A 119,684-nucleotide genomic window follows, 5' to 3' on the forward strand; every position below is an offset into this window, starting at 1 on the left:
AAAACCAACTCCCATGAGGTGGTCAACACTCAAACCTGATCTTTCGGCGCCACAAAAGGGATGTGGACATTTGGTGCCATTTTGGAGTAAGAGTCTACACCACTTGACAGTGTCAAAGTCAAGGCCCGGGGGCCAGATCTGGCCCGCCACATCATTTTATGTGGCCTGCGAAAGCAAATCAAGCATGTCAAGTTCCATGGTGATTGCTAAAGTCTGAACCTAATTTTCAAATTGTCATATACAATCCACAATAACGGTCATTATTCTTGACTTCGGATTTTAGAAACTAGTTATTCATCAATTTGTTTGCACTGTGTATGTAATATGTGGAGGTGATTAACCATGTGTATGGTTTCCCAAAATTCAAAACGGCCCTCCAAGTCAAACCGTAACTACAATGTGGCCCAGCAACAAAAATGAGTTTGACAAACCTGGTCGACACACACCTGAGTACTAGAGAAAGAACTAGAGAAATAATATCTAGTATAATAGTTATAATATCTAATAACTAGAGAGAACTACGAGAAATAATATCAATAAAAATACGGGATTATCAATTTGATTGAGTTTCTGCTCCTCTGAACCACATTTTAAATAGAAGGCGCAACGTACAACATTGACTACTGTGCACTTTCTAAAAACGACACACCAGGTACATGAAAGATATAAATCAATCCCATAAAGACGGATAAAAGCTGGGAGGAGAACAATCAAGGTACAGGCTTCAAACTATGTTGCAACCCCATGAAATCAATTCAACCCCCGCAAAGCTTATAAGCTTCAATTTGTGTCGAGAACTGCTGATTCAACTCAACTCTGGGCTTGCAGCTGTTGTGTTGTTTTGCCGGGTTGGATTTCTTTGGATGGTAAGGTGAGACTGTTGCAGGGTCCACACATTGGCAACATTTGTCAACTGAGAGGCTCAATGCCTGCCAGAGGGCGCGGAAGTTAACAGGAACAGTATACCGGTGACTTTATCAGTATGGTGCAAAAGCTGTTACATTTCCAGGGGCAAGCATCTGCTGTAGCTACATCCCAGAACAGCCTCAGGCTGTTTTGATCCACGCCTATTAAGATGGGGCTTAATCAGATCGGCAAAGAAAGAGAGCTTGCTGGTCTCATGAGTAAAAGTATTTATACACAAGGGAAACACGATGTTCTTTTCACTTATATGAAAGGAGTGTTTGCAATTCGTGTTATGGCAAGATCCATCCCCTCCCAACTTAGCTCAGGAGGCCTGACGAGGAAAACGACACCTTGTCTTTTGCCTCAAAAGAGTGCGAAGCTGCAAAATGATGAGAGGCCGAGTGAGAGGTAAAGCAGGGGACACGCATTTGTGTCTAACTCCTTTCCCCAGATGGCCATGTGGCAGGACCTGTGTGATCAGAGATCTAATAAAGAGGCAGATATGCTGCGGCTCCTTTCCTGGAAGGGAGTCGTTGCCATGGCAGCCGCACCCCTTGCATCGCAGGTTAATAGTGGGAAATTAGAATTTGCTTCTCACACACTAACTTTGAGCTGCACCTGAGGCATGTGCCAGAATTACACACAAGAAGAACACCACAGTGCTGGAGTACAAGCAGGAAGCTGGGCTCACTTTGGTACGCATTAATTTTTTTTGTCTTGGGAAGGGTACCAAAACAGTTAATCTGCAATACCCATTTGACCACTTTTGTGGTGTTCATTTCATGGCGAGACTGCCAACGAGCACAGCATGAGGCTGAAATGAAGTGCCTATCGTCAAAGTTGGGTGTACTGTATACCTCATGTTGCTGTCGTATTCTGTTGCACACCAACATCAATGCAATACCTCCCTATACGGAAAAAAAAATGAATTTACTCAATTTCATTCCATCAAGTAAGTTGCGCAAAATAAAATCAGGATTCATATATATATATCTATATATAGATATATATATATAGATATATAGATATATATTTTTTTTAGTAGCCTATGCATCAACTTCAAAATATGTCTGGAACCAGGTGATTTTATTTTGTGCAACCACTCGGCGAAATAAAAATGAGGAAATCCACCATTTTCACTTTACAATCATGTTTAATCAATGATTTAATTCACCCCCAAAAAATTGCTCTTTAATTTTGATGGAACTGATTTGAATGCTATCAATATATAGTAGCTGAAAGGTGTACCTTCATGGCTGACAGGCTTCCTTCTGCAAAAAAGCATTATGCGCGTCAATTTTCATCAAAACGGATCCACTCAAACGTATTCAACGTCATAATTTTCACTTGTCGAAAAAAACATTCAGACTTTCAAATTGGAGGCAACATAATCATAGACATGCAGGCAAGAAGAGGTTGTCAATCTGATCTTGACTTAAAAGAAGGATTGCTGTTAAAAGGGACGATATTTGCTCAATTTTGATAACGGCACTGCTTTAAAGGTCAGCAACTTTATCGATTCATGTGCATCTTTTTGCTTCACCGCTCATTTATTCAGGCTTGTGTCATGAAGTTTGCCTCGTCTGCATGTAGATGTCATGGCGGGTTAAAACAGAATGGGAGAAAAACACAGTGTGTTTTGGAAAACAAGTCCAAGAAATTTGCACATGCCACTTTTTTGGTTCACTCTCAACTGCATTTCTTTTTGCTCCCAAAGCTACAGCTCAGACAGTAAATGATAAAACGCTGTCATTTCTCTGCTCCCCTTAGAGATGAGGAAGCAGAGGAGGAAGAAGCCAAACAAGTGACAGCTCCAAGAGAAAAATAAATTTCTCTCTCGTACTTTCTGTTTGAAGGTACATGTGCTCTCACTCCTTGTCTTATCTGGCCCAAAATCTGTTCACTGTCACATTATGTCGGCCTGCCTGTTTTGTTCGTCCTTGGACACTGAACACCACAAAAACTACACTGCCCACAACACTTGGACTTAAGAACTGTCATCTTAATGCAACAAACATTACTGAGCGAGGTCTCGAGCAACTTATTTTTTTTTCTTAAAGAGAAAAGGAAAAAATGACAACAGTGGAAATGGTGCCAAAGTACGAGCCATTGACGTACAAACATTGAAAATACATTAATAATTGCAAAGTGTCATGTATAATGATGCAGACTAAAAACTTTCGCGAACTTCTCCTACTCTTTGCGAATCTCCTCGCCCTGTCCAACACACACACGCAGTTAAACGCAACGTGACGGTTTTCAAAAGACTAAAATGTGTAAAGGACTTCCCAAAACAGCTTCATGTCTAAAGTATCGACATGAAGCCGTTGCTGAGCGTGTAAACATATGAACATTATGTCGATGGTTGTCATGTCTGCCAGGCATATAACCCAATAAATGTTTCATTCCAACCAACAATTTGGTTACCTTCATCAGAAATAACCCAGAATTTTGCCCGACATAAATAATCAATAAATTGAATGAATGAAATAACTAAACAGTTTTTCGACTATAGGCTCCATCTCACCTGTGACCCAAATGAGGACAGGCGGTCGAGAAAATGAATGGACGGATGCACCTTTATTATCCTTCCATTCATCCATTATTATTTATCCTGAACTGGGTCACGGGGAGTTGCTGGAGCCTTTCCCAGCTGACCTCAGGTGGAAGGCTACACCAGGCATGTCCAGCTCCATGCCTGAAGGGCCACTGTCCTGCCTGTTTTCCAGCTCTCTAGCCTGCAACACACCCGATTCAGATGATCAGCTCATCAGCCAGCTCTGAAGCAGCATTCGAACAATCTTGATCATTTGAATCAGGTGCGTTGCTCCTGGGAGAGCTAGAAAACCGGCACAACAGCGGCCCTAAGGACCGACTTTGGACACCCCTGGATTACACCCTGAACTGGTCAAACGACCATTCACAACCCCATCCATACGGTCACCGAGTGGGAACCGATCCCACACATGTCAAGCGAGTTGTTGTGCGGCGAAACAGCACGCCAGGTGAAAAAGAATAAAAAGGCAATTCAGGCAGGATTCAGGAAGGAGAGTATCCAGTTTTCTTTATTTTCAGGAGTGACAGTCGACCAGTTTTGAGCAGACCACGTGTAGCACTGCTCTCCAAGTTGTCCGGCCCCCAGTGACTTCCTCATTCATCTTTTAAAGGGAGTTCACTTGAGCTTCAGGCCAATCAGGTCCAAGCAACAATTGGCTCTTCCCAGGTGGTTGCAATTACCTCATCTGAAACAATTAGTGTTCTACAAAGTACAACAGTTTTGGATGGAAAGAAATGTGCACCTTTCTTCCATCCAAAATCCACAAAGAAACAGAATTTTAAATATTTGTCTTTTGACATCATGACACGAGTGTACCACTACACCATCAGCGACTGCACCTTTATTATTGAATAATTAATTAATTACGTTATTTATTATCATCACATGGCATCCACACAGGTAGGACAGATTTGATATTTGTACCTCAAAGCTCACAACTGCATGCAGGCGTGCTCAGCAATTGGGCAAGATATCAATCAGAATGTTATTGATAGAAATGTGTCTATGAAATTCCTTATCCCCTGAAGCCTGGTACTATCTGCAGTTTAGTAAATAGACTTTGCAGCCTATAAAACGCTACTGTTTCTCCTGCACTAGATTGGCACGTGTTCCCAAGTGTCCCACGTGCTAAATTGATTATACCCAAACAATAAAGCTTTATTTACATCTTGTTTATTTACGGTCGTGTTTGTTTGGAACCAAAGTGCAAGTTACTTCTCTGAGCTACAGACCAAAGTTCTATCCATTTTCAAACCCAACAATATAAAGCTGTATTGAAAATATTGGAATGATATTTACGTTACTCTTCGCCGCAAAGAACCTTGTCACGTAAACAAATCAATAAGATGAACATTCAAACAAGGACATTTACTCCATGCAACTCTATTGGCTCCTCGAATTAGTCGCTCCGCTAAGCCTCTCTAAATACATTCTCATGCTAGGACGGGTATAGGGAGGGACTTTGTGTTCCCATGGTGTCGGGTAGAGAGCAGATGGTGAGGCTGCACTGGTGCCGGTGTCGGTGTCGGACGAGTCTCAGTGCGGCTGACCTGCAGCAACCAGACGCTCGTCACTGCAATCTCGCCTAAAGGGGGGGGGGGGGGGGGATCTCTTGCGCTGATTTCCGTGTTGACGACTTGCTGAAATTTGCGCATCTAGTCGCGCAATATCGTCATCGTCAGTGTGGAGGAGCCGCGGATGGTGCACGGGTCGAGCATCCTTGTTTTCCAGCGCTTCGTATGGTGAGACCAATTTATGCTCAGAAATGTTCGCTGCAGATCGAAGGTAATAGGTAAACCTTGGATAAAGTTCGTCATTTTTATTCCTCTGTTTTGTGAACACACGGGGTGGGGGGGGGGGGAATGATCAATTTTTCACAAGGCGTCTTATGGTGGTCCTCGTGCGCCGCATCAACGCTGCACATAAAAAAATAAATAATTTCACACTGCCACCGACATAATCGTCTATTTGGTAAAAACGCGTTGTAGAATACCGTGAGGAAGAAATCCATTTGTTGTGAATGAATGCAGTCATCTGCTAAAATATGTACACTGGGCGAAAAGTCCATCAAACATTTTCAAGGACGTGATGTGTAGATATGATTGTGATGAAGGTTTGTGCTCAGAGGGAGCAAAACAAAGAACGTGCGACTGCAGTGTTACTCAACGTTTAGACTGTTTACTCAATGGAGCAACTTGAATGGATTAAGTTGTAACCGATTGTTGTTGTCTTGACAATATAAGTGCACTTGACTGTGATGACACACAACAATGCACGAACTGCAGTGTCAGAGTGCCTCCGAAACAATCGACCCGACAACTATGCTGACCATCAGAACGATTTGCATGCCCACGAGAGCAGACTGTGGCTTGGCTCCAGATTTTGGCAGATGTGAGAGCGCTGAATACTGAAGAGAGTGTGCAGACGCTGGGGGTGTACACTGTTAGGGGAATCAATCACCTTTGTCAAGTGCTCCATTGTTTCATTAGCTGTGTTACACCTGTTACTAAAAAAAAGCAACATCACCAAAAAAAAAAAAACGGTTAACAAACTCAGCGGTTGATTTCAAATTACAACAAGAGAAATGTGATGAATTGTTTCATCATCTATAGACTGTCAAGTACAAGCGTACAACTTTGTGGTGTTTACTTTGTCTTGATAACAAAAGGAGACCCACATGTCACCGCCCATGATAAGGGGCCATAACCCAGTAGTGACAATGTCCAATGTGCTCGAGAGACAAAGGAACTTTTTGCTGTCTGCGTGTTGCCGTGTGTTTGTTGGGTCATTGTGCTTAACTGCGCTGGTTGTTGGGATTGAGCAGAAGGTACAAATGCCGTGGAACACGGTGAGGTTTTGTTATCAACGTCAACAAAGAAGAAAACACGCTGTGCACATGAGCACGGAATTGTCTGACATGTGCTAGTGTATCATATAGAATTTTGCGACTTCACTTTGATGTTTCATCTGCCAAAAAATGAAGATGTGATGAGTAGAGCAAAAAAAAAAAGTCAAGATTTTGAGCAAGTGTTTATTCTGGCTCAAAGATGGTTGTGCTAATTGTACATATGCAGACATGCTACGCTTTAATTTTGAAGGGATCTGAAACACATATAGTAGTTGCAACGTACGCTCCTTTAGTTTCATGGCATAGTATTTTCATTTCGGTCCATCTGTTCTCCCCTATGACCTTCCTGCTTCAGCAGAGCTGTGCATTCGCTGCCTCCTTTTGGACTAAGAGGACATGCATCTATATCTGCTGCTCAGCTCTGCAGCTCTGCCATCAGCAGCTGCACCAAAGCCCTGTGTGATGTGAAGTGAAACTCTTGCATACTAATAGAGCACCAATAGGATGTCTCAGGGCGGCTGGAGAAGAGACCAAATAATGAAAACATCAGGCGACGTGGCTCAATTCATCCATGATTCTGGAGCAAAACCACCCTGAAAACCGCTACCTTGTATGCCTTTATTAATTATGTCCATTATGGGTTTGCGTTATAATAACATTCTCATGAGCGAATTCTTTGGCAAATCAATTGAGCCCCCTTTGGAGCATTAATGGCAGTATTCACATTTGGTTCTGAAACACACGATGGTGGCATGGGCGTTGTCATGGTGACGGCATGCTAGTGGGCCTGCGTGCGGTTGCTGATCCAGGAAAGGCTGTTTATATTTGGTGGCCAGTGAAAAGGCTGCTTAGAATCAGGGTAGTGGAGGCAGCGCCGCAAGAAAAGGGAGGCAGTGTTCAATCATATCTGGGAGATTCCACATCATGCAAAATCTGGTTGCACCAGTACGAATAAATGACCAGATGAACATCATAGCAAGCCGTGAGTGCTAGTTTGTGAAACCTGTTTTGGAAAATTCTGAATAACTTATAATATCGCATTTGTACATTACGGATGGCATGAATCAGAGCAGCCTCATTACATCCCCATAATTACACTAGGCTGTCTTGTGACGTGGTTAATATTTGTGACCGAAGAGGGATCCTATAGTTAGGTTTGTGGATGGGTAGTTGGATTAAAACCTCATAAGGATCGGCTAAGCAAAGAAAATAAATCCCTCCTGCTGGAGCCTTCAATTCAAATGGTCGGTTGGATAATGTCAAGCTGTTGAGGGATTTTGCTGCTTATTCTTGGTGGTTTGTGACTGTATGCATATCCTAAAATGCGAGGTAAAAAGTATTCTGTCAAAGTATCGCAGTGCAGCTAAAAAAATATATATTTAAATAATGGATGCAAGTGAGTAAACTGTATTGACTTGACAATGCCACATCTGTCCGCCGCTTCAGCCTGCAGAACTAATAATGGCTTCTCGGGATACAGTACAGATGCTGCTGCGTAGGCAGGGAGGGAATTAATCTCAGACCTAATCTCTCTATTCCCTCAGAACAAGAGTTCACAAAGGTGTTATTCCAGCAAAGTCATTCTTACAGCCTTTTGCCAGATTAGTGTTTCACTCTCAAATCATCCTTTGGGTTCCCACGTCTCCAGGATTGATATTCTTGTCAGGCGACGAGACAAGCGTGAATATGTGCTCTTCTTGCTCACGTTGCAAATGAAAAGAAGTTTGTCTCATCAAATCAAATCTGTCAACTACACTAAAAGGGACTTCCGAGAGGTGCTACCTTTGTGCTTGTTCTGTCGGGCAACATATGGGCAAATCTATTATTGCAAACCATGTAATATGGTTTCTCCAGAATCTTAATTTTTCATTGCCTTGACAATTCTCTGCTTACAAAGTTGTGACATTGGAGGAAGGGCCTTTTCTCTTCCAGCAGTGCACAAGGAAAGGGCCAGAAGCCATATTTCTATGTGTTTTGTGTGAAGTAACTTGAACCTCACCAAACACCTTTGGGGTGAGTTGGAGCAAAGACTGTGAACCAAAAGGTCCTCCCAGTGGTCCAACACCTTGTCAGCTCTGACCTCACAAATGCTCTTCTGGATGAATTGACCCACAGTTCCAAAGAAACACTCCAACACAGTGTAAAAAAAGTCTTTCCAGAAGAGTGGAAGCTGCTATCATATCAAAGGGTGAACCTATTCCATAGTTTCATCTATTTTCATGTCCTGTGGTGTCATGGCCAAGACTCCCGTTAAGTATGAATGTGCTGCAGTGATTATGAAGCAAGCCATCAGCGAAATGGACCAAATGTGCCCAGCAGTGCTTCCTTGGATCAACAAGGTCATAGCAGCACAGAGAGAAGGAGGAAAAGAGAAGGGGGGGGGGGGGGGGGGAGGGGAGTGAAGGAATGGATTTAGACACCCACAGCGTTGCCAGGTTGCCGAAAACCTGACTCCAGGTGTCAGTGATTCATGGCCTCAGCATGACAATAACAATTATTCTGGCTATCTTTGAAAATTTCATATCTGAGCAGCATAAACACACATTGGAAGAGCGATACCAGTGCAGTTACACCACGATAGCTCACAACAACAGGCGTGCGGTCTAATCAATCAGGTTGAAGAACCTAATGCCTCTTTAAAGCGAAGTTGAGGTTGATTCACTTGGCATCTTCAGTAATATAAGAAGGATGTCCAGGAAAGCTGCCGGATGTACTTAGTCGGTGAGTTATGATCTGTTTGAGAATGAAGAAGTTCTATGTAGAGACAGGCGAGCTGATACAAAGCAAGTGTTCTTATTCTAATCGTGAAAACAAACAGAATCTGTTTTGATGAGTTACACAAACATGATGTAAATTACACTGAAAAATGGCTATTTTGTCTCAATTTACTCACAAATTGACTTACCCGGTATTCATTGTGAAATTGGCCTTTTTAGTTGAACACAAAGTCCACATATCCATATTACACCGCTCATATACAGTATGCACACTGTAATGTATGTACATGTAAACAAATTACTGTATGTGCACACTTGTATGTGTACACTCGAGATGATACGACTGTAAATGCTACTATACTCGAGGTCATGCAAGGAATTTATGAACGACCATTACTCATGGACACATCCTGCAGCAGAATTACCGTATTATAATGTTTGGCGGTTTTTTTTGGTCTGCCTTGTGACTAAACACAGATGTACAAACTTTAGCCTCTCAATTCCCGAGGGAAATATCTGGCTCTTAATCCATTATGTCCACTGCTTATAGTCCGATCTGATGGTGTACAGTAAGTCGTGAGTGGTATTTCCTGTAAATGTGTGTCACGACCTACACTGCACACTGTTTTTTGTGTGGGTTCACAGTTGATATGAAAAGTCAACATACCCCTGGTCAGATGCCATATTTTTGTAAGATAGCGAAGGAAATGAATACAAACAATTGAGATAAAGTTGGTGCCGTTGGGTGTACATCCTCTCAAAATTCAGAATTTATGAGTGTTTTTAATGAACCAATCACTTTCAAACACATGTTAAATGTTACCATCTTCTTGGACTTTCTCCGAGCAAAAGAGATTATGCAGAGAGAAGCAGTGATGTCATGTTATTGCAGAAAGATCGTGGTACTTATGAAGGATCCAATCAGCTCTCGTGTCATCCATCCACTGCGCACGTTGGGAGCACATGTGCATTTTAGTTAAGCTTATTTTGCCTGTGCAAAAGAATCTCTGAGAATTTACATGCAGAAGTGTAATTTCTAGCATGCTTTAAGAATCAAGATTTGATTTGACTATTCAGTGTGGTAGTGATTGAAGTCCAGAGGGTCAACACAATTACAAAATAAAATCACCTTTTTTTTATCCATCTGATACATCCGCTTCTGAAAGTATTTCCAAACGTCACTAGACAAATCTGCACAATCTGATATATTGTAATTACTCGATTTAGATGGACATAATTGAAGGTGATGCAAGTTGCACTAGTTTGCAGGGGTGTACGACGGCATTGTAGTCTATTATGCTAAATAAGAAGTACCCTAAGGTACAGACACAATCAAAATATGAGACACACCTCATCAAATGTGTAGTGGCGTCTTCACCTCTACAAACTACAACAGCGAAACTAAATATTGTAAATTGATAACACCCCGAAAACAAAACATGTATAATACATAATTATTTTTTCATACAGCTCTTATATTAGATCTCAAACCCAAATTGCCTACTTGTGGTTGGACTGTATTCTGCTTCTTTTACTTTCAAAATTGGGTTCTCCTCGCACGTCTTGCCTTCGCCCGAGCATGGATTAGGACACGCGCCCAAAGCACAGTGCTGATATGTGAAAAATGTGTACGCGTCATATTTTTATGACTTTCTGTCATGAGCCTGCATTATGAGCAGGAAGTGATTAGCAGTGAAGAGCACACATTCTGTGTTTATTAAGCCTGTTGAGTAATGGGCTCAAAGCCATAGCTGCTGACTGTGCCAATCAAACACACACACACACACACACACACACACACACACACACACACACACACACAGGATCACTGACATTAGGCTGATGTGCGCAAAATCTAAAGTCCACAAAAAAAAAAATCACATGTAAATCTCTCTAGAATTTGCCTGCAAAAAAAATTGAAAACCTCATCATCTGAGATACAGTACTGTTAAATAATAGTGTTCTTTTTTGGAAACAGAAGGAATGTAAATTCACCTGCTAGATATATCTATTACAAAATGTTCTGCTAATTCGTTGTTTGCGGCAGCCATGCACAGGTGGTTAAAATTGCGGGCTATAACTAAAGGGATGCTTGATGCGGTTGCTATGTTGTTTTCTTACTTCAGTTATAATTTGATGATGAAAAAAATGCTTTTAGTAACTTCATCAGTTCTTATTTGATTACCGGTACTAAAAGATGCTTTTAGTGTTAATCTCGGTTTTCTTGCGGTTTTTCAACGTTCTTCTATATTTGTCTCCTTTAGGTGTCCGTCTTGGGACAAGAAAAGGAAAACATCTGAGGTTGAGAGCCAATGTTCTTGAGGATTCTGTCCGCACAGAGTTGATTTTGGATTAGAAGAAGGCATTCATGAGGATTGCTGGCCACAAAGGAGACTAATGCTGAAGATTCCCTTCAAGCCTTTACTTTGACGACTGCCTCTCATCTAATCGTTGTTTGAGCAGAGAGCAGACAGCATGACGCTGGGTTGCCTGCCTTGGCCTCCTCTACTTTGGTTGAGCATGGCCTTACTTCTAGCCTCTCAGTGGCCCGTACAAGCCACAGACTGTCCTCATTTGTGTGTATGTGAGATCCGACCTTGGTTTACCCCCCAGTCAACCTACAAAGAGGCGACAACTGTGGACTGCAATGACCTGAGGCTGACACGCATCCCAATCAACCTTTCGACAGACACGCAAGTGTTACTGCTCCAAAGTAACGCCATCTCTCACACTGGGGGTGAGCTGGAGGCCCTGCAAAACCTGACAGAGTTGGACCTGTCCCAGAACAACTTCAGCTCTGTGGAAGCTGTCGGCCTCAAAAGCATGAACCATCTTACCACCTTGCATCTGGAGGAGAACCAGATCAGTGAGCTGCAGGACAACTGTCTGGGAAATCTCTCGAGCTTGCAGGAGCTCTACATTAACCATAACCTCATAAACTCCATCTCCTCTCGGGCATTTGCCGGTCTGCACAATCTGTTGCGCTTGCACCTAAACTCCAATAAGCTTCATGTCATTGACAGCCGCTGGTTTGCAGAAACTTCTAACCTGGAGATCCTCATGATTGGTGAAAACCCAGTCATTGGTCTTTTGGACATGAATTTCAAGCCTCTCGGAAGTTTGAGGAGTTTGGTTCTGGCTGGCATGGATCTTATTGATGTTCCTCCCAATGCATTTGTAGGCTTGGACAACCTGGAGAGTATATCTTTCTATGACAACAAACTGGTCAGAATCCCTCAACTGGCGCTCGAGAAAATGCCCAATTTGAAATTTTTGGATTTAAACAAAAATCCAGTTCGCAAAATCCAGGAAGGAGACTTCAGAAACATGTTTCATCTAAAAGAATTGGGAATCAACAACATGATGGAGTTAGTGTCGATTGATCGCTACGCTCTGGACAACCTCCCAGAACTGACCAAGTTAGAGGCCACAAACAACCCCAAGCTGTCTTACATCCACCGCCTGGCCTTCAGGGACATGCCTTCCCTGGAGAGCTTGATGCTCAACAATAACGCTCTCACTGCTCTTTACCAGCATTCGGTAGAGGCCTTGCCGAACCTTCGTGAGATCAGTCTGCACAGCAATCCGTTGCGTTGTGACTGTGTTATTCAATGGATGAGTTCCAACAAGACATCCGTACGCTTCATGGAGCCCTTGGCCATGCTTTGCACCTCCCCGCCAGAACTCAGGGGCCAGCATGTTCGAGAGCTGAGATTGCTAGAAAACTCTGAGCAGTGCATCCCACTGATATGCCAAGACACCTTCCCCGCCCACCTCAACCTAAATCTTGGCACGAGTGTCAGTCTGGACTGTCGGGCCATGGCTGAGCCAGAGCCGGAGATCTACTGGGTGACCCCACTTGGAAGCAAAATCTCGACGGACACTGTGTCGGAGCACCACCACCTGAGCAGCGAAGGGACTCTGTGGCTGTCCCATGTCCAGGTAGAAGACTCCGGGCATTACACCTGTGTGGCCCAGAACGTCGAAGGGGCTGACACACGAGTTACCTCGATTCGAGTTAACGGAACCATGCTTGACAGTGCTCAGGTGATGAGAATTTATGTGAAACAGACAGAGTCCCACTCCATCCTTGTCTCTTGGAGAGTCAACTCCAATGTTATGTCCTCCAATATCAAATGGGCCTCAGCCACCATGAAGATCGACAACCCGCACATCACGTATACGGCGCGTGTGCCTGTGGATGTTCACGAATACAATCTCACTCACCTCCAGCCAGCCACAGAGTATGAGGTATGCCTCACCGTCTCCAACGTGCACCTGCAGACGCACAAGTCTTGTGTAAATGTCACAACCCGTAGCACCACCTTCGCCCTGAACCTGTCAGAGCAGCATCCGAGCGCTGCTGTGCTAGCAGTCATGGCAACCGCGCTAGCCTTCCTCAGTCTAGCTACTGTCGGCATCTACACGGCCCGCAGGTGGAAGAGAAAGAACTATCACCATTCCTTGAAGAAGTACATGCTTAAAACCTCCTCCATCCCTCTCAACGAGCTTTACCCGCCGCTCATCAACCTGTGGGAGGCTGACGCAGAGAAGGACAAAGATGGCAGCGCAGAGGGAAAACCGTCCCCTGTTGATACCACACGTAGCTATTACATGTGGTAAAGATGTAGCAAGGAAGCCTGGTCGCCTCATCAGCAGCACAAACGGATAAAAACTTCGGACATTTTGGTGGAAGTGTCACCAAGTTGTTTTGTGGGCTTTGCTGATATGTAGCAGAGTGAAAACGAAGGGGGATTTTTAGTAGTAGAGCGTATCGCGCCGATTCTTTCTATTTCTTGTTTTGTCTTCAATGAAGCAGCTGTATTTAGCTTCAATGTTCCTTTAGTTGCTATACTGTATCTGTGGTGCATTTCTAACTCACTTTTACTTGGGTTAATAATACTGCAGCAGTGGCGGGGGGTCTGACTCTTGTGGCAGCATTAGTAATGAGGAGTCTTTCTGTTTTGTAAAACAGTTAAACCAATATGTGCACCAATGTGCAGTTTGTTTAAACTCCAATAAATAAAAGCTGACAGCGGGTTTTAGACGTGTTACATTGTCTACTGAATGTTAGCGACTGTGCAGTAATGTTGTATCAACTATACCATTCAACTTTCGGATTAAAAAAAAAAAGACAACAGTACTTTAGTTTGGAGATATTTGTGATGTCAAATGCTAGAAATACAACTGTTGGTTAGAATGCCTCTTTTTTTTTTATTGATTTTTCAAACAAGGAACGCTATAAGGTTTTACCGGTACTCTCTTCCTCATAGATATCACGGGGATGTACTTAATTTGCTAGGATTTTTGCTGATTGGTTAGTTTATTTTCCACATGTAATATGTTACATTGAAAATGCCAAAATAAATACTTTGATAATTCTTTTGCATATTTGGTCTTTGTTACCCCTCACATTTCAGTTTCACTTTAGGCCGACAGATTGAGCACAGAACATGCTGCCGGTTCATTGATTTTAACCTCACAAAGATGGTATAGATGAATTATTCATCACAGATTTTCGGAAGATGAACAACATTTTATAAGAAAATGTTTGTGCAGTAGTTCCACAGTCTCATTTATGCAGCTTTTGGTTGGTCTTTCCTAACCTTCCTTACCTGTAAAGTATTTACTGCTTCAATGTCAATGCTCAAAAGTTTCCCGTCTCCCTCAATGACATGAGAAAATCTACTCCGTTATAAATACAGTAGCGATGTTACCTTCTTGCTAAATGTTTGGAGATATTATAGACAACTGTGATTACAAAATTAGGTTTTACTTTATTTTTCATAAAAATGAAAAAAAAATACATAAAATCATTTGGTCAAGTTGACAGACTGAAACTTGCTCTAAAAGTTTAAAATAATAATAATAATAATAATAATAACACACACACAACAAAAGGTTTAAAGGTTGTTGGAAGAAGCCCAATCAGCAATTCACAAAAACAATGTGAAGCAGGAGCTCAAGTGCAAGTCAGCGTGTCTCCTGAGAGATGCAACGAAAACCAAGATTGGAGGAAGAGCTCTGCGCAGAGTTCTGGCTTCGTGCAGCACAGCGGTACCGGTAACAGTATGACTGAGGACGGGAGAGAGATGCAAAATGTAAGACGCTAATGTACATAAATACATCTCTGGATAAAACATCGCACACAAGAAACATAGCGGTGCAGTTGAATTTATAGAAGTAGCCATCACTTTACCTTGTGACACATGTATGATCCCCCTTTCATGACTTTGTTAGTGCCTGTTGGAGGACCTGTCTAAAACAAGAAGTGAATCATGTTAATGAGGCGTATGCTATTTTAGGAGATCACAAGTTGTTGAGCGGGTGATGCTGTTAAGTTTTACTGGATTTCGTTGCTGTTCGGTGGAATGATGCACAGTCCACCAGTCTGACGTCCATTCCCACGCATTGCCCACCATGTCAAAGAGACCAAAGGCATTGGCGGGAAAAGACATCACCTGAAGGGCGTCAAGTGCAGACATTACATTTGCATCGAATCACACATTCTAACAAGGTATCAAGTATGCTCTAAGAAAGAGAAACACTCGTTGGTTCGTTTTAATTGAGCAAATTAATTAAACTGTTCATTTTTAACAATGATACAAAATAATATTCAAATAATACATTATATAATAATAATAATAACTTTATTTTGGGATAAGTATTAATGGACGCAACATTTCACGTTCACCAGCGTTAAAAATAATAATTCATAGGTTGAGAGCTCCCCCTACAGACAATCAGCTAGAATTAATGTATGGGTAATGCTGGAGTATCAGCTATTATCTGTGAAAATGCCAGTTTTTCATCAACATTTTTTGTTTCCTGTAGATTTTTTATGCATTAAGTCAATTACAAAGCAAGTTTCATCTCCCCTGCAACAAACCTCCAAAATGAACCCTCTTGACATTTATTTTCCTGAGTCTCACATACCGGTGAGGTTTTGACGTATCCATCTTCTGCAGAATTATTGTGAGGGAACTCTCCTTGCCACAGGTTGGCATAGTGTTGCCCTTTTGGGTTCAGTCGATTTCCCCAGGGATAAAGTCTGAATGAATCAATCAATAAATAAATAAATATATTATTCCAAATATGTATTTTCTACATTTATAGTAATATTTTCGCATGCATGATTTTGAGGTAAATTAGTTAAGTTTACAAAAAATCATGGTGGCTATCTTTGATTCCTTTCTTGGAAAAGCTAATATATTGGTTGATAATCAAAAATTTCATCCACTGTAAACTGTATTGGGAAATCAATAACAACAAAAAGCACATGCTTTATGATTTTGAGAACAAAACACCAGCAGTATACATACTGCTGATGTTTTTAATCTACACAATGAGTGAACACCCTACCTGTCTTTTAAATTGCCTCTGCAGGCGTACTCCCACTCTGCCTCCGTGGGTAGGCTCTTGTTGGCCCAGGTACAATAGGAAGCAGCATCTGCCCAGGATACATGAACAACAGGATGATCCATCCTAAAATTGATTCGTTATTATTAGCAAAACTATTGGGAAATAAACCATGGTCAAACAAAAACAAAAAATATGGATCAGAAGTGCATCTGTTTGCCTATCTTTGATGTTGGAGTCAGGGCCCTCAGGTTGTCTCCAGTTTGCCCCTTTAACTGGAAGCCACCAGGGGGCAACAGCCACCTAAAATGCAATAAAAAATGAAAGGTAGTGCAGTCCTGTATAAATCAATGATCCTAAAAGTTCCTTTTTACAAGAGACAGGAATCCGTGTATACAGGCATTTGACAGTCTCCTACAGGGGTGCCCATACTTTTTCAGAAGAAAACCCACACAGGTAAGGGGAGAACATAGAAACCCCATACAGGAAGGCCAGAGGCCGGAATCAAATCCTCCACCTTTGCACTGTGAGGCAAAAGTGCTCAGCAGTCGTTCACAGTAAAGCCCTGCCCTCAATCATTTTGGGGCTATATACAGTAAGTAAATTTGGCTTGGCTTGAAACAATGGGCACTCCTGGTCTACTGAGTTCAGACTGCAATTGAAATTTTACATATTAGAGGAAAAAAAAGTCATTGGCGTCCAAGCTTGAAAGGTAGCAAAATATGAACTGTAATGTCGGGTTGCACAATAAAAATGTTGAAACAAAATACAGATTATTTGGTACATCTCCCACCCCCACCCCATGCTCCATTGCAACCTCACAAGCATCCCCCCAGAAATCTCTCATCAGATTATTTGCATTTATCTCAACAATGGTCATTTTCGTCTGAAAAAGTCAGAAAATTCTCAACCCTGCATATACAGTGTTTACTGTCAGTTGTCTGTTCTGGAAACAAACATACAAAACATGTCTCTCTTTACACCTCACCTTAAAATGTTTATTTTTTAGCTTTCAACTAACCATGAGACTCGGTTTGCTTTAGTGTTTTACTGTGTTGACTGTTTTTCTTATTAATTTATTTGTATGGACGATTTTTATTTTACCACAAAATTACTGGTTACTCTAAAATGGTTCAATGATTTTGTTGTTTACGATGATACTAGTGCAGCGTGTTATACCGGAGACAAATTCCTTGTGTGTTCTACATACTTGGCCAATAAAGATGATTCTGATTCTGATTATGTACAGCACTTTGAATACAGCTGTGGTTATTGTAAAGTGCTCGATAAATAAAGTTGAGCTGAGTTGAATAACATATTGTCAAGCTAGACAAAAAGCGCTGCTATGAGGAAGAGATTTATAATTGCAAAGTGTGCCGTATAGTTGTTGCAAAGAATTATATAATCCCGAAAGAGCTTTACAAGCTTACTTACACAATGAAGACTTAACTCCAAATGTTTGCTTTTTGTCCTACTGCGGTTTGCCTTCAGCTAAAATGTGTGATGACTGCGCACCAGCAGACCCTCAGCAAATAAATAAATTGCAGCAAACACACCCACAGGAAGTAATGGGGAAAACCCAAGCCTGTGAAGTTCTCCCCCTGACCCTGACAGCTGCAGGTTTCCATGACAACCACAGGGAGAGTGCACCCATCTGTGGGGTCATTATCTACTTGAGTGGTCCGTGTAAAATATTACGAGTTTGTTTTTATGCTTGCGCACCACCACAACAGTGGGCAAAAAGGAAGTACTTACCGCTTGTGTGATTTGGCTTTTGACCGTCTCACTGAGAATTCCTTCAAAAACAAAAGAGTCCCCAAATTTCTCTGCCTGAAAGAATAACAACCCATATCACAAAAGACGGCATAAGCATGCATCCCAATATTGCTCGATTAGCACCTGCGTCACATAGCCCGTGGCATTGGTAAAGCTTTGGAACTGCCGGTTGGAGACTTCCTGGATGTCCATGTAGAAGGAGTCCACGTGGATCCGTCTCTGAGGGCCCTCACCATCACTTGGGATGCCTGGGTTGTCTGTTCCCATTAGAAATTCTCCACCAGCAATCAGCACCATCTACATACAAGATTTATATTCGTTAAGTTTGGTAAAACTATTGAGGTTATAGCCCTCTATTTATTTGTACACATCACATCTCAGTATTCTTAGCATGCATCTGTAGATATGGGAAACACAATTTGCAGTTTATGAGGCATGATATAGGTTTGATCACTTTGACAAATTAACGGTTCCATGTGGACAAAAAGAGCCATTTACCTGACTTAACATGTTCTCGCCTGCCTGTGTGTCAGACTGCATCTCATTGGCGTCTCTGGAATATTTTACATTTGGCTTCTCCGATGCTGTGCTTTTCCCCACAACAGCGTCTCTTTTCAAACTCTCACAGCCGCAACTCGCTAAACCGGGCGAGGTGGCGGGCTCGGAGTGAGCCCTGCATATAAGCGCCTTGTCCATACAGACCAAATGGATCATCAAAACAGCCAAAACGCCGAGCATGTCTGGTTGCAGGTCCCTCACGTTGTTGACGCTTCCTCATAGTCACGTGGTCAAGTCAGCTGGTACTGTCTCGGTCAGGGCTATATTGCGCCTCCAGAGGCTGGCATTGGTACTGTCAGTTTTAATTAACTTCATTTGAAAATTATGTATTTTCTAAATTATTACTAGTGTCTTTTAATTTGAATGAAGCCCATGAATAATCTAACGGCATTAATGACTCTCTGAATAATGAAACATAATCATTTCCCAGAGATCAACAGTGCCGCCGCGCGAGAAGAGGTGGCAGTGAGCTCTTCCAGCTCAAACTCTGAGCACCGCACAGTTGAATACCGCCTGTTCCTCTCCTTACTGGCCTCCTCACAGTCACAAACCCTGGATTGTCACTCCGCTGGCTCTCGCTATCGCTCAGCGGAACGAGGGGAGAGTGGAGCCGCCGTCATGTTGTCGTAGCTGGTCCTCGGAGAGCCGAACATCCGAGCGTTCAACCGCCGCCGAGGTAAAGTTTTGCTTATCTTCATCCTCTTCTCTGCAGAGAAGATAGAGCGCTCCATAAATGGCTAACAGTCTTCCACTGCTCACGTCAACCGGTCTTATCGTTTCCTCAAGCCATGTTTTTTGATTTTTAAATGATAGCCTGCTATTTACGTTTGCTCTTTTTTTTTTGCTTTGATAATGAGCTGACTGTTAGCACTAGTTTTGGTTCCTGTGCAGTTAAAGACACTGTTTCGGATTTGCTCAGTAAGAGGTTCGTCAGATGGAGAAAAGTGGCCCTGTTGCAGGTGCACAGCTTCCTGTTGGCAGTCCTAATGATTAACTATTCGGACATCTAGCAGCAGCAATCTACTGCTGTCACATGAAACACAATTTTCCTGCAAACTCATGCAAATACGTGGAATCGTAACAGCCTCACATTTAAATTTACCCCTAACTTAGCTAATAGTAAGTAAAGGCAAACTAGCATTGGCAGGATGCTGGATAGAATCCTTTGCTTTTTTGACCACAGATGCATTTGATAAACACTTTTTATTGTCAAAACCTTTTTGGGAAATTGATTGTAACTTCCCCTGCTTTAGGTGTTCCTTAGTAAGCTTCCAACATGTCGGATAAAATGTCCAGCTTCCTGCACATCGGTGATATCTGCTCCCTGTATGCAGAGGGGTCAACCAGTGGTTTCATCAGCACTCTGGGGTAAGCGCATTTCATTGGTTCACATAGCACTTGCCAGGGAGGGGATCGGGAATTTTCTCTTAATTTGTCAGGAGGTAAGCAAATATCAAAATGGAGATGTGTACTGATTATGGTGTACAAGTCTGCAGACATTGAGATATAACCAGATGATGGTGTTGAGAGAGTTGAAGAGAATCAAGTTAAACATGAGAGAGACAAAGAGACGGACACAGAGTGATAGAGAAAAGGCATAGAGCAAGACAGACAGCTGAACACCATGAGTGGGGAGGCTGAGAGTTGAGACACAAACAGAGTTGTGTCTGTGCATCCACAAGCACTGGGCCATCAGGTTTCTGATGGTGTGTTTAAAAAAACAAAAGGCCGTCTGATGTGTGTCTGTTGTCAAATTAACATTAAATAAACGGTTATTCAACATGGCCTTTAAAAATGTGACGCATATTGAAGTAATTTACGCACCATTGTACATGTATGTGTTTATTTCCAACAATAGACAAAAAGCAATGGCAATAAATATACACATTGCAGCATCCAAGTATGTTAAGGCTACTTTTACAGGCTTGTTTGATTTTGTTTTCTGATAAGGTTAGCTAATGTTAGCTTGAAGCATGCTGTCAACTCAAGGCAACATCATACTTGGCTTGGCTGGCTGCGATTCAAATTCATAAAGTTAGCCAACAATATGTCTGGACCAGAAGTCTCACCTTGAAACAATAAAATATTATTCATAACCATCAATTTCCTGCAAGCTCTGACTGCCTCTTGTTGGGTGAATGATTGTAACTTCAGCTTGTGGTTTACATCAACAAAACCTGACTACTGTTTTTAGTGGTGCAACACATTAAAGGGTCCTCTGGTGTTACTGTGATGCCTTACTGGAATGCTTTTATTTTGGAGACCTGACATTACCAGCTACATCATGTGTTGTACTGACGTTGCTTGAGTGTTCGTAAGAAGACTACTTCTTTGGTGACATGAATTGTTCATAAAAACGATCACTCTGAAATACCCTTTTGTACAAAACATGACAGATCTGACTGGAATGTTGAGCCACATGCATTCGCTACGCATTTTTTCCCTTGCTACAATGTTAATAAATACAATTCTGTATAATCTTTGTTCTGAGAGGGGACCACAGGCCACAGTGTGAAAGGCCACCCTCCAACCTGCCCCCACTGCCAGTAGGTCTGCACTGGGTGCCATTATAGTTGTCAATGGATCTATTCAAAAATGAGTGGGTTCTTCTTTGGCAAATTCGACACTCCTCCATTAATTTCAGCTACAAATGTGCTTTATTTTATTTTTTTTTGCATGACTTTGCTAACGGATAAATGGAGAAAATCACTGCAGCCTATGTCTGTCCAGGCCGTCATTCTTAAGCATTTTTGTCACACACAAGTTTTGGACGTATCAGAAAGAGTGCTGTGGGCATGGATGGCGGAGTGTTTGCACATTCCGTGTGTGGAATATTTACGACTACCAGTGACAAAAGGACTGGAGAGATGCTGTGATGCAATATCACATTTTATCAATTAAATAAAGGTGTGAAAAGGGATGGAGGACCTTGAAGTGGTGCTCTGGTCCTCAATAGCCACATAACTGAAAGTACAGGAATAAGAAAAAACATATAGTGGACTCCGTATACTTCTGGTTCGAAACCTGCCAACCAATCCCCCTATTCACTGATTTTATTCCTCAGTATTTTAATAATTATTTTGTCATATTTTTTTGGGTGGGGTTCGGGGGGTCCCGGTCCCTATACCTTGCAAATAGCAGGAGTCCAAGACACAGGGTCGGTAAATGGAATAATGAATTGTGTAAATGTCAGTATGACGAGTGAAGGTGGCGAACAGATGGAAACTATATAAGCTAATATTGTTTATTGTGCAATGTGTAAAACTGTCAGGACGATGAGTCATGGTGTTGCAGAGTCAATCAAAAAATAGAAAGTCCTGCTGTATGAAGAAGACCAAGTTTTTGAGGCATTTACTGAGTTTCACAACTTCCCACGCACGTACGAGCGCATACATTTGCAAAATTGTCGTAGTTGTTTTGGCCTGCTGCTTTTTTCACCATGCCTAACCACCAACTCGGCAACATTCCTCACATGGTCACCTACTGTACATTCTTCAAAATGAGTTGCAACCTTGTCAACCATCACACAGTGAAAGTTTTTTCTTTGCATTTAGAATCACTTGTTACTGTAGGAAATAATGTTTGTGACAACTGAAATTATTTTTAACTTTACTGTACAGATACTTTAATAGTAAAATTTTTACATTCACGTGACCCTCGTGAGGATAAGCGGTTCAGATAATGGATGCATGGATATTTTAACATTCTTTATGACGTTCCAACCAAACTTCAAGTGCTTCACTTGTTTCCCCCCCATAATACGACTCAATATGATTGTGAATGAATCATATTTGGATGTGGAAGAAACTTCATATATATTTATAATTTCAGCTTCCTGGTTTATAATTTCTTGCTATCCAGAATTTCTAATAATGAGGAGATACAGTGTGCAGGTGGGAGTATTTATCAAGGTGTGCAATGATGGTGTGTCCTTAAATTAGAGAGTTTCTATGCACAGTCAACACAATTCAGACTTCCAGTTGTGCCTCATTGGGCTAATCTAGTACTATACAGTATAACTAAAATGCAGTATATACAGTAATATTCTCAAAATGCCTCACATTCCTGTTTTCAGGTCAGCAATTTATAAGCGTCGTAATATGTTTCAATCTGCAGTTTGGTGGATGACCGCTGCGTGGTCCAGCCTGATGCCGGAGACCTCAACACCCCTCCAAAGAAGTTCAGAGGTAAGAGGAGGCACAGAGATTGTCCTCCGGCTGACATCATCCCCGCGAACTGCTGTGTGTTTATACTGAGAGCTCTGTGATAGACACTGCTCCATGTGTTGTGCTGCGTTTCTCCGGTGACGGCCACAATACCTCTGCCCGCTGGAGCTGCATCCACCTCACCTCAAAAAACTGATTTGATGTTAATAAACCGAGCACCCTTAGAAAAGTTTGCATTAAACAAATAAAAAAAGCATTGAGAGGCTTCTTTGGGTGTACTATAAATAGTCCTCATACAGGAAGTAGAAATCCTCGGTTCTCAGGCTGGAGGCTTGTGTCTCTAGGGGCAGCTGGCCCCACGTTGCAAAGAGAGTATCTGATCTTGGGTAAACTTTGCACTCTGTCAGTCGTCTCTGCAAACAGCTGATGAAAATGTGTCCTTAAGCAATGTCACGTTTGATAGATTTAGAAGACAAATGTTTATACGTGAGCATTTGAGCGAACGGTGCAAGCTAACTTTGAGGCAGTAAGTCGTTCCCAATTACGTAGCCCACGTGATAATGATCTACAAATGGAATTGTCCTTGTCCCTGTGGAAATGGTGATTGCAGTAGATTCTGCGCTAAGGCTCAGATTGATCACATATTCTTCGGTGTGTTTCACGAGCACAGAGGCACAAATCATTGGAAGACTTGGTGATGTATCATTCATGTTTATGGTGATGTTTTACGGTCTGAAAGGAGGGCAGACATTTTAATTGCATTTAGCTTCGGTGTACTCTGAGAGCTGTACTCTAGCTTACAAGCTGCCAGTTTTTTTATATCACAGACAACTGCATATAAACTGGGCAGTTTATATGCCTAGATGACAGGGAAGACAAAACGATTAGTTGCTGTGTGTGGTTACATTTCATTTATTATATTCACATTGTTAATATAATATGGCTTTAAATGGAGTGGGCCGCATTATAAATTACCTGCAACACTTGTTCATGCAGACGTGAAAACTGTTTGAGGAGCATTTTTGGCAGCAAACATTGATACCTCACTCGTACAGACAGATTTCGCTAATCACTCTTCGTCCTTTAATCCTCCATGTTCCTTCCTCCCTCACCTAATTGACTTGTCAGAAGGTAGAGCGTGCTCTAATCCAATTGTAATGTTTTTCCACCGGCAGCAGTAATATAAATAAAATGTATTATTATTATTATTCCATTTGCCCACCTTTTTTCACATGACTCAGACTAATACAAGGGGAACAACCTGTGGCTGAAGTGACAAATGAATTTGATTTATTTATATTCAAACTTTGCTTGTGTAACACTCTCGAACACACACTGAGTGAGGCTAAAGTGTGTTTGGTAACTGTTTTGTCAGCTGCTCTTGATCAGAAGAGGCCTCCATGTCAGTGTGAGGTGACTCTGGACGTCAAACACGAGGTGAAAAGGAGTGTTAGTGTGAATGAAAGCAAGCAATGGAAGCAACAGATTTTTTTGCCTCCGTGTTTACTATTGCATCCCTGTGTCCAAACAGATTTAAGGATTCCAATTATTGTCGATTCGAAAATTACTCTTTTACTTATTTACCTCCTGTGGCAACCCATAACCTCCACTGACGTGTGCAATCATAGAGGAGTGTCAATGGCACGGAGTTGGACACACACGGATTATAGGTTGTTTTAATTTGAGTTTTACTTGCTTGACGCTTGCTGAAGAATTCCAAAGTAATTTGTGCACTTAAATTGTGACTCCAAAATCCAGAAACGAGCACACTGACGTGTTCACCAATGTTAATATTAACATGAACAGTGTTGCATCATCATCGTCATGGTTGTGCTATAGCAAGTACCGGCCTACAGGTTTTGCTAACTGTGTCATCTGGGCCTAGCACTGTCACTACTGAGGTATGCTCAACGTTTCCCCCTAATGTAAACACAAGCACTCATAATGTAATCAAACTTTCACTCATGCAGTCCACGAGCTGTATTTCTCACTGACATACAGAAAAGAACTGTAATTGGGAGTCAAAGCAACGGTATTTACTACTGTGCACAATGAACCCCATTGTTGCCCATTATAACGGCATTAAAAAAAACAACAACACTTAATTACACTGTTATGCTTAATTTGAAATTTTAACTGCAATAGCTCATTTCCCTTTGGTCATCTCAGATATGATAAGATAAGATATCCTTTATTCGTCCCACACTGGGGAAATTTACAATATATATCTGCATACCGCTTTCAATTACTACCACACAAGAATGTTACATCTCATCTGGGTAGCGATCTTGGATTGAACGAACATACAAACTAGAGACAGCGGTACCATTTATTATGGCTCAAATGCTACAGTTTTTCTGTCACACTCAATGTGCTATTTGTGTGTGTGTGTGTGTGTGTGTGTGTGTGTTTTGTTAGGCCACTAGCTGGTTACTACAAGCAACTACAACTTAGCATTGGTGGATGTATATAATATATATATATATATATATATATATATAATGAAGGACACGAACAAACTGTCCATTTAAATGAAAAACCTGCAAAACTATCAAAAAATGCCCAACTCCACTCTTTTGTCAAGTAAGAAAGTGATCCATTAGCTTCATTATTGTATGCCGAGTAAATACTTATGCCTTACAACTGTCCAAAAATCAGATTTTTGTCCCAAAAAGTTTTTCTTGCACTTAAAAAATATATATTGAAAAAAAATCATGAGATATTTGGATTTTACCTACAAAACTGTCCTAGAAAATATTGTTGGCGACTTTGTTCACACAAATTTTTATTTTGGGGGATGCAGACCAGTGTTATGTGATTTTTTTTTTTTTTGCTATTTGCGATCGGGTCCGTTCCCTATCCACTGTGAACAGTGGGGGGTTGCTGTATCCGATCCATCCATCCATCCATCCATCCATTTCCTGAATCGCTATATCCTCACAAGAGTCGCGGTGTGTATCGAAGTCCTTTGGCCCTTCGCTTGGAATCTCCAATACAGCTCTTCAAATTTGTGTAGATGTTTTTAACATACAGTACATTGCATAATGTTTGACATCGACTACCCGGCCATATAAGTAGCCATTGAATGTCATGTGATGCAATGACAGTATCGCCATGAAGTGCGAGCAACTATGCATGCAGTGAATACAACATCTGGCAGGGGACCTAAAGACACACATTGCGTAACACTTCTATTCTGTGTTAAGTCAACAACAGCCTCAATGATCTGGGTTGTATAAACTGCTACTCGCTCCAAAGTTCTTATCCTGTTAAGAGATGGAGGAAGCATCTCATCATTTGTAGAGCATCTAAGACAACAAATATCTCAGCAGCCTTGGCCATTTCCAGTCAGGCGTCTCCATTTCGATCGCCGGTCAAACGATGCACTTATGTTGGACTTATTTGGAAAGGAATGCATCATTGACGAGTCTATTTCTGGTAATTAACCAGCAGACGGCAATGTCGGAGAAGAACACACATTTGTGTTGGGAAACACTTCAGGTCATTTTTAAGGTACAGACAGTTCTGCATTGCTCCAAGTGTACCGACGTTTAGAGACATCCTAACAAACTACAAGTTTCCCTTTGAAAGTCCCCTAAAGACGAGCACACTTTCCTAGCCTTCTCTGCCTCACACACATTTATTATCCTTGACTCCACCAATCCTGGAACATTTCTGACCCACCTTGTATACATCCTGCACACGCCTTCGGATGCCATATTGTCATATTGTTGTTGTCATATTGATGTATTATTCACAGCGAATATTCTTTGAGGTTGAGGGGTGGGGGTGGTCTGGAAATGTCCTCAAAATTTAACATTTTACTGGAAACCAGTTGCATATTTTAGGGTTTAGAAACAACAAAATTATTAATATAACCACACTGAGGTTGTGAATAGTTTCTTTCTGACTTCCGGGTTGAGTGAACGCTGGCGCGTTTGGCCGCTGCTGCTCAACCCGTATTGTATTGTTTTGTGTTTTTTTGTTGTTGTAAAGTGTCCTTGGGTGTCTTGACAGGCGCTTATAAATAAAATGTATTATTATTATTAATTGTGGATCAAATTGTTGAAGAAATGTCAGATGTCTCCTGTCTTGTAAATGGCCACTGATTGAATTAGTGATTTCATCTTTTACTGAGGTCAGATTTGATGATCTGATCAGTTTGTATGACCAAATTTAATATTGTTATCTATTTTGACACTGTGTAGGTAATATAACATATACAGTCCAATACTGTAGTATGCTGTTGTATGGTAAGTACTGAACCGGAGTTAAAATTGTGGCCTTTTTTTTTTTTTCCCCAGCAAGTAAAACATTGTTTTACATGACAAGAATGTTCACGATTCCTGGAGATACTGGATTGCTAGCTTCTCCTGCCCAGTGACCCCAGAAGGAATCCTGAGCCCAGTTTCAATAGAACTAAAGCAAGATGTGCTCTCGCAGTTGACTTTAATTAAAAACAATTGCAGGCTGATACATTTCAAGTGCGCTGCATACTGCATTTGCCACGCTTGTGCTTAACAATAAGATAACCGAACTGCTGTGTTAACAGTTAATGTTTTAAAGTAAACATACAAAAAAAACATATACCTGTATATCATCTTAGCTTAAATCTGCAAGTGGAAACATGTGCAATGCACATTCAGCAGATGTAAATTTAGATCCACCGTTCCTGCAGCCTGTCTCGCTTTCTCTCATTACTTGACATTCTTTCACTGTCTTCCCCTTTTTTTCATCCACTTCCTTTTCTTTTTTTTTTCTTCTTTTTTAGGGGGAGGGACAGTATTCTAGGTTATACTAAGGTAAAACATATCTGATGTGGTTGAAAGCAAAGAACATTTTGCGGAGAGGGAGACCATTAACTTGGTGAAATTTGTGGAATTTAAAAAGGTTTATAAAGATAGGGAATCCCCACCCTCTTTTTCATCTCACTCCTCCTTCTCTTGGTTGGCCTTATTTGGACATGTTGCTGCAACCCAAGCTGGAAGAAAGACTGAGAGAACAGGGGGAGGATGGTTAAATTTTTCTTTTCTCATTCCTTCCCTCTTCTTATACCCTCAAAATAGAAGATTGGTCTGAGGAGAGGCGAAGTCACTCGTAGTGCAGCTGAAGAAGAGGAACTTCTCCACGCCAGAACAGGAACTCTTCTGTAAAGATCAACCGGGTCCTCATGCAAATGAGACAACTGCTCGCCCTCCTGCTTCAACTCTATCTATGAAAATGATTCCCGCATTCACTGATAAGAGCCTCACATTATTGTTGTTCTTTGGAAATGACCTCACATCTGTGGCCCTGCACTCCCTCGGGTTGTCATACATGCTTGCACGCCCTACGCGGATCACGGCCAAATGTTTCTTATCTTGTACAAAATGGCTGAATACGCACAGACTGACACGCACTCAGTTGCCTGTTCCTCTTCATACCTCCCTGAAGCACTTTCAAAAAGCCATCTCTGCAAACAAAGTGCTGTACGTGGAGCAATTTAACACATACAATAAACAGTAAAACAAATCGGTAATAAAGACGGTAGAAATCACCAAACAGTAAAACCAAGAACAAATCTAAGTCATGCTGAGTCGAATGCCAAAGAATAGAAGTGAGTTTTGAGGAGGGTGTTGAAGATGGTTGTGAATGCGTTTGAAGTGTGACTCTCTCTCTCTCTCTCTCTAACCCATAGCCACACATTTCAGAAAAATGAAAACCATCAAATATTGTATCTAATATGTAGTGTGACGCAGTGCTCGCACACCATTGTTGGTGTGAATGAAACTGATAAAATGGTCATTGTCACTATCTGCGGAGACCGTAGAAGCCTTAGCTGATGGATGACTCGTCTTTAGCCGCCACCTTGGGTGTGTTTGGCTCCAAGTTCATGATAGGTGATTGAAATCTGTCGCGTTGTTTGACCAGAATTGGGTCGTTACAAACATCAGACATGAAGTTACAACACAAATCATGTGGCATCTTCTAACGGGGACTTTTGCATAGACCTGTTCAACATGGCAGCCACTCAGAGTAAAGGCTATTTGTGTAGAAATGTACGTGTTTTTCTTCCATTTTTGAAACCGCAGGTGTCAAACGCTGGTCCTTGAGAGCCACTATCTTGCACGTTTAAGATGTTTCCCTCCTTCAACACATCTGACTAATATGATCAGGATCATTATCAGGCGTCCACAGAGCTGATCAACGCTTGTGACATATCATCAAAGATTTGCAGGGTGCCATTAAAAAGATTCAGAGCATTGTCAAAAAAAAGCTTAGGTATGATTCCATGTGTATGGAGTCCATACACATTCTCTTTTAGGATGCTGGCATTCCCTCATGGCTCAGTTCTGGAACTGTCGGTTCCAGCGATGTCACACCATCTAGTCCGAGTTCACAGATTAAGATTTTTAATTTGCCACACCCACTCGTACGAATGTCTGAATGACCAGACATTCGTGCACAGCACCAGGTGCATAGAACAAACAGTTGTTAAGAACATTTTTGACATGACTTCCCATTTAAACGAAGATTGAAACAGTAAAAATCGCACATAAGGTATTTGGGAAACACCCTGCCTTGTATTGCTCTGTCTTTTTATATTTACATTTTACAACAACAAACCAAGACTCAGTTCGTCTCTTTTGACAATTTTTCCATCGCGAAGACTGTCTCTTCAGACTGTGTCCCATGAACCGCTACTCGGCTCAAAAGCAATTCTGGAAAGCCGCCAAGCCTGGAGGGAACACAGACACGGTGCTCCTCAACAAGCTCCATGTAAGTGTGACAACACTTTGGCCTCGCAGTCACCACTTTGGCCGAGGGCACTGCACACTAAGCTGTCCACGCAGCTCAAACACTCAACACAAAGATGTGAGATTTAGAAATGTTCTCACGTTGTTATTTTCAGGTTTTCTGATAGATTTGACTGACGTTTTATGGAATTTGACATGTTCGTCACATGTCTATATTTTGAGGAAAGTACATTTGCCAAGGTAGAATTTAAACATTCTTTTTATAGACCATTATAAAGCCTTTTACCTCCAACTTTTCTTCCTCCCCACCCTTCAAGCTATCACACAATACCTTTTAAAGCAATTGGCTATCTTACCACGTTCTCATAAAAAGGAACATTCAAATCCCTTCTGTGTTAACATGGATGCGTACAGATACAATTTTGGTCCGAAGTGTGCATTTCTACATTTTTTAGTGCTTTTTTGTCACTGTGTTGAATTTGTTTCTCATCACTCTTCTGTATTGTGTTGCTATAGAATAATGTCGTCAATCCCTAATAGCTTCGGCATCGGAGCTTTCAACCTGAAAGGGAGGGGCTTTATCTGTCTTTTGTCTTAATAGCATGCAGCTGACCTGGAGAAGAAACAAAATGACTCAGAAAACAAGAAGTTGCTTGGAACAGTAATTCAGTACGGGAATGTTATTCAGGTTTGTCATAAATAAACATTTGCCTTTAACTGAGACGTTGTCTCACAAACTCCAGTTACAATAACTGCATTGGTGGAAAAATATATTTGCATTCTTTTCACCATGATTTATTTTTTCTTGTTTGACAACACGAAAACCATTAAGATTTATTTGTAAAAGTGTACCGGGTCAACTCGTGTTTTGGCTAATGACAATCTTGTGCTATATGTTTTTGTCTTGTCTTGCCTATATTTTTACCTACAAAGTAATTATTCTGTTATATCAAATTTTGCCAATTTCTACAACTAAATTCCCCCTAGAAACTCATCCCCCTCCTCAATTAAAAAAAAAAACACCTAAACTATATCCTTTTTTTCTCCTTAGCTCCTCCACCTAAAGAGCAACAAATACCTGACAGTGAACAAGCGCTTGCCGGCACTCTTGGAGAAGAACGCCATGAGGGTGATGCTGGACCCTGCAGGAAATGAAGGCTCCTGGTTCTACATCCAGCCCTTCTACAAGCTGCGCTCCATCGGGGACAGTGTGAGTCACAACATACACATGGGGAATTCACCATATTTTGTGCTAGTTGTAATTACGAGATGGCTGTCGATACCATGATATGGTAAAACTTCTCGGAATGCCTTGACGAGCCGTTTGAGTCAGCAATAAAACCACCTACATGTTGAATGAGACCACAAATCCTGGCCACGTATAAGTGAACATTGGCCAGCGTTGTATTTTGTGAAATTCCAATGGCAGTCTTTTGATGACACATGTTTGGCTCATAAATTGGTGCATCCCTGACATAAAAAGTACAATGTGATGGGCAGATGTCCTGTTTCCTTCCCCTTTGCACAGCGAGACTATGAGCAACAGATGTATTTAATTATTTTATTTTCAATTTTTTAAATGAAAATATCAGCTTCTACATTTCAGTTGGCAACTTTGAAACTAAGACACCAACGATGATTTTATTTGGATTTTGTAAATCATAAAAATGTACCTCAGACCTCCATTCCTCTTTTAACATTGATTAAGCTACATCCATATGTACACGGGTATTAAAAAAAACAAAACTGCCCACACATCTTGAAGAAAATCTCTGACATCATCATATACAAATACTTTCAGATTTCCAAGTGTAAGTATCAAAGCAACAAATGATGTTATAGTATAGACTCACCCCAATTTGACTACGTAGTAGCATGAGAAGTATTTGGAAAAGGTTCAATATTCATAAAGGCCTGTCAAGGAAAAGCAATGCAATTAAAAGCAATTTACATGTGGGGAAAAAACAGGCCCAACAACATTTTAGTATGTACCGAGCGTTAGTATATGAGTCACCAATCAGATCACATTTATTGTATCTCTACATGGTGCTCTGCCAGCCCACAGTAGGATTTTACCTGGTCACCAATCTTTTGTTGGCACTAGCATGGTGTCGTCAGCTTGCACCTTGGCAACAAGCAGCTCGCATAAGCTCCTCCCGGACTCATTTGAGCTTTTACAGGAGGCCTGATTATCAGCTTGAGCCTCACAAGATACTCATTGCTGCAAGCAGTGGTTAGTGTCGCTTTTGAAAAGTTTAAATACGTTAAAAAAAAAAAAGAGGTCAATAAAATCCACATAGCTGTCAAACACAATCAGTGCTATCATGGTTAAAATTGCTTTTGTCAACAAGCACGGCTTTAATTTTTTTCATGTTATGCGATTACAGGTGGTGATTGGTGACAAAGTGGTTTTGAACCCGGTGAACGCAGGCCAGCCACTCCACGCCAGTACACACCAGCTCGTGGATAACCCCGGATGCAATGAGGTCTGCTGGCGCTGATGCATCTCATCTGGAGTCATTTGATTTCTTAGTGGGCGTGTTTGGCTGTGGGGAATCTATTTTTAACATATTGCCGCTGCTCGGTTATCAGCCGGCTGATAGAAAAGCCCCACCACTTATCTCTCTCTCTCTGTACTCACAATGTTGTGATTTAGCTCTTGCATTATGGCTTCTTTTTAACTCCTACAAAACTCTATTCATGCTAAGATGGTCATTTATAGAAAGTTATTTTCATAAGCGTCTTGCCCACAGGGCCCAACTTGCCAATCATGTGATTTTCAGCTGCTCGACCTTGGCTGAAAAAGATTGGATTTTTGAATGTTCTTAATTTCTAAAGTAAAGAATAAAATATTTGATTTGTTTACTTGAATCGAACCACTGCTGACAACAAAAGTTATCATGCTGTAATAGCTCTATCCCCAAAATTTTTAAAGTATTTTTGTCGTCGGAATACTTATAAATACTTAAAGATAAATGACTCATACTTGTGTGCAAAAAATGTGATCGGGACTTCACTTGACTTTAAAAATAATTCATGGTCGATCTACAAGGTCGAAAAATCTTTCTTCTTTACTGCATGCAATGATGAATCAATTTAAACACTACCCTCGTCCTTTAACTGTGAATACATTTTTGACTGTCCCTTGAGTGACATCAGTCTCCTGTGTTCATTTTTTTAAGGTGAATTCAGTCAACTGTAACACAAGCTGGAAGATCGTCTTGTTCATGAAATGGAGCGACAATCAGGAGATCGTCTTAAAAGGGGTTTGTTGATTGAATGCGAGTCAGGCGCAGTTAATTAAGGCTTACGACTGGTCATTTTTTTAAATCCACGACAATACATTTTGTTCCCTGATAAACTGTAAAGAGTAAATAAAAGGCATTGTTCTTCTGTCCAGGGTGACGTGGTACGCTTGTTTCATGCGGAGCAGGAAAAATTCCTCACATGTGATGATCACAGAAAAAAACAATACGTGTTTCTTCGCACCACTGGACGGCAGTCAGCTACCTCAGCAACTAGCAGCAAAGCCCTCTGGGAAATAGAGGTGAGGTGGCGGGGGGAAGGGATGTCTGGACAGTTGTTTCAAACTCCCTCGCTATGTCACTCTTCAATAAAACCCTGTGCCTGTAACAGTTTTACTGTCTATACGTCAGGTCGTACAACATGATCCCTGCCGAGGAGGAGCAGGCTACTGGAACAGCCTTTTCAGGTTTAAACATTTGGCCACTGGACATTATCTTGCCGCAGAGGTCAGTCCACCACAAAACCGTGGAACATAATGTCATTTATTGGCTTTAATTTGATATTCCGAAGTCAATAGACCTTATTTTCATTTCTAATATTATATGTGGACAATTGACGGTTATTGGTTGAATGGAGATTGTGATTGCTTTGCAAGGCCTTCTTCAAGAGCAACTATTTAAAGTGCGCGCCTATGCGTTTTCTCAAATTTTATATTTAAACTGTCAAGTAAGGTAAATAAGTGTTGTTTTATATTTACAGGTGAATCCTGAATATGAAGAGGAGGGTTTAGAGTCCCGCGCCTCAGTAAGAGCCACACTGCTCTCATACAGTACATAATCAGTTTCACTCCCAGAACAAGTAATGATGTGTTTCAAACAATCACACAATTGAACAAGAGAGGCTTTTGTCAAGAGTCCTTAAGTGGAACCGTTTTCGGCCCAATCCCAATCCCACTTCTTGACCATTATAATGCTAGACTGCATTCACGTTTGTCTGGATTGATGACCAGCAGATGGCGGTAATGCACTGATAATGCTTCCTCCCTGTTCAAGTTGATGAGTACTTTTCTTTTCTCGTTCAGCATCACTGCAGGCAATCATGGTTGGGGGGGAAAAAGAGTCAAGCACAATTAAAGCATTTATTGTTATTTGAATAGAAGATGTATGGCATATGTAGTTGGTCAGAAAATTTATATTCATTAACCGCAACATTTGATACTGTACACCTTCAAATTCGACTGAGATAAGTACATAGAGTATTCCCTAAACCGTCTACCTGTCTGATCTCACTAGATTATGCAATTATTCCGATTAATGCAGGCTGTCTATTGTGGTTAAAATTATTAGCCTCATTTACACATTAAACTTATCTGACTTTGAGAGTTTGTTTCGCATGAAGACTGTTTTGTAAACCAGCCTTCTTAAAAAGATAACCATTTAACTTTTAACTGGGAGAATACTTTTTTCTTTTTTTTTCGGAACAAAAATGCTTTTATCCGCAATATTTCCTGCAGCTCTGCCCACACTCAATCCCGAGAAATCTGCTCACGGTGATATAGCGGGAAACACTTTCTCTGACAAAGCTGCTTACCTTTGATTTCCATAAAATGTGGAATTCTTTTGAATGTCGGTTGCCACAATAAATGTTTTCTGCCTCCAGCTGGATTCGGAACAAGAGGCCTTGCGGGTCCGTTTGAGAAATGTACAGGATAAAGTCATGTACACACTTGTCTCCGTCCCTGATGGAAATGACATTTCTTCGATATTTGAACTGGACCCGACCACCTTAAGAGGAGGAGATTCACTCGTACCCAGGTACTTTCGTAACGCCGTGCATACAATTGACATGATCTGTCATGATGATTTATAAAAGCACATCACTCCTGGGTGAGCATTAAGGCGATCCTGTTATGCTTCATGACTAAGCTACAGTATATGCCTGCTCTTGTTTCTCCATTGTGAGCCACAACATGTTTATAAGCGCCTCTGTTTATATTCAGCTTCCATGTCACCTGCCTTTTGTCTTACTGTATGAGCATCTTTGGTTATACCACAGTGACAAAATTATACATGAATAAGTGAAAAATAAGAACATGTGATTTCAGGAACTCATACGTACGCCTCAGACACCTGTGCACCAACACATGGGCTCACAGCACCAACCAACCCATTGATAAAGAGGAGGAAAAACCTGTCATGCTGCGTGTAAGTGTGTATAGTTGTGCGTTGGCACCGATAAAAAAAATGGGAGTGATTAACTGATGTGAAATGCACGAGAATGTTACAAATGATTTCTTTCCTCATCTCCAATTTGTGAAGAAAATTATTGAAATGGAGGAAACTGATTTTGACGTCAATAGTCATTGATGTTGGATCACAATCTGTATTTTAGTTGATTCTGAAGTTGTTTGTTGGGGTACAAGTCAAGGTCCTCATGATCATCCGCAGCAAACTCGTCCAAGTCGTTTTACCAACTTTGCATTAAGATAAGATATCCTTTAATTGTCCCACAATGGGGAAATTTACAGCCTCCAGCAGCAAGAATGTATGTAGAAAGAAGAAGAGAAAAAAAACAACAACAAACATCTTTCAATTAAATACAATATGAACACAAATGGATAAATCGCAGTACTATTTACAATTTACCTTCACATCATTTAATTATGGAATGTAGCCGGGCACAGTCATAATAGAACAGGAAAGGGCCTTCTCCAAACACTTCCCATTGGTTTAGAGGCATAGAATTCCCCAAGTTCAATTTGCTATTTTGTGATCAATTACTTAGTTGATAAACATGTGTGACTCCATATTTTGCCCATAGTTGTTGGGCTAATGTTTATGTGAGTCTCTATTTGTCATTCCGTATACCTTTGCTACTCACAGATTGGCACGTCTACGTTGAAAGAAGACAAAGAGGCCTTTGCCATTGTGCCCGTCTCCCCAGCTGAAGTGCGAGACCTTGACTTTGCCAACGATGCCAGTAAAGTGCTGGCCTGTATTGCGGGAAAGCTCGAAAAAGGCACCATCACACAGAATGAGAGAAGGTACGAAGCCCATGCTGAGTAAAAGACAAAATCTTCTACTCGTTCTTTGTAACGTGTTGATTTTTCTCTCTTGCACGGACAACCAGAGCAGTTACAAAACTTCTAGAAGACCTGGTCTTCTTTGTGGTTGACATTCCCAACAATGGCCAGGATGTTCTTGAGATTACAGTCAACAAACCAAACAGAGAAAGGCAGAAACTCATGAGAGAACAGAATATTCTTAAACAGGTACCGTTACTAATTCGGAAATTCTTGTCTGATGGCACCTTTTGTCGGATCTCATACACATGTTCAAATCCCCTTTCCTGGATTCAGATCTTCAAGCTTCTTCAGGCCCCCTTTACTGACAGCGGTGATGGCCCAATGCTTCGATTAGAGGAGCTCGCCGACCAGCGCCATGCCCCCTTCAGACACATCTGCAGACTGTGTTACCGGGTTTTGCGTCACTCCCAACAGGACTACCGCAAGAACCAGGTACAGGTTTTCTGGTCTCGCGGTTCTGCGCTCTTGATATTTAATAACCTGGCTTAACTTTGGCTTGCAGCTGCAGTGTGTTCTGACGTACCTTCCAGTAACTCAATGGTTGTTGACCTTTATTCTGCAGCCGCAATAATGTGTGAAACAATACAAAATTCTGACCCGAAATTGAGTGAATTATAATGGAGCCTTTTTTTTCTATTTCCAAGGCTCTTCAACAGATAACATTAAAATACAAATATCCTGGAACAAGGGTGTCAAACTCATTTTTTGTTGTGGGCAACTGTGGACTGATTCTCGACCCATTTGCATCCACAGGAGTACATTGCCAAGCAATTTCGCTTCATGCAGAAACAAATTGGTTATGATGTTCTGGCAGAAGACACTATCACAGCTCTCCTCCATAACAACCGCAAGTTACTGGAGAAGCACATTACTGCTGCGGAGATTGACACCTTCGTCAGCCTGGTCCGCAAGAACCGTGAGCCCAGGTTGGTAAACCTGTCTTTGTGATGGTCTAAAATAAGGTGTTTGTAGACGGTGCTTTCATAGTTTTTCAGGAGGAATGATTCGTGTTGGTTATTGTCTATGTTTTGTGTATATCCAGGTTCTTGGACTACTTGTCGGACCTGTGTGTGTCCATGAACAAGTCCATTCCTGTGACGCAGGAGCTGATTTGCAATGCTGTGCTGGATCCAGCTAACGCAGATATCCTAATTGAAACGAAGTAAGTGCTCGCTCCATTGAAAGGGAGCTCAAATGAGTCTTGTGTAGTTGTTGTGTTGTGTATCGCTTCAGGCACAAGGACTCTTTTCGAGACTGTAATTCCTTAGGATTATTAAGCTCCAATGAAATGCAATTAAAAAAACGACAAACCTGCCTGCCAGAAAAGAGGTTCATTGTAAAACCGCCTAAACATGTGAAGATTAGTAAGCAGTAGGTATGAAAGGATTCTGATTACCAATTAACTGAAAAAAATTGTTTGTTTCAGGCTGTCATTGTTACCGTTTTACATTTATTTAAAGAACAAATTAAAATACTGTATTACTTATAATTGGGATGATGTTTCTCACTCTAAATATGACATGAAACCTTTTCATCACTAGTTGGTAGCCAGTGTATCGTGATCATTTTCTCTTTGAAATATATAACTTATCTTCTTCTCCACACTTCCCTGCTGCAGACTCGTGCTGTCGAGATTCGAGATTGAAGGGGAAGCGCTTGGGGACAACTCTGAGGAGTCGGAAGAAGATGAGGAGGAGGTGTGGTTGTTCTGGAAGGACAGCAATAAAGAGATCCGCAGTAAAAGCATCAGGGAGTTGGCCCAGGATGCGAAGGACGGTCAAAAGGAGGACCAGGAGGTGATCAGTTATTATAGGTAGTTATTGGCCTTTTGATTCCAAAGAAATCCTTTTGAGGTGTGTTGCATAGTAATCGCCGTTCTTCTCGTATGGTTATCCTTTTATAGGTATCAGCTGAACCTATTTGCCAGGATGTGTTTGGACAGGCAGTACCTGGCGATTAACAAGATCTCTGGCCAGCTAGATGTAGACTTGATCTTGCGCTGCATGTCGGACGAAGACTTGCCTTACGATCTGCGGGCCTCGTTTTGCCGCATGATGCTGCACATGCACGTAGACCGGGACCCCCAGGAGCAGGTTACGCCCGTCAAATACGCCCGACTGTGGTCAGAGATCCCATCTGAAATTGATATTGACGAGTGAGTCCAGGGCCAAATTATGACAATAACGTACACGTTATCATATGATCACGTGTATTCATCCTTTTGATATCATCTCTATGTAGTTATGACAATGACGGAACATCGAAAGATGAAATTAAGGAGCGCTTCTCACAGACTATGGAGTTTGTTGAGAACTACCTCAGAGATGTGGTTTGTCAGAGCTTTCCTTTTGCCGATAAAGAAAAGAATAAGCTCACCTTTGAGGTGAGTTTTACCAATTGGGCATACAGAACATGTTCACGGGTGTAATGCAACGAAATAATCACTTCCTGATTCTTTTTTTAGGTGGTAAATTTGTCTCGGAATCTCATTTACTTTGGCTTTTACAACTTCAGTGACTTACTGAGACTCACCAAGATCCTGCTAGCTATTCTAGACTGTGTCCACGTAAGCACAATGTTCCCTTTCAACAAGCTGGAAAAGGGAGATGAGAGCAAAGGTATGAAACCCAGAATGGATGAGTACAAAATAAAGCAAATAGGGCAAAATAACGAACAGCAGATGAGCGTTGTCATTATTATTATTATTATTATTTTATTCTTTTGGATGTATTCGTATGTTCTTCTAGGTAGCAATGTGATGAGGTCCATTCATGGTGTTGGGGAGCTGATGTCACAGGTCGTCCTTCGGGGTGGTGGCTTTTTGCCCACAGCATCGAGTAGCAGCTCCAATGGAAACAATACCAAGGCTCAGACTGAACCGGAGAAACAGGACATTTTGGTCATGGACACCAAGCTGAAGATCATTGAGATCCTGCAGGTACAGGACATGCAATGGCAATGACATCCATCGTTAAATTGAACTAGTATGACACATTCATTATTTGCTCTTTTGTACAGTTCATACTAAATGTCCGCCTGGACTATAGGATCTCCTGTCTGCTGTCCATCTTTAAGAGAGAGTTTGACGAGAGCAACTCCCAAAGTGAATTATCTGTAACTGGAACAGTAGAAGGTCCAAACAATATGCCGGGTGAGATTAACCTTTTGCTCTATCTTTCAGAGAAAGTGATATGGCCAGCGATTTGACTAGTTTTACCATTTTAGGAGCATTGGATTTTGAACACATAGAAGAGCAGGCAGAAGGGATATTCGGTGGAAGGTAATCACACTTTTAATGTAAGTCACAAATCAAGGCTAGATGTGTCATTTCAATCATTGTGCTGTGTGCGGCCAGTGAGGAGAACACCCCCTTGGACCTGGACGATCATGGCGGACGGACTTTCCTGAGAGTCCTTCTCCACTTGACCATGCACGACTATCCCCCTCTGGTTTCCAGGGCCCTCCAACTGCTCTTTCGGCACTTCAGTCAAAGGCAGGAGGTTCTTCAGGCATTTAAGCAGGTATGAAAGATATAACCACTGTGAGTGCCAAACAGTTTGTCTCCTCTGTCCGGCGGAATTGATTTTTCTCTGGAATATGTCATCAGGTCCAGTTGCTCGTCACCAGCCAAGACGTGGACAATTACAAACAAATTAAGTTCGACCTGGACCAACTGCGCTCCATCGTGGAGAAGTCTGAGCTGTGGGTATACAAAAGGCAGGGTCCAGATGAGGTGTTGGATACAGGAGAGGGGCTGTCCCCTGAGTCTGAGCATAAAAAGGTACCAACAAATGTGGATTCGATGCTGAAAACTACACTTGTAGACGATGGTTTCAGTAAAGCCTCTTTCATAAACGTGCTGTAATCAAAGAAGCATATTTTTCGGTAAAGCGCCACGGGTCAGAGAGTTCAGGTTATGTATGCCCTGAATTTAAAAAAAAAACAAGCGTTGAACTAGCCCACAAATTTAATAACATATAAGCAACTGAACGCTGTCATGGCCATGTGTTTCAACAAAAACCTGTTTGGGATTTTTATCTATTTATTTATTTGAACTCTGCGTGTGGTCATTTCAATTTTACAACATATCAAAATTTGACTTTTTAAAAGTTACAGATGGTGTAATTAATGGTGCAGTTCATTCAGCTGATTTGGCTGCAGGCGGGAAGGCTCCAGTTCCCACTCAGTGACGGTGTGAATGTGGCACTGAATGTTGGTTTGTCTCCGTGTCTGCCCTGCGAGTGTGACTCACCCAAAGTCGGCTGAGATGGGCTCCAGCTCATCCCAAGGAGAATAAAAAATGGATGGATGAACTTGCCACAGTAACCATGCTACCACATGTTGAGAGTCAAATGGATGCATGCTTCACGTCTTCACACTTGTCCTTGCATTGAAGTCGTAACAAGATCGCGTGTGATAATGATGCCAGGTTAATACAGCCCACTTGGACCTTGCTCTTTTATATATTATCTATTGTAGGGGGAGTCTGGAGGAGCCGAAAAACCAAACAAACCAGAGAGCACCAGCAGTTACAACTACAGGGTGGTAAAAGAGGTAAACAGTCATCCATCAAAAGTGGTTACGAACCAAAAAAAAAAGATGTGCGGTGTTTCTTAAGCACTTCTTAATATGTTCTCTCCTTCATTAGGTCCTCCTACGTCTCTGCAGGCTTTGTGTCCAGGAGGGCCAGTCAGGTAGGAAGAGCAGGAAGCAGCAACAGAGGTTACTGCGGAACATGGGGGCTCATGCTGTCGTCCTTGAGCTTCTACAGATCCCGTATGAGAAGGTGTCTGTGATCTGCTACTTCGTAACCTACTATGTCTTTCGGTAATCCAACGAGTGATTATTATTTTTATTTGTATATATTTTTTTCACTCCAGGGTGAAGATTTACGCATGCAGGATATCATGAGATTAGCTCATCAGTTCCTACAAAACTTCTGCGCAGGGAACCAGCAGAACCAAGCTCTGCTTCACAAGCACATTAATCTTTTCCTCAATCCTGGGGTAAGATATTGTTGCACCAATGGCAAGTCCCAGCATTTAAAGTCGTGCATGCAATATATATTTTTTCTTGATCTGCTTCTGTTTTTTTTTAGATTTTGGAAGCCATCACCATGCAGCATATTTTCATGAATAATTTCCAGCTGTGCAGTGAAATCAATGAGCGTGTGGTTCAACACTTTGTCCACTGCATTGAGACACACGGACGCAATGTCCAGTATCTCAAATTTCTGCAGACTATCGTCAAAGCAGAGAATAAATTCATCAAAAAGTGTCAGGACATCGTTATGGCCGAGGTGATGCACTGTTCGCGCCTATTAGCGTCTGTGTCATCGCTGATGTTTCATCTTCGAGGCAACCTATGTATTTGTGTTGTGATACAGCTGGTGAATGCGGGCGAAGACGTTTTAGTCTTCTACAATGATCGCGCCTCCTTTCAAACGCTGGTCCAGATGATGCGATCGGAACGGGATCGCATGGATGAGAACAGTCCACTCATGTACCACATTCACCTGGTGGAGCTGTTAGCCGTCTGCACGGAGGGCAAAAACGTCTACACAGAAATCAAATGTAACTCGCTGCTACCGCTGGATGACATTGTGCGCGTGGTGACCAATGAGGACTGCATCCCAGAGGTAAGTTGAACATCAGATTTCCGCATGACATAAATAGATGGCTAACAAATAGTTATCCCTCAAATTATTTCAATAAATTGTCTCGTTTCACCTGTATTATACCCCTCTAGGTCAAAATTGCCTATATCAACTTCCTAAATCACTGCTATGTAGACACTGAGGTTGAAATGAAGGAGATCTACACTTCCAACCACATGTGGAAACTCTTTGAGAACTTCCTTGTTGACATTTGCAGAGTGGGTAACGTCTGTGGTAATTGAATAGATCAGGAAATCAAATGAAATGTACATCAGCTGAGAATTTTTTTTTCTTCCCAGATTTGCAACAATACCAGCGATCGTAAGCACGCCGACACCATCCTGGAGCGCTACGTGACTGAGACGGTCATGAGCATTGTTACCACTTTTTTTAGCTCGCCTTTTTCTGACCAGAGCACCACCTTGCAGGTATGAAATCAATAACATGCAAACAACTGTAAGGTGAACTACAGTTCCTCAATGTTTCCCTATACAATCTAAAGAGAATCGGTACAAGAGCTCTTTTTTTTGGGGGGGGGGGGGGGGGAATCTGTCTTGAAATGGCGAAAAAATGCAGTAGCCAAGGTCCCAGGTTATTGCATTAATTGAACAACATGTTTATTGTTTTTGTTTCTGTCGCAATATTTTGTGTGTTTGGATCCAACATGATTTCATCTTACTGAGGGGTGTGGACATGAAACCAAACGATTCATTGATATGCATCACTCATGCAGTGTCAACTTATAAATGTGTGAGAATATTTTCACTCATTTCTAAATGAAAAAGAGAGAGAGAAGCTCGATGGCCAAATTCAGGCATACATAGGCTGCAAGTTGGTCCTTCGGAAACAATTTTTGAATTAGATATTGCTTGATTATTTAGTTGCACGTAGTGAAATACAAAGTACTGTCCTGAGCTCACCCATGGAGCGTCCTGCCCTGCCCGTCAGACATATCCAGTACTCGCCTGTTCCTCTGAGTCTCAGGTGTCTATAATTAAGAGGGGTGAATGACTTTTCCGAGAAGCACAGCTAACATGAGACGTGCTGTTAGATTAGATTTATGTTTTTCTCTCGCGTAATGACAGTTGCATAACCTCCGGTCTATTAATGTCTATGTCATGCTTCAGGTGGCCATCAGTCAGAATGTAAGTATAGCTTGGTTCTCTCCTATGAGTGCCCCTCGTGTAATTGTAACTGAATTGCCCCACTCTGATGTTTAGATTAGAACTGTGCTGACCACTGAAGTGACCTTATGTAATAGCAATGTCAGGCCCCATGAGTTCTGCTCTCTAGCAAATACGGTGGTGTCTCTAGATTTAAGTCTGTTGACTTGACGGCCTTTTTCAGAGATTGAAGCCGTCCAACCAATTATTTTGCCTTGGCTTGTGAGCACAGACTTGCGATACGAGGGCTTTATCATTAAGTCTTACTCTTTACAGTAAGGAAAAGTTTGGCAAAAAGTAGCAATTCATTAAAAAAAAGAATATATAGATGTTTGATGCCACTCTGTTAAAGTTAACTGCATTGAAAGACAATCCTCTCCCCCATTTAAAAAAAATATATGTATATTTCCCACCCCTAAATTCTTGAATGATGATGATTCTCTCTGAAAAATCGAGAGTGGTTGCCCCACAAATTAGATAAATAGAAAAATATTAACAACAATATGTGAAGAGGTGAATCTGCGTGAGTGCTATTTTTCTTCATTACACATACTGTACACACTACAACAATTTTGGTTGTTTTTGGGGGAAGGCTGGAAGAGATTAATTTCTATTCATTCAATGGGAAAGTATGATTTCAATCATTGAGTGTTTGAGTAATGCGAATGAAATAACTCATCCTGCAAGCACTACTGTACAGATATAATCTGGTATCATCACTGGGAAAATCTGAATTCTGTGGATATCATGGAACCTGACAAACTTGACAATGAGTACAAATGTCCCATAGATTTAGCATTTCTCAAAGTTGAGCCGAGTGATTTTACATCATTAAATAGCTCGTCTGAAAGGTACCGCAGATGCCAACCACCTCGCAAAGTAGCCACAGGCAAAATGAGAGGTAATGGGGAGAACTTTTTCGTTCGTGTAAACATTTTTGAAACGTCAACAGAATTTTTTACGACATATCGTCTATTCAGCAATATAATATTGGCGTTTCTGAATGATCTAAGGGCTGACTTGGAGAAAGTTGCAAAAAGGACTTAGGCCATATCACCTATGACAAAACTTGGTTTGACTTTACATTTTCCTGCGTCTGGCTTATTTCAGCGCATGTTAGTTGGCGCTGGCCTCTCTCAGGGCGTGCTGTGCCAAGTGTTCTGCACGAGCAGCAGTTGCACACATACACTGAGAGTGAGATAAATCCAAAAATAAATAAGTAAATTCTGTAAACCGGTAAAATACTGTTTTTTGGGACCTTCACTTTGCACTTCCAATTCCATCACTTCAAACGTTTTAGAACATGAGTTTGAATGACAAACTTAAATAGGATCCTTGGACATCATTCCCTTGTGCTATGCTCATATTAGTTCATTAATAAGTCCAATTAATAGATTTAGATTTACTATATTGCATCTGTATGACACAACTGATTAATTTCTTTCATACTTGTATCCTCTGCTTAGGCGTCTCTATTTGGAAAAATATTCCAGGTATTAGTTTGATTTAATAAGGGTGCAGCACGACAATACTGCTGGGGATGTAGATTAAACGTTTAGAGGAAGTGATTTGCCGAGTGTGCATGTTTATCTTACCTAATGGTAACAGCAGCTGTCAAAAAAGAATGGATGGATTGTTGTTATGATCAATATCATCGTTGCAGAGTGAAATAATAACTAGCTTCCTGATCAGAGGTTATTGTTTCTCTTCCGCAGACCCGACAGCCAGTCTTTGTGCAGCTGTTGCAGGCGGTGTTCAGGGTCTACCACTGCAACTGGTTGTTCCCCGTCCAGAAAGGCTCTGTAGAGAATTGTATTAAAGTCCTGTCAGATGTCGGTAATTACCATTCATCGAAACCTGACATAAAATGTCAATTCGGACAGATTCGTCCGGTGCAGCTACCTGCACAAAGAACGTTTCAGTGTATTAGCTTGTTGCACGTGATACTTTGCACTGAGCTCTCTTGCATTTGTGCGTCACTCTCAGCCAAAGGTAGAGCCATCGCCATTCCCGTGGACCTTGACAACCAAGTGAACAATTTGTTTGTGAAATCCAACAACATTGTGCAGAAAACTGCAATGAGCTGGAGACTGTCTGCTCGGAACGCCGCCCGGAGAGACTCTGTGGTGACGGCGTCACGGGACTACAGGAATATCATTGAACGGCTGCAGGTACAGCGTGTCGATTTGGTTTCATCGGAATCAAGCCGTGTGCTAACTGTGCTTCTGTGAGATGTAGGACATTGTGTCAGCATTGGAGGACCGCCTGCGTCCGTTGGTCCAAGCCGAATTGTCTGTCCTTGTGGATGTGTTGCATCGGCCTGAGCTCCTTTTCCCAGAAAACACTGACTCGCGCAAAAAGTGTGAAAGCGGAGGTTTCATCTGCAAGTAAGACGTTAATAGCTATCCATTATGATATGGGTAGAAATAAAAGATATTCATGAAAGTACTTGTGGTAGGCTGATCAAACATACCAAGCAGCTGCTGGAGGAAAATGAGGAGAGACTTTGCATTAAAGTTCTGCAAACACTTCGAGAGATGATGACTAAAGACCGTGGGTATGGTGAGAAGGTAGGAGATGGCAAACTCACTGGATACTCCATTCTATCCTCATCCAGCCATTTCAAGAACTATAATAATGTGGGGGTTTTGTTGTTGTCGTTTTTTTTTTTTTTTTGTAAAGGGCAGGTCTTTTAAATAGTTTTGTATGTTGCAGTATTGATATGCACGACTGAAAGCCTTTTGAATTGATGTTAACTGTATTTTATTGGGTCTTAAAGTGTACCTGTGTGTCTAATGAAGTGGCCAGGGATGTTTATGTGTGTCTGTGTATATACTGGTCACATTGGGTTTCACACCAATACAGCTAAAAACACAATTTGGTTAAAACACTGTCAGTTCTGCATAAAAACATTAAGTGACATAAAATGTACTGTTTTAACAATAACAAAAAGACCGGGCATGGCTAGTGAAGCGCAGATGGTCAACAAAGCGGAATTGCTAGCAAAGGACTGGAAGAAGTGGAAGATTTTTGGTCAAATTTTTATTGATCTATATACAATAAATACCGGAATTACTTCATTACCCCAAAAATATATACTGTAAAGAAGATGTTTGGTTTCAGCGTATGTTTCTACAAAGCATCCGCTGTGTTCCAAAATATCGTTTATTACCACAGCCAGCCATAGAATTATTTCCCCTATTTTGAAGACTTTCTCTCCTTCAATCTTTGTCACATGTGAGGACTTTTTCAAATACTGCAGGCCATCCCTCTGCCAAATGTGACAAATTTAATCAACGGCTGGCATGCATTCACAGATAGTCTTTTCTGAGCCACTGAATTAGAGGAGTGTGTCCACATTGCTCACTCAACTAACATGTCACGCTGTGTTGTTGACCTCTGCATGAGCTTCTCGGCCGGTTATCTAACCCCGCAAACCTTCTGCTCTCTTTCAGCTCAGGGCCTTTGATGATGAGATGGATATGCCTAAGGTTACTTCTTTTTTTTTACTTATTCGTTTGTGCCCTTCGTTCTTGTAGCTTCTGTTATATCTGTAGCAACTGTAGCTGCTGTTGCTGAGGCTGTGTGTTGTCGTTAGTCAGTTTCAGCAAAGAGCGCCAATGTAACCAGAGTAGAAAATTGCCAACTTGAAGCAGAGAGGCAAAGAGAGAATGGGATGTGCGCGTGTGTGTGTGTGTGTGTGTGTGTGTGTGTGTGTGTGTATTTTTTCTTGAGTTACTGGTTGCTGGTTTATCTGACAGAGCATCACCACAACCATTACATGAGCATTTTATCGCATTAACACTTGTTCTATGCAATGTTAATTTTTAATTACATAATTTTACTGTTGTAAACAGACGCATAGGTCGGTGCATGCCGGCATTATTGAATACGTGTCATCCAATGGCTACAAAATATTATCAAGCAAAGTAGCAGACATACAAAATAGTATTACTACGTATTGTAGCGAGAGAGTTCTGAGAGTATCCCTCAAACCGTGCCCCATTCAAACCTACTTTTAAAAAGATAGCAACAATGGTAAAAGCAATATAATTCAAAGTGCTCTTATGTTTTACTTTTCATCAAGGTTTTATTTTCTCTTGCCAATTTTCACCTACGTGTATGGTGTTTCCTCATGTATGCGCTCTCAGTGCCGATAGGGGACACTGTGACCATGTGTGTGAGTGTGTGTGTGTGCGCGCGTGTGTGTGTGTGTGTGTGTACACATTTGTGTGTGTGACTGCGTGTGCGTGCCATATGCACGTATTAATGAGTTGTGCGGAACTGTGACGACAGTAGCAGTCATTGAGGTTGTGTCCTAGTTTCCCTCCCTGCAAACTGCACGATTCCTGGGTCCCTTCCAACTCTGGGCTGAGGTTACATAAGAACTCGGCATTTTTTTTCCCCCTCTCTTTCCTGGAACTCAGCCCCTCCGCTGCTTTGTGACCTTCAGCTGTAATTGTGGAGGATAAAAGTGCGCAGCAGCCTTTTACCCATGCTGTGCGTCTTTGTGGGTATATGTGCACATGTGTCTAAAAATGGGTTTGTGAGGATCTACGAGGATGGGGGGATAGAATTGCAGCAAGAGAGAACCCCTCCCCACACACACACACACACACGCACACTCTCACACACCCCAACACATGCACACCTGTCATGTGTTGTATCTCTTGTCTCTGACATAAAAATGGCAGTGGTGCCGAAACGTATTTGTCCCTCCATGTGTCAGTCTGCATATTTGCAGTCTCTTCGTTTCCATGCGGCATGCTATTAAACCGTGACACAAGTCTTTATTTAACTACCGTATTCTAAATTCCCTCGGCATCCACACCTACACACTCTTGCATGTCGCCTACTCGCCAGTCACAACATTAGGTACCCCTGTACACTCTAATGAATGCCAAGCCACTGAGTGTAGGTGTAGGTCTGGAGTGCACGAAGCATGGCAGAGAAAATTTGTCAACTCGAGGGCGATTACTTTCAAAGGGAAAAGCTATGAAACATGTCATTGTGACGCAAGTCCTGGAACCTTTCTGATACCTTAACATATGAGGGAGAACTGTGTGAATGAAAAGGAACACAACTAATAACATTTACTATAATAGGAGTGAAAGATTTCTGGAGCATCTGTTTATAAAGCTGTTTCACAGCGATGTTGCAATCAACTTTGAATCATCAAAGTCAGGAGCAACATTCGTGGGCACCTAAGCCATTGCTAAATGTCAGGGACATGGACTCCCAGACTTATATAAGTCAACTCAAGTTGCCTCTTCACCTAGACTCTGTGTGTGGGCGTGCGTGCGGTGTGCGCATGCGCGTGTGCCTGATCACGGTCTTATTACGCAAGCCCTCATTTAGAGTAAGTCATGCTTCATGCCTTTCACCTCTCCTCTCCCTCCCAAACATTTCGTGGGATCTGTTTTTCAATTTTTATAAGATTTTGCCACATTAGGTTGATTTATTCACTTTGGCTCAGAAGCAAGCTAGTGATCTACACCAGTGCTTCTGTGTCCCACCAACAGTTTCAACTTCAGCATACAAAGATGCTTTTGTTTTCGGTACTTTCACAGGCCTATTTTGTAGAATTCGGCTTACGTGCTTGTCACATACACTGTACGTCATTTTGTTGAACTAAGAGTTGCGATTGTAACCAAGGGGGTTTGTCCCAGGGAATTTCCAGTTTGGTAGAATGTGATGCAGTCAGGGTGGATGTGGCAGCTGTGAGGGGTTACTCGGTGGTGTCTGTGGTCAGACTTGCGACCATGAACCGAATACGTCTTTGCTGCATTTGCTGCCTTTTGGTTTAATGTGGCGTCTGTAGAATTGTTTGTAGTTTCTACACTTGGTGTGCAAGAGAAACAATATATAATTTATGTATAAATACAAAGAGATCGGATCCTTAACCGTTTCATGCACCAAGAATGAATCATTAACCTGTAACCTGATAACATGTTAAGCTGTCCTCTGTAATAAGCACTGTCCCTGAAAGGGTGAGAATCATTTCAGGAGTATGGAAGAAAAAAATACATCAAGTCCCAGGAGCTCCTTAAGAGATTCATATTTTATATGATCTCCAACAACATGCCTACATTTTTAGTAGCCTTTTGTTGAGCTCTAGTTGTAAGGCACAGCTCAAAAAAACACATCACTCGCGTAGTTTCGGCATAATTGGCTCCTGACTTTGATTTCGACTGGCAAGTTGAGTTGTGAAAGTGTCAGTGTTGTCTTCCCTTCTACTCTTGTGTTTTCGTGACAGATGGCTGCTGTAAGCAGCTCTGTGTCACTGGTTTAGTGACCTGATTCCTTTTGGATTGATTATGTAACTAACCCTTTCTGCCCCTCACCTAGCCAATCCCCCCCTGCCTTTTTACATAACTACTTATGTAGAGCATTGACTCTTAGCACTTTGAGCTATCTTATTGTACACACAGTACAGTAAGTAATCGTATGGTAGGCACTTCAAAGTGCCCTAGTACCCGACTCCGCTCTTTCCATGTGCTTTTAAAGAACAAAAAATGTAGAAAAGCTCCTTATCCCCATATCTCCAATTTCTCCATCTGTCCATTCTCTGAACTTTGATATTATAAATCATCATTGTATTTACTCATCCTTGACTTTTAAATATGATGTGGTTTGAGTCAACGCTTGTTTTTATTCTATTACTCATGAAGTGTTGGCTTTGCAGACATCTGACCCGATTTTTAAAAAATCTTTTTCCTCCCCGCTGTGCTTTTGCCATGGTAGCATCAGACCAGGCTTTACTTCTTATGCGAAGAAGTACATGGAAAGGTGGTTAATGAAAGGAGACCCTAGTGTGGTTCAAACTAAAATATGCTTCCTTGATCTAATATTATCAATGTGAGTTTATTCGTGTGAACATTTGCGTATCATACTTGAGTCTAAATGGCTTTAAAGTTGATGACTTGTGGTCGTGAACTGAAAACTCAACTCAACTGTATTTATAGAGCACTTTCAAACAGCCAAGTAAAGTTATGGTGACTGATTTTAAGAAGGAAGCTATAAGTGTTTTTAAGTTTTCTTTAAAACACATACATCTTCCTGTACATTAGCAATATCATATGTCATTTCTGATACCAAAAGCATGACTTGCTCTCAGCAGACCTTTGCGTGGCCTTTTGCATGGATTTAATTTTGTTGTGCTCTTGTTTTTTAACTTGACGCATGAATGCTAAACCCCTCTGCTTGCATCTGTTTGGCCTAACACCCATCACTGCACCCAGCAGCTGGATCAGAACCAGCCTGAGAAGTTGTTGGAGGACCAGAAAAGGGTACGTCCATTTATCCGTAACAAGATGGGGAAAATGAAAGTCACACTGCATTTGAAGCCATATGCCTACCTATCTCAGAAAGGCTGCATAATATTGATGATGCAGAAATTTAGGCAAGGACATTCTGTGCGTTGGCGGCTCCTTTTTAGATAAGCTTCATAAAAGCCTTGTTGTGAAGCCGCTATCATCCATAACCAATTACTTCTCACAGAAAGGAAGAGGTCAGGCAGACCCAACAGCAAAACACAATCATGAGACAAGTTTGTGAGAGTCAGCAGCTGCACTACAGCTTGAGTCAAGTCAGCAAGTCCCAATTTCAACTGCAGCACAGCGATTTTGCAGCAGGACGCTGATAAAACTCTAGAGCAGGGGTGTCAAACTCATTTTTGTCGCGGGCCACATTGTAGTTATGTTTTCCTTTGGAGGGCCATTATGAATTTGGGGAAACCATATAAATGTTGAATCCCCATACACAGTGCACAACAAATGGATAAATGACTGGTTTTCAAATCAGAAGTCAATAATAATGACCGTTATTGTGGATTACATATGACAATTTGAAATTTTGGTTCAGACAAAATGGTTCAGACAAGCATCAGGGAACTTGACATGCTTTGATTTGCTTTCATGAGCCACATAAAATGTAGTGGCGGGCCAGATCTGGCCCCGGGCCCTTGACTTTGACACCAGTGCTCTAGTCTAGAGGATAATACACAACAGAAAAAAAACTTTAAAATGAAATCTGGACACCGATTATCAATGAGAAACAACCTTGAAACAGTCACAATATGGTGTATTGGTTTTCACTCATTTGAACCTTAAAGCATGACTAATTTCTGCTGAAAAGTAATAAACGCATAATTTTCTTTCCATCACACTTAACTACCAAATCTTATTCTGCCCTTGTTGAGCAGATGTCGTGTAACAACCTATCGTTGGACCACACAGTTTGATAGACTGACGTAATCGCACACACGTCCGCCTTCATTTCATTTCCGTCACGGTGTCCCATCAGAGGTCTCGTCAGGTAGCTACGGCCTGCCGTTGCCATGACAACGGCAAAGTTGTGCCGCTTACTGCTCAACACTTGATGAGTCACAGTGTGAGAGACTTGGCATCGGGTCTGCCTTCAGACCGTATCCTCAAATGTCATTACGCTGGGTCACTGACGATAGCAATCACAGTTTGAGCTCAGTGGGTGGTAAATGACGTGAAATGTGGCTTCTGCTCATGTTTAAACCTTTGAAATGTTTGAGAGGGTTCCTGCCAGTTGAAGAGCCTGCACATAGTCATGACAATCATATTGTGTTCTGATAAACGTCCGCCGCAACAAAACGAATGATGACTGTCCCGTTACGTAACCACCCCTCCTGCCACATGGCTGCAGTCAAGTCATTGATTTATTTATTTTTTTTGCCTCTGATAGGGCGAGGCACTGAGGCAGATTCTGGTGAACCGTTACTATGGCAACTTCCATCGGAGTGGAGGGCGGAGGGACAGCTTGGCGTCATTCGGCAGTGGCCCCCTCAGCCCTGTAGGACCCAGCAAAAAACAGACAGGTGCCGAACACTGATGCTGAATGTACATTCTCGGGACTCGTACGCAGACCACTGAAAACATTGATTTCACTGTTGTGTGATTGGCCAGTAGTGACGGCATTAGCGGATGAAGTCCATCTCGAATATTTCCTTATCTTGAGGCCAAATATGTACAGTGATCCCTGGCTATTTTGCGGTTCGTTTATCTCGGGTTCAGTGCATCGCAGATTTTTTCAAACATATTCACACAAAAAAACCAACCACACACATACATGGAGAACAGTACTGTACTGTATATGTTGCTCTATGTGACTCGCTGTTGTTTTGCAGCTTCTCGCGGACTGTTTGCAGACTTTTTGCGGACTTAAGAAAATTATTATTATTATTATTATTTGTATGTATATGTTAATTGGTCACTATTTTGCGGATTTTCGTTTATCGCGGGCGGTTTTGGTCCACAGTAATCGCGATAAACAAGGGATTACTGTATGCCTCATGTAGTTGTAGTAAAACAAATGCCTCTAGATATGTTAGGCAAGGATGGGGCTCTCTATCTGTCTGACCCTGAGCTCTTATCGCTTTCAAAGTTGTGCACAGACCTGCCCTTTGAGCGTGACCACTTATCATAGTTTGATAACGCAGTCATTGTATTACATGCTGCAGTCAAAATATCAAAGCAGTCCCTCTCTGCCCATTGGTGCACCCTTTCTTTTTTTGGGGGCCTCTGAAACAGGACATGTATGATGCACCATTTCAAAGGATGTATTGATGCCTCTGTCTCGTTTTGGATATTGACAATAAGCCAACATTTACAGTCTCTGTCATGCGGTCCATGATGGAACGCTACTTGGGAGTATCACGTGCTTTGTGGCGAGTCAATGTGCAAATCTGCTGCAACCTGTGGAAACGTACTTTCCACTTATTACAGACATATTCTAGTGTAGTATTCTCACACATGTGTACGAATATACAGTATACTGAACCACGTTTCTGTGTGTGAGTGTTTTAACAATTTTCGGAGTCTCATAAAAACGCTTCATCAATCAATTTTAAATATTGCTTATCCTTTGAAGGGCTTCAGGGGCACATCTGAAATTAATGATATCTTCATGAATAACGATTCATTGTGAACTCATAAAAGTGTATCAGTCTCCTGCAAAAATGATATTGCAAGACATCATGATATTGGACTACCAAAGTATGTCATCTTTACTGCACCACCACTGCAATGAAATTTATAAACATATTGTTGAATCTGACCTTTTTGACGGTGTGAATTAAAACTGATCATTATTTCCTCATTTCTTGGGACAGCTCTTATAGTGGCTTTGAATAAGATTGTGCGGGTTTGCCTTTTGAAGTGTATGTTGTTCTCAGTTACTACAATCACATTGCTGCTTTTGTAAACACCCCCGCCCCCCTCCCCCTTCCTCCTCCCATGTTGACCCACACTGTTCTATAGTGCTAGGGGGCCCTGGGGGCCTGAGTCGTGGGGAAATGAGCCTAGCGGAGGTGCAGTGCCACCTGGACAAAGAAGGAGCCTCTGATCTGGTGATTGACCTCATCATGAACACCACCAGTGACAGAGTTTTCCAGGAAAGCATTCTCCTGGCTATTGCTTTGCTGGAGGGCGGAAACACCACCATCCAGGTCAGTATAAAAACCCAGCCCACAAGTGCATCTCCCCACTGCGGCAGTACAGTACATGATCTGTCAATCAAATGAAGACAGTTTGCCATGGTTTTCACTGCTCGTCGATCTGCAAGAATGCATGGTTCTGTGAGTATATAGGTCAGTGTGCCAGCGTAGCTGCCCATGTACATTACATAAGGCAGCAACCCATCTCCCTCACCATGCCATTTTCCAATTATCTCAAAGCATACACTAAACCAGGGATCCCCAACCTTTTTCCTGTGAGGGCTACATAACTTTTCCCTTCTCTGATGGGGGGCCGGTGTCAGTTTGTAACAGCAACGATCGTAGGGGAGCTTAAAAAATTTATTGTTTCCCAGAAAGCCACACATAACCAAATAACCCTTTCCAGGTTCTTTACAGAAAAAAAAGTCAGGAAACAAATAATAACGCTATTAATGAAATAAATAATAACTAAATAACCCTCTCTGAGTTCTTCACAGAAAAAAACAGGAAATAAATAATAACTAAACAACTCTCTCTATAGCCCCTTGAAATCCACCAAAAAAGAGTTCTGCCATCTATGAGAACGCCACCTATCTTGTCTTGTTTATGTCTGCTACCGTCTTGTTCACGTGTTCTACTAATTGATCTGAGACACAACTAAAACACTGAAACATTCTTTGGTGTGTAAATAACTTTGTGACCTTGATTTCAACCCTATTTGCGTCATGGGTCATTTTGCCCCGAAGACCAACTTTGTACTTTTTTTGTACAGCTTCCATGGAAATGGGAATAAAAACAACATTTCAATTTTCTGCAGTTGGGGGCAATCTAGGAAAATTCATAAAATTTCAAGGTAAAAAATTATCATTTAGGGTTTTTTGGGGGCGTTTTTAACAGTGATGGGTCATTTTGACCCGAGGACTACAGGAGGGTTAGAGGGCCGGGTCAAATGTGCCCCTGATGGTTTAGTACAGGGGTCCCCGTAGTTTAGGGACCCCTGCACTAAACCATCAGTGTGTACTTGATTATGTAATATTTAAAATTGTTTCCCTCTCAGCAGAGATGAGGGTTGTAGTTGCGCTTCGACTCATCCCATGGCGTTTTGGTTGGCTCTTTGTTTGTTTGTTTTACCCCAATGATGTATTTGTCCATTGATGTGTGTCTTGTGATCAGTCTGCCCATCTATGGGCTGTTGTGCAATCATGGGGCTCACATAATCAGATTCCAGCAAGGAAGCCGCCGCGGCGTAGATAATACTTTTGCTTCCCACGGCTGCGGCAGAGCTGCATCACGTGATGGGGTTGTTACATAAAGCCTGTGTGATTGAACAATGAGGAATGTCTCAGCCTTCAAAACATTCCATCTCCCTCTCCCGCTCCCTTGACTTCTCCTGCCGACCCAAAGTGGGTCATGTTGGGCCTCCGGATGTGGGGCAGTGGGGAGAGAGGCTGGGGGGGGGGACACAGTAGAGGGTTTGAAGAGTAACTGGAGCTTCTTTCTCCCTGGTATTCTACAATTATCAGGAAGTAGTTATTCAATTGCAAAACTCCCACACAGTGCAGAAAATCCGTCTTCCGATGAAATGGAGTGTTAGCTAACCCAATAAATATGTTGAGTATACCTAAACCTTGCTTGTTGTCACATGCTCACATTTTTTTCCCCTCATGAACAGTTTCAATTTTAGTTCACCAAAGTTAACCTTCGGTTTCATTTGACCTGTCAAGTTGGGCTTCTTTTCACACAGTTAACTATTTACTCATGACCTTCAGAGCGCACCGAAAGAAATTACTGGCCTGTGTACTCCCTCTGCAATGCTTTCATGCAAAACTCCAGTGAACTGAACACCTTTTCAAACTTGTTTTGATCATTTCCTGGATTGTTAGCTGTGTTGTTGTGACAAATTGCGATTCCGCTTCAGCCCGGCCATCTGGCAACAGCACGCGCTGCAGGTGTGCGCTCACTCGTGTTGTTCAAAGTCCCCGAAAAAGAACAGTTGTGCTCTCATTGTGTAAATATGATGAGATGGGTGAAAGAGGCGAAGGAGAAGGGAGCCGCTCCACTTGGTTTGGATGTGGCGCTGCGCGAGGGAAAGGGAGTGCGAGTATAAATAGCTGTTACATAACATCCCTTTGTTGATGCCAAGTCGCAGAGCGGAAGGAGAGAAGGGGAAGCGCTATGACCTTGTTTTTCAGCGGACCGCCTCCACCTTGCAGCTCTCCTCTCTGTCTCATTCCAATCAGAGTGTGTCTCCATGGATACAGACAGGCTGTGTTTACCCAACACTGGGCTGGGATGTTTGTCCCTCCCCCCCGCCCCCGCTCTCTCCCTTTTACCATCATTTTTTGCTATTAGCCTTTCGCCATCCTCTCCTTGACCACTGTTACTTCATCCATCACGTCATCTCCTCATCAGGGTATCCTTGTCATTGATATGCAAACACAGATGGGGTCGCTGTGCAAGAGTTAGTCGCACACTGCTGTGTACGGAAAGCCATTGGAGCATATTTTTTTTCCAATATCCTTCATATTCAGCTTGAGGTCCACGTACTGGTACGCTCCTCATCCGCGCTAGCAGAATGAGTGAGTGTCTTACTAATAACATGTTTTCCACTGCTGCCTTTCTTTACTGTATAACATTTCTGCACACGAGTAGGAAAACTTGGGCATATTTGTAGAACAACTAGATTTATCTGGTGAGGCAAAATTACACAAGTTGACAACTGTGTGCTACGTCTGCGGTCCTACTGGTGAAGTGCTAGATGTTAGCTCGTAGATTTATAATAACGTCAGTGGTAGTACTGGCAGCGTGCAGCCAACTATTGCACAACGTTTCCTCACTCGTAACATGTGGTTGTCCGACTCATAGCCTCAAATTGTCCTATTAGTGTGCACAAGTGTAATACAATAGTGGAGGGCAGTAGTGGCAAAAAATGTTACTAGTAAGAGACGGCTATTCTACCAGTGCGCAATAGTCGTCATACTAATACGTGGACCGTAAACTGCATGTCAAAGGGAAATGCACCAACGGCTTTTTCATGCATAAATTGTACGGAGCAGTTTGTATTGGCTTTCTGAAGCAGCCATGAAAGGAATGTTTTGTCTGGTGCTTTTTGCAGCACTTCCATCTTTGTATTCATTGTTGTAGCATTTACACTCTGAACAAAATGTTTCTTTTACAGATGAAAACTATATTGGAGGAATTAAGAGTTCTTAAATGATCACCATCAGTCAAATAAAAGTTGATTTCACACCCCTCTAAGGCGTTTGCCCTGACTGAAGTGTCGTGCCAGCCAGTCCCAGGATCACATACCTGACTGCACACGGTTTATTTCTATGGTGGCATTAACACGCAAATGCAGATATGATTACATAACTTCTGCAATGACTTCAGTGTTTCTGAGCGCTTGTGTGACATGTGGGTGTGTCTTTTAAACATGGGCATGTGCCTGTTCCCGGAGACAGCTGACCTACTTTTACGGGTGTCTGTAAATGAAGTGTGCGCCCTCTTGCTTGTGTGTGTTTGTGCTGGAAAGCAAAGTATGTCTGTGCGACTTATGTAATTTTAATGGGTTTGTGTGGCTGGGGTGGGGAGTTAACATGGTGCGTGCTTCTGTCTCTGCACATTCTGGTTCAGTCGATGCCAAACGGACCCCCTTTGCTTCATTCTCACCACTACCGCTGCCTAATGATCTGAGCAGGGAAGGCTATTCTGCCTCCCATCAGCTACCGCCGCAGACATACTGCAAGATGTGAGCGAGGTGTTAGGTGCCGACAATCGCTCGTCACCCTCCGTCATCAGGGTTGTTTATTGGATGACGGCCTCGCTCAGCAACCCCCCCTCCCCTTCCTCCTTAGTCTGCTATCTGCTCGTCCCTGAGTGTTGAAGGTGCGTACGTGCAGGAGAGCTCCTGCTTAGTGGTGGAGGCCTCAGATGGGGTGTGGCATAAGGCTGTGGAATCTGCTTTAGGGCGCGTTTGCATAGCTCCGTGTTTCGATGGCTACACAAGAGATTTGAATTCAGATGTAACTTTAGGTTGCCTTAACACTTGTTTGCATTAGTACTGAATTGGGCACGTTAAGTTCTAAAGAATGTTTTATGTAAAATCATTGCACAAGGTTATTTGATGAGCACATGCTTGAAACAAAGGCTTGCTTTTGTCTGAGGGTTGGTTTTTTTTTCCAGTTTGGCTCCTCCAATAGCCCAGTTTTGCATTTAACCTGAAAAGACAAGTGGTTACATAACCCTCTCTGGCCCAGATACTCTCTAACAGAGTATTCTGTGTCTCTTCCTCTCTTTCGGTCATCTGATTTCCTAACCCCCCTCTTTTTATTTTCCGATTCCTTCCGTCTTGCCTTTCGTCTCTGGACTCTTTTACCCTGTTCCCCACCATGTCTTTTTCTGTGTAAGTAGGCCAGGCTTCTCCCTCGCGTGTCATTTTTCACCCTGTGCGTTCGTGCGTTCGTGCGTGCGTGCGTGCGTGCGTGCGTGCGTGTGTGTGTGTGTGTGCGCGTGCATGCGTGTGTGTGTGTGTGTGTGTGTGTGTGCGTGTGTGTTTGGTGAGTCGGCCTTTGTAAGGGGTGCTACAGATAAGAACCGTTACATAATCAAAACAACAGTCTAGTGGGCAAGCCGGCATACACTGTACATGATGTAGAAGTGCTCTAATTCTACATGACCCCATTCCTGAGCAATAACTGAATTAAACCCCGATTTCTGCCTAAATCCAGATTTGGGCCATTAAAATGTCTATAATTCTTTGTGACTGCATTCAAGACCATAGCTAACTAAGATCACATGAGTAAATAAATACATTAAAAAATATATATATACAGTGCACTCCGCTTAATAGAACACCATTGGGCCGAAGCGCTTCTGTTCTACTAAGCGGAGTTTCTATTAACCGGAGACACTTTATTAGGTACACCTTCAGACACGTCGACGACCAAGTTATGCACGCAGACAAACCCCTGCTGACGAGTTAGAAGAGATATTTCGACTGTGGACGTCCATATCTTTAATCAAACAACAAAACAACAACTTGAATCAACTTCAGTCAAACATCTCAAATCACGAGAAAAATGTCGTTACTTTTGTCTGGAAACAGGAGTCCGTAATTTTGCGGTTGACTTCCCTCTCAATGCGCTGGATAAGAGGGAAGTCCTGGAAACCGCGGGCGTACCTTCTGAGATTCCGGCAATGCATCGTATCGTCTGAGTATGTCCTTCTTATCCGCAGGTGATAGCCCTCGTCTCTTGAATGAAGTTGAAGCCATTGTGACGCGCGTGTGTCTATGTGTGGAGTGACGCATGCTACCTGTTACTGTATACGGCTAGAACTACCGCGTTTTCTCGCGATAGTGGTACAGTATCGCGATAGCTACACTTCGAAAACCACTAGTTTACAATGTTCATTGCTTACGGCCTGTTCTATTAAGCGGAGATCTGTTCTACTAAGCGGAGTATCTTTATAGGAAATTGCATTAGGCAAATCCGTTCCAGAGCCTTTTGCTCTATTAAGCGGATTACTCTATTAACCGGTGTTCTATTAAGCGCAGTGCACTGTACATATATATATATATATATCTCATGAATATAAGGCATTTGCAAAAACAACAGCATGTTACTTTTTCTAAAACAATGATCAACATTTTTGCCAGTCACTGACTCATAATTAATGTTAATAAATCGTTCAACATCAGTCATCATCACTTTCCATGATTTCACCGCTGGAGATTATCGATCCATTTTCTGTATTGCTTGTCCTTGTTCGTGTCACAGGCGAGTTAGAGCTATTCCCAGCTGACTTTGGGCAAAAAGTGGGGTTGCCCTCAAGTTGGTAACTTTGTGATGCTTTTGCTGTGTTGTATGTGCAGCGTTCATTTTTCTGCCGCCTGACAGAGGACAAAAAGTCGGAAAAGTTCTTTCGTGTTTTCTACGACCGCATGAAGCTGGCGCAACTGGAGATCAAAGCTACAGTGACCGTAAATACCAGTGATCTCGGTAATCGGAAGAGAGATTATGACAACCAAGACAAAGACACCCCAGTCCGAAAAAAAGGTTTGTGGTTTTTTCCCCCCTGTATACCGTATAAAGCTCCTTCACCAAAGGGCACTAGTCTCTGTAGTTAATATCTTCAAACAGATGACCGTCAAGCGGGTGTTTCTACTTTGTAAATGCGAACAAAAGGAGTCTGTGGGGTAAAATAATATAATAATATCTTGAATAAATGTTATATGGTCCAGGTTGGACTGTGGAAATGAGAGATATTCTTCTTCCAATTACAACCCAGAGTACCCTCAAAAGTAATTTTAAAATCTTCATTTTACAGTCAAAGAATTATATATCGGGGCTCTAATGAGTGAACGTAACGCGAGCAATATTTTAAACACCGAAAAATGAGCCCACGCTTAAAAGATAATTGAAACAGCTCTGTTTGTTCAGCAAGAGAATCATCAGTCGTCATGACAGAAGAAGTGCGGGAGCAACTACTTGAGGCCTCGTCTGCCACCAAGAAAGCTTTTAACTCTTATCGGCGGGAAGCTGACCCAGAGGACCACTTCACCTCCGCAGATGGCCAACCAAGCGCTGGGGACAAGAATCAGGACGAAGGGGAAATGAGCTACGTCATCGTTATCATGCAGCCCATCCTTCGTTTCCTGCAGCTACTTTGTGAGAATCACAACCGTGACCTGCAGGTTGGTCCGTCCAAGCGTCACTCTCGATATGTTGTGCAGTTTGCACTCACTCCTGACTGCTTGTCCTCCTGTTTCATTCACCTGCTTCCTCTGTAGCACTCTACAGCTTTCTTTAGTAATGGCCTGGAACAGTTCTACCTGACATTATGGTCATGCGATAATGATAATGACGTGATGATAATCATTTCAGCCTCCTCTTACTTTTCTTGTGAATGATACGTTTTATCACTCGCAGGGTAAAAAAGTCTGGTTTTCCTGGCGCACTTTTCTGAATCAGGCTAAAAAAAAATTGAGTGTTGAAAGATGTTGTATTTTATCTAGTTGTTTATTATATTTTATATATTATTCATATTCATTTCAAATTAAAGACATCTGATTTTTTTTGGGGTGGGGGCAGTACCGTATCTTCCATTAACATTGCTGAACCCGGTTGACCAGCCTAAACTACTTTTATCTCATCAGAACTTCCTTCGCTGTCAAAACCATAAGAACAACTACAACCTGGTGTGTGAGACCCTTCAGTTCTTGGACTGCATCTGTGGCAGCACCACAGGAGGTCTGGGCTTGTTAGGGCTATACATCAACGAAAAGAACGTAGCCCTCATCAACCAAACTCTCGAGAGCCTCACAGAGTACTGCCAAGGTCCCTGCCATGAAAACCAGGTGCACAACAAACTGAGCAGTTGTTGACAACTCTTCCACGATATGCTTTCTACCAATATGCAATCTTTATTCACATCTTCCTCAGAATTGCATTGCCACTCACGAGTCCAATGGTATTGACATCATTATTGCTCTGATCCTTAATGACATCAACCCGCTTGGAAAGAAGCGGATGGATCTGGTGTTGGAGCTGAAGGTATGATAGCAGGCATGATGAAAGTTGAGAGAGGGAAGAGTTTTGTACTTTAATTCCGAATCGTAAGTCTTTACTACTTTTTAAAATCTGTTTCTTCTTCGTAGAACAACGCGTCCAAGTTGCTGCTCGCCATTATGGAGAGCCGTCATGACAGCGAGAATGCTGAGAGGATCCTGTACAACATGAGACCGAAAGAGCTTGTGAGGAAGTTACAGAATAGGCTTCGTTCAGACTTTTTTGTTGTTGTTGTTGTCGGTGTTGTTCTTCCATCTTAACTCATTCACTCCCAAAGACGTTTTTAAACGTCTTTTCAGACTTGGTCCAGATTTGGCTGGTACTGAATGAGTTAAATGCAACCGCTCTCATCTCTACAGCAATAGTGCGATTCATTCTTCTGCGAATGTGTCTTTCCAGGTGGAGGTGATCAAAAAAGCCTATCTGCAGGGAGAGGTGGAATTCGAAGACACAAAGGAGGAGGAGGATGATGGGGATGATGAGGAACATGATGCGGCATCTCCCAGAAATGTGGGACACAACATTTATATCTTGGCTCACCAGGTCTGATTGAATGACGGAGATCCCCACGATTGTCGCTGTGTGTGTACAAACGACATATTTTCCTCTTACTACTTTCCGTTTGTGTGTTTGGTCACACAGCTGGCGCGTCACAATAAGGAGCTGTCCATTATGTTAAAACCCGGAGGAGCCACCAGCGATGGAGATGAGTCCTTGGAGTTTTACGCCAACCACACTGCTCAGATCGAGGTCAGAAAACACACAACGAGGGCGACTGACTCACAGATGGTGATTGTAAACTCTCACGTCTAGATTGTGCGCCAGGACCGCACCATGGAGGAGATTGTGTTCCCGGTACCCAACATCTGTGAATTCTTGACCTCAGAGTCCAAGCTTCGGGTCTATTACACCACAGAGAGAGACGAGCAAGGCAGTAAGATCAACGATTTCTTCCTGCGAGCAGAGGACCTCTTCAGTGAGATGAATTGGCAGAAGAAGCTCCGAGGTATCAAGTAACCTCACGTTACCAGCAACTAACAAAAGCAGCTATGAATCATCAAATTCAATTTAGCGACACCGTACGGCAAACATGAGTTATTTCTCAACATTGTGCCGGATGGGCTCAACTCTACCACAAATGAGGAAGTGTGTTTTATTGTTGATCGAAAAATTGTTTCATCAATGTTATTCTTACAAAGGATGATATTGTGCCTTGGCCACTGTGAAATGATGGCAACATAGGACGTTTTCAGGGGCGTATGTCTGAGGAATTTAATTTTGGGAAGGCTTTTAAGCGAGTCACTGTGAGGGTTTTGAACTTGCATGCTCATGTTTCTGCGAAAATTGTCCAGTCCAATTCAACTGTAATGCTGCGTTACATTTGATTTCCTAATACATTACCGTGTGCTTTAGTTAAAAGAGGTGCGACGTGCGGAATAGAAAACGGATGTATGGGGTTTGGACTACACTTATTCTTGAGTCCTCGATCATTTATATTTTCCATGCAAGTCTGAACATGAAAGTCTCTCCTCTGTGTGCATGTGCAAAGTGCATTTGCGTATTTCTCCCGTCTAAAATTGAAACAGGGACTTTCCAAATTCTCGGCGCTGCAAAGTAGTTGTACCGTAACCTTATGAATCATTACTGACATGCTGCTTGCGCAAATACACAAACATACAAATAAAGGCCTGCACCCACTCAGTCACATTTCGAATCCACATTCAAGACTGCATACCGTGTACACAAAGCCGTGCTTGTCTGTCAACTCCAATGCGAGATAAAATTACTTGTGTCCCATTATCATTCCATCCAACACTGGAATTCACTTCAAATGGTCCTAATATTTAACACCATCATCTCTCACCATAGTTAAGCCTCTTCTGTGCCATTTTCCATTTTGTAACTTTAAAAAAAATTTTGCTCACAACAAATCCTTCATCCACTTGATTGGACAGCCGTGGGCGAGTTGGTAAAAATGTAGCCTGATGTGCTCCAGGTTAAATTCCTTCCAAGTTACGCATTTGCACCAGTATCACTACAAATGTGTGCTTACTGTTACTACTTTGAAGGGTGAAAGGCCAAAGTCAGATTGGGCAGAGACAAAAAAAAAACAACTTTTATTCACAGTCACTTTGATTTGGAGTAATCAACTCACAAACGTAACCCTTTTCTCTTTTTCAGCCCAGCCGGTGTTGTACTGGTGTTCCAGAAATATTTCAGTTTGGAGCAACGTTTCCTTCAATCTGGCTGTGCTCATGAACCTGCTCGTCTGCTTTTTCTACCCGTTGGAGGGGATACATGGAGGTCAGTCATACAAACCGGAGTGTGACCACATGACCCGGTCAAATGTCACCGGGGATGTCATTTTGCATTCCTTGACACGCGAAATAAGTGATGTAGACCACATTTGGTTAATTGGCGCGGTCATGTGGATTTAAAGAAGCTTTTAATATTCACTTTTGGCCACAATCCAGGGTCACGCTGAGGTTATGTGCTCAATAATGCAAAACAGGAAGGATAGCGGCTTCGTGGCATGCTTTTGCTGCCACAGCCCGCTCTCATTATGAGTAGCGTCTCCGAATGACAAACGATGCCGGCAATTCAGCGTTATCTCGCTGCAAAGTGTTTTCTTTTAGATCCTCTTCCAAACCTGAACAACAAAAACATTTGCCGCGTTCCCAAATCGCATCGTATAGCCACCCACGGAGAAAGACTGCAGAAATGAATCCTCCTGAGCACTTGACCCACTGATCTGCTTTTCCCCTAAAGTTCTGATCTGCTGACTTGTATCACCTGACCAGGAATTAAAAGAGCGTGGCCTGCGAATAACCCTGTCTTTGTTTGAGACCCACCCTTTGCACACAGACAAACTTGTTCCCTTCGGATTAGTTTCCAGACCGCTTTGAGTCACGAAGGAGTCGTCGTCTTTGGAAGTGTGAATGTTGGAGTCTGTATTTTGCTTGTTTTGATCTCCGGTCAAGAGAGAGCATGAGTAACGTCTGACTGTGTTTCCCCCCTCAGCGCCAAGCATCACGTGAAATGGCAATACACCCTTGGTCGGTTTTAATGAGCACTTTTATGGCACTTCATCCTTTGCCCTCCTGCTCCTCGTCACACTTAGACACACACACACACACACACACACACACACACACACACATATATCGTGCACATAATCTGTCCTCCTTTGCTACGGGCTTTTACAATGAAGTTATAGAAGCAGGAGATCTAGGTCACCGCGTTCTGCTGCTGCACATATATACATACAGTACATCCGTACTTGCGTGCCTGACTGGCTTTTGACGAACCTCTTGGCTTAACGTAACACGTGTTGCAAGCACTATGCTTGCCACATTCTTCGATGACAATTTAATTGATGCCTCTGAAGTTTGAACCCAAACAACCTCTCGCCTCGTCTAGAAAAGCGTAATGTAGCAAATGTCGTTATCAATCGCGCATGGAAATGGCCTTCATTTTGTCTGTCATTTCTCCGCCGCTGTGTGTAGCTCCCTGTTCTGTCCCGATGAATCTTTCAGCCAAAGTATTTTTAGAGATGGCTGTTATGTAAGTGGCACCTGTCACATGAGCTCTACATGGGTTGGGAGGGAGAGAGAAGGAGAGCAGAGGAGGGGAAGGCGGCCGCGAGAGCCAAGGAGGAAGGAAAGAAGGGGGTGGGGGGTTGACCAATCTGCTTTTACATTTTTTATTTTCTTCAGGCATGCCCCATTTCCCCCGTTTCTTTGTATGTAACGCAGTCCCGGCAGGCCTGCATCATGTGGCGACGTGTCTTGGTCTTGTCGTCTCACAAAAAAGCCCATCCCACACGCTCAAGTGCTCTGAAACAAAATGTGTGTATTGTTCCATCAACTGCGTTTAGGTGTTATGCAAGCGAGTCTTGTTGGGTTCAGTCCGGCTAATGAAGGCCTCAGAGTTTCTTGCGAGGTAAAATCCGGTTTCGCGTGTTAAACTATTCAAGTTTCAAGCTGCAAACTGCGATGTCATCCTTTCCTTGTGATGATTCTGCACATTGAATCCAAATAGGGAGTTTGCTTTGGAAGCAAGTCAGCAGTTTGGTAAATCAGTTGGCATGAATCCCTTGTAGGAACGCTGGACACCCACCTGTCTGCACTGCTGTGGATGGGAGTCTTGACAACACTCATTATTGTGATCATCATGCCCCAACCGATGGGTATCCGAGCTCTTGTCATCATCACAATCCTTCGTCTCATCTTCTCAGTTGGCCTGGAGCCTACTCTGTTCCTCCTTGGGGCCTTCAATGTGAGTCGTCTGCTTCCCTTTCATCTTTAACGAATTCTTTACTGCATTTTTTTTTCAAATAGATGTCGCTTTCTTTGTATAGACCGCAAGATGACACATAACTCAGGAGGGCGTAGTTTCATGCATTCAGTGGACACACCCGCAGCATTTGAGAGTGGTGACAAGGGCTTGATATTGCACAATTTTTAAAGTCTTGACAATTATTTTAGCATTCAAATTTGCCAGGTTTGTTAACTCTGTGGTGTGTCAAATTTAGAACTTTTTTTCCCACTTCACAGGGTCTTAAACTATGTCTCTTCTCTTTTTTCTTTTGTAAATGTTGTACTTTTACAGCTGGTTGGTCCTGTCTGAGGTCATCATGAGGCTCTTGTAAAAAGCCCATTTACTCGAATGACGATATGTCATGAAACAAGATTAAGTCAGCATCTATCCTTTCATCAAATAGTTCTTATAACAAATGCTATCTATCTTCCAGGTGTGTAATAAAATCATCTTCCTGATGAGTTTTTTGGGGAACCGTGGCACCTTCAGTCGGGGCTACAGAGCCATGGTGATGGACTTTGAGTTCCTCTACCACTTCATCTACTTGCTCATCTGCAGCCTGGGGGTGTTTGTTCATGTCTTCTTCTACAGTCTGTTGGTGAGGACGCACCCTCCACAGTGCACACGCATGCATATAGAAGACTTTTGATTTGAACACCAAAAGGGAAAAATGTTTCACATGGTTGTATGACGGCTTTTTTTCCCTTCCCACTTATATTTCGCATATTTTGTTTTTGTAGTTGTTTGATCTGGTATATCGAGAAGAGACCTTGCTGAATGTCATCAAGAGCGTGACGCGCAACGGACGTTCCATCGTGTTGACCGCGGTGCTCGCGCTCATCCTGGTCTACTTGTTCTCCATCGTCGGCTATATTTTCTTCAAAGATGACTTTATCCTGGAAGTGGATCGCATTCCCAACACAACACTAAGTGAAGATAGTCTTAAAACTCTCCTCGGAACGGCACAGTGGATGTGGTTTAGACTCCTGCTAGATCACATTTGTTGCCACCTTCTGTGCAGAAAATGGAGCCAGCATAGCCAATGAGTTTCTGTCGACTAGAATATGTCACGCTGGAGTTGATGAAAACTGCACTGCCGGGAGCGTGCATGAAGGTAATACCGCAGCAGCAGGGGTTCCTGCAGGCTCTTTGTTAAGCAACAACTCTTCAAACGTTTTTCTTCTTATATCCTAAACTTTCATCAAACCAAATATTCGATTGGTATTTACAAATCACAATTTATGGATTCGAAATTTCGATTGTGGGTTACCGTGTTTGGTTGAATTTATGTCGAGGTGAATAATGTTTTTAAAAAAGCTACTGCAGCCAAGAAAGATGCAGTGCGGTTGGTAGTTGGAGAAATGTTGTCGAAAGAAGTTTGTGTTTAGGAGTACGGTCACAAGCGAGCAAAACGCAAGCCGCGTGATGTCGTAAAAATAGAACAGATGCGATTTGTATGGTTTGTAGCACCACTGTCATTGATCCTTCTCGTGACTACATCCGCATCACATGCCTTTGACCCGGGACGCTTCACATTTGACCTCGCTGACTCATGTGACATCGACATATCAGCACGTGGAAGTGGAATTCCGTCCGGGCTGTGTGTGAGCAAAAATAAGCTTAACAATAACTAGTGGTGTGATTTAAAAAAAAAAAAAAAAAAAGTTAAAATGTAAAAATTGTGAGAGTCGCTTCCTGCTGGTCACACAACTTCATCAAATTATTGTGACGTGCTCAGAAGTAGCTACAAACCAATACAGTACTGCATGATCTTATGAAAAGAGTTGCCAAAAAACTAAACGCCTTTTTCATGAGCTATCACCATTTGACCATGTGCTGAAATTCAAGTTGTGTTCCTGACCTGTCAGCGTTATCGGTTTAGATAAACCCTTCAAAAATGTATTTGCTTGAACATTCTGGCTTAAGAAAACATTTTTGTTTTGACTTCCTCCCCACCTTGAGCCGAAATACTGTATATAAACACACTTTCAATTGAAACAAAATATCAAGTCAGCCAAGAGAAGAACCGATTAAAGGCTATTCGGAATTCAGTCTTGCTTTATTTAATGATCTCAATGTCTTAATTTTTCCACATGATAGCAGCTGTAGGAGGAGCTTTTCATTTGTAAAGTTGTACAGTCTGATTTTACTGAGAAATATTGTGGTGACGTGACCAACGTTTGCTGATGTATTTTGACAAAGTGGAGTCAATCGGACATTTCCCCTCTATAAAACATAAAATCCTCTTTAGCCTTATCATGTTGAAATTGTCCGATCGCACTTAGGCTCCTTTGTGCTTCCTCAGATGTGGACAGTGACGATTCACAGGATAGCGACATGGAGCGGACATGTGACTCTCTCCTCATGTGTATTGTCACTGTTCTGAGTCACGGCTTGAGGAGCGGAGGGGGTGTAGGCGATGTTCTCCGCAAGCCTTCTAAAGAGGTGCGTGCAGTTTAAGAGTGTGTCATGTGAGCTGGCCCTGGAAGAGTTCACGCTTCGAACGCGCCAGCGGTTTGGTCATATATTTCTGCAGCTGTTAATGTACAACCGCACTCTTGCCGCTGAATTCAGACTCAAAAGACGATGTGAAGGCGTGACTTACTTAACGTAGTCATAAAATACAAACTAGCCCTTACCGGTAGTAGACCAGCTCACTGACAAAAGTGAGCCACACGGCACACTTGCAAAAACACATGAACGAGTTGGAACTACAAAGCAAACTTGTCCCTCTTAATCTTTGCACGCTGGCCCACGGCATTAAGCAGCTCATGAGATCCCGTTTAAGAGCCGCTTTGCAAAACACGAAAAACAAGAGTATCGTGGTTGAGGATTACAGGAGTTCATAACTGCCTCCATCATAGTTTTATACTTTTTCTTGTCGTTGACCTTTCATATAACATCTCTGTTGGCTGCGTTTATCATGAACACGTTACATGCATGTTAATACATAGTGTACATCTATGATCGCATTGATCAAAATTTTGCGTTGCTAAAAATTTGTTTTTTTGAGTCGCAAATTTATGACCAGCCAGTATGTGTATTAGTCGGTGTGCGCAGTAGGGATATTGTTTTTCAGAACCAATTGCCTCATAACATGTTAGCGTTGTGTGTCTTGAAGAGATTACCTGGCTTTTCCGCCATCTGTTTCATGTAGCTGGTTACATCTTCGTTCTTATGTTTCAACATCCATAACAACCAAGGTCAACCTTGTTTTAAACTCATTCCCTGTGCATGCTTGCGTAAAGGTATGACCTTTGGGTCATACACTAAGAAGATACGTCTTGATAGAAAATGGGATCATGATCGTAATTTCAAAAGTCATTCGTCTCGATTGCCGACAAATAAGCAGCATCGACATCTCCTGGATCACCCAGTGCTCCCATTTCACTCTTTTTGTCTTTTAATCAGGAGCCACTGTTTGCAGCCAGAGTGATATACGACCTGTTGTTCTTCTTCATGGTTATCATCATCGTCCTAAACCTCATTTTTGGCGTCATCATCGACACCTTTGCGGACCTGAGGAGTGAAAAGCAGAAGAAAGAAGAAGTCTTGAAGACCACCTGCTTCATATGTGGTGAGACCACTTAAACCGAGCTCTGCGCTCTGTGTGCTTCAAACGCTGAAAGAGAAACCAGTGACGGGAGCACACGAGAGAGTGCAGACACCTCGGTCACGGTTTAAACATTTGTCACCTGCGAAATCAATGAGTGAACGGTTGCCACCTGAGATAATATTTCTCGAAATGTGGTCCGAATTCCACTGGTGGTCTCCCCCCCCCCCCCCAAGCACCCCACTCCAGCTCCACAAGTAATTTAGGGGTAGAATGTTGCATGATAAACTTTTTTTAAGTACAGTGGTACGTCTACTTACTCTTCATACCAAATGTTCAAGTTACGAAACGCCTCAACAGGAAAATATTGCCTCTTGTTACGAAAGAAATTTCAAGATACAAAACGTAAAAATACAGTATGGGTTGCTAGTCGCAGCTCTGACTTTCCTGAACGCAACATACTTGTAGCTGCTTTGCCATTGGCTGCTACACAGCATCATCCCGGCATTCCATTGGCTAAGAGGGAACTCTACCGTATGTGTCCATGCGTGTAGATAGATAGATATGCGTTTATGCAGCGTCCTCGGCATTCGCCCCTCACCCCTCGAGTCATGAGCTGTTCCGATAATTTTACTTCAATGCGAATCACCCAGAAAAAGTGCTCACCGGTCAGGCGATCGCTCACAATGCTGATGTTTGCCTTGGACATTTTCGAAGGATTGTTAAAAGCCCACAAAAGCAAATGTCCTTGGATCCGTTCTTTACAAAACGCCAGGCAAAAACCACTTCCGAGAGAGAACATTTACTAAAGAGGGCAAAAAAAAAATTAGGACGCAGTTAAAATTTAAATGACCATAATTTTTATTCTTTACTCTTTGTTTTTTACATTATGCACAACTCTCATTTATTTTGTAATAATCTAATTGTAGCATGTATTTGTTACACATTTTGATGCATTTTTATGCTTTAGAAAGCATTTATGTCTGAATTTTTTTTGGGGGGGGGGCTTGGAAAGGGTTAATGCGTTTACATGGAAAACACATCTCTACTTATAACATTTTATAGTTAAGAAATTTCTTCCAGAACCAATTAATTTCATAAATAGAGGTACCACTGTAGTATGATTGTGCAGTTATTGTTCCGTCAGTGCAGAAAGGAGTTATCCCACTAACTTGTTCATAATTAATGCAAACGCGCAAAGCGCCCCTTTTAAAAATTCTCTTTAGCTATTTATCATTGATAAACTTGTGAAAGACTGAGCTCACAGAAAGCCAGAAAATGCAATCGTCAACACTTAATACCGTACTCAAAATACAGGCTAAAGGCAAGGGAGATAAGATGTCTCGCCCCTCTTGACCCATTTTAGATATCTTTGGCAATTGTTCAACTTGACAACCGTATTTTCTGATAAAATTCTGAATTCTTTTACAAAACAAGCTACAATCTGAAGGCTTTTAACATGTTATTCTTATTCTTTGTTCTTATTATATTATTTATTTGTTTTTTAATTCAATGTGAAGGAGTCCAGAATTGAAGGGGCACATTCTTAATAGAATACCTACCCAGTATTTAAAAAATTATAATAATCATTAAAAAAAAAAGTTTATGGCTGATCAAAGACAACCAGTAACCCAAAAAGCCGCTTTAATGAAAATGTAATCCTTCAAGTTGAGGACAGAAGTGGGACCGGAAGCACGGTGAACAGCATTCAACTCTCTTATAAAACAGAAACCAAGAGTATCTAATGACTCACGCTTCTTACTAAATAAGACATGTTCCTTCTTTTGCAACAAATAATATATCTTGACTACAAGTATATTTAGAAAAAAGAATCTGCTCAAGTGCTTTCTTGATAATTATTCGCAACAGACCTAAATATAAAAGGTGAGATTGTGAGCAAGATGTTGATGTCTTATGAAACCAAGTAGGATGACTGAAAGTCACTTGAGCGCGCGGCGATGGGCTCCCTTCGTCTCCTGTTCCCGCGCAGTTCCTCTGGAAACCATAGAGACGGCAGCTGCCCCTGTGGCCTGGCCTTATTTAACATGAGTGAGTCAGAGCTGATGGCTGTCTTGGTGACATAACGCTGTTCTCATTCCATATGCTTACCATTTGCCCTGGCTGCCTGACCCGAACATGCGCACGCGCTGATTATTGGGACCGATACCGCAAATCGGGAAAAACCTTTTTGGACGTATAAAACATATTCGAGTGACGTTAAAAAGAGATGAGCGTCCGTTATTAAGGGCTTTGTTGAAACGTATGATATGAAAATGAAGCGTGAAAAAGCAAGCGTGCGTGTATGAACCTGTGAAGGTGTGAGTGAGACTGCTATGAATTATGGAGGTGGTGGAAGAAGTCTTTTCAAGAGTCAGCCTTTTCAAGAACCAATTAGAAAGGAGCTGCATTTTTTGTTTGTTTATTTACTCTGAATTTAAAACCCCAAAAAGAAATCAAACATACGAAGTGCGAAATTTGGGAGGCGGCCAAGTCACATGACTTGGAGTGTCGAGGCGTTCTGATTAAAATAAATACATAAATAAAAAATCCCGTTTGGTCAAAAGTCACAGCCATGCAGTGTTAGTGTCACATTTTTTAAAAATCTAGTTGTTACGTAGACATATGCATCCTTCATTATTTTCTCTTGGATGGAGATCATATTGGAATATTTTGGGGGAAGGCCCGCAGGACGGGACACCGGGCCATAGGAAGTGATGATGGAATAGACTCACTCCATCTGGCAAATCCATTCTACATGGAAGATTTACACGCTCTCAGTGTGTCTTTATTTTCGTCTCCCCCCAAAGTCATTCATTCAATGGACTCTCCGCCACACCAAATCATCCAAGCATGAATCTTTCATGGTGGAACAGAGAGGTCCCGTTCGCCAAATGATTCTCACAAATTTGGAAGCATAGAATTGTCCCAAAAAAATGCTTCTCTGAAATTAAGAATGCAGTGAGTTCATGGATCATAACCTGTCGTCATTCTTATCCAGTAGCCTTTAAAAAATACATTTTATCATTTTGTGTGTTACTCGTGTTATCACATAAGTGATAACATAAGTCACTTTCTTGTTATTTAAAACACTGACGACAGTCAGGGTTTCCTCGAAAAATGATGTACTGCTACAACCTCAAATTAATGATGAAGAACAGAATGGATAATTTACTTTTTTTTTTTTTAACAACAAAAAGATACAGTACCGGCCATTTTCAGAACCTCCTTTACCCTTTACCTCCTATATAAATACGTACCTGGGATTGAGGGTCTTGATTCTTAAAAGCCATAAAAAAAATATTTCATTTGGATTGAAAGTGTGTCTACGATCGGCTCAAACAATCGGTAATCCAATAAAACTGACCCGAGATCGTTTAGGCATGCTTTAGGAAAAGCCGTTCCTAGAGGCTAACTTTATTGACCTCCTCTACAGGCTTGGAGAGGGACAAATTTGACAACAAGACGGTGACGTTTGAGGAGCACATTAAAGAGGAGCACAACATGTGGCATTACCTCTTCTTCATCGTGTTGGTGAAAGTAAAAGATTCGACTGAGTACACAGGCCCTGAGAGCTACGTGGCTGAGATGATCAAGGTAAACTGACTTAAATAGCAGACACTACCGCAAACCGCACATTAACTTCCTGAAATAAACTAGGACGGGCTGTGTCGTGTGCCAAGGCTGTCTCGATGCTGCATGCTGCTTAAAGACGGCATATGTTGCAATAAAATGATCTACATGAATGGAGGCAGATTCCCACTGTGTGTATTTGTGTACGTGAGCCACAGGGCTGCTTGTGGAGAAAATAGCAGTGTGACGTCTTGGGTGCTTCCTGTTGTTATTGTTGTCGGACTTTCCAATAACAATCGCACCGCAGACTGGTGATCACGCACTTGCCCAGCACACACACACAAAAAAAATAATGTTGCTCAATGCTCATCTCAGCAGATAATATACACGCTTGGTCATATTTAACAGCACAAACAGGAAGTTGATAAAAAATAACGCAAGCAATCATGAAGTCATAATTAGAAGTGGAAAAAGCTCCCATTGTCATGGAATGCAACTTTATACCACAGCAACGTACAAACAGATTTTTTTTTTTTAATGAATTACCGGTAATCACATTATCAACCTCTCTGACTGTCAATTAAGAGACTGTTGTTCTTTGGCAATTTTTTTTTTTTTGCATTCATTTTATTGTACAAGCACAAGTTGATCGTACTATTGTCCAGGTGCACCTAATGAAGTGACCTGTGAGTATCAATGCCAAATTGAGATCCATTTTTTTCTTTGAAATAATACTCATAAATTCTGCCGGTTCTGTAAAAGGAGCACAACCTCGACTGGTTTCCAAGGATGCGCGCCATGTCTCTGGTGAGCAGCGATGCAGAGGGCGAGCAGAACGAAATCAGGAGTCTCCAGGAGAAGTTGGAGTCCACCATGAGGCTGGTGGCCAACCTATCTGGACAATTGACTGAGCTCAAGGAGCAGGTAGAAAATGAAGTGACAGTCAAGCGTGCCTTGTCTGTTTTGCTGTTTTTGCTGTCACTGACAGTCAACTTGAAGACAAAAAATGTTCCAATTGTTCATCCCCTATCATATCGTATGAGAAAGGTTTATAAAAGGCTTAAACAAATACAGTGGCTGACGTTCAACTGTGCCGGTAGGCTGACACTGTTCATCCTCAATGTTTGGCCTCCCTGGAGTGAGGCCCGCTCACACATAAAAATGTTCTTTTGATTTTTCTGTGTAGATGACTGAGCAAAGGAAGCAGAAGCAGAGAATTGGTCTTCTTGGTCAACCGCATCACATGAACATCAACCCCCAGCAACCTGCTTGAGGTCCTTTTGCACAGTACTTTCGCCTTTTCCATTTCTTACAAAGAAATATCAAAATGTGCCACTTAGCGTCGTGCATTTAGGTTGAGGAAGTACGACGATTGTATGACTTCACCAGGCACTCTTAGTTACAAGTACAGTGCAAATGTGAAGCGAAAATTACCGGAGTATGTTACTCATTGTCTGCAGAGTGCATTTAACGTGTGTGCCGTGTCCATCAAGTGCCTCAGTACTTGGGAAGCCAAACATGTTTGGTTTAGGAGATGAATACACTGATTTTAGCTGTGCTACCCTTTGGCATTCTACCCTTCTGACAGCAAGTGGTCGCTAAGGGAGAGTTCCTTTCATGTGGCCTTGTATCGGGGGTTTTCCTTCCCCCCCATGTTGCTCCAGCAAACTCGGGTCACACGGATTTACAGGTTTGCTTACATTTCACATTTACATGCACGCTAATGTAAAGCAATAAGAGAGCTTCACAATATGCAATGCCTGTATAGGGAAAACTATTTTGGGATTTGGGATCTACTTTTATATTTATTATTGTTTGTACGATCATTTATTTAAAAAAAAAAACGAAATCACAGAGTTTACTGCATTTTTTTTTTATTTACATAGAGTGAATATACATGCTAATTTTTTTGTTTATCAACTCCCTCCAGGGCAGTTTAATAATATCATTGACTGCAGTGCTCTTAGAACATGTAAGTCATGTGACTTCCGCAGTGTTGCCGCGCTTTATACAGGACGAGCAAAATGAAAGAACCAGGGCCCCCACCTCACATCCTTTCCCAAATGTATGTAGCGATGTTTGTTTTGATCTATTATTATCATTTGCACATAAATATTTCAACCCCCCACCTCTCGCTAATTAATTTGATCCTGAACACTGATCTATATCATCGATTTTTTTGTTTGTTTGGACACTTGTTGATAGCTCCAGAAGACTGAATATGAGTGTCAGAGGGGTAGCTCAGAGGAAATTTGGAGTGCTGCTTGACCAAAACCTTTTATAAAAAGTGGTTTGTTTCTGTATTGTACGTACGTTCTTTTGGAGTTTATTTAAATAAACAAGCATGTAAAACATTCCATGGAATTTAATTGTCAAAATGGAGCAATTGTGCACAGCCTGAGATTAAACTTGATTTTTATCGTTAAACTGATTTTTATCATAGGAAAATTAGAGCCTTAAAGATCCTGGAATTGCCTGTCGGCGGTGGCTTCTTGCTCAGATTGTATCACCACCTCAAATATACTGTACAACAGATGACAGTTCGTGTGTGTGTGTGTGTGTGTAAAAAATTTGATTTGATCATCGTCCACGTCACAATCGAAAAACGTTTTTTTTCTTTAACGAATAACAAAAAAACAACTATGTAACCTTGCTATGACTGAACACAACCCATTAAGGGAACAGTGCAGGGTGGAACCTATTATATTTGGAAAGGAGGTGCAACCAATTACCAATTTTTGATCACTGGTTCTGCCTCATTTGGCTCAATCAAACGTTTCCTGTACTTGCAAATCAGTCCTGCACAACAGTCTGGAGGAATTTTGGGCCATTGTTGTCGACCAAGTTTTAGCAATATTTTTGGGATGTGTGGTGTGAATTGCTATTTAATGTACATTGCTATTGAGTGGAGTGCTCCACTCTACTGACTTGTGTGTGGGAGTGTGGGTTTGGTTCCGACAGTGTGAATGTGGGTCTCTATGGTTGTTCATCTTTACATGTTCCCTGTGACTGACTGGCGACCAGTTCAGGGCGTCTTGTGCCTTCCGCCCGAAGTCAGCTGGGATAGGCTACAACAACCCCCGCGACCCTCTTCAACACTGCTTATGTATTTATGGATGGATGGATGGATGGAGCCTGCAGTCATCTTCATCGGACAGGAGTGCAACAACAGCACTGAAGGCTTTCGATTCATAGAGAGAGACTCAGACAGTCTGACTTAGCATGCACTGATGCACAGTAAAGGTTTGGGAAATATTTGTGGCCCTTTCCAATTTAATTCATGTTAATAAATCTTAATTGCGTGTTTTGGGAAAACTTCGTTGTGTGTGGCATAGTTCATGTCAGTCAAGGCTTCTTTAAAATAGACAACTGAAACCTGGTGTGTGTTATTACATGGCAGAGCAGCTTTAACTAAGACCTCCAATCTCATTAGTTTGATTGGACTCCAGGTTGACTGAATACGGATATGCGCTTGGAGGGAGGAGCCATTAGTGAATGGGTTCACAGACAGTACTGTACTTTTCCCACGCTTAACTATGAATAGTTGCATGGTGTGACCAATAAAACATGAAGAATAATTCTGTAGTAAATGTAATTGTAATATATGTTCCTGGTTTAGATAGTTTGACAAAGATAGATTTTTTGATATAGATAAATAATTTTCTGATCAATGAAGTGAAATTTGATATTTCCCATGGCACGCCTTTAGAGCTCTCACAATACCCGAATGTCTGTGTGCGTGCGCGCGCGTGTGTGTGTGTGCGCGCGTGTATGGCATAGAAAATACAGATTCTTCATTGGAGATACATTATCTTCTGCAGGTTTACCTTATTTTTGGACTTTCAATAGTGCTGTGGGGCTGTCGAATGAGTGCGAAAACGTGACAGCAATTGAATGCGTCTTGTTGAATAGCCTACTTATGACACTTTTTGTGCACATGCATGATTGCCACCCGTAATTTTAGAGAGGGGTTGGGGGTGTATAAATTAGGTCCGGGAGCCTGAAAGAAGGCGCCGCCGTGTGCTGAACGTGCCCAGCCTTGCTCTGTTTGTGCCATGAGGAGACCAACGTGACAGGCGGCACGCACCGCCTCATGACAACACAAACACACTCGTCCGCACACGAGTGCACGTGACTGCACGGGAGGTGTGAGCCCTCGCATTTGATAATGAGAATGAAATGGCCTGCTGATATTGCGTTTTAGAGAGGGAGAGGAATTGGGAGTTGAACGAGTTCTCAGTTTCACTGAAACCTTTATTTTTTAAAATCCGTGTTATTGTTAAATTTGGGTTTCCTGTCAGGTGAGCGAGTGTTTATACGTGGCTACCCTCTCCACGCTCCACTCGAGTCCAAATCAAGTCACAAAAACTGGAATAGCGGGTTTGCCGCCCGTCATCACGTTTCGTTCGTCGTGGTTTTCCCTGCCTTGTTGCCACACACTTCAGCATGGCGGTACACGGGATCGGCCTTGCCACGCCCAGTCTACGACGTCAACCTCCTCCGCCCACTCAGGCGCCTTCTCCGTAGTGAGTGGGCGGGGCTTTCGACGAGAAGACAGCGCCGTTTGACACGTGAGCTTCATGTGACAGAGCTGGGTCGGGCTGAGCGGACAAGCGGACAGAGTTTATTTCTCTCCTGGATCCCTTCAGCCCCAACTCCCTCTTGCTACCCATTCGGCGTGGAAGAGCCGCCGTTACAACACTCAGCGCTTGGCGTTGTAAAAAAATATTTATTTATATATATCGTCGGCTTTGAATGACCGAATTGACGTTTATTTTAAGGAGCAAACTTGCCGCGTGACTTTTTTTTTCCGGCTGCATCTCATTTGTAAGTAAAAAGCGTCACGAAAATGGAGCGAATCCCAAGCGCACAACCTCCTCCTTTGTCCAAGGGTGATCTAGCAGACATGCATGGGTAAGTAAAAATAACAAAACAAAACAAAAAAACTACCTCCTAACTTGAATGTACATTCTGACAAATATTTCTTTCTGCAGCATGGATTTCCCGATGTACGCGTACAAACCCAGGCGAGGAATGAAAAGAGGAGAGGAGAGCAAGGTATGTTTTTTTTTTAATTACTGGAAAGCAATCGTACAATAAGAACAGTGTAGCGTTACTTTGAAGGGCGTGGGAGAAACAGGTCTGGCAGCAGTCGTGTCCGGTCATGCAATAAAAGCTTGACCTAATTCCCGCTATGACATAACTACTCATGAATCTTTGGGGCATGGCGAGAAGAAGCCGCTGACTTTTCTGACGTTTTCTCCTAGGAGACCTACAAGCTGCCTCATAGACTCATTGAAAAAAAGAGACGTGATCGGATAAACGAATGCATTGCCCAGTTGAAAGATTTGTTGCCGGAGCACCTAAAACTTACGGTAAGTGTTTTTTTTTTCATCTATCTCAGCCTGCGATTCGTAATGGGCTTCATTCTGTTAAGGCGCCACCTAGTGGTCCGGCATCCGTATTACATTGAATGTGCAGCGTGCCCTTTGCATTCATTCGGCACAACGAAGAATGGGCCTTCTATTTATACTCCACATGAATCCATGTGGATTTCGCATCATCTTTCCCCCAGAGTGTGGGAGCATGTCATCTCATACGAACCATCTTTGCAAAATGTGCTGATATGGTGTGCCGTGGTGTCTCCTGCAGACTTTGGGCCATTTGGAGAAGGCCGTGGTTTTGGAGCTCACACTCAAGCACATGAAGACGCTGAGCACTCTTCTGGAGCAGCAGCAGCAGAAGATCCTCGCCCTTCAGAGTGGCATGCATATCGGTAAGTAAACTGCATTCATCTTCATCATTTTTGACGAACCAGCATTTGAAAGCAACTAAGAAAACAGCATTCCAAAAAAAAATATATTATAATAATAATTTTAAGAATTACAGAGCAAAAGGTGCATTGCTCACGTATGAAACGAAGCGGAATCTCAATTTTCAGTAGCCAGTAAATGTGCAGAAAGGTTTGGCAATATTTGCATTGATGTGTGACAGTGGTGTCCAAACTATGGCTCGAGGGCCATTTGCAGCCTTTTTTTTGCAGATCCCATCGTCCCCAAATTCATTTTTGGAAAACTATTATTTTTAAATTCAATGAACATGTATAGTCCATTTTCAGACCAATCTCAAACGTTAACTCTTGGAAAAAAAATACAAATACCTGTATGTACCTGGGATTGAATGTGTGGAATCTGAGAAGACATAAGTATGTCTTTGGGGGTGAATGAGTTTGAATGATCCTAAAAACTGTCAACTTGGGACATATTTCTCTTGTTTTGATTTCATTGAGGAGATCAACATAATGCATGGACTACTCTTCTCGAGTGGGTCACAGGGCTGCTGACCACCCCTAAATTGACTTATCTCCATGAAACCAAAAGCTGCGGTGTAGTTTTATTTTTTTTCAAACAGCTCTAATTAATTAATACAAAATTACTTGATATATTGGTTTTATAATTGTTAATAAATGTAAGGGAAGAATACCAAAGAGACCCCTTCATTCTTCTATTTTTCTGTCTTCGGCCCTTGGAGAAAATGGTTTGGACACCCCTGCCTGACTACGAGGCTGTGAAATCATGTGACTTCTCCCAAACAATCAGCACTCAAATGTAATATTGGTTTTATATTTGTTATGAATTCAGTGTAATTACCACGAGTAGTAATAATAATGAAAGCGCCCTTAAATGAGTGTACGAATATTTTTCTTCTGTTAAACAGAAGAATCTACAAGTATTTTATCGAATGCCCTTTAGAGGGCTGAAAAATTTTCTACGAGACAATGGCACAGTTTGTTGAAGTAAAACTCCTTAGAGGATAATGCTGCAACCTCATTTGCATATGGCAGGATGCGTACACTATTTGGCGACACATTGCAGCTGAGCAACTCAGCCATTTACCAACCCTGTGGCCCTTGGGTGACAATTTGGCCATTTGGTCAAACAAACTGGAGTTACAAAATTGAATATTATATTTGATGTTGTAATTAAAGTGTATATTGCACATAAAGGTGAAAATAAATATAAATTATACCTGATTAAATGTGTTCAAACAAACAAATTGTCCTGAAAAGTTAAATACTGTACAACTCAAGTGTACTGTACCGGATGAAAAGTTTGAGCAAGCATAACATTATGGAGTGTGAACATTTAAATAAGCAATTTAATTGTTTGTCGCACCGGTAGAGCGTGCCACGCTTTACCAACCAATTTAAATCAACGCTCATTTGGGGAAGGTCTAAAAAAGATTGCTTCTTGCTGTGCTTGTAGAGCAACCTTTGGTCAGCCAAGAGAAGTCGGAGGAGATGTTCCGCTCCGGTTTCCACATGTGCGCCAAAGAGATGCTTCAGTATCTGACCAGTCGCGAGAGCGACGGCAACTTTGCGCCATCGCACGTCATGAACCACCTTCACAAATTAGCCACTGAAGTGCTCCAAAGTCCAAAGCGACCCCACTCTCCGCTCAGCCCTCCACCCGAGGAGATGCCCACATACAGCCAGCACCAAAGCCACAAAGAGACACCCGCCAGCTTACCCCCTAAGCCTAGCGAGGGCTACGGGAGGGTGCCGGTCATCCAGCGGGCGCACGCTGTGCCCAACGGCGAGCAGAGCGGCAGTGACACTGATACAGACAGCGGCTATGGAGGAGAACTGGAGAAGATCGAGTGTGGCGCCCCACAGAGGCATCCCGAGTACTACAGCCAGGAGGGCAAGCTGTTGAAGCGGAGCGCGGCCGAGAGGCAGAGTTCGGACGTCAAACGGGAAGACGACGAGCCCAGGCACAAACGAGCCCGGGCGGAGTCGTCTGAGGATGAGATGCTTTCGGGCGGCGAATCCTCATCGTCGTCCTCCTCCAGCGGTTACGGTAGCTACATGAGCGTCTCCCCCAACCATCCGCCCCCGCATCCCCTCTGCATGCCCTTCTACCTCATCCCCCCTACTGCCGCCACCTACCTGCCTATGCTGGAGAAATGCTGGTACCCGGGAGCCATGCCCTTGCTGTACCCCGGCGTGGGCGGCGGCGGCGCCACCGCCGTCCCCAGCGAGAGACCACCGCAGATGGTCATGTCTCCAAGGGGAGGCTCTCCAGCGCCAGCCATGTCTCAGACGCCCATGGACTCCCCAGCACTCCTACAGGCACTAAAGCAGGTACCCCCCCTCAACCTGGAAACCAAAGACTGAGAAAACATGATCGCCGAGTTGCTACATGAGGAGGGAAAAGATGACTACGCCGTCCTGTCGTCCATCAAGTCATTTCTCGACTTCGCTTCTCATCTAGGAATTCATGGGAGACGGCTGGCGAAATGGTCCACGTGTGGATGATGAAAATGATTGAATGTTAAGTGCAAACGGACCTGCCCGACACACACACACATACACACACAAGCGCACACACGTTTGAATGTAAAGAAAGATGTTTCAGATGCTGCTGTTCGAGTCAAAAATGTTGACAACACTGGCGCATTTCACTTGGAGGTTTTGTAGTAGAGACATGCTTTTTATTTTTTTTGTACAACCATCGCACCAAATGTTAAAATTTCACCCAAAGTTTATTGCCTATCATCTGTCACCGGCAGCAGTATCACTTTAAAAAAAAAGGTCTCAACACCGTGATGAGCGCGCTGAATGCAAAAGATGTTCATTCACACCGGTATGGATTTTAATGTAATTATTGTGGATAGACTTCTTGTACATTTCTATTTTTGATACCTGTTCACGCACTCTTATCCACAGAGCTAGGGAGGAAGGAAGGAGTGCGAGGGTTGCGTACTCAAGAGTGTGTACATATTGTAGCACAGTGCTGGACCTGGTCTGCATACTCAACATCTGTTTCTGCTCAAGTCAAACCTGGCGTTTGTTCTTGCTGTTGCCTTTTTACTTGTGAAAAGTTGAGAACTCTCAGATGTTAATGCTCTGTAACTCATTTGAATCCCAGAACGTGGCGGCGAGGGGAAAAGAAGCGAATGTAAACAGATGACTAGTTTTCTAATGGAGAGAGGTACTTGAGATTTTATATTTTGGGACCTACGTGAAAGATGTTTGCTGTTTGTACATATTTTGTCTATAAATGTTGAGATACATTATATAAGTGTATTAATAAAGTTTTTTTTTTCCTGTGGAAAATGTGTTGGATTCTCTTGTTGTACGAGCGGCTGAATGACGCCTTTCTGGCTTGGCCGGTGCAGCAGGCCCAGCACGTTCATGTTACGGAGGGACGCTTACGTAACCGTGCATTCACAGCCCGGATCTCCTTCTGATCAACCGTCCGTGGCCACTAATAGAAGTGCGAGAGAACACACATGCTTGGAAAGTACAGCAAAGGCCTCGTGCCTTCATTTGACTTCTGCACTTGTTGACGTGCACAGATGCTACTACTGGTGAAGTGCCAGATGGTATAGTTGTCAACTAGTGCAGTTTTGCCTCACAAGTAACACATTTTTTTTTTACCAGTGCACTAAGATAGCCTGAAGAAGAGCATACATCCACGGGCTATTCGGTGCACAATTACAATGTGGAAAAAAATGCAGCCTACGTCACCATTTTTCTCCAAAACCGAGGGGAAATTCCCTTCGTACATTCATACTAGAAGTCATCTTGTTTCTTCCTGTCATGGGACATCGTTTTCATGCTGATTTTAATTGTTCTTAATTTGATATTTAATTCATGTGTTGCCATGACACGGGCGCACTTCATACCGGTCATTTAGGTTCCGTTTCGATGGCAATTTTGTAACTATTCGATGGCTTACTCTGTCTTCTTGTGAAATACTTCTACTAAAAGTACTGTACCATTTTTTTATGGGTTTAAAATATTCTGAGAAGGTGGCGCCGTCTGGTGGAGAGGTTAAACACTTACATTTTGTTTCTCAATCTCGAATGGTGCAAGGTTATTTTGTGTTGCTTCCTTCATAAAGACAAAAAATAAGCCAAGAAGGTCTGTCATTCAACACAGTTATGTTCAAGGGAGTAGGAATCATCTAACTCCGAAAAGTAACTTGTCCCCCGCGACCCTAGTGAGGATCAAGCGGTTAGGAAGATGAATGAATGAATGAATAAATGGACACTTGTCTTTATAAAATGGGCTATATTTTCACGATATTTGTTATATTTTGGCCTTACATATTCATGTCGTAGGGCGGCCCGGTAGTCCAGTGGTTAGCACGTCGGCTTCACAGTGCAGAGGTACCAGGTTCGATACCAGCTCCGACCTCCCTGTGTGGAGTTGCATATTCTCCCCGGGCCTGCGTGGGCGTTCTCCGGGTGCTCCGGTTTCCTCCCACATTCCAAAAACATGGATGGCAGGCTGATTGGACGCTCTAAATTGTCACTAGGTGTGAGTGTGGGCGTGAATGGTTGTTCGCCTCTGTGTGCCCTGCGATTGGCTGGCAACTGATTCAGGGTGTCCCCCGCCTACTGCCCAAAGACGGCTGGGATAGGCTCCAGCACCCCCCGATAGGCTCCAGCACCCCCCGCGACCCGAGTGAGGATCAAGCGGTTCGGAAAATGGATGGATATTCATCTTATTATGGCGCATTTAAAAGCTTTAAGCTTGCATGCGCTGCACTTAAAAAACATACTAGCAGCGTACTTCAAGCAAGATAACGCTTTATCAACAGTAACGTGTGCAACGTACCTGAATATTTTCTTTAGCTGACTCGAACTCAAAATAGTGACTGGATTTCCAGCCTGAAAACACGACTTTCCCCTTCCCGTCCATTGTTATTTTTCACGTGGTCAAATCGTGAAATTGCACGTTCGTGACGTCACTTCCCAGACAGGAATGCAAATGGTGAAGTATCACAATGCTCCGCTTCAAGCTGTAAAGGCTTTAATTCCTCTTTCGTATTATATAGTGTAATAGTTAGCGGTGTGTCTTTCTCTAATTTAGGAATGGGGTCTCCTCCTGTATTTTCTTTGTATTAGTTTTGTTCCATGTAGACATCTAAGGGACTCTGATTGAAAAATGTGATCCCTATGCCTCTTCCGTATCCCTCATTATCTCAATCCCTCCATAGCTTTGTATTCCTCGACTTTTGACTCAGCGTGAGACACGATTTTTAGTTTTAGTTTAGTTTTTGTGCTTCCTAATGTATGTTATCAATTTATTGTTTTATTATGTGTTGTTGTATGAATTATTTTTGTTCCGTGTACAGTACTTTCTATACAGCGGCGGTTGTTTTCAAGTGCTCTACAAATACAGTTGAGTTTGTTTAAAAAAACAAACAACGAAATATAGACGAACGCGTTGCCCACATCATTGACTCCATTTATTCAAAATTCTGTGATATTCAAGTCAAAGTAATACCTCTCTGAAAGTTTTAATCAAATTTGAGCATTATCTTTCTAAAAGTACAAGTCCTTTAATGAAATCTATTATTGATTGTGATTCCAGATAAATTATTAGTGTATGCCGAAAGGGGGGGGGGGGCTCATTTTTATCAAATTTCAAGGGGGAACAAACAAAACACTTCCTGTACATTATCATTTATATCTGGACATTGTTTGCATATAACGCTGCTTGTGAAATCTATAACTAGACTCAATTTGAAAGGTCTCCATGGGTTTTCGATAGCTCGGCAGCATATTTGGCTGCATGCTTGTGAGCCGCAGCATGGGGAGCTGATCCCGACAGAAAGAAGTTGCCCGGACTGGGGGCCGGTAACAAGACTCGAAAAAGCTCCTGGGAAGCAAGGACTTCCACAGGTGCGCTCCATGGATTGGTTTAATTGGAGATTTACATACAAGTGAAACACTGCAAGGGAGGGTGGTGCGAGAAAAGGGGACGCTCCGTTGGGCCAGGGGAGTTCCGCCGATGCCACGACTCACACTCAAACACTGGTGGTCCTCCACCACGTGTCGTTCTGGTACCAAACCGGCATTGCGAACCACTGCACTTTCTCGTTGTTCCCTCTTTGGAGGAGGTGTCTGCTGCCGCTTCTCCGGGGAAAGCTGCTCTTGTGCCTGGTCGCATGACTTCACTTGATCTTTACTCATTAGTTCATTGTCCTCGGAAGAACTCGTGTGGCTTCTTGCAGATTGCGTCGAGCGAGGCTGGGTATAACGAAGCCTTTGTCTGCGCTTTGTAGATTTAGGCTTCCCGATGTGGTTTCCTTCCACGATTAGGTTCACTCCACTAAATTGTGGGGGTTCAACAGCAGGCTGACGGGGCGAGAAATCAAAATACAAAGAAATGGTATGCTCATTAACCAAAATATAAGTTACCCTTCTGTTGATTGTGTGTCCAAGCTTGATATATTTATATTCACAATTCTCATATTCAGTTTTCAAATTTTAAGATGGACCTAAAATGCACTCTGACCTTTGCAAGTGAACTTCATTTGACCATCTCTTAATGTCTTTTGACCAACTTACTTCTGAACTTATTTTAATACTTTTGTTTTATTAGGGCTCTGCCCTGGGAGGTGTGGCGGCTGTCACTCAGCATGGATTAACTCTCCTTGGGTGCTCTCTTTTCCTCATGTGGCTACTCTGTGCCTTGGCACGTCTTTTTGAATCATCATCAGGGTATGCGTGCATTTTTTGTATGTTTGTGTGTGGGTATGTGCTCAGATGAGAGCGGAAATGTTTTCTAAGAAAATCACAACAGCCCAGTTGCGACTGATTCAACGCCTCAAAATAGAATGACCCAAATGAATGAGAATAGTCACTGACAATTGACTATATCCATTCAAAAGTTTAAAGAATCAAATATAGTTCACTTGTAAAGATTTGAGAAAAAAATTGGTTCATCTAAATTTCTCTAACCTTTAGTGAGTGCTATAAGATTTTAAAAAAAATACTGAAAGTTGTTTTTTTTAAAGGTCATACAAATTTTTGTCTTTCTTGATACACTTCTTGTATCAATCTTATCGTAGACTGAGCGGTGTACCAAATCTTATGTTCTGTTCTGTGTCATATCACAGTATTTTCTTGGCCTTGTAAGCCTGATGTACTTCGTCACCTGTTTGTAGATCAACCGGAAGCCTCCCGTGAAGGCGTTGGGGTTGTTTCGTCTGTCCAGCACCACCTTCAGCGTGTCCAGCTGCACGGCGGGGCAGAGGCGAGCTGTGACAACGCTGGTGCAGGCCATCGTGGGATTGGCGTTGACTTCAAGGAGCCAAGGTTTCAGATCATTTCCCAACATGAAATCGGCACCGTATAACTCAAAGGTTGCCTTGCGGCGCTCCACCTGGTCCTGCACTGTCTGCAGGACGTGGACCAGAGCTTGTTGCATACCCGGGACCACCACCTTGTCCCACTGCGCCCCACGGTTCTGCTGCTGTAGAAAGGCTTTGAAGTCGGAGCTGGACCACATGTTGTCCCTTGGCACGCTTGGATGGCGCTCATTTGATGGCTGGAGGTGCTTCTGGATGGCATTGTTGCACAGATGGACCGAGCTGATGAGACAATGATGGTGAGCGTTCATTCAAAATGACACTTCAGTCCTTATTACATTGGTAATTCCAGAATTGGAGTGCTTTCTGAAAACGGCAATGACTCAGCATAAATCACGCCGAGCTAATTGCTTTAACCATATCAATGTCTATTTTTCATATTTTTACAATACTTTCAACCACAACTTGGGAAAACCAAGACTAAAAGCAAATTTTTGAGCTCAGTTTGTTCTTGACCAGTTAGCATAGCAACTAACCCAGCTAACTGGTAGCGTTATACGAAATTTAAATTTGTATTGAAATCAAATTAAATGTTCTATATGTAACTATGAAGAGTTTATTCAACAACATTTTTCAGAAATCTTTTTTTTTCAGGACCGTGAGCATTTGTAACAGCAAAATGCATATCACAAATAAAATGTCATAAATTGTGCATTGTTGATGGTTGAGCTGGATACATTTCATGACCGTTTATGATGGTTAACGCCCATTACCTCAGTTGAAAACTGCAAATTTCTGTCAAATAAAAAGTCTACATTTTAAAAATGTGAAAATAACAATCCCACGAGGAGACTGAACAATAGTATTGATTTGTTGAAAAAAAAAAAGTAAGTATAATTGACCAGATTCACACATGTGGTTTCAATCCGTCACAAATGAAATGTAAAATCATTCATTGTAACGTGTCCTGGCTGACCTATCAAGTCTCTTTGTGGAGTACGGCTGTGTGGAGAACCTCAGGTAGCACTCCCTGTAGAACCAAACTGTCAGAGGGTTCCAGTCGGTGACGAGAAACCACTGACGCAGGTCAAACTTGGTTCCATTGACCAACAGAGGCTGTTCCAGGTACTTCTGAACCACCCACTTGCTATCTTTCACCAGGGCTTTGTCTGAGTCTACGAGTGCTAAAATCTGATCCAAGCGATTCATGCAAACAATACCTGGATGGTGCCATGTAAAAGAAGAGATTAGATTGATTCGATTAGATTATTAGGATTTGGGGTTTCTTAATACTGTATAAAGCAGCGGTCCCGAACCTTTTTTGCCCCACAGACTGGTTTAATGTCAGATAATTTTTTCAGGGACCCGTACACCAAAATAATGTGACCTGCATGAAAATGGTGTTTTTTTTTTCTAAACATAATAATAAACACGAATCATGACACGTCCTATCTGTCCGCAACGCTCTCCGGTCCCCATGTTTAAACATTCCTTCAAAATAAGATACGCTGCAAATACAAAGTGCATGAAAAATACGACTCACCATCACCGCATATTACGCAGAGTGGGCTTAGTGTCTGAGAATCTCCCGTTGAAATAAATCCATATTTTAAGTAGGACTCCTGATACTGTCGATTAAATGTAGCCTTTTTCTTGAAAGTCGTCTGCTACTCTTCTGTCTTCTGGCTGGGCCTTTTCCCGTTCCCAAAGAAACTTTCCAAAGACGTTTGTTTTTTTTCCTGTTTTGCTAGCTCCCGGGTTTCACTTTAGCGGTAACCTATCACGTGACTGAGAAGCGTGTCAAACGTGACATACTGCAGACGGATCTAACAGAGAATCTGGTAATTTTCAAAATAAAACATCTTTCAGATTCCGAAATGAATAAAACAGAAATAATACACGTTATTTAATCTTTCTGTGCGGCCCGGTACCAAATGACCCATGGACTGGTAGCGGTCCGCGGCCCGAGGTTGGGGAACAGCTGATATATGGGATACATATATTGTATAGTGTCTTAAAAAAAAACTGTTAATATGGAGCAGAAAGAAAAGCCTCACCTCTTCCTCTTGACATGGCACCAGGTTTTATAATCCAGATGTTATTGACTCCATCCGTGTCCAGCTGAGGACACACTTCCTTCAGTCGGCCCAACATGGCCTGGCAGCGCTCCACAAAACCAGCACTACTTCTGATCGATGCACCTTTACTACACAATTAAAATATCATTGTTAGCGAACAAACCTAATCAAAAAAAATAAATACGGTGGCTCAAAAACCTATTGTGCTTAGACATTTTTGAAATCTGTGTCAAAAATACACATATAGCCACCCTTGATTAGAACTTGCTGCTGCCCAGAGTATTTAGCCAATTTAGTCACTTCGAGGCGGCAAGGTGGTCAACTGGTTAGCACGTCCGCCTTATAGTGCAGAGGTGCAGGGTTCGATTCCGGCTCCAGTTTTCCTGCATGGCAAACGTGCATGACAGGCTAATGGAACACTCAAAATTGTCCTGAAGAGTGTGAGCGCCGTTGGTTGTTTGTATATGCATGCCCTGCAAATGACTGGCAACCAGTTCAGGGTGTACTCTGTCTACTCCCCGAAAACAGCTGGGATAGACTCCAGCACGCCCCGCGACCCTCGTGAGGATAAGCAGATTAGAGACAACAAAATACAAACCTGCATAATTAATCCTATTGGACAATCACAGGCCTTAACTAAGAGGAATCAATGTGTTGAACCCATAAAGCCGTATTCAAATGCACTCACTGCACAACCAAGTAGTACTTTTGCAGAAAGTGATTCCATTGATTTTCCTCCACGAAAGGCAGAGGTTTCACAGTCACATCGATGTCGCTGTGCGCTAAGGCACTCAGATACTCCTGACACCTCTGCAAGGCTGTGTTGATCACTCCTGCACTCACTGTAGGGGAGAAACAACATCGGCCTCAAATGGCCGCATTCTTTGTTGCGCGTGTCAGACTCAGCATTCAGCCACCCACTTTACCTGTGGAGACGGTGCTTTCAGCTTTCCCCTCTACATCTTGCATTGGCTCATTTGTCTTCATGCTGGTCTCAACCACGTGCTTCAGCAGACTGCTGCACGCCGTCCTTCTGAAGTCCTCTTTTGGTCACACGGAACAAAGAGCATGCGGGAAATATTGAGGAAACAAAAAGGAAGTCTGCTTGTGCCAGACAAGTGTGACGGCAGTGTTGAGCAGACCGATGAATGCATCTCTCTCATCCTTGGCCCCGAGCCTGTAACATCTCGGAAAGAAGGTGTCAGGGTCTGCAGTGTCATACCACCTAAGGTTACGCAGGTTCACACATAGACCCACCTCAAACAGCAACACAAAATACAGTCACTGGCACTCGTCTACAAAACGTTATGCATCGCGCATGTCTTCGAGGGTATGTTTTAAGAATTCAAGGGGACACCTTGGTGGTGAAGTTTGCGGTGTTGGCATAGTGGTTGGTGATTTGGTCCTGTTGAAGCGAACGATAGTGGGTGGCATCGTAGCGTGGGCTCCAGTAGAAGAAAGGCTTTTGATTTCGAACCAGGCGAGACTACAAACAGCAAAACAATAAAAAAAAGGTTGCCACAGTTCAATCATGATAATTAGATCACATTTTATTATTATGTATGACAGTACATACTGGCCAGCCCTTTTAGCTTTCCTGTATTTAGGGAAAGAGTCCTCACAAAAAGTTCATTCACTGTTACTGCTTTTTTTTTGAGGGGGGGGGCATTAATAAATGTGTGGTTATTATTTTTTATATACTCACCACCACAACAACAATGAACAATTTGGCACTGAAAGCATATAAAATATTTTTTTGTAATGTTTACTGCTCCTATCTCATCAAGAAACTATGAAAAACCATTGAAGGATTTTTACTCTTTGAAAAAAAAACATCTATCTTGTAACGTCAAGAAACATACTTTTGATTATTTATTTGGAGATTGTTCTAGATTTCGCATTTGACAATGTAAAATTTACACCAATCCAGTTGTCTTCCACATGTACCGCTACTGTATTTTTAGTGGTGAAATACTGGCAGCTGCGGTGGCCAGGAATTTACCGAAATATTCACATTTGTGTTTTTAGTTATTTACCAGAGCAGGGTTTATCATTCTCCTGCTAAAATGTTGATATTCCAACTATCGTTTTTACAAGTAACTGTAAAAAACCATGGGTACGCATTTTTTTCAAGTTAATTACAGTACAAATAATTGCAATATTGTATTTTTTAACACAATTTTCAATGAACAAAGCTGTTCTTTACTGTAAAATTTAAGGCTGCCACACCGGTATATGCATGTATATATTTTTTAAAAAAAATTCTGTTAACCACAGCTTCCAGTATTTTTTGTGTGTTTTTTTGTTTTAGATGTGATGGCTCACAAAAAAAAAGCCGCAACAGGCTGTAGCCAAGTATGCTGACAAGTGTGCCACTAGTCTAAACATTTACAACATACGATTAAAATTCTGTGAACTCTAAAGAGAGATATAGGAGCTATATTGGGGGGTCCATGCGAACGTTCTCTTACCATGAATTCATACATGTCGTCAAGGTCGTCTTGTTCAGTGTCATCCCCTCTTTCTGAAAATTGATCAGTATTGAATGTATCTGTAAAAGCACATGAACCCCCCCCTCCCCCCCCCCCCGCATCTTAAACAATCTGAAAAGAAATAGCTGGATTGGGTTTGCCTGTAAATGGAACCGCGGCTAAATCATTGAATCGCCCATCAAAAAAGACTCGTTTGGGTCTTTTTTTTTTTCCATGAACAAGCGATGAAACTGACCTTTTATCCCACTGCAATTATATGCTCTAGGACTGGCATCATCTTCATCCTTGTCCTTTTCACTCTGGCGGGGAGACGTTGCATGGCCTGCGTTGGACAAATAACGCTCCACCCACCCTCTGGCCCGTAAACCGGCACGGATCACAGGATAGCGCCCCTGCACTGAAAATACTTTTTGCGCCTGAAGCCAACGGGGATAACACAGGCGGTTAGTGTACAGTCAAGTTTACGTGGAGGCTGTACTGTGGATTCATTCCATCTTTGTCATGACCTTGATTGCTTTCTCCACCAGGGCTTTAGCTGCTTTCATCTTCTCCAGCTTGGTAGTTGGAAAGCTACAACGTGCCTTAACCTCTACTGGAACCACATAAAAAGGTCAAGTTAGCGTTTAGGACTGGATTTATGAAAGGTTCGCACAGGCAAAAAAGAAAAAACGAGCGCAGATTTGATTGCTCACTCAAACAGATGTTGAGGCTGATCTACTAAATGAGCACAGTCATGAATGCATCTGCTAGATGCGCAAAATTGCAGTACAGTTCATTTTGCGTGTTCTTGGGATACGCAGTGTGATTTATCAAAATTTGGCATTTTTCACTGATGCAAACCAGCACTGAAAGAACGTTCCAGCTTAGTGCAGGATAAATAAAAAGATGCAGGGAGACCTTTTTTGCTGGTGTAAACATTTTGAAAATGTCACAAATATGACTTATTGTTCATTGAGCAATGTAGTTTTGGAGTTTATGATGATTATTATCTATGGTCTGAGCTGGAGTATACAACATACCCACACTGCTTTAAAATAGAAAAAAACTTACAATTGCCTGTCAATGGTACAACATGCCGGCAAAACACTACACGAAGCGCCTCATTGTATTTTAACATAGTTCCTTGGTACTAAAATTCCACGAAAGCAATGCTTTAAACGTACAGTGCCCTCCATAAGTATTGGCACCCCTGGTTGAGATGTGTTTTTTAGCTTCCAATTATTTTATTTTTTTTCTAAATAATATGGGACCTTAATGGAAAAAAAGAGAAAAATCCAACCTTCAATACAAGTGCATTTATTCAGTGGGGAAAAAATCCCACATAAAGAAATAATTATTTGACATCAAATAATGTGTGTCACAATTATTAGCACCCCTGGTGTTAATATTTTGTACAACCCCCTTTTGCCAACAAAACAGCACCTAATCTTCTCCTATAATGTTTCACAAGATGGGAAAAGACAGAAAGAGGGATCTTCAGCCATTCCTCTTTGCAGAATCTCTCTAAATCATCCAGAGACCTGGGTCCTCTCCTCTGTACTCTCCTCTTCAGCTCACCCCACAGGTTCTCAATGGGGTTGAGGTCAGGGGACTGAGATGGCCATGGGAGGAGCTTGATTTTGTGTCTGGTGAACCATTTCTGTGTAGATTTGGCCATATGTTTAGGGTCATTGTCTTGCTGAAAGACCCAGTGACGACCCAGCTTCAGCTTTCGGGCAGAGGGCAACAGATTTTGATTTAAAATGTCCTGGTATTTCAAAGCATTCATGATGCCATGCACCCTAACAAGGTTCCCAGGGCCTTTGGAAGCGAAACAGCCCCACAGCATCACTGACCCACCCCCATACTTCACAGTGGGTATGAGGTGCTTTTCAGCATGCGCATCTTTCGTGGTACGCCAGACCCACTTAGAGTGTTTGTTGCCAAAAAGCTCAATCTTGGTCTCATCTGACCAAAGCACACGGTCCCAGTTGAAGCCCCAATACCGCTTGGCGAACTCCAGACGCTTGCGTTTATGATTGTGAGTGAGGAAAGGTTTTCTCCGTGCATGCCTCCCAAACAGCTTGTTGGCGTGTAGACAGCGCCTGATGGTTGATTTGGAGACTTTGTGACCCCAGGATGCTACCATTTGTTGTAATTCTGTAACAGTGAGCTTTGGAGATCTTTTGATTTCTCTTACCATCCTCCTCACTGTGCGTGGTGGCAAAATAAACTTGGCTCCTCGTCCAGGCTTGTTTACCACTGTTCCAGTTGTTTTGAACTTCTTAATTATTCCTCTCACAGTGGATATGGGCAGCTGCAGTTGAGTGGCAATCTTCTTGTAGCCTCTGCCTGACCTGTGAAGGTCGACGCACATCTGCCTCACTTGTATGCTGTGTTCCTTTGTCTTTCCCATGTTTAAGAGTGGATAAGAGAAATGGCCTCGGTGTCACGTCATATTTATACCCCAGGGAGACAGGAAGTGATGAATTACTAATTAAATGTTCCTACATACTCTGGTAAACTTTGTAAACTACTGTAGAAATGACAGAAATGCTTCAATTATATTTATTTCCTGGGAATTGTTAAGGGTGCCAATAATTGTGGAACAGGTGATTTGATGTCAAATAATTATTTCTTTATGTGGGATTTTTTCCCCACTGAATAAATGCACTTGTATTGAAGGTTGGATTTTTCTCTTTTTTTCCATTAAGGTCCCATATTATTTAGAAAAAAAATAAAATAATTGGAAGCTAAAAAACACATCTCAACCAGGGGTGCCAATACTTATGGAGGGCACTGTATATTAGAACGGGCTTTCAGTGAATAACGGATATAGTTAAAAAAAATAATAAAAAAATAAAAATCTGTGCACAGGTCAATTTGATGGTAATGAATCATGAATATGTATCGTGTAAATGTGCAAATATACGGTAAGTCATCGAGGAAAACACGGCAGGTCGCTCTTACCTGACATTGTTAGACAGGATTTCTTTGCAGGGTTGAGTTTTAGGGTCCAAAAGTCTGTTTTTTAAAAATGGGGACAAACTAAAAAGAAGTATGTTGTTGTGATAGTATGACGAGAATACATTCAAGCCATTAATTTAATATGCACGATGTAGTTAGATTTTGTTTGGTCTGAAAGAGGTACAGCGAGATCTATCACTGAAAGCGCAAAGCAAACATCATTATTGAGCTTCATGCTAAATACATTCATACAAAAAAAAAAATCTGTGTTTTCTGTCCGTTTCCAACACATTTGAAACTAAATCCGCAGAGTCCGACATGAACACCTTTGTCACTTATCCAGTGGGGCTTCTCCTCCGTCCCGCTGCCCTCATTGCGCCCACAGACTGTCACCATAACAACCGTGCTTGCACCCACTGATTTAAGTTACCAAGGCAACCGTACCACCCATCCACGTTTGACTCACTTTTTGCCTACACTAACAGCATCTATCAGAAATATGTTACACACCGTGGCAAGTCAGTGGAGCTTCGAGGAGAGCGTCAAGAGAGAGCAAAACAGCCCAAACTGTTACGCAATTAGCCTGATCGGGCCACGGGGCTTCGGATCGAAGGTCCTCCCGTCTCCCTTGCGGTGAGACCTGCGCGACACATGTGCGAACAGCTGCTCACTTGGTCACCTTCTGATACAATGTCAATTCATCATCTGTGACAACAAATCCCGTCTGATCGTCTAATAACGCGCAGGACGTATTCAAGCCAAATATTTCTCGTCACCGTCATACACGCGCATGTGATGTCCTACTTTGTGTAATTCCACATTTTTACGCACGGTGACAGCAACGCTCTCGGTGTTTTGCATTCTGCCGTCTCTTGACTGTATTGGATCTTTTTGACAGTCTCTCGTGGTTAATAAATAGCTAATCGTTTGAATGATTGTATTGTCATAATAGTAATAATGTGAAGCAATTAGTATACAAACTGTGAGGTTCATATTAATTGATTCCGTGTTACTCGATATAAGTCTAGAGAAAACTTTTTTTTTCATCTGAAAGGTATGTCTAAAATGTCGGCCCAAGTAAGGAACGCGTTCAAACACCAACCACAATAATAAATTAGTTGCTAAATACATTTCGGTGCCATGATGCAGTTTGTGCAAGTCTTCCGTTGCATTTGGTTAGATTCTGCAGGCGTTAGTAACAAACACATTTGCTGGTAAAATACCTGTTGCACTACTTCGATATTGCAATTTGTTAATAATGATGATGATGATGATGACGAAGTCGACTGCCCGAACACAGCTGGGATAGGCTACAACAGCTGCTGTTAGGAGGATTAAAAAAATTATGTACAGCTAATAATAATAATAATAATAATAATAATAATAATAATAATAATAGGCTCCAGCAAGCCCCGCGACCATTGTGACAATAAGTAGATCAGAAAATGGATGGATGGCTAATAATAATAATAACGTATAGCTATTTATTGCGATTGAAATAAGAATAATAATAATAATAATAATAGGCTCCAGCAAGCCCCGCGACCATTGTGACAATAAGTAGATCAGAAAATGGATGGATGGCTAATAATAATAATAACGTATAGCTATTTATTGCGATTGAAATAAGAGACTTAATGTAATGCAATGCAAGATCGATACAAGTATCTTAATTGTGATTTACAGTAAATTGACTCAGAGACGAGAATAACATTCTAATAGTCTCAATTTGGCTAGGAAGCTGCGGTCCGATTTATCTGCACTGTCATTGGCTGCAATTCTGATTTCTTTGCTCCGATTGGTTGAGGATGAACAGCGCCCTGTATGCTGAGCTGTGATTGGCTAGACCCGCAGCGACTCTGCATCCTGTTCCCACTGCCAGGACCAGGCACAAGAGCGCAGGGAGGGGGGAGCTGCAAAGCGCGGCCGGGAAAGCATCGCACTTGGAGGATGTGCAATATCATTTTCCTCATCCGGAAGAGATGTTGACACGCGACATGTTACCAAAGACCGAAGCGACCGCTGGCACCAATTCTCGAGCGTTTTCTTAACGTCTTGTGCAGCAACAGAGCGAAGGTCCAAGACGAAGAAAGTGTCACCTTTACCTCCTCCAGGTCACAGCAAAGACCACCAACATGCCCGTCCAAGAACCCGACAGCATCCTAAGCTACCAGGTACAGTTTGCCGCGTGTTGTATGCTTTGCATGCATGGCATGTGTTGACTATTAACCTGCATGCGCACAACTGGTAACCAGTCATGTCACCTTCATGAGATGTTTTTCGGCAACTTTTTAAGGACACTTCATAATTGCCCCATCAAGATTCACCATACCTTTAAATGTTCTATGTCCAAAATAAATGCTCATAAATCATAAGTTTAAACCCGACGCCAACTTGTCGGCTGCGGAGGACATTGTTGTTGTGCCACACGCACTCAAGTCATGCAGGTGTTATCGCGTTGCAACACGGTGACGTCACAGATGCTCGTTAATTGTCACGTTCTGCAAAAGTGGTCGTCAGCGCAAAAACGCGGATTAACCAAATTGGCTCGGGTCGTGGTGTGTTTCACATTACCCTCAAATGACCTTGACGCCATTCGCTCCCGCCGTCTGCATGTGCGTCCGGATTATTAGTCATTACAGCAGTGGGACGATGAAGTGGGGTTCTTAAGCATACTGCAGCATCCTGCACGATAGGATGCGTGATGATGTTTGATCTGAGCTGCGGCCAGGTGCTGATGCGAGGGTTTATTTGGTGTAACTGCTTTTAGGAGGGACTCAGTGTGGTTCAGAACTTGTCATGCCGTTACAATGATCACGAACGATGTCACCTTACAGCCTGGAAATATCTGAAGTCAGGAGATGATGAAACTATAAGTGAACTCATCACTGAAATCCATATGTGGAACTATTTTATAGAAATATCCTGCTAATCCCCCTTATAGTTGCAGGTGTTTGGGAGCCTATCTCAGCCGACTACGGGTACATCCTGGACTAGTCAATATCTAATTACAGGTCAACTGTAGACAAACAACCATAACAACCACCACCGAATAATGTGTTTTTATTATTGTGGCAATAATTTGTAGTCATGTTGAACTACTTTGCATGGTAATGATAGCTTTTTTTGGAGGGGGTAATATTTGTTTTAGAGGAGGAGGAACCATATTTGGTAACATATTCTGCAGCTCGGACTGCTGGGAAGTAGGTAATTTCCCACTGGGAACCTCTATGAGCTGACCAAAGACTTCCTTTCAAAGCAGAACAACAAACACGGCTGATGACGTCCTTTGCCATTTGAGTTGCATTGCAGGCACTTGTGATGAAAAGTCAATTTACTTTGGCATTTACTTTTCATTTCTACTTCACATTTACCACGGTGCCGCTATTGTTGCGTGACGTCAGATTTCTTAGGCTCAATCAAGCCGATTGTATCGTTGCTTCAACTTCTAGAGGAGTTGAAACTACAAGAATCAGAGAAAAGCACTCAAGTCAAGTGAAGTAAATGTTGTCACCAGACTGTGCTTTTGAGTGTGAGAAAATGTGGTCAGAGGAAAGCCTCTCTGAAACTGAAACAATGTAGACTACATTCACAAAATAAATAAAGGAAATAAAACTAATGTGAATTTGGACTGACTTTAGGTTGAATAATAACAACAGAATATTCACTGTGAGGCTCAGAGAGAAACGATATATTGGTTTGCATATTGCATTCCGATCAATTACAATCTGGCATGATGTGTCGTAAATTTGTCCCCGTTTTAATTACCTCAACAGTCACAGCTCTTCGAGCTCCACGATTTGGCACGTCTCCCAATAAACTTTCATTTTAATCAGTTTAATGACTCCAAGATGGGTTAATGAAGCCCATTTGGGAATTGGAATTAAATGTAAAACATTGCAGTTGCATGGGACAATGCCCCTAGTGACATTCTGTTTTTTTTTTTATAAGACGCTGTACTGCCAAGGAACTTTTTCATCTGCATAGTTTGTCTTTCATCCATAAATTCACCCTTCATCATTTTATCCTTGCAGCAATGAACTCCGTACTAATTGTCGAATCGAGTGAAGCCGTAAGTCAAAGGGGGCCATTGGTCACGGAATCGTTCACAAAGCTGACTTTCATGCAACTGCCCCCCCAAAAAATAGCTAAACCGTTGCGGCGTACTATTTTTGATTCATGTTTTTTTCATCTGGTGGTACCGTGGTCAAGTGATTAGCACAACCCGCATACAGTTCTGAGGTTGGGGAGTTCAAATCTGGTATCTTGTTTCCCTGTCTGTAGTTTGAATGTTCTCGCCTTTCAATACATAATCTTTTCTGAACCCCCACCCCCCAAAAAAAACAAACAAAAAAAACACGTTCTTGTAAAAACATGCTCAAGTTTTGTCGGTACCAAGCAGACGAATAACCTCTGATTGCCTCTCACTGATATCGCATAAAACGAAGTGTATTTTAACACTCCTCCAATTCTCAGTCAGCGCTTCAATCCATCATGCAGCCACAAAATCCAACTAAACTAATCTTCGTCGAACTAAACCAATTAGAGGTGCAAGGCTGGAGAGCCGAATGGAACATGAGGTTTTGAGCGAGGTGCATGCAGTATGACTCATTCTGCCTGTGGGCTGAAGCTGTCGTTAGAACAGCAGCTCTCTCCTTTCCTGTCTCGCCGTTACATCCTGTCACGTATTGATGAGCGGGCCACTGTCACACGTCTCCAGTTAGCAAACAGCTAATGTGTAATGGTCTGATGTGAAGTGTGTGTGTGTGTGTGTGTGTGTGTGTGTGTGTGTGTGTGTGTGTGCGTGTGCGTGTGCGTGTGTGTGTGTGTGTGTGTGTGTGGCTGTGGCACGGAGAGGCCGTCATGGTTGTCCTCAGACATGAACCTCGGTCTGGAAGTGACAGGTCCAGTTGTTTGAGTCAAGATCTGCATCCCCGCTGTCAAACCAGGGTGCTTTGTTGAGACGGGTGGGGTGGAAGACGTCCGCACAGATTAATTTAAAACACGTTCGTCGAGTGCTGAATTAAACAGAATCAGATCTGCCAGATACAGTTGGGTCAGCTTGTTGCCAGAGGAACTTTTTCTAGTAATGTGCTAGTCTATCTATTTAGTTATCAAGCTGCTATTCTTCCTATAATTTACTCAAATGTGTTGATGTGTTACATAATCTTTTTTTTTTGTGTTTTTTTTTTTTTGCCAAAGGGAAGCGTAACATTGACTTGCAATGGAAGGGCATTCTACGTGCTAGACCAGGGGTGTCAAACCCATTTTTCTCGCGGCCCATATTTTAGTTACTGTTTCCCTTGGAAGGCCATTCTGACTGAAACCAGAGAAAAGGCATCAAGAAAAACACTTTATTCAAATGTTGTGTAATTCAGATTCAGATTCAGAAAACTTGATTTATCCCCGTGGGGCAATTAAGTTACTGTAATGAGAGATTTGGTCAAAAGAAAAAAGCTTACAATATCTCTCTTATTTGTTACATACTGTATGAGAATTTGAAATGTTGGTACAAATTTTAATAAGCCACATAGAAGTTGATTTGCCACATAAAATGATGTGATGGGCCAGATCTGGCCCCCAGGCGTTGAGTTTGACACCTCTGTGCTAGACGCTCAAACATTCTTTGAGAAAATTCAATTGAAATACATAATCTGGAAAGTGGGTTTGGACATGGAACATAAAACCTAAAGACGAGGACAAAATGGAAAAAAGTGACATGAGCGGTGGGTGCACTTTATTGAAGATTTGTTAAGCTTTGTGAAATTGATCATAAAAATCTATGTCCGTGATTTTGGTGCATAATGTCTTCCTTTTCATTGCCCGGTGTGTAGTTAGTCAGACAGTGAAAGAGTAAGTTGTCAAGTAAATTTATAACGTGACATAAATCATTTTGTACCAGCCTCCTGGATGAAAAAAAGGTTTTAGTATGTTTTTTTTCTCGAAAAAGTTTCCCTTTGTAGTTGAGTTTTTATTAGTTTTAGTTAATTTTTTTAGGGGCCGGGGGGGGGGGGGGTCTAAGAATGAAAAAACAAAACAGAACATTGTGCAGTCAAAACCACAGTCCGTTCAAATTCAATCCACAAATCAAAAAAAATCAAGGTACTGCAAAACAGTCCACAGACTTAGAATTCCAATAGGTGCAGTGAATAATATTGCCTCTAAAGTTCGGTGCATCACAACGCTAATGTCTTAAATGAACCTCGGATGCCCTTGCATTCCATCTTTTGTTTGACAAGTTGCCAAAGTGGATTTGTGGCTTTCACATAACACTATAAGACATTTTCCCACTGGCTTTTAGATATGAGTCATGATCAATCTGGATGGATGGATGGATGGATAGATGGGTAGAAGTGGTGATGCTAATTAGCGCTTTGGAGCGTTTAAGTTTCAATGGTTTAAGTTTCAATGCTTCATTTGTTATAAGCTGTACACAAAGTACAGGGACTTGAGGTGTTTGTTGTACTGGGGGGGGGGGGGGGGGGTGAAAACAAAAAATGAGCTTCCGTGATGCAATATGTGCACTTCATGACACCCAGCATGCCTCACGCCACCGCAGTGCCTAATGGAGCGACAGGGAAAATACATTGATTGACCTGCCTAGTGGAAGAGGGCTTGGGGTGATTGGTCGGGGGCGAGTGCGACTGAAATCAGTGCTGCTCTATTTGTCCTGACAAATTCGATGTCTCTCAATGACAAGAACATTCATACATTCAGATGTGTGACAAGCTTGCTTCTAATCTATTCATTGTGTGAAAAAAGAAATCCAAGTCAAGAATTTCTCTTGAAAGATGTTTGGATGTGAAGATTTTTGTCACATACTACATTTCGGTCCTTAAAAATATACAGTGTTATCGGTACTGCTCTGTGCGTAGTGTGATGATGTCATCTAAATGTGGAAAATAGGAGATTTCATTTGATTGTTATTTATTGTTTATTTATTTATTTATTTTGAGAGCCTGGCAATGTGATGTTGGCGATTCATTTGGCGTGGATGTGTCTCTGCATCAAATGGTGGCTTAACAACATCCTTGAATAACTAGGACACTGTGTACGGCTGTTCTTTTTTTTCCTGTCGTAAGAGTCGTAACATCCTTCCGGGATGCATTTGAAATAGCCGAAGACTTAAGGCATCTTACATCAGTTTGTTTATGATACCGCCAGTCTATTTTGGGCTTTTAACACTTCGGCTTTTATAACTCTTTTCAAATAATTTATTAAAACAGTAAGACTCCAGCACTATCCGTGTCATCACTTGAGTTTTTTGTTTTTATATTTTGGGAGTGGTTATCTTCTTTTTGTACGTGTATGGCGATTGAAGTTGAGAATTCTATGTTATTTGTTCTTTTAACCTAGCTACCACTAGGATTTATGGAGTGTCTGTGTGCATATACAGAGTCAAACCCTTTGGACTTTGCTGGAATTTTATTCAGGAAATGTTCATAAAATGTGACCCCATCCTAATGTGGTGTTGCTTAATTAAAGATGCCATGCTGTATAATAAACACAAACCAGTTTCTCTTCTTCAAATCTAATGACCAACTTGCCTCGCAATCGTGCCTCTTGTCGTATCTTGCTCTTGTGTTCTGTGCACACATTTCAGGTGAGATTAGTGATACGCCCTTTGGACGATTCATACGAAAAATCAAACTGGCATTCCCATTTCTTAAATGTCGTAATTAGTAGACCTTTGTGAGGTTTTTTTTTCGCCGCCATCTCAAACTTTCATCCGCGCAAATCCTTGCGGACTAAAATACCCAGTCAACAAAATTGGTCTGGCCCAGCTCTGGGGCAGACACGGCACGTACACTTGGCCCACTTACCTCAATGAATGACGGTCCTGCAGTGGCCCACGTCTGGCATCCATGATGTGGGCCGCATTCGGCCCAGATCTGAGCCGCAGTGTAAAACCATATCATATTTTTGGGCCAAAAATGCCTTACTATACAGGGTCATTTTTTGGGGGCCAAAAATGCCTTACTATACATGGTCGTTTTTTGGGGGGCCAAAAATGCCTTACTATACATGGTAATTTTTTTCGGCTAAAAACGCCTTACTATAATGGTCGTTTTTTTGGGTCAAAAATGCCTTACTATAGATGGTCGTTTTTTGGGGCTAAAAATGCCTTACTATACATAGTCGTTTTTTGGGGGGCTAAAAATGCCTTACTATATATGGTCGTTTTTGGGGGCTAAAAAGTCCTTACTATACATGGTCGTTTTTTGGGGGGCTAAAAATGCCTTACTATATATGGTCGTTTTTGGGGGCTAAAAAGTCCTTACTATACATGGTCGTTTTTTGGGGGCTAAAAATGCCTTACTATATATACATGCTCGGGTTTTTTTTTCGGCCAAAAATACCTTACTATACATGGTCATTTTTTTTCGTGTAAAAACGTCTTAATATACATGGTCGTTTTTTTCGGCTAAAAACACCTTACTATACATATTTGTTTTTTGGGGCTAAAAAGGCCTTACAATACATGGTCATTTTTTTTCGTGTAAAAACGTCTTAATATACATGGTCGTTTTTTTCGGCTAAAAACACCTTACTATACATATTTGTTTTTTGGGGCTAAAAAGGCCTTACAATACATGCTCGTTTTTTTTTTCAGCCAAAAATGCCTTACTATACATGCTCGTTTTTTTAAGGCTAAAAACGCCTTACTATACATATTTGTTTTTTGGGGCTAAAAAGGCCTTACTATACATGCTCGTTTTTTTTTTTCAGCCAAAAATGCCTTACTATACATGCTCGTTTTATTTCGGCCAAAAATGCCTTACTGTACATGGTCGTTTTTATCGGCTAAAAAAGCCTTACTATATATATGGTCAATTTTTTTCGGCTAAAAACGCCTTACTATACATGGTCATTTTTTGGGGCTAAAAATTAACTTGCGACAAAGGGTCCGCAAATCGTATCTGAAAGCCATGATGGCCATCATTCCACAGTAAAACAAATTGTCTATGAATGTACAAAGTCTCGCACCGTTGTGTCTCTTCTCAGAGAAACAAATTTCTCGTTACATGACAGGATTTTCTTTTGCCTCGTCTCACATGATCTCTTTTCCAATTCCTCTGGCACTTGAAGGAGACGCAAGGACAAGACGGCCATTTTGCATCTGGCTGAGAGCCCTTTTTATGGAGGAGTGTCTCTAATCTGCATGGAGAATGAGTTTTTAGAATCATCAACTTTCCTCGGCCGCGTGTCACTGTAGTTCAGGGACAACGGCGTAGCAAAGGGTCGGTTGCCCGGAGATAGAAGCAGGCAACCGAAATACACAGGATGTGCCCTGTCCGTGGAAACGTGTGCATGTGTTCACAGAAGTACGTGTACTCACCTGCAGAGAGAAAAACCTCTAGAGTATCTTGCCAGCCCCTAATTATGTGCGAGCGCCTAAACGTGACACAAGGGAGGTGAGTGCTGAATGATAGGGAACCATTAACCTGTGGATAGAAAAAGAAAAACAAAAATGCAATGAGGCAAATCATAGCATGCGGACTAACAAAAGATCAAAAATGGCAACATTGGTCACGTGGGCTTTCATGTGTGTGTGTGTGTTTGAACCAAATAAATGCGCACTTGATGATCTGATGGTGCATTGCTATTTTTGGGACAAAGAACTTTTATAGTCTCCCTCTCATCATCCTCTCTTGTTTGGTGTTGATATGTTTGGTAAAGCTCCAACTCTAATGGTGCCTGCAGCTTGAGCCACAAACCCACACGCTGCATCGAGGCTTTCGCTTCAAGCCACAGCTGCAATGACTGATAGCACTGTTTGTTTGTTTGTATGTGGGGGGGTGCACAAAATATGTGTAGGAGAGAGCAAAACATCTTATCTATTTTAGACAAGAGATGTCATCCACATGAGAATACTGACAAGATCACAGACCTTCATTAAGATTTCTCAACTCCCCAAATCAATTGAGTTACCACTTTTGACTGCGGTGTTGATATTTTCTTCTATTTGCTCCTTAGGGAATTTTGAATCCGACTAGAACTTTTAGACGTGAGGATTATACAAGTCAGGTCAAGTCAACAGTATTTATAGAGCACTTTCAAACAGCCATAGCTGCATACAAAGTGCTGTACATGGAGAGATTTAACATACACAATAAACAGTAAGATTAATCCGTAATAAACGCGGTAGAAAGCACCAAGCAGTAAAATCAAGAACAAATCTAATAACAAATTGGAGCCTGAGTTGAAAATACTTGATTTAGTTTGCCTCTGCATAACATGAGAATAGATTTTGAAATGAAGCAGTCAAGATATGAATGACCGACTTGCAAGTAAAAGTAATAGTTTGAATTCGGAACCGTAGAGGATCATTCTATGCAATGAAAATTCGAAGCCAATGGAAACAGCGTCGTAAAAAGAGCACACTTCACATGACGCATGTTGCAAGTGAGCATCCTCAGCTGAGCGGCTTTTCGCGGCATCGCTGTGTTAACTGTACAATTCTATTTTGGTGAGAGAACATATTTCAGCCGTTTTAGTCGCCGCTCACACTTCTCCCCCTGCTTACACCAACTCAAATATTAAAACTAGGAATCAGTGGTTGGCCTCAGCGTGGCTTCTCCAATGAATGGCTTTTTTAAACACTGTTCTCTTTGGGATAAAGTCAATGCTTAGTCACAGACTGAATGATACTCTGGATTTAAAAAAATACATATCTATCACACTATCTAAATGGCTTTTCCATTCAATTACCATTGACTTTCGTTCTTGTGACATGTAATTGTGACTTTCCGCGCATAAATGAGAAAGCATGTTTTCCACCGAGGTTTAAAAGCGGAATCTTGCGTCTTGACGCAACAGCTTCAAATCGTCTAATTTCCTCACTAATTCAGACTCACGGGCCTTGCTAATGACACTAGGAGGAAGATATATTGTGAACATTGCACCCATTGAGCAGTGCATTAGCTACTCATTTCATAGCGGAATGAAGAATGACTACAACAAACCGCATGAAATAGGCCTGCGCTTTTGAATGTTGGTAGTTTAGTCTAAAAGTCTCCTTTTTTATATGTCTCCTATTTTCTATACACAAGTTGGCTGCAAAAAAAAATGTACCTGTTCAATGCCAGCTCTCAGAAACATTATTCATTAGGATTCATTGTTGTTGTGCGTGTTTGTCTTTCATTCAGCGGCCAGATGAAGAAGTGGTGATAGACCAGGGTGGGACCAGCTCAGTGCTGAACATCCACTATGAGAAGGAAGAACTTGAAGGTGGGTACAAAGAGGACTCCAACAACTTTCATTTGTGCCCTCTTATTACTGAGACACAAGCTTTCCCTCTTAATATTTCCTGAAATGAAAATTCATGATGTTTGATGTCACAAGGGCATTGACTTTTCCCAACGCTGATCAATTACAAAATATTGGGCGGTCGATGGTGAGATGACAGACAGAAATGTAAAGGTGTTGGACTGTCAAGACTTCAATCGCTGCTGACGCGTAGCTCAAACAAAAAAACAAAAACAAACAAACGAAAAAAAGATCTTGGTCTGTCTCTCTGCAGCCCGGCACCAAATGGGTCGGTGGTTGGGGACCACTGATCTTTGAGAAATATGGAACTCAGTCCTCATTTCCTCAACGCACATTTTCTTTCAATTTATTTAATAATACTCATATTATGAATGCTATGGTTAGATGCATTTATCTATCCAGTGGTACCTCTACTCACAAAATTAATTGGTTCTGGAAGAAATTTCGTAACTAGAAAATGTTGTAAGTGGAGTCGTGATTTCCATGTTAATGCCCTAATCCGTTCCAAGCCCCCCCCCCCCCAAATTCAGACATAAATGCTTTCAAAAGCATAAAAATGCATCAAAATGTGTAACAAATACATGCTACAATTAGATTATTACAAAATAAAAGAGAGTTGTGCATAATGTAAAAAACATCGTTTTTTTGCCCTCTTTAGTTCATGTTCTCCATTAGAAGTGTTTTTTTTTTGCCTGAGGTTTTGTAAAGAACGGATCCAAGGACTATTGCTTTTGTCGGCTTTTAACAATCCTTCGAAAAAGTCCAAGGCAAAACATTAGCATAGTGACCGATCGCCCAACTGGTGAACAGTTACGTGAAATTAGCGGAACATCTCATGGCCCGAGGGGCGAATGACGAGGATGCTGCATAAACACATACCTATCCATCTACGCACATAGACACATATTGGTAGAGCCCGCCCCCCTGCCCCCTTAGCCAATGGTATGACAGGATGATGCTCAGGAATAGCCAAGGGCAGAGCAGCTATGTTGCGTTCAGGAAACTAGGAGCTGTGAGTAGTAGCTCATACTGTGTTTTTTACCTTTCGTATCTTGAAATTTCGTTCGTAACAAGAGGTAATATTTTCCTGTTGAGGCATTTCGTCACTTGAAAATTTCATACGAAGAGATGTTCATCAGAAGAGGTACCACTGTATACATATAATAATAAGCACTGTAATTCTTCATCCATCCCCCCCATCCATTTTCGACACCGCTTATCCTGGACTGGGTTGCGGGAGGGTGTTGGAGCCCATCCCAGCTGATTTCGGGCAAAAGGTGGACTACACCCAGAACCGGTTGGTAGTCAGTCACAGGGCACATATAGAAACAAACAACCATTCAAACCCACATTCACACCATCACTGAGTGGGAGGCGATGCCGCGCTGCCTGCACACAAGTCAGGCGAGTGTATCACGACACCGTCAGCGACCCCATTATCATTATTACCTCTGTCACCTCCTTTTCAGGCCACAGGACTCTCTTTGTGGGTGTCCGGATGCCCCGGCAGAGCCATCGACACCACAAGGCTCATGGCTCTCGGCATCGTAAGAAAGACAGGAGGACGGGAAGCATAACAGTGCGAGAAAGCCAAGGGAACGAGAAGACACCCTGTCACGGTATGCGCAGAAACACATTTCCTCCATGGAATTACACACTGTAGGATACAATCTTAAATATTTTGGCACAAAAAACTACCAATAAATCATGTAAAAGTTTGACAAGTCATCTCATTTCATAGAAAGGTAAAATTGTGACTCACGTGCTGTCACTTTATCAGACACGCCGTCCCAGAGGGTGCAGTTCATTCTGGGAACAGAGGAAGATGCTGAGCATGTGGCCCACGAGTTGTTCACTGAGCTGGATGAGATCTGTGTGAAAGATGGCAAAGATGCTGAGTGGAAGGAAACAGCCAGGTCAGTATTTTCCCCTGGGATCCATTGGTAACAAAACCTAATAAAAGCTTCTGGCCGCTCGGGCGGAGACGCAAATTCACATTTAGAGCCTAAGAGGGCATTTCTTGACCAGGAAGAGCTCAAGTGCTCTCTCACATAGAGGATTTCAAATATTTAGCTATTGGTTTATGTTTTGGCAGTTGACGTCATTATGAGTCTAAAATGGACCGTCTTTCAAAAACTGACGCTCTCAATTTGCTTTGTGACGTGCTTCTCATTTGTTGAATCACCTTGTCGAAACGGTGTCTTGGTTTCACCTATGTCCTCTTCGTCTGTCTTCAGGTGGCTAAAGTTTGAGGAAGATGTGGAGGATGGCGGCGAAAGGTGGAGCAAGCCGTACGTGGCTACGCTGTCCCTCCACAGTCTCTTTGAGTTGAGGAGTTGCATCATCAATGGGAGCGTTTTGCTCGACATGCACGCTGACTGCATTGAGGAGATCGCAGGTGCGCATAAATATGACAACTCCATGCTACCTCTACCTCTACTTACGAACGTCTCTTCACACGAAATTTTCAAGTTACAAAACGCCTCGACAGGAAAATATTGCCTCTCGTTACGAAAGGTAAAAATACAGTATGGGTTGCTACGCGCAGCTCCAAGTTTCCTGAACGCAACATAATTATAGCTGCTCTGCCATTGGCTATTACCGAGCATCATCCTGGCATCCCATTGGCTAAGAGGGACCTCTACCGTATGTGTCCATGCGTGTAGATAGTTATGTGTTTATGGAGCGCCCTCGTCATTCATGAGATGTTCCGATTTCACGTAACTGTGAAACACCCAGAAAAAGCGTTCACCAGTCGGGTGATCCCTAACTATGCTGATGTTTGCCTTGGACATTTTCAAAGGATTGTTAAAAGCCGACAAAATCAAACGTCCTTGGATCCGTTCTTTACAAAACGGCAGGCAAAAAACACTTCTGGGAGAGAACATTTACTAAAGAGGGCAAAAAAAAAAACGATGAGGACGCTGTTAAAAGTTAAATGACTATGCAGAGGCAATTATTTGTATTCTTTATTCAGCTTTTTACATCATGCACAATGCACAATTTATTGTGCAATCATCTAATTGCAGCATGTATTTATTCCACATTTTGCATTTTTATGCTTCATGACACATTTACCGGTATGTCTGAATTTTTTTGGGGGGGAGGGGGGCTTAGAACGGATTAGGGCATTTCCATGGAAAACACGTCTCTACTTACAAAATTTTGTAGTTAAGAAATTTCTTCCAGAACCAATTAATTTTGTCAGAGGTACCACTGTATATCATTAACTAAGTGCTTGTGACTGAATGACCACTGTCTAGTTATCCAGACACATACACACACGCACGCACACACAACCACACCCATTCTCCGGTGAAGACACTGTTCATCTTAATTATTTGTCGCAATACTTATCAACAATGATTTAATAAGGTCGGAAACAACTAACCGGCATGAAGATGCAACACATTATTTCTACACTCCTCTTCAAGTGTTTGCAGTTTCGTATGATTGCTTTGACAACATTCAAAGGAAATCACAACACAAACTTAGGTGTGAACTGTGGTGTATTTTCAGCCATGTTTCAGCCGTGTACGTGGCGGCGGTCCAATTAGCAGGGCTTATTATTATACTGGCACTCAACTCAACAAGTCAGCACTGGCCTTGAGATGTGCTCAGACTTAATGTGGAACGTGTACGTGTGTGTGCTTGTGTGTGTGAACATGCAGACTGTCTGACAGCAGTAAAAAAGTTGGCTTAATGACTCAGCATCTTGGAAAAGACAAAGTGAAAGACGAGGCAATAAGATGAAGATGTGCTGGTGATTGGTTGGACAGTTTCATTATTTAACAACGTCTTGAGAAATATAACACCAGCATACCCAGTCCCCAGTGTGGGACAAATAAAAGATATCTTATCTTATCTTATCAGAAATGAAAGAAATGAGTTCTTGTTAGAGGATTTATATCTCAAGTTAAGGCAAGCCCTGCATTCTCGCGTCTTTCTTTCTGTGTGTGTGCTACAGACATGGTTCTGGATCATCAGGAAGCGTCTCACGAGTTGGACGACAGCGTGAGGGTGAAAGTGCGAGAGGCCTTGCTCAAGCGGCACCACCACCAGAATGAGAAGAAGAAGAACCTCATGCCCATCGTGCGCTCCATCACAGAGGGGACTCGCAAACAGTCTGAGCCTCACTTAACAGGTTGCTTGTTTTTTTTTCTGCACAGTTGATTTATAGTCAGCCATCGCAAGTGTCGGCCACCAAAGAATGTTATTGTGAGCACGGAACTGCAAACAAGTTTTATTGAATAAAAATTTGCTGCGTTTGTAACGGTCGTTGAGATATCAACATCGGCCAAAAATGTCGATTTAAATCTGTGGTTCTTTGTAAAAATATGGGATTTTTTTCATCATTCAAGAGACCGTTTTAACTTGAGTTATCCTTATTATTGTCGACATTTGGCTAAATTCCCATGTGTCCATCTTGTAGACATATCATTCACTCCATCACAAATTCATAAAGTACCATCCAAAGTACTGTCAAAGCTTCTCAAAATTAACAGAATGGGTTACCAAAATAATGTCTATGATTTATGTATTTTCTTTCCTTATTTTAGGCTTGAGGTTTTGGGGTTTGGGTATTTATTTTTATATTTTTAATTCATTTTTGTATATTTTTTGGAATGGTTAGTACAAAAAGGTGAATTCAGTTTGACTTCCTCTTCGCCTGTTGTGCGCACACAGCCATGTCAGCCACATCTCCTCAGCCTACACCCCTTACAGAGCCACCTAAGAACGGCGCAGGATCGGAAGGGCATCAAGTGGACCTGAGCAAGGTAAAATAGCAATTTGAGCAGACGTGTCAAACTCATTTTTGTCACGGGCCACATTGTAGCTACAGTTTCCCTTGGAGGACTGTTATGAATTTTGGGAAACCATATCAATGTTTAATCCCCTCCACATATTACATACACAGCGCACAACAAATGAATGAATGAATAACTTGTTCTAAAATGATAAGTCAAGAATAATGACTGTTATTGTGGATTACATATGACAATTTGACATTTTTGTTCCGACTTTAGCAAGCATCATAGGACTTGACATGATTGATTTGCTTTCGCGGGCCACAAAAAATGATGTTGCGGGCCAGATCTGACCCCTGGGCCTTGACTTTCACACCTGTGATTTAGAGTTTAGGTTTTTTTTTGGAATGGTCACGTCCTCCATAAGTGCTAAGTTCATATACACTGTATTATTTTGTGTATCCCAGCACTTGTTTGCATATACAGTATGTGAATAGAAACTTTGAGGTCCACATTTTAAAAATGAGAATTAGTCGTCTGCAGCTCATCTGTTTTGTCGTCTTGTCAACAATCAAAAGAATCCTGTGAAAGTAAAAAAAATATATATATATAGACAGTATATATATAAAGGAGCTTTCACATAAAAAAAAACAAACAAAACAAAACGTTGATGTATTCTACCACGATGAAAGGGCACGTCTCTTAAAACAATTTCCACTCAATTTATTTATCAGGTGGACCTCCACTTCATGAAGAAGATCCCAGAGGGAGCAGAGGCCTCAAACGTGTTGGTTGGAGAGCTGGACTTCCTAGAGAGGCCCATTGTGGCTTTTGTTCGCCTCTCCCCCGCTGTTCTGCTCACTGGCCTCACCGAGGTCCCGATACCCACCAGGTTGAGAGCAACGCCTTGTGACACTCACGTGCACAACACTTGCGATGGTGTACATTCGGTATAGTGTGCACATGATATTAGTTGAAGCTGTCAACTCATCCCTTTAGGTTTCTTTTCATTCTCCTGGGCCCAGATGGAAAAGCTCAGCAGTACCATGAGATCGGACGCTCCATGGCAACCATTATGACGGATGAGGTAAGGTTTGCCTTCAAAACAATCCCTTTGCTAAGGCTGAAGAACTCTGACGCAGCCGATATGCGTCGTGTGTCTTTTCTCCAGATCTTCCATGGTGTAGCTTACAAGGCAAAGGACAGAAGTGACCTCCTGGCTGGGATAGATGAGTTCCTGGACCAGGTGACTGTCTTGCCACCAGGGGAGTGGGACCCTTCTATCCGTATTGAGCCGCCCAAAAATGTCCCATCTCAGGTACAGCGTGGGGTTTTTTTTCTGCTTTGAATGGTGAACTACAATCGCAATATGCTGAAGATAGCTGACTTTGATTTTACGTGATTGAAGGAGAAGCGGAAAATGCCCGGCGTCCCGAATGGCACAATTTACCAAGTAGAGGAAGAGCAACATGCAGAACACCATGGACCAGAGCTGCAGAGAACCGGAAGGTGAATCCATGTCTGCCAGATAAACCTCACCGTGTTTCAAATTGTTACGCAAATGATATTTTTTGTTTGTGTTTCCCCAATAGCGATCGCAGTCGGAATAATTTTCAAATCATCAACCTTTAAATAATATCGTGGAAGGCACCCTTTAATCCCGCATCGCTATTTTTCTAACTGTGTGTAAACAGTGGGCAGAAGGTATCGTTCTATTCCGGCACGGCTGTGTCCCAACGCACGACGCGAGATCCCAAAAGGCGCGCTTAACGACCTTTGGGTTTCACTCAAAACTAAATGATTCCCACAGAGACACTCCAGAAGCTTGCACAATCTTCAGAATCTTATTCCCCGGAAGAGTCACATTTTCCCTTTCTGCCATTGTAATGACCGCGTGTCCCATTAGTTTTGTCCGTATAGTAACGTCAAAAGGTCTTTAGAGGTCTAAGAGAGGACAAATGATGATGTATGGTGCCGGCATAATGTTCTCCCTGTGCACTTTGTTCCCTTTTGTGTTGTGACCAGGTTATTCGGCGGCCTGATAATGGACATCAAAAGGAAGGCTCCGTTTTATCTGAGTGACTATAAAGATGGCCTGAGCCTGCAGTGTGTGGCCTCGTTCCTCTTCCTCTACTGTGCCTGTATGTCTCCTGTCATCACCTTTGGGGGGCTGCTTGGAGAGGCAACAGAGGGACGCATTGTAAGGGCAAACACTTGCACGGAATGTCTGCACAGAACACACATTTTTTTTTCTAATGTTAATACATATTATACATATTTCCAGAGTGCCATTGAGTCCTTACTTGGTGCATCCATGACTGGAGTAGCCTACTCGTTATTTGCTGGCCAGCCTCTCACGATTCTGGGCAGCACAGGACCCGTGTTGGTGTTTGAGAAAATCCTCTTCAAATTCTGCAAGTCTGTATCAAATTAGCTGCAGTTCTTAGTCAATTTTTTTTTTTTTTTTTGGTATGCTCTGCCTGATATGTGTTGTTCATTTGACTCTTTAGGGACTACAACCTGTCCTACTTGTCGTTAAGGGCCTGCATTGGCCTGTGGACGGCACTGTTGTGTCTGTTGCTCGTCGCTACAGATGCTAGCTCTCTGGTGTGCTACATCACTCGCTTCACGGAGGAGGCCTTTGCCGCCCTCATCTGCATTATCTTCATCTACGAGGCCTTGGAGAAGCTGTGCCACCTGGGAGAAATGTACCCCATCAACGCTCACAGTGATCTGGACAAGCTGACGCTAGCATAGTGAGGAACACAGTTTGTGGTTGTTTTTCTCTTGACAGACTTTTCAGAATTGCGAACAAACTGACAGATATAGAAGTGTAAGTAGAATTGAACGGGAGCAAGAGGGTGCAGCTTCTTTGAAAAGTTACAGCAGCTGTCAGTTGTGACATTACACGAGTCTATTGGGGATTTTTTTGCAACACTTACAGAAAAATAAATGGAAGAATTGTAGCTGGGAAATTAGGTGAGCATGCTCACATTCCTATGCAACCTAGCTTGTTAGCAACGTTAGCATTGAGTCATTTTATTTTTGTTTTGACCCCTTTGAGCCAACAGTGGTCAACTTCTTTTTACACTTGTTTGTGTGACAACTAGAAGCAGTAAAAAAAGAGAGAGGTGTGTGTGAGGTGCATTTGAAACGTGACCCGTTTACATCATTTCTGTATTAGAAGTGGCTAACTTCAATTTTCGCTTTCACTTGAAACATTGACCATGACAACTTTTATACGATCAATACTGTACTTTCTATTCCTTTTATTTGCTATGGATTTTTTTTTTAATTCAATTCAACCAGCATCCTGGAACAGCTTCCACTGTACATGATTCTTACTGTTATTGTGCTCTCTCTCTGACTTTAGCTGCCGGTGTGCAGAGCCTGATAGTCCGAGCAATAAAACTTTAAAACTGTGGAGCGAGAGAAACATCACAGCTTCTTCTGTTCCTTGGGCCAACCTTACTGTCAAGGTAACGTCATCGGGTCAAAGTATATAAACACACACACACACTCATGCAAATACACACTAACAAGCAGAAAATGCATTAAGATTAAGAAAACCTTTATTAGTCTCGCAATGGAGAAATTCCAGATTCACAGCAGCAAAGTTATGAAAGGAAGAAGTAGAACAACAAAAAAAATAGGAGCTGCTGGAAAGGCAGCCACTCTCGCGGCGCCATTTTGAAGTCAAAAATAACAAAAATAACATAAGACAACACATAGGACAGAGACAGTCGTGCAATCTTCACCACTTTTCTGCATACACTTTGTTGTCTGAAGCAGTTATAGATGAAAGAGGAGAGGATCAAAGTGTCCTTTCACCAGTGGATCAGAGACATCATGCTGAAAAATGTGCACACGTCTGCTACAAGCAAAGTTTTGAAAGCAAACACGAAGCTGTAGCGTCCATTGACGAAAAGAGATTAGTTCACTTCTCCTGTCCCACATAATCCGCTTCAAACTCCAAGCCGCGACTCCCAGCTCCAAATCCGCATCGGCACTCCGCACCAACGCTCCTTTCTTCTCATCGTCGGCTCCTCAAGACCTCCATCCATCCAGCCGCAGACCGTTCAACAGCACCGATCTCTCCGCTGAACAAAGCGGGGCTGTGAAAAATGCTGCCCATTACAGGCGCAAGACACAAGCGCCCCGGGACTGTCCAGCAACGACAGTCAAATGTCGCCGACATTCCTCCAGTCAAAAACAGTGCTGGTATACCCATGCTGCCGAGAAGGCGCAACCACCAAGCACAGAGTCTCCTCCTTGATGAATGTCGTGGCCAAAAAATGCTGAAAAAGGTCCACATCAAGTCCACACGACGTAACAACAAACACAAAGTGACAAAAGAAACACAAGAACAACAAAAAAAGCAAGGCTCATGAGAGCACTTGCTGACGGCTGCCTACTCGGGCGCCATCTTGACTCCAAAGTTAGCAAGCAACCTATCCTAACCTCTCTGAAAGTTAACGCCGATATAGACATTTCATCGATTAGCTTTTCTTCACGGAGCACGACCAAAGTTTGTCTTGGGAACACTCAATAAGGCTGAACGGCGCTCCTTCGGTCACTCATTCACTCACCACAGCTGCTGTTTCACGTATTTCCCCGCCCCTCAGGAGCAACACAGTTCCTTGCAGAAGTCTTTGCTCAAACGACCTTGAGACAAACTTGTCCTCATTCTACAGGAATGCGTGAGTCTGCAGGGGGACTTTGTAGGGACGTCGTGTGGCCATCATGGCCCCTACACCCCCGATGTCCTCTTCTGGTCCGTCATCTTGTTCTTCTCCACTTTCTTCATGTCAGCATTCCTCAAACAGTTCAAAACGAGTCGCTACTTCCCCACCAAGGTAATCCGCAAAACGGCGATGGGGGCTGCGCACATGCGCGCACTTAATTCTATTCATCAGATTTCGGCATAGGCGCAGATTAGTCATCGCTTTCCTCTGAGGGGTCTTTCCGTATGCAATCAGGTGCGATCCATGATCAGTGACTTTGCCGTCTTCCTCACCATTGTCGTCATGGTATTGCTCGACTACATCATAGGAGTACCCTCCCAGAAGTTAAAGGTGCCCAGCAAATTCCAGGTAAATTGGGGGGAAAAAAATCCTGTTAGTAAGATTTGATGGGGATTATATTTGCAGCTTGTGCGTATGTTTCTCCATTAGCCCACCAGAGATGACAGAGGGTGGCTGATCAACCCAATCGGACGCAACCCCTGGTGGACGCTCCTGGCAGCCTCTATCCCTGCTCTTCTCTGCACCATCCTCATCTTCATGGACCAACAGATAACCGCTGTCATCATCAACCGGAAAGAGCACAAACTGCTGGTATTTGATCATGTTTGATGTTGACCGAACAATCCCATTTACGCATACAGTGCAAACTCAAGTCCAGATTTGTTCAAAACTGTTTTTTCCCCCTCATTTTCCCATCGGGAATAATCGAAATGCAAATAAGTTGTCACCGTAATAAAAGCTTTATTAAATGTAAGTATTAATACTTTGTTAACAGTCATGCAAAGTGGAAAAATAAGTTAACATTCATTGCTGAAGAAAAAAATTAACGTTTTTTTTTTTTTTAGCTCTTCATTCTGCAACCTATTTTAGCAAGTTGCAAAGCAGCCCAGGAGCTCCATTTGATTCGGCCGGCAAAGCTGCTTATAAAATACATATTTCGGGCCAACTTCTAGCTTCATACATTTGAATATACTACTTTTGTAAAAAACGGTTTCAAAAAGCTAAAGCTATTACCCGCACAGTCTAATTTTTGATCTCGACTAAGCTGATCCCATCTAAGGTATGCTGAGGCCCTGCGTGACATTATGATGATTCTTGTGACGTAATGCTTTTCAATTTCGAAACCCTGAAGTTTAAAATTGAGCGAAAGACCTCAAGAACATTTCACTTAAAATGCTCCTCCATTTGTTTCCCAGAAAGGTTGCGGGTACCACTTGGACCTCCTGATGGTGGGGATGATGCTGGCCGTGTGCTCCGTCATGGGTTTGCCGTGGTTTGTCGCCGCAACTGTCTTGTCCATCACTCACGTGAACAGTTTGAAGCTGGAGTCGGAAAGCTCAGCTCCAGGAGAGCAGCCTCGTTTTCTGGGCATCAGAGAGCAGAGGCTCACTGGCCTGGTCATCTTCTTGCTGATGGGATGCTCTGTATTCATGACTGGCGCCCTTCAGGTGAGTGCTGCCACCCTTTGGTTGGCACATAAATTTCAGCCAGAGCATTAAGTGACTAAGATTTGATGAATATCTTTTCTTACTCAGTTCATTCCGATGCCTGTGTTATATGGTGTCTTCCTCTACATGGGAGCTTCATCCTTGAAGGGCATCCAGGTAAGGTGTTATGTGACATACAGTATACACTCTGCGAACACCTCATTAGGCACACCTGTAGGCTAAGTGGATCATCTACACAAATTCAGACGATGACAAAAATGGACTGTGCAAAATGCTATTGCTAATGCTAAAAAAAATGTGTTTGAACACAAACGGTGGAGCAACTCATTGAAAATAACATAATACTTGACTGCATGAATTATTTTTCTGAAATGAAAAATATTACAGAATATCACTTTTAGTAAGAGAATAATAGAAATAGAATTATTCTCCATTTATTTGACTCTACTGTACTGCCTCCTGGTGGCTAAGGTGGACACACCAGAAGGCGCTGCATTAAAGCATGACGCAAAAACTGTATTCACTTTGCATTTAGTTGTTATTAATCTACATTTTCCGTAGAAAGTACAATATTATTGAGTGTTATTTATACTTATTAAAAAACACGTACAAAAGTTTTTGGGTGGGGTGGGGAGTGGGAACGGATCATTCTAATTTCCATTCATTACAACAAGGAGAGATGATTTGAGATAAGAGTGTTTTGAGTCACAAGTGTGGTCCTGGAACAAATTAAACTCATATTTCAAGACACCACTGTACAACGCAGTAGTGTGGTAAAGAGTTGCTTTAAGCCCATATCTCGCCGAGTTGTCTAATGTTATTTTTTTTCGGGTTCGCTCAAGATCGCAAATGTCGCAAAGACGCGTGCCTGACATTCGCCAACAGTTTTGATGGTCGCAAACACTTTTTCTTCTTGCAAAGAAACGTTGAACATGTTCAACAATTTTTTTGCACAAAAACTGGCATATGGCTTGCACTCATGCATTTAAAAACCTGATTGCTTGGCCACAGTTCTTTGACCGTCTGAAGTTGTTTGGGATGCCGACCAAGCACCAGCCAGATTTCATCTACCTGCGTCACGTGCCCTTGAGGAAGGTTCATCTATTTACGCTCACACAGCTGACCTGTCTCGTGCTTCTCTGGGTCATCAAGACCTCACCCGCTGCTATCGTCTTCCCCATGATGGTGAGCCGACTACTCACGATGGACGGAAAAGAATAATACTCTCTTGTTTTCTGAGTGCCCTCCTACTCAAATTGCATGTTTTTCCTGCTCTATTTCTGCAGGTCTTGGCTCTGGTATTCATCCGCAAACTGCTGGACCTGTGTTTCTCCAATCGGGAGCTCAGCTATCTGGATGATCTAATGCCGGAATGGAAGAAAAAAAACCTTGATGATGCTTCCAAAAAGATTGAGGAGGTAGTTGAAATGCAAAATGTAAATGCTCTATTGAAAAACAAAAAAATGCAAATATTGATCTGTGCATGTTGATGCAGGAGGCGGAAGTTATGCTCAGTACAAAAAGTGAAGACGCTCCAATTGTTCACATTCCTCTGGAGAGCAGTAAACCAGTGCAGGCCTCAAAGGCCCATGACCCCAGGTGAGCGTGGTTATCGGGTCGATACCGGCCTTATTTTAAGGTATCGTGGAGAATGCCGATACCAACCATCGATACCTAAGGCAAAAAAAAAATCTGATAGTCCTCCTCGGCAGTAATTGGCTATATATGTGGCAGTTTGACACATCGGTGAATCATCTTTATCAGAAGAAAAAGTCTTTGTTCACATTTTATTTTCGTCATGTTAAATGAAATTTTAAATGTCAAAAGAACAAGAGGTGTCAGTACTCTCGATGTAGGTTCAAGACCCAAAGCTATCAAAACGAAAAGGGAAAAAAAAAATGACGTAAAATGTACTCAGTGCTCTTTGAGGCATAATTTTTAAAAAATTTCAAGTGTGATAGTCACGTCATTCCACAGCTGTTATTTAGCTTGTCTTCAAATTCATGTAACTAGCGAGCCTTTTTTGGAGATGGGTTTTCTCCAAGCTAAATGCTAAAAATGGCTTTGCAGCATGGGGTGAGAGCGCCACCTGTTTCTTTGGTATGCAACGGGCAGCCAGCAAATGTGTTCCATGTATGATTCTAAAAAAAAACAAATATAAAAAAAACACATATAAATGTCTCATCTGTGTTTACGTGGACACTGTCTTGATTGCCTTTCCTTTCCTGTGCGTCATGTACAATATGTTGCTCTGTTTTTGGGTGCACCTTCTTTGTACTTAAGACTGTGACACTTAGCACTCCCTCTCCCAATATCGATTTTGAGCTTCTTCTCTCCTTCTCACCTCCTCGCTCCCCAGGTGTGATCCCTCTGATATTAATATATCTGACGAAATGTCTAAAACCACCATGTGGAAATCTCTCAGCTCCAATCAAAAGGACTCACGTCCTGTTTCCGCTAAGAAGGCAAGGCTAGACCCTGCGTGGAAACGCTCTCACCGCACTCACTCTCTTCCCTGTCTCTGCCCCCTTCTGTTATTTTCTCAGCTCCTCAGCTGTTCTCTAAACCTGATTTGTTTGCTTTTGTAGGATTGAAGAGCTCGCCTTCATTGATGAGTAAAGATTCCTCCAGTGCATGCAACTGTGCCACAAGACAGTTAAATGTCCAGCTGGAACCCTGGGATGTGATTTGTCTGTTTGGGACCGTTGGCTACCGGAGCGATTTGGAAAAGTCTCTGTAATCACTACGAGCGCCACACAACACACACAGGAACACAGGAACACCGCCATCCAGGTAGAACTGGTTTTAAAGCAGGCTGACAGCAAGAGAATTCACAGTGGACCCAGAGTCTTTTCCGTTTAGAGTGTCAATGGAAACAATGACATGTCTGCAACATTTATCTGGATGTTAAAATCTAATCGGGTCTTCCTTGGCCATTGTGCCACCTCTAACAATTTTAGGGAAATCGGTAGTTTTTGACTGATCCTGCTAACCTGACAAATAAAGCAAAAGACAATGACGAGTCGAATGATTGGTTAGTGTCGGAATCCGCATTTAACTTCTTCAAGTCTTGTGTCAATATGAATAGAGTATTTTATTTTGATGGTAATTTTATATTTGTAAAAATGGAGAAAAAAAACGTTTTTATCCACAAAATTCTATATTTGGCCATTCTGTCATTTCATAGCTGTGAGGGTCAGAAGATTCCAGTTAATTATTGTTTGAATCGATTTTTTGGAAGTAGATTTAAAAATAATAGTATAATTACTATGCGTCACTTTAAGCCTTCATGCCCGTTTTGTGTCGCCTGAATATTACACACTCGGCATCGATGAAAACAGCCAAAAAATCTATTATGTCTGTGCCTCAGACAAGCTTGTTAAAACTCCCGCAAGGCACTTTGGTTGGAGGATTTTGGATGTGTTAGAGGCTTTAAGTTGCAGAGCATTACTTTTGGAACGTTTGCTTTATTTTTGATGAAGTGTGGGAGGCGGTAGTGGAGAGGGTGGAGGATTATATAAGCAATAATTTACCCAAAGTCCATCTTGAATGAACTGTATGGATCGCAATTAATATGTTTTTGTTAATCAGGGATCCCTTGGCACTATTGAACCCTTGATGAAACTTGAGTGACATTTTTAATTACATTCTGAAACACATTTGAACAGAAGCGCATTTTCATCCATCACACTTAAACTTCAATCACATGCGCTTCGTGTAAAGGTGAGGTCATACTTGATCCACGCTTAGACTTAACACTTTATTAATAGGAATATATATATATATTATTTTCAAGAGATCCATGAAACAAAATGACTCTTATTGTAATGATTTATTTTCGCGAATGATATTCCAACCTGTTCTCCTGATTCTCTGTATATAGCTCGAGATGCTCGGTGGCTTCATCGAAAAGCTGATCTAAGCATTTCTCTGCCTCAAAATGACCGTGAATTTAACACGCTAGAAGAGTAATGTGAAAATGATGTTATGTGTCTTAGAATCTGCTTTTAATTCTCTTGTAAGTAGGAAACACATTTTTTTTTTGGTCTTTTGCACTGTGTATTTAATCTTACAGATTGCAGTGCATCGGCCCAGTAATCTTTCACTGTATCGTGTCGTCATGTTGTGACACTTTCTTCTTGGCCTGTGCGATAGTTTTTGTCTATTCACGTCCTGTACTTTCAAGTATGTGTTGAAACATTTGAATGTTAATATTCTGTGTTGTCTACTGTACGAGGCGGACAGATAGCTGAGCTAATTGATGGTGTGCTGTCATACTCACATTACTGTACAGTACGTATATTCAAAGCCAAGACCGAGTTGAAATGGAAATGAGAAAATAGTGATGTATGGATAAATGTGAATATAAATATTTTGAAAAGGATCATACGCCAAAGCAAACTGTTCGGTGATGCGTGCTCTGAGCACATTTCTTTTACTCATGTGTTATGTATCCTGTTTTCACAACACAATAATGTATTTGTGAATGTATGGCTGATATGCAGCAGAATGTCATCAGATGTACGCTACTGGAGATCGGATTGTGTCGAACTACCGCCACCTCCCGTAGCATCATTATTGATTGTTCTCGAGCATC

General features: G+C 42.1%; 6 protein-coding genes across 14 annotated transcripts; 4 read left to right on the plus strand and 2 right to left on the minus strand.

Annotated features, from left to right (window-relative positions):
- Positions 1–4,888: 4,888 nt before the first annotated feature.
- lrrn1 (leucine rich repeat neuronal 1) lies at positions 4,889–14,409 on the plus strand. 2 transcript variants are annotated; one of them, XM_052077243.1, is made up of 2 exons: positions 4,889–5,248; positions 11,293–14,409. In XM_052077243.1, the coding sequence occupies exon 2, from the start codon at positions 11,504–11,506 to the stop codon at positions 13,649–13,651; it is 2,148 nt and encodes a 715-aa protein (XP_051933203.1). In that variant the 5' UTR covers positions 4,889–5,248; positions 11,293–11,503; the 3' UTR covers positions 13,652–14,409. The 2 variants fall into 2 exon arrangements, with proteins under 2 accessions (XP_051933203.1, XP_051933202.1); XM_052077242.1 differs by having other exon boundaries at positions 4,889–5,205.
- Positions 14,410–14,785: 376 nt separating this feature from the next.
- On the minus strand, positions 14,786–19,165 carry sumf1 (sulfatase modifying factor 1). Its single transcript, XM_052077245.1, has 9 exons — positions 18,662–19,165; positions 18,287–18,460; positions 18,143–18,217; positions 16,608–16,690; positions 16,391–16,513; positions 15,965–16,079; positions 15,376–15,489; positions 15,228–15,287; positions 14,786–15,103 (listed from the first exon to the last, which is right to left on the minus strand). Exons 1-9 carry the CDS (start codon positions 18,899–18,901, stop codon positions 15,002–15,004), a joined length of 1,086 nt encoding a protein of 361 aa, XP_051933205.1. The 5' UTR covers positions 18,902–19,165; the 3' UTR covers positions 14,786–15,001.
- A 48-nt stretch (positions 19,166–19,213) lies between these two features.
- itpr1a (inositol 1,4,5-trisphosphate receptor, type 1a) lies at positions 19,214–74,099 on the plus strand. Of its 7 annotated transcripts, none has more exons than XM_052077235.1 (62): positions 19,214–19,397; positions 19,975–20,089; positions 22,838–22,908; positions 29,537–29,646; positions 30,226–30,312; positions 30,676–30,834; positions 32,012–32,110; positions 32,807–32,890; positions 33,025–33,171; positions 33,281–33,376; positions 33,630–33,674; positions 34,530–34,684; positions 34,975–35,074; positions 35,753–35,913; positions 36,000–36,141; positions 36,229–36,387; positions 36,709–36,881; positions 36,998–37,117; positions 37,574–37,768; positions 37,859–38,110; positions 38,197–38,338; positions 38,420–38,573; positions 38,703–38,893; positions 38,974–39,106; positions 39,181–39,235; positions 39,311–39,476; positions 39,563–39,736; positions 40,435–40,509; positions 40,604–40,741; positions 40,836–40,961; positions 41,054–41,254; positions 41,342–41,593; positions 41,704–41,829; positions 41,911–42,039; positions 42,739–42,756; positions 44,241–44,267; positions 44,490–44,610; positions 44,761–44,945; positions 45,013–45,161; positions 45,233–45,344; positions 46,230–46,265; positions 50,016–50,063; positions 51,490–51,622; positions 53,064–53,251; positions 59,112–59,295; positions 59,680–59,933; positions 60,396–60,596; positions 60,682–60,792; positions 60,897–60,992; positions 61,207–61,350; positions 61,450–61,557; positions 61,621–61,813; positions 62,989–63,111; positions 64,910–65,085; positions 65,561–65,725; positions 65,868–66,057; positions 66,149–66,241; positions 67,433–67,572; positions 68,539–68,704; positions 72,114–72,274; positions 73,013–73,174; positions 73,437–74,099. In XM_052077235.1, the coding sequence occupies exons 2-62, from the start codon at positions 19,998–20,000 to the stop codon at positions 73,521–73,523; spliced, it is 8,280 nt and encodes a 2,759-aa protein (XP_051933195.1). In that variant the 5' UTR covers positions 19,214–19,397; positions 19,975–19,997; the 3' UTR covers positions 73,524–74,099. The 7 variants fall into 7 exon arrangements, with proteins under 7 accessions (XP_051933195.1, XP_051933196.1, XP_051933197.1 ...); XM_052077236.1 differs by having other exon boundaries at positions 50,019–50,063; XM_052077237.1 differs by lacking the exon at positions 44,241–44,267.
- Positions 74,100–76,798: 2,699 nt separating this feature from the next.
- Positions 76,799–80,878, plus strand: LOC127608241 (class E basic helix-loop-helix protein 40-like). Its single transcript, XM_052077244.1, has 5 exons — positions 76,799–77,164; positions 77,245–77,308; positions 77,518–77,625; positions 77,903–78,026; positions 79,516–80,878. The coding sequence occupies exons 1-5, from the start codon at positions 77,100–77,102 to the stop codon at positions 80,424–80,426; spliced, it is 1,272 nt and encodes a 423-aa protein (XP_051933204.1). The 5' UTR covers positions 76,799–77,099; the 3' UTR covers positions 80,427–80,878.
- A 2,623-nt stretch (positions 80,879–83,501) lies between these two features.
- ttll3 (tubulin tyrosine ligase-like family, member 3) lies at positions 83,502–90,534 on the minus strand (the record flags this gene model as incomplete). The annotated part of the gene is made up of 11 exons (XM_052076795.1): positions 83,502–84,403; positions 85,206–85,641; positions 86,336–86,579; positions 87,417–87,565; positions 88,126–88,279; positions 88,364–88,480; positions 88,580–88,694; positions 88,795–88,923; positions 89,909–89,961; positions 90,165–90,345; positions 90,436–90,534. Coding segments are annotated over 11 exons (2,355 nt in total), but the record flags the coding sequence as incomplete, so codon positions are not given.
- A 4,166-nt stretch (positions 90,535–94,700) lies between these two features.
- On the plus strand, positions 94,701–118,425 carry slc4a8 (solute carrier family 4 member 8). Of its 2 annotated transcripts, XM_052075353.1 has the most exons (25): positions 94,704–95,049; positions 104,026–104,107; positions 105,616–105,765; positions 105,927–106,062; positions 106,384–106,544; positions 108,114–108,290; positions 108,833–108,924; positions 109,629–109,786; positions 109,894–109,981; positions 110,066–110,212; positions 110,303–110,403; positions 110,920–111,094; positions 111,179–111,312; positions 111,405–111,650; positions 112,268–112,373; positions 113,589–113,750; positions 113,874–113,987; positions 114,069–114,230; positions 114,836–115,087; positions 115,175–115,243; positions 116,099–116,272; positions 116,374–116,505; positions 116,583–116,686; positions 117,447–117,552; positions 117,676–118,425. In XM_052075353.1, exons 1-25 carry the CDS (start codon positions 95,011–95,013, stop codon positions 117,679–117,681), a joined length of 3,273 nt encoding a protein of 1,090 aa, XP_051931313.1. In that variant the 5' UTR covers positions 94,704–95,010; the 3' UTR covers positions 117,682–118,425. The 2 variants fall into 2 exon arrangements, with proteins under 2 accessions (XP_051931314.1, XP_051931313.1); XM_052075354.1 differs by lacking the exon at positions 117,447–117,552 and having other exon boundaries at positions 94,701–95,049.
- Positions 118,426–119,684: the final 1,259 nt, after the last annotated feature.

Source organism: Hippocampus zosterae, chromosome 9 (assembly GCF_025434085.1).
Source record: "Hippocampus zosterae strain Florida chromosome 9, ASM2543408v3, whole genome shotgun sequence".
Lineage (NCBI taxonomy): Eukaryota > Metazoa > Chordata > Actinopteri > Syngnathiformes > Syngnathidae > Hippocampus > Hippocampus zosterae.

What these genes read in the sequence shown, in the direction of transcription:
- lrrn1 (XM_052077243.1), top strand. Translation starts at nt 11,504, where the DNA reads ATGACGCTGGGTTGCCTGCCTTGGCCTCCTCTACTTTGGTTGAGCATG.
- sumf1 (XM_052077245.1), bottom strand. Translation starts at nt 18,901, where the DNA reads ATGCTCGGCGTTTTGGCTGTTTTGATGATCCATTTGGTCTGTATGGAC. An exon ending in GATACGTCAAAACCTCACCG is followed by an intron (nt 15,490 to 15,964) that starts GTATGTGAGACT and finishes GACGCCCTTCAG; the next exon opens with GTGATGTCTTTTCCCGCCAA. An exon ending in GATCATACATGTGTCACAAG is followed by an intron (nt 15,104 to 15,227) that starts GTAAAGTGATGG and finishes TCCCGTCCTCAG; the next exon opens with TCATACTGTTACCGGTACCG.
- itpr1a (XM_052077235.1), top strand. Translation starts at nt 19,998, where the DNA reads ATGTCGGATAAAATGTCCAGCTTCCTGCACATCGGTGATATCTGCTCC. An exon ending in GAGGTGATCAGTTATTATAG is followed by an intron (nt 37,769 to 37,858) that starts GTAGTTATTGGC and finishes ATCCTTTTATAG; the next exon opens with GTATCAGCTGAACCTATTTG. An exon ending in CATTCCCAACACAACACTAA is followed by an intron (nt 66,058 to 66,148) that starts GTGAAGATAGTC and finishes CCTTCTGTGCAG; the next exon opens with AAAATGGAGCCAGCATAGCC.
- LOC127608241 (XM_052077244.1), top strand. Translation starts at nt 77,100, where the DNA reads ATGGAGCGAATCCCAAGCGCACAACCTCCTCCTTTGTCCAAGGGTGAT. An exon ending in GATCTAGCAGACATGCATGG is followed by an intron (nt 77,165 to 77,244) that starts GTAAGTAAAAAT and finishes TTCTTTCTGCAG; the next exon opens with CATGGATTTCCCGATGTACG. An exon ending in AAAGAGGAGAGGAGAGCAAG is followed by an intron (nt 77,309 to 77,517) that starts GTATGTTTTTTT and finishes GTTTTCTCCTAG; the next exon opens with GAGACCTACAAGCTGCCTCA.
- slc4a8 (XM_052075353.1), top strand. Translation starts at nt 95,011, where the DNA reads ATGCCCGTCCAAGAACCCGACAGCATCCTAAGCTACCAG. An exon ending in CGAGAAGACACCCTGTCACG is followed by an intron (nt 105,766 to 105,926) that starts GTATGCGCAGAA and finishes TCACTTTATCAG; the next exon opens with ACACGCCGTCCCAGAGGGTG. An exon ending in CTATCGTCTTCCCCATGATG is followed by an intron (nt 116,273 to 116,373) that starts GTGAGCCGACTA and finishes CTATTTCTGCAG; the next exon opens with GTCTTGGCTCTGGTATTCAT.